At 44.5% G+C, this 144,179-nt stretch overlaps 1 protein-coding gene across 1 annotated transcript; it reads left to right on the plus strand.

The window, feature by feature from the left end:
* The first annotated feature begins 42,917 nt into the window (after window positions 1-42,917).
* Window positions 42,918-103,390, plus strand: nox5 (NADPH oxidase, EF-hand calcium binding domain 5). The gene is made up of 16 exons (XM_078427184.1): window positions 42,918-43,018; window positions 46,300-46,423; window positions 48,215-48,365; window positions 50,300-50,510; window positions 53,773-54,010; window positions 59,038-59,191; window positions 59,736-59,911; window positions 67,283-67,465; window positions 68,316-68,448; window positions 72,551-72,693; window positions 82,022-82,066; window positions 82,901-83,025; window positions 85,050-85,134; window positions 93,448-93,547; window positions 96,019-96,185; window positions 103,256-103,390. Exons 1-16 carry the CDS (start codon window positions 42,918-42,920, stop codon window positions 103,388-103,390), a joined length of 2,271 nt encoding a protein of 756 aa, XP_078283310.1.
* The last annotated feature ends 40,789 nt before the right edge of the window (window positions 103,391-144,179 follow it).

The raw sequence follows: 144,179 nt of genomic DNA on the forward strand, positions 1-144,179 counted from the left end.
CAGATAAACTACAGCAAGTTTTTCAATGGATTCATAATTACAGCAAGATTGGAGCACACAGCATTAAAAGGAAATTGATGTCACAGATATGAAGTTTTCTAAGTAACAAGCAACAGAGTTTCTCAGAAAAAGGTAAATAGTTGTACTTTCCAGAGATTGGCTCCATTGCTTTTTTGAACTATATTAATGATTTAGATATTGGATTGCAACTCACAATTTCTAAGTTTGTAGACAACACAACACTTGGCAATATTGTGAACTGTGAATAAGATAGTGATAGATTGTAACAGGATAACAATGGGCAGGTGGAATGGGTGGATACTAGGTAGATGAAGGTCAGTATGACGAAATGTGAGGTGATGTATTTTGTTAGAAAAAATGAGAGGCAATATAGAGAAATGGAGGGAGAATGGTTGAGAAAGCAGTTAATAAGGCAGACACAATTCTACGCATTATCAATGGAGGAATAGAATATCAAATCAGGGAGATTATGCCAAATCTTTGTAAGCCACTGGTCTGACCTCAACAAGAATATTATATTCAATTCTCGTTGCCACATTATAGGAAGGATGCAAAATTATTAGAGAGGATCTAGAAATGACTTACAAGGATGATTGCTGTAATAGTTCACAAGGGTAGATTAGAGAGGCTGAGACCGTTTTATTTGTTAAAGAAAAGGTTGAGTGGCGATTTGATAGAAATTCATACAATAATAAGGGTCTCGATGGAATGGATTTTGTGAAGCTGTTACTTTAGTAGATGGGTTAAGGACTAGAGATAATGATATAAAACAAAGAAGAAGAGAAAAACCCAAGGAGTGGTTGGATTTTAGATTGCACTGTCTGCTGTCATGGTAGAGATGGGCTTCAGTGGGTCCTCTAAGGGAGAATTGGATAAATATATGGCAGGGAAAACATTTGCATGATTACAGAGAACATATTGATGATGTGGAAGGCAGAAGTGGAATTAGAGAATTGAGCTGGTAGAGAGTCAACATGGACATGATGGGTCCAATGGCCTCTCCTGTGTTGTAACCATTCCATGACTACCTATCACTTCTCATACTGATAGATTCTCTGAACTCTGAACAAAGTCATTATCCATTTCCAAAGTGTCATCTTTACACGGGCAAGTTGATGTAATCACATCACAAATTCTAAATTTTCGCCCTCTTTCCCCATGAAGTTAATGATCAATACGTTTTCACTTTGCTGTAGCAATGCATTGTCTTCCCCCTCATCCATTACCCTGCAAACTTTTTGTCTTGATTTTTAGATGTTGAAAACTCCAAACTTCCCTCATGGATCTTGATTAGCTGAATCATCTCCGGTGTTGTACTATTGCATGGGCATTCTCAGCACATGTCCTCACATGTTCTCAAGTCTAAACTCCTGACCTATGTACAGCTGGTACATGGGAACAGGGGTTGTGAGACCAGAGGGATGGATTTGCCAGCTGCTGTGGGACTGCAGGCATCTACTGCCATGCAAGAACTTGGTTTGCAGTCACATTTCCAACCTGCAAATTGTTTGGGTTACAAACAGTTCACAAGGGCTGAATACTGCCATGTCCTGTGGATGATCTGTCTACCAATCAATACATTTTGAGCATTGTATTTCTATCGTTGAAATTCAATCTCTTCTTCTTTCATCACCTTAAGTTGCAGTTTTCATATCTGTAACAGATAGTTAATCGTGGACAGTACTTTAATATTTTAGATTCTTATTTCCCTTATATAGCAACCAAGATATTGATAAGAAGTAGAAGATTGAATTGGAGATTGCAAATGAGATGGCATTTAATATCTATCTGCACATTATGTGTAACTATGGCCATAGAATGCAAGACGACTCAAAAATTCAATAATTCACTTAACAGGCCAATAATCTTTTAAACAACCTCTTTGTTCTCAAGAGTTTTTTAAGGTACCATATTTATTTTCAATGTGGGCTGCACACAGCCCTGCTCTTATCACAATGTGAGTCAGTGTAGGCTTATATTTTCTTCATGGTTTCACTTGTTGCAAAAAAGATGCACATAACATCTGCAATTATTATTTTTCAGTTTTTATAAGAAACTCAAAGACATTTTTATTTTCCAAATACAATATTGAATTATAGTTGATGTGTTAACTGCACTTTGAATAGAAATATTAGTATTTTCCATTCAGTGTGAAATTTGGTCAAACAAGGTGCAGATATTCTTTAAATAAGACGGCCTTTGAATTGTGTGCAGAGTGAACCTTCAGTTCTTGGTATCGTGCCAGTTTCAGAAAAACGCTGTCAAATGTCAAAACTGCAAACGATTCCTGCGATTTCCTGTTCACTTATTCCCACCTCAGCCCAATCCTCATCATCAGATTACTCTTCTCCATGGCGGTAATTAGTGAATTTACCATCACATCCACTTCATCATGACCAGGTCTTCAGCTATTCCGTCCTGTAATGGAAATTATTAACCTCTGCTTCTGTACCCCTTTTAAACAAAAAATCTCAATGAATAAACTTTTCAGTAATCTCCCATCATGTGGCGATAGAAGCATGGAAAGTGGTAGCAGGAGTAGGACATTCAGACCTTCAGGCCAACTGCGCTATTTAATATGACCATGGCTGCCTTATTCATTACACAGAGTCACTTTAGTATTAAGAATTATATCCAATTCCTTCGTGAATATGTTTAATGACTTGGCTCCATTGCCTTTTGTAATTCCACTGGTTCTGACCTCTGGGTGAAGAAACTTGATCTTATTTCTAAAGGGCATTAGCCATGTCCTGAAGCTGTGATCTCTGCTTCTAAACCTATCAATTTCTATGAGGATATGAGATCTCCCCTTCATTATTCCAAAACACCAAAAAAAAAAGCCTAATTGACCCAGTCTTTTTTGCTAGCCCAATAATTAAGTCCAGTAATCTGCCAAATGCATCCTAAGTTAGATAGGGAGACCTAAACTGCACACAAAACTCCAGAGGGGGTCCCTGCTCATGTACTGAAATCCTCTTATTGTTTCCCCATGTAGTTTGGTATCAACATTTGCCTGATGTTGCTCCTGCAAAACACAGACATATTTTATGATCTAAAATGCATTATATAAGCCCATTGACCAGTTTCCACCCAATAATAGTACTGAATTCAGGAGATAATTATTTGACAAGCTAAAACCTCATTGAATCAATTAGCATAATGGATGAATGTCACAGTGATACAAATAATACATATTAATAATTACTTCTGATGGACTATGGCCATAAATGTGTTAAAAAAAAATAGGCTTTCTGAATAATAAATTTACACATTGGATGATTCAATAACTCATAAGCAACAACAATTAACTTCTATGAATATTTATCAAATTTACCAATAAAGATAAATAAATATATATATTGTCATAGAGTGTGGATCAGACCCTTTGGCCCAAAATGCCCTGTCTACACTAGTCTCTTCTCAGATACGTTTCACACACTTCTTTATTATTTGCCTTTGGAGTGCCAACTCGATTTCCTTGTTGGTAAGAACAGTAATCATGAAATAACTTTCCACGATGTTCATGATACTGTTGTCACGCAACAACAAGCGAAGATATTGTTCCAATTGTTTCTCCTGACAAAGTAATTTTTAAGCAGTGAAATTCACGTTATTGAGCAAGGAGACAATGACAAAGATAAATTCAATTCTGTCCACAACACTGGTGCAAGAATATTTTCTATAAAGTCCTCCCTCCCCGAGGATTGCCATCATGATGATACAGGGCTTGGATTTATATCTTCAGAAATGGGAAGATGAACAGACAATAGAGGTTTAACTGCTTTACACAGAGGAGCATAGGCTGCCAGAAAGTTTAAGATTTGATGATAGAATATCACCTTATGGCTACAAAAAGCGTGACAAAATACTTTGTAAATCCGAAATTGTATTAAAGATGACTTGACAAAGCATACCTTATGGTATCGAGCACCAACTGAGCCAGCAATCTTTTTATTCAGCTGCCCTGCTGTTTATCAGCTGTAATATGCTTGTTTGCTGATGGAATAGTAGTTCTGAATGTGTTTATCATTTGTCATTCTTGGTTACACTATTAATATCTTGTAAGTGTATGTGACATTTACTACTGAGGCAACCCATAGAAGTACAAAGAATTTTGTTCATTGTGCCTGAGGCAGTGCACATGTTTTAGGCTCATTGGGAAAATATTGGCCAGGAGCCCAAATGGTTTAGTTTAGTTTATTGTCAAGTGTACCGAGGTACAGTGAAAAGCTTTTGTTGCGTGCTAACCAGTCAGCAGAAAGACAATACATGATTGCAATCGATCCATTTACAGTATATAGATACATGATAAGGGAGTAACGTTTAGAGCAAGGTAAAGCCAGCAAAGTCCAATCAAGGATAGTCCGTGGGTCATCAAAGAGGTAGATAGTAGTTCGTCATTGCTCTCTGGTTGTGGTCGGATGATTCAGTTCCCTGATAACAGCTATTACTAAGGGATACCAAGCTATTACCAAGGTTGAGCTATTACCAAGGGGTAGTGGAACCATGGAGCTGATGAGCTTCGGCATTTGTGAGGTGCAGCGTGGAGTGGAGGTGAAGGTTATTAATGGTAAGAGAACCACAGTTGGTTTTGCTTGGATATAAGGCTCACAGTTAGGGGAAAGGACTGGGGATTTGGAGGACTGATGTTGTGATTTCTCATATGTTGAGGCCTGCTGGAAGGGAGAAAGACTTACAGTGTGTTTGTGGGAAGATGAGGAGCAGGATTGAGAGATGATAACTGGCTGCACATTGGGCAGGGCACCTGGAAATGGCTACAATTCTGCTAAACTCTAGAAAACAAATCAATTTTCAATTGTACAACATCAAAATAAGCAGCTCTATGCAATTGAATTGCTCGGCAATGGTAAAGGATTGAAGGTCTGTTTTTAAATCCAGGACACAGCAGATCTCTTGAACAACAATCCATTCACCTGATAGTGAGTCTGTATAATGTACTGGTCAAATCATCCATCATACGTTATGCCCTCGCACTTCAGAAGGGACATGGAGAGACAGGAGATAGTGGAAAGTGTGAATAGAAAAATGTTAAGGGACAGATGATGAATGGGAACACTTTGCAGAAGGTTAGAAAGGATGTAGTGAATGGTTTCATCTGCCCATAGCTTGAAGATAGCACATGCTTGAAGGTGTTACAATCTGGATGATGAAGGGTGATGACACCCCAGAGATAGGATATCGCACTGACACCAGATCAGAAACTTTAGCTTTCGGTAGCAAACGGCTGACCTACCAGTTGAAACAAAAATAAATTCAGTTCAGTTTATAGAAAGTGAAACATAGGAATGCAAATTCAGAAATGGAAAGGTGAAGCCTTTGCATCAATTGCAAGTGTGAAGAAGGGTGATGGGGTAGAATTGGGTATCATCAATGAAGTTGTTCCTGTTTTTTAATAATTCTAGAAATTTTCTTGCAGGCTCATTTCCTAGACTTCGTTCAAGAAGATCAATACTGAACGAACAAGTAAGTGCCTCATATTTTTTACCATTACTTCATGCAAAGTTCTACAGGCAAATTACCCTCTGTTGATTTTTCTCCATTTGCCATTGGATATTTCAAGTATTGTTTTATTATTGTCACGTGTACCGAGATACAGTGAAATGCTTTGTTTTGGGCGCTATCCGGGTAGACCATATCGTACACGTGTACAAATAATGTAAAAGAGAAAATAAACTGTGCAGATAAGGTGTTACAGTTACAGAGAAAGTGCAGTGAAGATAAATTGCAAGGTCCGCAGCGAGATAGATTGGAAGATCAGGAATACATTCATGACATATGAGCGGTCCTTTCAAAAGTCTGATAACAAACAGCAGGGAAGAAGCTGTCCTTGAAGCTAGTGGTACGTGCTTTCAAGCTATTGTTCTTCTGCCTGATGGGAGAGCAGAGAGGAGAGAATGATTGGGGTGTGATTGGTCCTTAATAATGCTGGCCACTTTCGCAAGACAGCATGAGGTGCAGATGGAGTCAATGGAGGGATGGGGTTGAGGTTGGTTTACGTGTTAGACGGGGCTGTGTCGACTACTCTCTACGTTCTTGCAGTCTTTGGCAGAGCAATTGCCATACCAAGCTAAGATGAATCTTGTTTGGATGCATGTTGTGAATAAAAAACATGCAGTCAGAAAAAGCAATATTCAGGCTTGGCCTTTTTTGCATTTGTAATCGCAATTTGTAATCGCAAGTACGGAATATTGGGAGATTACACATTTGGTTTAGAAAATGCCTATTTTTATTACGAAAGGTGGGAGATAAAAATTGCATCATTACAAATGGGTCTATGTACCTGGACAGCTCTTTGAAGAGCAGGTCTCACTGAATCTTCTGAGAAGGTCATGAGGACTGTAGCATGTCCATGCTGATATTTGTATGGACTTCCAAAATAAATTACCAGCAAAAAAAAGTCACAGAATTAGCAGTAACCATGGGTTGATTGGTAACTTTCTGGGAGGTAAGAGACAAGTTGGGATATAAGATGTGAATTGGTAAACTCTAGATGCTTGTGGTGGAGTTTCAGCTTTTCACTGCTTTGACATATAATCAAACAGGTGCCCTGAAGTTTGGACAAGTAAGTTGACAGGTTTTCAGGACTATCTTAAAGATGAAGAGAGAGGTAGAGAGAATCTGGAAAGTAATTCAAGGCAACAATCATGGTCAACACTAGGAATCCATTCCCACTTTCACCATAATAAGCCATAATAAATAGTTTATACTGTATCTAGTTTGAAAATGGCAGTAAACTTGGAGACAGAGCAAGGTGCACAGATGGCAGTGGGATACTAGTTGATGCCTCACTACCCTCAAATCATGCCTCATTTAATTCTGAAATTATCTTTTTTGTATGTATTCATGAGACATGGAATTATTGTCCATCCCTAATTGTTCATGAACTAAGGAGTTGGTTAATTGAAATAGAAACAAAGTGCTGGACACATTCAGCAGGTCAGGAAGCATCTGGGGAAAAAAGAAACAGATTTAACATTTCAAATAAAAGACTTTTCAGCAGAATTGGGAAAGGGAGAAAACACATAATTTTTAAAGTTGAAGTTAAGATCTGGGAGGGATGGATAGGACACAAGGAAATACAAGGGCGGCACGGTGGCGCAGCGGTAGAGTTGCTGCCTTACAGCGAATGCAGCGCCGGAGACTCCGGTTCGATCCTGACTATCCTATGGAGTTTGTACGTTCTGCCCGTGACCTGCGTGGGTTTCTGAAGAAGGGTCTCGACCCGAAACGTCACCCATTCCTTCTCTCCCGAGATGCTGCCTGACCTGCTGAGTTACTCCAGCATTTTGTGAATAAATGGGTTTTCTCCAAGATCTTCGGTTTCCTCCCACACTCCAAAGACGTACAGGTATGTAGGTTAATTGGCTGGGCAAATATAAAAATTGTCCCTAGGGTGTAGGATAGTGTTAATGTGTGGGGATCGCTGGGCGGCGCGGACCCGGTGGGCCGAAGGGCCTGTTTCCGCGCTGTATCTCTAAATCTAAAAAATCTTAAAAAAATCCCTGATGGTGTGAGTCCCAGTTTTCCTCTCTCTAACAGGCCTCATTAACGTATCAACCAGATGGCTTCATTGACACCTTACCATCACACCAACCCTTACCCTGCACCTTATCAGATATTGCCAGTGTCCTATCTATCCCCTCACCTTTATCATTTAAATCTAACTTGTTTTTTTTTCTCTTTTCCAGTAGGACTTAAATCTGAAACAACAACTCTGTTAAGCTTTTTCCAAATGCTTTTTGAGTGTTTCCAGCATTTTCGGATTCTATTTCAGAATTTCAGCAACTTTGGAGTCGCACATAGGCTTTCCTTTACAGCAAAACACTTATGAACTTGATACGTTTGATGGTAATTTGCAATCCAATACTGAATCTTTTTTTACCTTGATTAAATTCCGACCTTTAAATTCTCCAGCTGCCGTGGTGGGATTCAAAATCATTCATTGATTGATAATCTAGAATTCCAGTTGCTGATCCATTAATTTAACCATCATACCCATCAGATCCCTCATTGTCATGGAGTCTAAATCCGAGAACTCCCCTCCCCTACAGCACTGCGGGAGCACGTTCAGACAGACACCTGCAGTTTAAGATAGTTGTTCCCACCAGCATCTTCTCAGAGCAATTACATAGAAACATAGAAAATAGGTGCAGGAGGGGGCCATTCAGCCCTTCGAGCCAGCACCGCCATTCATTGTGATCATGGCTGATCGTCCCCAATCAATAACCCGTGCCTGCCTTCTCCCCATATCCCTTGATTCCACTAGCCCCTAGAGCTAATTAGGGATGGGTAATTAATAATGGGAATGAACACATCTTGCAAAATTAATAAGAGGAAATCATGAAAACCGAATAATAATGGATCAAAATGGTTAAAATCATGTTGCTGTGATGTAGCCCTTTTTTTACTTGAGAAATTACCAGGTGAATTTAGTCCAAAGTCTAAATCAAAATAAACGTTGCTTTTAATCATTGCACTAAATGGCCAGTAATGCTTGTAAACATTGCTTGTCTAAGTTGTTTTTTTTCTTCTGCCAACCCCAGTCTCACTGACATTAGTGATTTATTTGACAAATCACATTTTTTCCTTTCATCTATAGTGGAATGGAACAATAGAAATACCATAACAGCAGCAACAGCATTGTCCTGACAACCAGACATTGCAAAGCTCTTGTGGTGTTGCTGCTGTTCTGAAGCATTCTTGCCCAAGTAATTTCACTACTGAAGAATTAAAAGGTTTCTTGGGGTTTGTTTGGAGAATAATTCTGCTCTTAACTTCCCCACTGCTGACAAATGCCTGGATTTAGATCTTCATATTTTAGATTTTCTAACCACATAGAAGGAAGCTAGCTCACTGAATGTTTTCGATCCTTTGAGCAATCGGGCAGCAATAGAGTCCCTTTAGGGCAGCACAGTGGTGGTGCAACTGGTAGAGTTGCTCCCTCTCAGCACCAGAATCCTGGGTTTGATCCTAACCGTGGGTGTAAGAAAATAACTGCAGATGCTGGTACAAATCGAGGGTATTTATTCACAAAATGCTGGAGTAACTCAGCAGGTCAGGCAGCATCTCAGGAGAGAAGGAATGGGTGATGTTTCGGGTCGAGACCCTTCTTCAGACTGAGTTTGCACACTCTTCCTGTGACCTCGCAGATTTCCTCCAGGTCTTCTCTCGCATCCCAAAGATGTGCGGGCGCGTTTGGAGGTCAATTGGACTCTGTAAAACAAAGAAATGCTCGATGTTTAAGGAGTGGATGAGAAAGTGGGATAATATAGAATTAGGGTGAATGCATGGTCGATGGCCGGTGTGGACTTGGGAGGCCAATGAACCTGTTTCCATGCTGTGTCTCTAAACTAAACTGAAATATTATTTCAATTAATTCCCTATAACCTATTCTCTGTTACATACCCATTTATAACTCCCAGTTCTGCTATCACCCATCTACACTTGCGATGACTTATATTAGTCAATTAACCTACCAATCACAACATTGTTTGGATTCAGGAGGAAACCAGAGCAGCCACTGAAACTCTGGCATTCACCTGGAGAATGTGCAAATCTACATAACTGTCACATGAGGTCAGGATCAAACCCAGGTCGCTGGAGTTGTGAGACGGAAGCATTACCTGCAGAACCACTCTGCTGTTTTTCACTGCTTAAATTAGGTTCAGAAGCATCATTAGCCATTTCCAAATTTATCTCCAAATTTAGACAGGCACCTCATATTTCGCTTGGGCAGTTTGCAACCCAGTGGTATGAGTATTGATTTCTCTAACTTCAGGAAACCCTCGTATTCCCCCCTCTCTCCATCCCTCCCCCACTCAGGTCCTACTGGCTTCAAAGTCGTCTTATTGAGTCCCATTGTCTGTAACTCGTTCCCACGTTCATATCTGTTATTTATTTGTTCTACTTCTCTCTATATCACCGTCTATATCTCACGTTTCCCTTTCCCTTGACTCTCAGTCTGAAGAAGGGTCTCAACCCGATCCATCACCTATTCCTTCTCTCCAGAGATGCTGTCTGACCCACAGAGTTACTCCAGATTTTTGTGTCTCTCTTTGGTGTAGACCAGCATCTGCAGTTCCTTCCTACACATTATCTCCGGGACAGGCATGATATTGACACTTGTCTAAGATTCTCTTTTATGATCGAGATTGCCAGTCTTATATCAGCCTTGGCTCAGCACCGGTTCCTTTGAATCAGATGAAAGGACTGAGTTTCCGTCACACAGTTGCTAGGACAGGGTAGTGGTATCTGCAACCACCCAACAAACCTGGATGTAAGTACCTCACATCTGTGTTAATGACATTTTAACAGCCACATTATTATCATTAGGGCCTTGGGCTTCCTGACTAGTTTGCATGAGTTGGTGTTGCGATGTTTAATAAGCTGATTTCATTTCCATTGTCTAAAGCGACAGTCGCATCTTCCCAGTTGAAGACGTTGTGCATTACCTCAGTAAGACATTGCATTGGAGGGAATACAATACAATACAATACAATACAATACAATACAATATATCTTTATTGTCATTGTACAGGGGTACAACGAGATTGGGAATGCGCCTCCCATACGATGCAATAAATTAATTAGCTAGTCAGTATTAATTTAAACAACCCAATGAAACAAATTGTAACAGTTTTAAAACAGAATAAAGTGCAAGTAGATCTGTGCCGGTTCACTGTGCGATGTGACCATCCGGCTCAGCAGGACCGGTTCATAGCAGCTATGGCCCTGGGGATGAATAGAGTTGAGATGGGTAACAGGGGTATCAGTGTAGTGAAGGCTCCTTGAACATGATGCCTGGGATTTGCCACAGGTCAGAGGGAGGTGGCTTGCACATATTATAAAGGCCAGGACTGAGTTGCCGGGACAACCCCAAGATCGCCAGCATCATGGCACATGTGCCCTGATGCCAAAGGACAGCGCCCCCATGTGGTCCTGATCTTTCTTACCAATGTAAATAAAATAAAGCATTGTGAGTTCATTCTACTGCCAGTGTCAACGTGGTCACTGCTGAACCCGGCATCATCCCCGACGCCACACTCCCTATGACTTTAAATAAATCCTCATACAAGAGTTTTGTTGTGGAGCTCAAGGTCACAATCAAGCCCTATTTCATTGGGAGTTGGAAGGAAATGCAGATGCTGGTTTCCACCGAAGATAGACATCAAATGCTGGAATAACTCGGTGGGTCAGACTGAAGAAGTGTCTCGACCCGAAATGTCACCTATTCCTTTCCTCCAGACAGGCTGCCTGACCCGCTGAGTTACTCCAGCATTTTGTGTCACTATCCGTTGGGAATTTGCAAGACTCCAGCCACCACAATTGTTGCTGTATTCATATTGTCATTTCGCACCACAGTTCCAGAAATTCCTGGATCTGGAAGAAGATTGGAAAAGCAAATCAATGCAGCTCTAATTAAGCAATTAAGATGCTGAAATCAACAGTGCAGCTCTTCCAGCTGGATCCTTCCAGTTGGAATTGTCGGTTTGTCACAATGTGTCGGAATTCATTTCAGAAGTTGTCAGGTTCAAGATGGCTTCCACACTGTTGATTTTATCAGTCTTTAGCAACTTTGCATCCTGATCATCTGTGTCGGTCCCTCCCCCCACCCCTCTCCACCCCTACCTTCCCCCCCCCCCACCTTCCTCCCCCCCCAAAAAATAGGCTTATGGCAATCAGCCCACATGTCCTGTGGCTCTAGTTTATGGTTGATCCAAATCAACCCCATCTGCTCTATAATAATCTTAGTCATAGAAAAATACAGCCGGGAAAGAGTCCCTTCGGCTCATCCCGTCTATGCCGACCAAGATATCCCTTCTCATCAAGTCCCATTTGCTCGAGTTTTCCCCACATAGAGTCATAGAGTCAGACAGCATGGAAATAGGCCCTTCAGCCTAACTTGCCCACACAGACCAATATGCCCTATCTACACTAGTCCCACCTGCATGCATTTGACCCATATCCTTCTAAACCTTTACAATTTATGTACCCGTCCCAATCTCCTCTATCAGCGTGTTCCATCTACCCACTACCCTCTGTGCGAATAAGTTAACCTCACGTTCCTAGTAAATCTTTTCCCGCTCACCTTAAACCTCTCATTTTTGATTTCCCTATTCTGGGTAAAAAGGCTATGTGCATTTATCCTATCTTTTCCACCCAAACTTTCCTATCCATGTACTAACTAATACAAAAATCAAACTATTCATATGGAAAATTTTCATGACAAAAGTATTCCATATAATAAGATTGTAATTTAATTGAACCTTGGAAGGTCATCACAGTGTGTAAACTGATCCATCATTACAGCACTGATAGAATGTGACACTGTCAGAGTTGGCATTCTTTCTGCAAGATGCTATAATTAACCATGGGTGAAGTTAACAATTTTAGGACAGAGCTCCCTTGATGTCTTCACTGTAAAAATGTCAGATTAACCAGCTATTCACTTCAATGTTTTAGAATCTGTGAAGCGATTTAAACCTGGATAATAATACATCGCAAAAAGCAATTGTTTATTCGCGATACGTATTTCCTGTATCATAACAATAAATAAATTTCTGAAACATTTCATTCCAATTTGGCACATCCTCAAATTGTGAAAGATATCATAAAATGCAAACTTGTTCATTCTTTCCTGTTCTATTTACCTCTCATGTTAAATACTTGGGACGTTTATTCAACCTAAAATGGTCACTACTTGCCTATGATAAATGCTTCCAGAATTAAACTGAGTAGAGTAACAGGCTCAAGTAGATAAGAGTATTTAGCATGTCATTTAGGAACTTGTGGCATGTTTTGTCCTTCACTCTTTGTGGAAGAGGTATTTTTGTGGCTCAAGAAAGTTCAATGAAATATTTAGACTTTAGAAATATTTTGCTTGGGTAGTTTACACCCCAGCGGTATGAACATTGACCTCTCTAACTTCAGATAGTCCCTGCTTTCCCTCTCTATCCCCTCCCACTTCCGAGTTCTCCCACTAGTCTTCCTGTCTCCGACTACATCCTATCTTTGTCCCACCCCCTCCCCTGACATCAGTCTGAAGAAGGGTCTCGACCCGGAACGCCACCTATTCCTTCTCTCCAGAGATGCTGCCTGACCCGCTGAGTTACTCCAGCATTTTGTGTCTACCTGAGAGATTTGATTGATTTTTATTGAATTCTGAAGAAAAAAATAGAACATGAAATTGGGAAATACTGGAATTAAAGAGAAGAAAGACAAACTAAGGCCTCAGATGAAAGGTCTCAGATCTGAAACTTAAACTCTTTACTTTTTTTCACAGTTACCTGGTCTGTTGAGTTTCTCCAGTATTTTCTATTTTTATTTCAGATTTCAGGTATCTACAATTTCTCTTGTTTCAATAAATGCTTCAGATGTTTGCCTTTCATCAGAATGTGTCCTAACATTCCAAATTTTTAGATATATAAAATATATAGAGCCTGGTTTTGCTGTATATGAATTTTGTTTTTATTTCAGGTTATCAGTATCTATTAAATTTTTGCCAATATTTAAAAATGTTGCTGATTTTATGTTTTAATCACAGCCATGTATACTCCAATGTTTCATAGATCAGTGATGTGTTACATAGTAGCCTAATTTAATTTTAGATAAAAGATATTTGCCTTGGATCATATACACTTTTCAAATCCACCCTAGAGCTTTGCATGCAGATGATTTTAATTTCTGCTCACAAAGACTGCAGGGAAACTACTTTACTAGAGTAACAGGCTCAAGTAGATAATGCCACGAGTGAAGGACAAAACATGCCACAAGTGTTGCTCCTCAGAAGCATCACATTAGGTAATGATCATTTGTTCGTCTTCACCTTGCAGCCTACATTCATTGGCACGTTCTCTGGCAGTGTAACAAATGCCAGGGAATATTGTCAAACAGGAAGAGTTTTGGATAATTTTGATTTCATGGTTAACATGCTAGTTCAGCGAGTCTTTCCAGTTTTTTTTTAAAGGAAGGAGAAGAGTGATGCCAGTAAAGTAGTTTCCCTGCAGTCTAACAACCTTTGTGAGCAGAAATTAAAATCATCTGAATGCAAAGCTCTGGGGTGGATTTGAAAAATGTATATGATCCAAGGCAAATATCTTTTATCTAAAATTAAATTAGGCTACTATGTTTGAACGATAAGGAACATAGGGTAACACAGTTGTGTAGCTGGAAGTGCTGGTGCCCCACAGCTCCAATGACCCGGGCCCAATCTTGGCCTCTTGGCTGTCAGTGTGATGTTTGCACATTCTTGCAGTGACTGTGTGGATTTTCCCCAGGTGTCTCAATTTCCACCCACATCCCAAAGGCATGCAGTAAAAGGCATGTGGTAAATTGACCATTGTAAATTGGACAAAGGGTGTGGATAAGCGGTAGAATCCGAAGGAAATTGATGGGAATGCAGAGAGAATAAAATGGGATTAGTATAAATGGATGCCTCATGGTTGTTGTGGTATTAGTTTAGTTTAGTTCAGTGATACAGCGAAGGAAATGGGCTCTTCGGCCCACTGACACTGACCAGCCATCACCCATACACTAATTCTATCCTACACACATGGGGACAATTTTACAGAAGCCAAGTGACTTACAGACCTGCACGTTTTTGGAATGTGGGAGGTAACCGGAGCACCTGGAGAAAACCCATGTGATCAGAAGACGTACAGGTATGTAGGTTAATTGGCTGGGCAAGTGTAAAAATTATCCCTAGTGGGTGTAGGATAGTGTTAGTGTGCGGGGATTGCTGGGCGGCACGGACCCGGTGGGCCGAAGGGCCTGTTTCTGCGTGTATCTCTAAATCTAAAAAAAAAATCAAAAAAATTACAGGGAGAACATGCAAACTCCGTCCAGACTTACTGAATCAAATGGCTTGTCTCGATGATTTTTGATTCTATATAATGTGATGGTGAATAAATTCACTTTTTGATATAAATTTAAGAAAAGATTAAAGGACCTAAAACGTATGAAGGATTAGTCAGTTCCAGTTACACAACGCAGTACAGAATGAGTCAATTTCCCCATCATTACAACATGGTAGCACAGAAGGGAGAAACAGAGGTTCTGCAATATGCTTGTTTGTTTTTACAGCCTCCGATGGTGGCATTGTTGAATGCTGTATAATGAGATGTACACCAGCCTGTAGAAAAGCTTGCAATGCTTCATGGAGGTCGCAGTGTTTAAGTATTTTTGAGAGTTTACTGCCATCCAGTGGTTACAGTGAGCTGATTCGCTCCACCTGATTGACCTCAAATCAGGATTTATTCTTGCTAACACAAGAAACATGAATCACATTTACATAGAGCATACTGTAGTATAGTTTGCATTCATTCTGCACACGTAAGATGTCTGCTTTAGGAATCTGCTCATGGTTAGAGTGCTGGCTTTTGATTAGACTCCCTTGCCTTTACTAAACAGTGCAATTGGATAATTAATATTACCTGAACTGACAGACAAGATTTAATTTTATCATCCAAAAGAAGCACAGAATCAAAGAAGGTCTACTCCTGTTTTCAGAGACTGGGGGTGTTCCCAGTCGCTTGGCAAGGTTGGATGGTGAAGAAGCAGGCATATGAGTTTGGTGAATTAAGGTCACCCATCTCGAATGATGTCTTCCCATGAGTTTCACTGCCAAATTAGTTGTAACTTCCTGTCACCTCTTGACAAAGCTTAGTTCAAACCTGCCATTCAGTGAGGACATCTCAAAGTGGTTTACAGCTAATGAAATTCTTCTGATTTACAGTCACTGTTATATTGGGAACACAGCAACCAAATTTAAGCACCCCTAAGTTTAAAAAGTAGCAATGATATGAAGACCAGATGATGATGATGGCTGAAGGGCAGATATTAGTTTGGATTATCGTCAAGAGTCCATGTTAACATTTGTATGTTTTGAACTCTTGCAAGCCAGACCCTTGTGGCCACTCAGCTGATCTGCGTACATGCTATTTATTATATTATTGATTATCATGTATTTATCTGCGCATTACTGGATTTATGGGCCCGCTGAGCTGCAGCTAGTAATAATTTCATTGTTTTGTTGCTGATACATATGACAATGAAACACTCTTGGCTCTTGAAGTTTGCAATAGTTTTCTGCTCTGAGCATTTGACTAGGATTCTCAATCAAAAGTATGTATGAGTAAAAGACACTGCATTTCATATTGATGGTTTTAAATAACTCATAGATTGTGAGTGGAGGTGAAAACTGAGAAGAAGAATGAGAACATCACCACAGGATCAGCACTGTTTTGCGCTTATATTTGCTCTGATGATGACACAACTCTGCATATTAGTCTTACTTTATGTAACATATTTAGTTAACAAAAATCTATCCGATTTATTAGTAATTGATCTAGCATCACGAGTTGTTTGATGACAGTGAGTTCCAAATGTCTCTCACCTTTTTAATATAGAAGTACTGTACTTCCTAACACAGGGCGGCATGGTGGCGCGGCAGTAGAGGTGCTGCCTTACAGCGTCAGAGACCCGGGTTCAATCCTGACTACGGGTGCTTGTGTCTGTACGGAGTTATAATAATAGACAATAGGTCGGGAGGAGGCCATTCGGCCCTTTGAGCCAGCACCGCCATTCAATGTGATCATGGCTGATCATTCTCAATCAGTACCCCGTTCCTGCCTTCTCCCCATACCCCCTGACTCCGCTATCCTTAAGAGCTCTGTCTAGCTTTGTACGTTCTCCCCGTGACCCGGGTGGACTTTCTCCGGGGGCTCCGGTTTCCCCCCAAACTCCAAAGATCTACAGGCTTGTAGGTTAATTGGCTTGGTATGAATGTAAAATGTGTGTAGGATAGTGTAAGTGTGCGGGGATTGCTGGTCAGTGTGGACTCGGTGAGCCGAAGGACTTGTTTCTGCGCTGTGTCTCTAAACAAAAACTAAAAGACGAATCAGCTATGGTAAAGTGGGAACATTAGAGGACAAGAGAGGAAGCGGATAAGTAATTGGGTAATAGTTGTGGGGAAATGATCAGTGGTTTTAGAGAAAAGCAACATTATGTTGGAATCATAACATTATTTGCAGTAATAGATTTATAAAACTTCTGATGGAGGGAAGAAATTTTATATTCATATTTTAAGAACCACAAAAAATCTGCTGGAGGAACTCAGTGGGTTGAGCTACATATATTTAGTTTCACTATACAACATTTATTTCGTTTAGAGAAGCCAGTCATTTGCCTCACCAGGTCCATGCCAACTATCGATCACCCGTTCATAGTTCTATGTTTTCCCATTTTCTTATCCACTTCCTACACATTAAGGGCAATTTTTACAGAGACCAATTAACCTACAAATCTGCACGTCTTTGGGATGTGATTGGAAACTGGAGTGCCTGGAGTAAACACGTGTGGTCATAGGGAGAACGTGCAAACTCCACATAGGCCAGGATCGATCTCGGTTCTCTGGCGCTGTGAGAGAAAGGAATTTCTGTGAGAGAAAGGAATTGTTGAGATTCAGGTCGAGACCCTCCATCAGAACTTTGCTGCAGATTCCAGCATCATCCCAAAATTGTTTATGCTCCATATTCCAACTTCTATAGTTTCTTGTGTCTCCATATTTAAGGCAAACTAAACAAGCACTATATAGATAGACACAAAAAGTTGGAGTAACTCAGTGGGACAGGCAGCATCTCTGGAGAGAAGGGATGGGTGACTTTTTGAGTCGAGACCCTTCTTCAGACTATGTAGGCTATGGACCAAACACTGGTAATTGGGTTAATATAGATAGATAATAGTTGGGCTGAAGGGTCTGTTTCTGTGCTTTTTGACTAGGATTTTTTATTTGTATGAATTACTCAGCATTGCATTGTGGTGAAATTCTTAATTGGCAATGTCATCAGAAATTTTATTTTTTTAAATCCTGTTCCGTGTGTTCTGAAGTGGCTGTAGATTCCTGTAATTGATCCATAGATTGTCACAGTGTAAGTAGGTGATATAGGTGTCAATGTGGGAACTCAGTAAGGAGCTTTTGGAGCTGAGGTAGAATATTCCAAAGAAAAGAGTTGGTTTGATGACAGCAGTTTTACATAATTGGGAAGTTTTCTTCCAATTGTTATCTATATACTAAAACTCTCGTTTGTTATCTTGTTTGTGACTGAACTTCAGCCAAAACGGTACACGATAGCACAAGAGTTTTAGGCCCACCTTACTCACCATTGTCACTTTAGTGATAATGCAAGTAGTTTTATTGAAATCGGTCTTATATTTTTAAAGTTATTCTCATTTTAAAGTTTAAAAGGAGGGGAGGGGGAGGGGAGGAGGGAGTGGGGGAGAAGGGAGAGGGAGGGGGGGCTGAGGAGAGAGGGGAGGGAGGGAGGGAGGGAGGGAGGGAGGGGGGGAGGGGAGGGGGGGAAGGGGAGGGTGCTGCACCAATGCAGGAGAGGTTTGGGTTTAACGGGTCCACTTTGTCTAGTTTTTAACTAAATTGCAGTTTAGTTATTATCAAATGATGAAGTTATTACCAAATGATGCTGCAGATAACGAAAATAGACACAAAATGCTGGAGTAACTCAGCGGGTCAGGCAGCATCTCTGGAGAGAAGGAATGGGTGACGTTTCGGGTCGAGACCCTTCTTCAGACTGATGTCAGAGGAGGGGGCGGGACAAAGATAGGATGTAATCGGAGACAGGAAGATGAGTGGGAGAACTGGGAAGGGGGAGGGAATATGGAGGGAAAGTAGGGACTATCTGAAGTTAGAGAAGTCAATGTTCATACCGCTGGGGTGTAAACTACCCAAGCAAAATATGAGGTACTGTTTCTCCAATTTGCGGTGGGCCTCACTCTGTCAATGGAGGAGGCCCAGGACAGAAAGGTCAGATTGGGAATGAGAGGGGCAGTTGAAGTGCTGAGCCCCCGGGAGATCAGGTTGGTTAAGACGGACTGAGCGGAGGTGTTTAGCGAAACGATCGCCGAGCCTGCACTTGGTCTCGCCGATGTAGAGAAGTTGACATCTAGAACAGAAGATACAGTAGATGAGTTTGGAGGAGGTGCAGGTGAACCTCTGCCTCACCTGGAAAGACTATTTGGGTCCTTGGATGGAGTCGAGGGGGGAGGTAAAGGGACAAGTGTTGCATCTCCTGCGGTTGCAGGGGAAAGTACCTGGGGAGGAGGTGGTTTGGGTGGGAAGGGACGAGTGGACCAGGGAGTTTCGGAGGGAATGGTCTCTGCGGAAAGCAGAAAGGGGTGGAGATGGGAAGATGTGGCCAGTAGTGGGATCCCGTTGGAGATGGCGGAAATGTTGGAGGATAATATGTTGTACCACTCCACTGCAGATAACAAACTTGACAAAAAAAATTAGTGCAATTTAGAAGAAGCTTAGATGTACAAAAAATGGAACTCTCTTGACCCCATTTGGTTCGTTGATCAGGCTGATAGAAGGTTAGTTGGGGAGAATCATGCCTTGTCTGACATTGTCCAGCAGGCATAGAATGGGGAAGCATTTTCGTGGGCAAATTTGAGGATTGTTCTCCATAATCCTTGGACAGAATCAAAGGCTGTGGGGAGGTTGAAAAAGGCTCTGAATGATGATAGATGATCCTCAGTGCGTTTTTCTTGTTGTGCATTGTGCGTGGCAGAATCTTCATTGCAACTCAGGCAGTTACTCTTCAATCACTGGGAAGACATGGCAGAGGACGACTCTGGTGATGACTTTCCTTACAGTAGAAAGCAGGAGGACTCCAGTGTAATTACTGCAAACTCTTTCTCGTAGACGTTCATGATTGCAGCAGCCCTGCTCCCCCACCTCCCCCACCCCCCCCCCCCCCCCACCCCAAACATCATGCATGCTCACTCATATGAAACTGTTCCTGAATTGTATCTTTGCATTTGATAAACGAGAGGGTGAAGTTGGATAATAAAGATAGTCTGCTAGTCGCTGACCTTTGGTGGACCAAGATTGATGCAGTTGTGTAGAAACAAGGAGCTCTAGGTGTTGGAGTAACTCTATGGGTCAGGCAGCATCTCTGGAGAACAACTCTGAAGATACAGTTGTGTATTGCAGTCCAGAACTTTAGCTAATGCACGGAGTGTCAAGGGAGGTAGGTATTATACCTTAAGGAATCAACGTGGCACACTTTAACAAATAATTGGAGAGCAAAGATCCATCCTGTTGTTATTTCTAATTAAATTGTGACCCCATTTTGTAATTATGATCTAATGAATCTGCAAGTTCCTCAACAGTTCCTACAAGTATTTATGGTGTTTTTAACTAGGGTTAAGATTAAGGTTGAAGATCAATTGTTTTTATTGTTTTAATTATTTAAATCTATTTGACATTTAAAATTAATTGACAGGAGCAACGTCAGTTTGTTATACAGACAACGACTTTGCAGTTTGCCGCCTAAGTCTAGGTTAATTCCTGGAATGGCGGGACTGTCATATGTTGAAAGACTGGAGCGACTAGGCTTGTATACACTGGAATTTAGAAGGATGAGAGAGGATCTTATCGAAACATATAAGATTATTAAAGGGTTGGACACGTTAGAGGCAGGAAACATGTTCCCAATGTTGGGGGAGTCCAGAACAAGGGGCCACAGTTTAAGAATAAGGGGTAGGCCATTTAGAACTGAGATGAGGAAAAACTTTTTCAGTCAGAGAGTTGTGAATCTGTGGAATTCTCTGCCTCAGAAGGCAGTGGAGGCAAATTCTCTGAATGCATTCAAGAGAGAGCTGGAAAGAGCTCTTAAGGATAGCGGAGTCAGGGGGTATGGGGAGAAGGCAGGAACAGGGTACTGATTGAGAATGATCAGCCATGATCACATTGAATGGCGGTGCTGGCTCGAAGGGCCGAATGGCCTCCTCCTGCACCTATTGTCTATTGTCTATTGTCTAAGTCTTAGTTACTGCTTGGTGTCCACATTGCCTCTTGAGGTCTCCGGTCTGGAGCCACACCTCAGGGAAGAGCTGACAGGCAGGTATTATGAACGTCTGGACAGCAGGCAGGGTCAGGGCCGTCTTAACGCATGGGCCTGATGGGCACTTGCCCGGGGCCCCACGAGCATAGGGGCCCCATGCTGATCTGTGTATGTTAAGTGACTTGCAATAAATAAATACTACTTTAAAAATGTAGGTTCAATAAGTGCTTTTTTCGCAACATTTTCGGTCCCTAAATGTTTTTTTCGCAACATTTTCCATCCCTAAGTGCTTCTCACAGTGATATGTTTCGCAACAATTAGCTCCCTAAGTGCTTTGCTTTTCCATCCCTAAGTGCTTCTCACAGCGATCTGTAAGTGCTTTTCGCAACAATGTAGCACCCTAAGTCCATCACTAAGTGCTTTTCGGTAAGTGCTTTTCGCCGGCACGACAGGGGGGGGGGGGGCTGGTAGGGAAAGGGGGGTGGGGGCGACGGGGAGGGTGGGAGGAGGAGAGAGTGGGGGTGGGAGGAGGCAGAGTGGGACTGGGGAGGGGGACAGCTAGGGTGGGGGTTGGTGGTGGGGGGGAAGAGAGAGTGGGGGAAATGGGGGTGCTGGGGAAAGAGGGGTGTGAGTAGTTGTCATAGGGGCCCCAGTACACTGCTTTGCCCGGGGCCCATAATGCTGTAAAGACGGCCCTGGGCAGGGTCAATGTGTAGGAAGAAACTGCAGCTGCTGGTTTATACTGTAGATAGACACAAAATACTGGAGTAACTCAGCGGGTCAGGCAGCATCCCTGGAGAAAAGGTATGGGTAACATTTTGGGTTGGAACCATTTCTCAGACTCTGACAGTCTGAGGAAGGGTTCTGACCCAAAACGTCACCAATTCCTTTTCTCCAGAAATGCTGCCTGACCTGCTGAGTTACTCCAGCATGTCGTGTCTATCGTACGTAGGCAGGGTCAACCCCCGAATATCCCAGAAGCAGTTGTACCTTGTTAAATTTGATAATAAGGAATTACCTCGATTCAACGATTTCTTTCATAACTATTTAATTGCAATCATAACGTGAATGCAAAGTACTACTTGAACTTGTAATGACAGGTCATTGACCTGAAACATTAACACCTTATCTCTTTCTGCACAAGTTTCTTGCCCTGTGGATTTCCAGTGTTTTATGTTTTATTTCTCAGATTTCCAATTCCCTCAAAAGTTCTGATGTTTTTGTTATTCGGCCAAGGAGTGTATCTGTTGCCAAATGCTTAACCTCATGGAGCCTTGGTACAGGCTCAAAGTGCTGAAAGGCTTACTCCTGTTCCTCTGTCACAGAAGGCAATGGAGGCCAATTCACTGGATGTTTTCAAGAGAGAGTTAGATATAGCTCTTTGGGCTAACGGAATCAAGGGATATGGGGAGAAAGCAGGAACGGGGTACAGATTTTGGATGATCAGCCATGATCACATTGAATGGCGGTACTGGCTTGAAGGGTCGAACGGCCTACTCCTGCACCTATTTTCTATGTTTCTATGTTTCTAGTACTGTGTGCAGTTTGTCAGAATTTACCATGATGTTACATAAACTCGGGCAAATGTAAAGGTTTGCTGAAAGGTAAGGGGATAGTTGGCGCGAGGCACTCACATAGACACACAGCCTGCCACACCATAGAACCTGCACTCGGCTAAGAATGAGAGACTGAATTAAAGCTCAAGCCTGATATTCTTTGAGAGGAGGAAATGCAGGAGGGGGAAGGGAGCTGGCGGGCACTGCCATGACAGGAAGAATGCAACTCGCGCCTCTATCATGGACCAGGACAAAGCAGGAACAGGCCCTTCGGCCCACTGTATCTGTGCTGACCATGACATCACTCTACTTAATCCCAGGTTCTTGCATGGGAGCGTATCCCACTATCCACTGCATGTGCGTGTGTCTGGCTAAATGTTGTTATCCGCTTCCACTCCACCCACACTTGGTTGGTTAAACTTGGCATGGTTATAATTGGTTTCAGAATAAACAGTTGAAGACGCCCTGCTGTGATGTGCTGTGAACCCATTTCTGCTGTCAGGGTTGATGCAGGTACCACAGCAGTGAAACAGTGGACCTAAGATTGTCCCTTCCCTGTGTGACCTCTGCACCCCTGGGTAAAGTGCAGCTGTAAGCCTTCAACCGATCAGCATGTTGACTGCGTGCAACGACAGGCAGTAGATAGGGACAGTTTGGTGAACTTTTGCAACGTTGTCAGCGCCAAAACATGACGATTCTTGTGAGCTGCCTCGGTGACATGATTCTACCAGGTTGTTTGCAAAACAAAGCATTTCACTGTACATAGGTACACGTGACAATAAAGTATCATTGACATTTAGCTACATGGTACATTTTTGTGATCTACGTTTGAACAGGATGCCTGTAAAAAAAATATTTGCCTTCAGAATTCTCATATGTGGACTTTGTATGTTTATACTGTGGCAGTCCCTGGGGATCAGGCCACTCCTTGGGTCAGCCCCCTCGTCACTTGACGTACAGGCTTAAGGGGTTAAAGGTCAGCCCGTTGGGAATTGTGGTTCATCCCTAGGTGGACTTCGCTGTGAGTAGGAGCTCACAGCCAAATAAAGACCTTTTACTAACCCTGCCAGGCGTCCAGCCTTTTCTCTGGCCTCCGCCAGGCCACTACAATACATTGTTTAGATTCAGGATGATGGTTGTGCTGTTGTGTAGCTTTTTATTCGCCAATTCTGCTCTCAGTTGAGTCAGAAGAATGGTTTGGGTATTAGAAAATAGCTTTAATTCTTGCAACTTTTTAATATTTTCCAGGATATTAATATCACATCGACGATATTTGAGATGGCATTACTGCATGCTATAAGTGATTTCAACGAAGAAAGAGGTGAAACTATTTAATTATAACATTAATCACAATGAGGAGCATAAAGACTGCAAAAGCATTGTTAACGCCAAGGTATAGAAATGTTGACCTAGAAAGTCAGCTGGATGGCACTGTTGCTTTCAATGTATTGCACCTGAGAGATTTCTTCAGCAAGGAATGAGGTTGCAACTGTTTCTGGGCTAAGTTCCAACTACTTTAAAAAGTTCTACTGGATTTTCTTACGATGATTTCTGTGCAGTTTAGGCATCCATTGGTGCTTCCCCCTGTAGCTCAGCTTTTAGAGCTTTGTCGGAGAAATTGGACTAAGTTGCCCTGAGAATGACTATCATTAGATACTTAGTGGACAACCAGATCTTATATCATATCATATCATATATATACAGCCGGAAACAGGCCTTTTCGGCCCTCCAAGTCTGTGCCGCCCAGCGATCCCCGTACATTAACACTATCCTACACCCACTAGGGACAATTTTTACATTTACCCAGCCAATTAACCTACATACCTGTACGTCTTTGGAGTGTGGGAGGAAACCGAAGATCTCGGAGAAAACCCACGCAGGTCACGGGGAGAACGTACAAACTCCTTACAGTACAGCACCCGTAGTCAGGATCGAACCTGAGTCTCCGGCGCTGCATTCGCTGTAAAGCAGCAACTCTACCGCTGCGCTACCGTGCCGCTCTTCAAAGTAGAGAGCTAGATTGGGACCCACCATCACTTGGGTCCAGGCTTATCTTTGACCCAGTGATCTATGCCCACAGTATCAACACATTGTTGAATCAAGCTCAGCCAATCTACAGATGTAACCTCGGTCTAAGCAACACCCACCCCAGTCTTGCTTGTGGTTGTCCTTCATCCCTGACCATAGTGTCTCTTGTGGAGTCGTGAAGCTCCAATCTCACCGCCCTGTGTTGTCTTCCAACTGGGCCAATTCCATAAGAGGCCACAGATTCTAAATTGCCACCAAACCTGGAGGTTACGCATGCCAAACAGATGCTTAGTTGTCAAAAATCAAAACCACTGAATTCCATCATACAGAGTATCTCGGCATAACATGTTAAACAAGGTGTTGTTCACCTGTTAGTTACTTCAGACCATTGTCAGCAAGCTATGCCAAAGGTTAATTTTACAGGCTTTGGTTGTTTTTTGGGTGCTATTTCCCATTAAAATATTGAGAAGACCAAAGCAATTGTCATTGCAACTTGCCTCAAACTCTGCCCTTTAACCAATGGTTTATTTTCTTTACTGACCTCTCTTGCAGGTAGAACCAGGTTCTTCACATCCACAACGTGAGCTAGTGTTTGTGACTAACCTTTTCATTACCACCTGCATAGAAACATAGAAAATAGGTGCAGGAGGAGGCCATTCAGCCCTTCGAGCCAGCACCACCATTCATTGTGATCATGGCTGATCGTCCACAATCAATAACTCATGCCTGCCTTCTCCCCATATCCCTTGATTCCACTAGCCCCTAGAGCTTTATCTAACTCTCTCTTAAATCCATCCAGTGATTTGGCCTCCACTGCCCTCTGTGGCAGATAATTCCACAAATTCACAACTCTTTGGGTGAAAAAGTTCCTTCTCACCTCAGTTTTAAATGGCCTCCCCTTTATTCTAAGACTGTGGCCCATGGTTCTGGACTCGCCCAACATTGGGAACATTTTTCATTCATCTAGCTTGTCCAGTCCATTTCATAATTTCATGTGTTTCTATAAGATCCCCTCTCATCCTTCTAAACTTCAGTGAATACAAGCCTAGTCTTTTCAATCTTTCCTCATATGACAGTCCCGCCATCCCAGGGATCAATCTCGTGAACTTACACTGCACTGCCTCAATAACAAGGATGTCCTTCCTCAAATTAGACCAAAACTGTACACAATACTCCAGATGTGGTCTTACCAGGGCCCTATACAACTGCAGAAGAACCTCTTTACTCCTATACTGAAATCCTCTTGTTATGAAGGCCAACATGCCATTAGCTTTCTTCACTGCCTGCTGTACCTGCACGCCAACTTTCAGTGACGGGTGTACAAGGACACCCAGGTCTCGCTGCACTTCCCCCTTACCGAACCTAACTCCATTAAGATGCATGGTACATTATTGCATGCACTTCCTTCAGTTTATTTGCAGCTGAAACCGTCAACACGATCTTTGTTATCTTTAAATGTGACTATTTCAGTGCAGTGCTGGTCACTCTTTGGTTATTTTTAATAAACCTCTCAGGTGCGTGCACCAGATGGGGAAAGCAGGGATTCCCTCCCTCCCATGTAGCCTGTTGAGGTTATACACGCACACATCCATCCACCCCATAACATTAAGGTTGTCCAAGCAAGCCCTGTAAGACCTGGGAAATGTAAAGTCCTGCACACAATTCTGCCTGAACCCAACCAAAAATTCAGGTGCTTCTGTTCTAACGTCTATAAGCATGTTCATCCACCACCCCTGCATTTTCCAAGCCAGAGTCAAAGATAAACACCACATAGAAACAGAGGCCATACTGATCATTAGACACGTATCTATACAAATTCAGCTCTATCCCATTTTAATTTTTCAGCCAAGAGTCAAGTGAGTTAAGAGTCTTTAATTGTCATCTGTACTGAATGAAACAATGAAATTCTTACTTACAGCAGCGCAGCAAGTTTCCAAACACAGTTGTTGTTGTTGTTCGTCCTTCGGGTTCGAAGATGACCATGACTTCACTTTCAGTTGGAGGATTGGTGACTGTGGGTCCGGAAGTGACTGGTGAGGCCAATCCGGGCCCGGAAGGCACGCCCACACGTAGGACACAAGTGGATGGGTGCTGCAGTGGAAGTGGAGGTAGCCCGGGCCTTGCGCGCGGTGCGTTTCCTCTGGGCCTCTGCAGTGCGTCTGTTCTCTGCTGCACGGGCTCCTGTGGTGAGCTTGCTACGCCAGGTTGGACGGTCCAGAGCAAGAGACTCCCAAGTGCTGAGGTTGATGTCCAAGTCTTTGAGGGACACTTTGAGGCAGTCCTTAAACCGTTTCTTCTGTCCTCCTACTGAGCGCTTGCCCTGACACAGTTCTCCATACAGAAGCTGTTTTGGCAGTCGACTGTCGGGCATTCTGATGACATGGCCTGTCCATCTGGCTTGGGCTTTCCATAGGAGGGTGTGGACGCTGGGGATTCCAGCCCGTTCCAAGACCTCTGTGTCGGGAATTTTGTCCTGCCACCTGATGTGAAGGAGTCTGCGTAGGCAGCTCAAGTGAACGTGGTTGAGCTGTTTGGCATGTCTGCTTTAGACAGTCCAGGTCTCACTGGCATAGAGAAGAGTGGTGAGTACCACTGCACGGTAGACCTTTAGCTTGGTGGTAAGGCTGAGTCCCTCTCCGCTCCCAAACATTCTCACGGAGTCACCCAAAGGCAGCGCTTGGCAATCCTGTTGTTGACCTCAGCATCAACGTTCACCACTCGCGAGAGTGTACTGCCCAGATAGGTAAAGCTGTCGGCTGCCTGTAGATTCTGCCCCTTCACCAGGCATTCCAGGCGCGGGCTGGTACATAACCTCAGTCTTTTTGGTGCTGATGGAGAGACCTAAGTTGTCACAGGCCTGTGAGAAGCAGTCCATTTCATGCTGCATCTTCTGCTCTGTGCTGGCATTGAGGGCGCAGTCATCAGCAAACAAGAAATCTTTGATGATGGTCTCCTTCACCTTTGTAACAGCTTGCAGGCGCCTGCGGTTGAACAGCCTGCTGTCAGTCCTGCACCTGATGTGTATTCCATCCTGGCAGTCATCCTGAAATTCTTACTCACAGCAGCACAGCAAGTTTCCAAACACAGTACTCAATAGATAACATAATAAACAAACAAAATAACATTTCAATAAATAAAAACCTCAATAGAGGGCAAAACAAAACAAAGCCCAGAGTCCCTAGTGCAATCAAGACAGTTCCTAGATCGAAGTTTAGTTGAAGTTCATAATGTTCAATAACCTGTTGGTTGTTAGAAGAAGCTGTTCCTGAAACAGGGCATTGCAGTTTTCGGACTCCAATACCTTCTTGATGGCACGAGTGAAATGAGAACGTGGCTAGGGTGGTGTGGGTCCTTTATGATGCAGAGCCTCCCATAGATCCCTTTGATGGTGGGGAGGACAGTACCAGTGATGGACCAGTAATGCAGTTCCTTGTTCCGACTTCTTAATATCTTCGTGTTTACTTCAACTCGCCTTAGATTTTACTACTCGCCTCCACACGAGGGGCAATTTACAATAGGCAATTAATCCAGCAACATTTTTTAAGAATGTGGGAAGGAATGAACATGGTGATGGGAAGAAGGTGCAAACTGCACACTGAGACAGCACTGGAGATTGGAACCATCCCAGTTTGGCGGATCTGTGAGGCACCAATTCCACCCGATGCGCCACTGTGTTGTCCCTTGTTCCTCATCCTTCAATGGTTCAACGATTCAGTTCAATTCAATAGGAAAAAAAACTGCAGATGCTGGTTTAAATCGAAGGTAGACACAAAACGCTGGAGTAACTCAACGGGTCAAGCAGCATCTCGGGAGAGAAGGAATGGGTGACGTTTCCGGTTGAGACCCTTCTTCAGACTGAAGAAGGGTCTCGACCCGAAACGTCACCCATTCCTTCTCTCCCGAGATGCTGTCTGACCCGCTGGGTTACTCCAGCATTTTGTGTCTACCTTCAGTCCAATTCAATAATACTTTAGTGTCATATGCACCTAGGAACAGCAAAATTCTTTATTTTTGCGTACAATGCACAAAGTACGTGAAGCCCATATATCTGGCACTGACAAAGTTACAAAAGTACTCATTAGAGTTCCGATGGTCCCTCTTTGTTCTCAGCGTACAACTCTCACCCCCCCCCCACCCCCGCTGGGTCCCTCATTGATCTTGGTGGCCCCCTCCGCTGAATGGATGGATGTGTGTATGTAAAACCTCAACAGGCTACATTTTTACTATTCCATTAGTCAGTTACCATCTAATCCAACAACTTTATAATTTATATTCTCGTTTTCAAATCTCTCCACAGTCCATCTCTGTTTTCTTCTGCAGCCTTATAATTCTGCGCTGAGTCGCCATTACTCCAAAGCTGGCCTCTCATGTCATTCTGATTTATTTTTGTCCCAACGCAGGTTGTACTGTCAGCTTACAAGACTCTCGCATTCCCTCCATAAATTCCTCCATTCCTCCATTCCTCATTCCTCCATTCCTCCATAGATATATTCCATGAAAACTCCATCATTAGTCAAAAATCTTGACTGCCTCATTGGAAATCTCCTTTCGTCTGATAACACTCTGATAAAGAACTTTGGGAAATGTTGAAAATGACATATAAATGTAAGTTGCTACTGTTTTCATCCAGTGCTATTAACCAGTCAGTAATTAGCAATATACGGGCATGATAGTTTCTGATTGTTGGAGTGAAAAGATTAATATGTATTGATCTCTTTAATTGGTATCCTTGCCAAAAATGAATTTTATTGTCATATTTCTGCCAGGTCGTACTTTGCAAAAAAATGGTGCACAGAATCAAAGTGACCTACTGGAACTTACTCCAAAGCAGTTTGAGACTTTGGTCAATTTAGTAAAGGCCATTCCCACAAAAAATGTAGAGAAGTTAAACACCAGCAGTGCAGTAACCCACAACACAGAGAAAGATACAGCACAAGAGAAGAAGCTATCCAAAATCACTAGCATATTACAAAAGATATACCTCAATGGAAACATTCTAAAAATAGTCAATGGAAAGTCCTTACTTCAACACCTCCCGCAGAAAGTCACTATAAAAGAATCCCCCGGTAAAGACACCAAGCACACAAATGAAAGACTTGTTCTTGTTGGGGTTTTGGATATTGTTAACACATCACAGGCTAATAATAATGTAAGCGTTACAGTAAAAGCTGTAACGGAAAGTGTACCTAAAAACATTACGGCCAAGAGAGAACCTGAACCCAATGATTCGCCGACCCAGATGGCAAAAGAGATTAATAACTATTTGCAGAAGGAGTTATTAGCTAATAAGACAGCGGAAATAATGTCTGCAGCCTCTGGGCATGGACATGAGCAAAGGCTCTCAGAGCTTATTGAAAAACTTGATAAAATGGTCTCGACAGCACCAAAAGTAAACAGAAAGAAAGAACTTCTGATGAGCGAACAGATGTTGCTTCAGATCCTTAACATCAGCAGCAATGTACTAAAGGGCCTCAATGTCCAACTGTTTGGAAACTCGTCATACAACGATAGCGATGCTGAACCAGACAAATATTCCTTTGAGGACAAAGAATTGGCTGTGAAAGCACCTGAACGGGAAGATGCCGACCAATTAAATCGCTACGTCCAAATGTTTTATCAGCTGGAAGAAAACCTTTCCAATGTGAAGATATTTTTGGAAGATTACAAGAAAGGGGAGAAGATGGATGTGGTAGAACATCTCCTAGATCACTCGCTCAGTGTGGTTACTCAGCTGCAACAGATCCCTTGGCTAAAAGGGAGAAACTCTTATATAGACTTTGAACTGGAAGCTTTGAGGGACTTTGCAGGAATACTATCTAAGGCGGAATTGATCCCACATGAACAAAAAATCGGATCGATCTGAGGAGAGCAGCATTGCAGAGACAGTTTCAAATTAAACAATTGGAGCTGTCTGCAAACGGCTATGGCAATGCAGTAGGTACTTTCAAAAGAAAGTCATTGGCACTTGAAAGCAATAATAGTTTAAATGTACTTTAAAATTTAATACAGTATATATAAATATACACAAACACACCCCACACACAGCATATTATATTTATATAGCCACATAACCTGTCAAAACAGAACACATTTGAAACTTTTTCTATCATGTCTGAATAATTAATTTAAAATATTGAGCTGAAGCATTAAAATTCTGGTTGGACATCACATTTCTTGTATTTGTCTGAAACATTCTGCCATAACTAAAAGAAGGTTGTGAAGGTAATCAAACGGGAAAGACTTGCATTTGACAGCCAAGTATTTCAGTTGACAAGTCGAGGAATACAAGCCCTGCTAAATGCGCAGTTTTTTTACAGCACATGGAATAAAGGAAGAACGGGCAAATAATTGTGGAATTTCAAGCACAGATTACTTTAATTGCAAATTTCTGACTCAACAACAAAAATATTGTGCTAGAAAAAAAGGGCACAAAGTGCTGGAGTAACTCAGCATTCCTACAGAACATGGATAGATGACATTTTGGGTCGGGACCCTCCTTCACTTCTCTATGTTCTCCAGGTATTCTGCCTGACTTGCTGAGTTATTTCAGCATTTGTGTATTTTTTGTTGTTGTAAACCAGCATCTCCAGTTCCTTGTTTCTATATTGTGCTAGAAGCTGGCAAGGATTTCCATTTTCCATTTCTTAAGACTATAATTGCAAATAATTATTTACGATGTTTATAAGCCATTTCTGTCATTTAGAATTGGAACAGAAAAAATCTAGAAATACCCAGCAGATCAGGCAGCATTCGTGGAGAGAGAAAAAAAACCCAGAGTTAACATTCCACCAGAATGGGAAAACTTGAAGATAAAATAGTTTTAAGGTTTAGATAACGGGGAAAAGGGAGAGAGAAAAATAATTTTAAAACAATTTCCAATTAAAGATAGTCAGAGGGTCTCCAATGAGCTCAAGACTGCTCTCTAACATGTATCATTTTCAGCTGCAGTGAAGGATAGGTAGGGTGTTGGAGGAGTGATGAATGAGTGGAGGTGTAATATTTTCACTTCACCTCTACCCAGAACATTTCTGTGTTGCTAGATGGGGACAGCCACTATGTCTTTTGGTGAGGCAGTGCTTTTATGAGTTGCCCCAGGCATAACTAATCTGAATTCCCCTGCTTAGGGGGGGGGTTCTAATTTCACCTAGGATCACAATGTCGGAGTTGGGAGGGGGTGGTGGGATTGTGGGGTTCAATTAACCATATGGCATCAGCTCACGGTATGTGGAGCCGAGAGGGAAATTAAATTGTGTTGGAAGGAACTGCAGATGCTGGTTTAAACCGAAGACAGACACAAAATGCTGGAGTAACTCAGCGGGACAGGCAGCATCTCGGGTGAAAAAGAATGGGTGATGTTTCGGGTCGAGACCCTTCTTCAGACTCAAGATTCAGGAAATTAAATTGTTGCTTAATGATTTGTCTTGTGAAATGAATGGACAGCAGAAAATGGTCATTCATCCTTGCTTGCTGGTGTTAAAAAGCCTCACAAGCATCAGCTACGAGCTGTTTTCTTCGCCCAATAGTTGGCTCAACAAGTGATTTCAATTTAAATCATTAGTTTAACTTGCCTTTTGATGGTGGCATTTAATAAATTACACTGAGTATTTTAGTATCTATACTCTTGGCTCCAAATCCCACTCCTGAGATCTGAACACACATGAAGTAGATGCTACAGTGTAGTAAAGCAGCTGGAAGCAATGCTGCCTCACAGTTCCAGCAACCTGGTTTCGATCCTAGCCTCCAGAGCTGCTGTCTCTGTGTGGTTTGCATGATTACCCTATGACTGTATGGGTTTCCTCAAGTGTCTGGTAGCCTCCACATTAGTTTGATGTTTGCTGTAAATGGGCACAGTGTTTATAGACAACAGGTGCAGGAGTAGGCCATTCGACCATTCAATGTGATCATGCCTGATCATTCACAATTAGTACCCCGTTCCTGCCTTCTCCCCATGCCCCCTGACTTCGCTATCTTTAAGAGCTCTATCTAGCTTTCTCTTGAAAGCATCCAGATAATTGGCCTCCACTGCCTTCTGAGGCAGAGAATTCCACAGATTTACAACTCTCTGATTGAAAACATTTTTCCTCATCTCCGTTCCAAATGGCCTACCCCTTATTCTTAAACTGTGGCCTCTGGTTCTGGAGTCCCCCAACATTGGGAACATGTTTCCTGCCTCTAACGTGACCAACCCCTTAATAATCTTATATGTTTCGATAAGATCCCCTCTCATCCTTCTAAATTCCAGCGTATACAAGCCTAGTCGCTCCAGTCTTTCAACATACGACAGTCCCGCCATTCCGGGAGTTAACCTAGTGAACCTACGCTGCACGCCCTCAATAGCAAGAATATCCTTCCTCAAATTTGGAGACCAGAACTGCACACAGTACTCCAGGTGCGGTCTCACTAGGGCCCTGTACAACTGCAGAAGGACCTCTTTGCTCCTATACTCAACTCCTCTTGTCATAAAGGCCAACATGCCATTAGCTTTTTTCACTGCCTGCTGTACCTGCACATTAACTTTAAGTGACTGATGAATAAGGATAGATACGTGGAGAGAGTTTGATGGGAGTGTGGGGAGAGTTAAAAACTGGGATTAGGGTAGGATTAAAGAGTGCTTGATATTCAATGCAAAGTCTGTGAGTCTGCTTCAATGCTATACACCTCTGTGTCTATATGACAATGAACCAAAGCTCTGTCTGTCCTCACAATTGGATACACAGAGTTGTTACAAATGTTGGTGCTAATTGTGCTGTATATTCACATGTTGAAATTTGTCCTCCAAATGTATTCCACAATCTTCAGTCCCCAAGCACCCTTTATTCTATATTGCAGGAAGATCAGGAGAGAGCTCCCCTGGTCATCATTTATCCTTACAAAAGCATCACTAAAATAGATGATCTACTGTTACTCCATCGCTGTGCCATGCCTCTTGGCTGACAGCAGCAAAAGGACTAAAGTGGTTGTAAAGTGTTGTGGTTGTGAAATGCATTATATATTGCGATCTCTTCAAGGGGCTCTTGAAAGGTATAAGTGAGAATGGGCTATCAGAACCACCTGTTTCCTGATAAAATATGAATCATGGCCTTAGGACACAATGTGAAAATTAAAAACACTTTTAAGTTGTACATCTAATAGAATTGCCTGAATTTGGAGACTGGATATATTTCCTTATTTTTTTAACACTCACTTACTTTGCAGTTGAATTGTGCATTTAAGAATCATTGAATATCATTTTGTTTTTTAAGCGCACGATTAATACATATCTGAGTTTTATTTCTACCCAACGTTAAGATTCGTGCACAGAATCAATGCTGAAAGCAACGTCTTGTTATCTGAAAATTGAACCACTTGAAAGGTGTAACTGGGTATAGGTTGTCAGCAGCATATGCTCCCCTGATGAACCACTCAAAATCCTTTAATCGAGGGATGAGCAATCATAAACGGCTCAAATCAAAGCGGGCACATATCTTGTGAACATTCTGTACTACCAAACTCACAAACCAGAACGGGGTAATGTTTACTTGGATAATTCTACTTGTATAAAGGACAGAAAGGTAACAGGAAAAAGATCACTTGCAAGATGGCTTGGATGTTTCTCACAGCTCTACAGACATGAACGTGAACAATGACAGGTAAATCTGTTCCTTTTATCTTATTAGCGTAATGTAAATATCTATTTGATTTGCAGATATGCAAGTAATTTCGTCAATATCGTTATCTACAGAGGGGAGCCTCTTTGTGTTTTGTTGCTTTGATTTGTATGCAGTGGAACATTTAGAGTTTAGTTCTGGCTCTGTTAAAGATATGTTTGTCTTCACATTTAGTTTTAGTTTCGAGTTATAGTATAAAGAGGCCCTTCGACCCCAGTTTAGTTTAGAGATAGTGTGGAAACAGGCCCTTCGGCAAGTCCACGCCGACCAGCGATCCCTGCACATTAACACTATCCTACACATCCCAGAGACAATTTACACTTATACCAAGCCAATTAACCTACAAACATGTACGTCTTTGGAGTGTGGGAAGAAACCGAGAAGATCTCGGAGAAAATCCACGCAGTCGTAGGGAGAACGTACAAACTCTGTACATAGTCGGGATCGAACACTGATCTCCATTATCCTACTTCCCATCCACTCCCTACACATAAGGGACAATTTACAGAGGCCAATTAATCTACAGACCCACACATCTATGGGATGTGGGATGAAACTGGAGCACCCAGAAGAAATCGATGTGATCACAGGGAGAATGTGCAAACTCCACACAGACAGCCCCCAAGGTCTGGATCAAACCCAGGTGTCTGGCTCTACCATCTGTTATTCTATAGTTTTCTCTTGTTGGGCAATAAAAGCTCATGTTGGCAATTTGGTTGCACAAATGTTGAAAGGCTTCTGGCTCCTTACCCATCGAACTATTGAACATTGGGCAACTTGGATAGGACGATAATCCTGCAGGCTATTCAGAAGCTAATAAGGAGTCAAGCCAAATTATATTTACCTTTAGATATCCATGATTAGTAGCAACCAGGAATGGAAAGTCAAATAAAAACAGAAACTGCTGAAAATACACATCTGTGGGATGATAAACAGAACTAAGATTTCTGGCTGAAACCACTTTATTGGAACTGCAAAGCCCAAAACATTTCACTAGTCCAGAGCTCACGATTACTCCCTACATCTAGTGTTTGAGATCAAGACAGACCAAGATCAGGAATTGCTGGCTTCACACCTCATCTTTTATGCATTTATTGGCTTTAAGGGCCTGTCCCAGTTACGCAATTTTTAAGGCGACTGCCGGCAACTGTCAAAGTCGTAGCAGATCGCCGAAAATTTCGGACAGTTTGATTTTTCCGCGATAAGCTGAGATCTGCCTCGACTCATTGGGAACTCCTCACGATCATGCCCGTGACACCCCAGTGAACGTGCGGAGACAGCCTAGTTGCCCGCAGTCGCCTTAAAATCGCCTAACTGGGACAGACTCTTTACACATGAAATTCCAAAAGACCAAACAATTCCCAGATATTCCAATTGTGGAGAATTCCACAGAACCCTTGCCTTCTCTTTCACTGTTATTTGATAACTTGCCAGTCTCACTGGTGAATGACCATGAGTTATGCTGCATAGAGACTCCCTTTTCTTAATTCCTTCAGTTATAAAGAGATGGCGTGACTTTTCTGATGTCACTTTCTATTTGATTTTAAGTTCAGTTGTGGTTAAAAGCAATGAGGGAGAGATTCTTTACAGTCAAAAATGCTTTGTTTCGTGCGTAGTTATTTACAGGAGGAGTTGGAAAAGTTGAGGACTTTTTTTTGTAAAAAAAATAAACTTTATTCAGAATAAAAAATATATACAAAACGAGGACAGTGCCAAATCTCTTCCAAATTTCTCACAGTCCGTACATTTATTAGTGTTATATTCGGTAGCATTTGCAAACTATCCTTATACCAAGCATTCTTGCCACTCATGTGGCCCCCAGGGTGATATCCCTTCCCTTGTTTGTGGGGTGTCTCCACTAGATCTTGCCCCTCAGTGTCCAGCAGTGGAAGGACCCGAGACTGTGTGTAGGAAGGAACTGCAGATTCTGGAGTAACTCAGCGGGACAGACAGCATCTCTGGATAGAAGGAATGGGTGACCTTTCAGGTTGGGACCCACCTTTAGACTGTTGACACACTTCAGTTTGAAGAAGTGGTCTCGACCCGAAACGTCACCCATGTCCCGCTGAATAACTCCAGCATTTGTGACAACGCTAGGCTGTGGTCCTCCACCCCAGAGTCTTGGCATTGACCGCACACCCAAAGGGCGACTCACTCTGAAATGGGCGTGAGTGGCAGAAACCTTCATCGTATTTAAGAAGTAATTGAACATACAGATGAAGGGATATTTGTAAGATAAGGCTGTTTTGTACTTTTATGATTAGCACTGATCAGAACAGCTGAATGACTGCTGCTGTTATACATTTCTTTTGTCCTATGATTCCATTACATCATGAACAAGTTCTCTTTCCTTACTGTATGTAAATTTGGTGTCAACCGAGAATGTGATAAATTTTACAGAATGGTTGGTCACTAAGGGATTGGGATTAGTCCTAGTTTCAAGTGGCACACTCTCAATAAATATCAAGAGAAAAGAACTTAAAAGAGTTCTTAAAAGAGAAAAACAGCTGGCTGTTTAGAATTCCAACTCGATGTGTTCCTGTCTTTCTGGTATTAACCTGCACAGTAACATTTAAATCTCTCGGTGAATGTGTACCTTTGAATTCCATCACATTCCCCAATGGGCTGAATATCTTCCTCTTGTGAAGAATAAGTCTATCGATCTAATGCAGATAATTATAAGATTTACCTAATGTGCTTTACAGGTGAACGTCAGATGTTGACAGGTGAATATCAAACATAAATAAACCAACTGTACCTTCTGGTCAGTCACATTCTGAAATGCAATGTTGATGCATCAGAGTCCACAAATTTGGGGTGAAATAACAGATGAAAATCCAAGTCAGTTGGTGGGAGGGAGCTCCTCTCTGACCCTGCTCAGAATCAGTCCAATAGAATTACCACCACAATCAGAGAGCATGCAAAACAAAGTTCTTCACTGTACCTCAGTACATGCGACAATAATAAACCGAAATCCAAATAACCAAACAGGTCAATTTCCAGACGGACACAAAATCCTGGAGTAACTTAGTGGGACAGGCAGCTTCTCTGGAGAGAAGGAATTCTCTGGAGAGAGATGCTGCCTGTCCCGCTGAGTTACTCCAGCATTTTGTGTCTGTCTTCAGTGTAAACCAACATCTGGGGTTCCCTCCAACACAGGTCCATTGCTATCTGGAGGAACAGAATTCATCCTCGCCTCAGTCTCTCCAAGAACACAACATTCTAGTATCTGCCCATAAAATCTGAAATTTAGCGAAGTGGAAATTACCCCTGCTTCAAAATCCACCTTTGATCGTTTCCCCACAGTCACGTTTCCCAGTATCATCCTAATTCTGCCCTTGTGGTTCCTTACAACCGAGGAACAGAACGTGTGATTTATAGCGAGAAGCGTTGTTTTCCTGATATTGATCTGTACGGTAATAAAATTCTTATCAGACACATGCCTTCGACTGAATCATGCAAGACCTTTTAACCAATTGGTATGAAGTGAACTACACAGATCAAACACATCAATGAAGATATTGATAGACCACAAAGAGAGAATACTGTTTACTTTGGCAGGAGGATCAGTAACCTGAAGGGATAGATTACGCTTAATTGACAACAGCTCTAAAAGTGGGATGGGGCAATTTGTTTTGTGTAGGACGTTGTTATGGTCTGAACACGACTGCCTAAACAGTAGTGGAAACAGATTCAAGTTGGCACTTTAAAAAGTTGAATTGAAAAAAAGGTATTGGGGATTAACCTTGACGTCTTTCAAATGCTGCACTGACAGATCATGTCATTTATCTTCCCAGTGATATGTTCCTTACAAGATCATAACCTCATTCTCTGGAACTTACTTTTTATACTCCTACACCTTCTACCTCCCCACTTTGTTCCGAAACATTCTGCAGCCTTGAGAGTTTGCATGTAGGAATGTGGAACTCAGTTTGTCTGGTCACCTTGCTGTAATGTTTATAACTTGGCTTAAGAAATCTCTTTTTTTTTTCTTTCCCCTCCGGTCGTTAAGAAGTTGCAGGTTGTAATTTCACAATTGCAAATAAGTGTAACGTGCGTTTTATCTTCAATGAATGATTCCACCCAGACCAACATCACAAGTGGGAAGGAACAACGATTGATCTGTTTCTTCCTTAAACCAGGAAGGCGGCAACGGAACAAGTTACAACTGGGGCCACCCAAATCAAGGGAAGGAGTCCAATTACACAAGCGAAGACAGAGCCTCAGGTAACGTAACCACACTTCACTGAAAACATTCAGCAAATGCAGAGTTTATTTGAAAAAAAACCCAACTAATTTCTGCACCAAACTGTGCTGAGGATTTTTACAACAATTGTCCTGTTTGTTTTCCTGATGGTCGCAAATCGCATTTCCACTCCTGGCATTGGCTTGGGGGAGCTTTCTTCCGCTCCAACTCGGAGTTAGGAATGGGAGTGAGAATACTGACTCATTTTTCGCTGCCTGGTTTGGGTGACATTGGATTTATGGAATTGTCCTCCTCGGGCTGAAACCCAATGCTGAGCATCCATTCCCGGAATGGCTTCCATTCCTGAGAACTGTCTGTCTGCTGATTTCTCTGTAAGACAGAAAAATCTGTTTTCGTTAGCTACCCATATTAGAATATAGAACAGTACAGCACAAGAACAGGCCCTTTGGCCCACGATGTCTCTGCTGAACATAATGCCAAGACCAACGTATCTGCCAGCATACAATTCGTATCGCTCCATTCCCTGCACATCCATATACCCATCTAAACGCCTCTTAAATGCTTCTATTATACCACTCAGCAAACGCTTACAGTAATTCTTTCACCAGTAAATAATCATCCTAGGAATATCCCCAATTAAATTAATCGAATATATTCAATATCCAGTTATTGATGAATCCTATGAAATGTTTTATCATTATATCATTATTACTACTGAGAGATTTCTGTAAGTTCGATCATTTGATCAAAGGGTTCTCCAAATATTCCATGAAAATCCCTCCCTAAGTTTTTCTTCTCTTCTTTCATTCGTTCTTCCTTTAAACCCATGACTGACACCCCGAATGAGAGTCATGTCTTCAGTCAGATATCCATTTAGCGATTCCACTTCTGCAAAGAGCTTTCACTTTACTAAGGTAGTGCAGTGGGCAGGTCAGACTTATTTCATTTACAGCATGACTGCAATTTGTAGATAACCTGTGTCACCACAGGGCATGGATACGGTGCTAACAACCTCCATGGAAAATCGAAAGCAAAGTGGAAAAATAGATCAAATGAAGAGAGAGAGCGTTGCCCTACAAGGTCCCTTGGGTGCTGATTGTATACAATAACTTTATGCTCTATAGTAAATGCAGCAATGTAACAAGTCAATCAGTCTAGCATTTATATTCCACACATCCCTCCACCCAACCACCTCCATCCACTGCCATCTTTCAGTTCCTTTCTCATCTCTGCTGCATGAACGTGCATCCATGCTGTTCATCTCAGTCACGCCCTCTGTCCACGAGTTCCACATTTTAACCCTCTTCTGGTTATAGATGCTTCTCCTAAATTTTTTTGGGGATTTATTAGTTACTCTTTTACATTTCTTACTCTATTCCTGCAGCGCACATGGAAAAATCTCAACATCCAGAAAGCAAATTACTTGGGCAGCTGAAAATCCAAAATTATAGTGGAGAATGCTCAGCATTCTCTTCGTAGAACCTTAGAATCGTTGAGCACAGAAGAAGTTTCCACTAGTGGGAGAGTCTAGGACCAGAGTTCATAGCCTCAGAATTAAAGGACGTTCCTTTAGGAAAATGAAGGGTAATTTCTTTAGTCACAGGGTGGTGAATCTGTGGAATTCATTGCCACAGAAGGCTGTGGAGGCCAAAACTGTGGATATTTAAGGTGGAGGTTGACAGATTCTTGATTAGAACGGGTGTCGGGTTATGGGGAGAAGGCAGGAGAATGAGGTTAGGAGGGAGAGATAGATCAGCCATGATTGAATGGTGGAGTCGACTTGACAGGCCACATGACCTAATTCTGCTCCTGTCACTTATGAACTTATGAAGATTATAATGTCCATGTCAGTCAAAAATGGCATTATCCCATTGTCTAGATCTTGGCCCACAGCAAAAAGTTACTACTCAGATTTTTTTTAAATCTTCCCTCTCTCAGGAACCTCCACCCTCTCATTTAAGACTCCCCTACCCTGGGAAAACATTGTAGCTATTCACCTTATCTATGCCCTCATGATTACGTTTCTGTACAGAAATCAGAAAGTAAATCCTTATCTCTTGCCGGTGAGTGTATTCCAAAATGTAGAACGTGGGACAAATCATCTGCTTCAAACGACATCGACCCATACATTACCTAAGAAGAACCGCCATATATTACGAGCTTATAAAGCTGAAGGATATTCACTTCAAACTGCTGCTTGGTTTAAAGGATTTGTATCAAAGTTTTTTTTTGATCGACAGCATAACCCATTGACAATAGTTTTTTTTTCCTGGAGAATGTGAGAGTTGAAATAAAGCAGTTGTTTTGCAGCCTGTTATCTGGCATCCTCTCATGGCTTATCTTCCTGTAGATCATTACTGTTGCACCCAGTTTATGTTAGGAAAATAAATCACATCAGGCTGTCCTCCCATCCCCAGCTGTTCTTCTGTTGCCCAGCTAACTAGAGGGTCACAAGGTCATAAGCAATAGGGGGGCCCAGATGCCCACATTCAAAATAAAGTTTCACTTGAAACAATACTTTTTTTTAAATTAAAAGTGTCATTTAGTCATGACAGCCTCAATTCTGCTCTCCATTCAATCAGGTCACAGTTGATCTGATCTTGGTCTCTGCTCCACTTTCCTGCCTGTTCCCCATAACCATTCACTCATCTATAGTCCAGACATCTGTTGGATTTCAATAGCTCTTAGAAAATAGGTGCAGGAGGAGGCCATTTGGACCTTCGAGCCTGCACCGCCATTCAATATGATCATGGCTGAACATCCAGCACAGTAACGTGTACCTGCCTTCTCTCCCTTTAGCCACAAGGGCCACATCTAACTCCCTCTTAAATATAGCCAATGAACTGGCCTCAACTACCTTCTGTGGCAGAGAATTCCACATAGAAACATAGAAAATAGGTGCAGGAGGAGGCCATTTGGACCTTCGAACCAGCACTGCCATTCATTGTGAGCATGGCTGATCATCTACAATCAGTAACACACAACTACACAAAAGGTAACATAAACATCCACCACAGCGAATTCCCAACATTCCTCACTGTGATGGAAGGCAATAAAGCCTAAGCTTCTTCTTCTTTATTCTCCCGCGGCCGGGGCAGTCGAACTATCTGCAGTCAGGGCAATCAAAGCTCCCACGTCGGGGCGATCGAAGCTCCCGCTTCTGGGCGGTCGAAGCTCCTGCGGTTGGAGCTCCCGAAGTCGGTCTCTAACCAGGGACCGTGAGCTCCACGATGTCAAAGTCCGCAGGCTCCCGCGGTTTGAGCCCCAAGGTCGATCCCCGACAGGGATCGCCAGCTCCACTATGTTACGTACTGCAGGCTCCCACGGTTGGAGCTCTCGAAGTCAGTCTCCAGCAAGAGGCCGCCTACTCCACGAAGTTAGGCTGCAGTGCGGACAGAGATACGATACGAAAAGAAATCACATCTCGGTCGAGGTAAGAGATTTAAAAAATCCTAATTTCCCCCAACCCCACCCCCCCCCCTCCCCCCCCAACATAAAACAAGCTAAAGAACACTAAAACATTTAACATATACTAAAAAACACCAACGAAGGAAGGGATGAGACAGACTGGTCACTGCGGGCGCCACCCAGTGGTTGTAAAGTAACTGTGCGGTTGGCAGAGTGAGGGTGTTTATTTAGGATTTTAATTAAGTGCTAAGATGAGCGGCATGAAATCGTTTGACATCCTGCTTGCTGGTTCTGACATCTCAATAGCAATGACGACTAATTTTAATCGCACATCACCTCTATCCAAGAATAAGCACACTTAATTAAAGCTCGCTGCCCAGGTGTTCCTGATAGCTGATAAATAAAGATGGAACTGTGGTATGCAAATGTAGCTTTTAATCAAGTTTTATTTAAAAGTGAATTATTGAAGTGTTTTGTTTATTCGTTTTTCAGGTTGTGGGGGGGTGGGGTGGAGGAGGTGGAGGGGTGGGGGGTCACCTGCCTGTTTTTGTTGCCCGTCTCGAATTGCCTCAGAAACCAATGTCTTGCCGGGCTATTTCAGAGGACATTTATGAGTGCTGGCGGTGAAGGCTGAAGAGTGGGAACACCTGCCAGTGCTCACTGACTACAGGGATAGTCAACTGATGGACACTCAGGAAAGTTCCTGGGTGCATTTGTTCCCTAGAGGTCAGCAGCTGTAGGAGAAGAGGGGTGTAGCAGATCCTTGCTTCTACTCTATTTCTCCCACGATACCTTTAATTGCGTTGAGACGGCTCTGGAGTCGCACATGCACCAGACTAGGTAGGGTTGGCAGATGTGACCAAAGGACGGAAGGGCCAGCTACTCTGACCTGGAGACATTGGCGAAGTAAAGAGATGTGGACATTGTAGATTGTGCATGCCAGTTCACCTTCACTATATACATATAGTGTCACATTCACTATGCATGCTGCACATTCCACACACGATCCAGTCCGGATCTTCACTCCCACCTTGACTATATACGCTGCCGGTCGCTGCCTTCCAGGCAGACCGAGACCAGACTGTGAAGACGATAGCACTTATTGTTACCTTCGCTTGAGTACAAATAAACTATGAGTTGCAACTCTTGTGTATTGGCATGAATACACAACATGGTGTCAGAAGTGGGATTGAAGATCCGGACAACAGACATGGAAGTGAGTTGCAATCACCAGCTCAGTCAAAACAAGAAGGAGAGCACAAGTCGTTCAGGGTGAGCAAGGTGAAGGATAATGATGGATATCCCAAGCAAGAACACATACCGTTCCTCAGCAAATATCTGTCTGCATCTCTCTTGACTGCCACCCCTTCACAGACCCTTCCTTTCATTCCCTCCAACTGAAAACCTCTCTGATGTCGATCTGTTGCCAGCAGATTCACTCTTTATTTCAGAGTTCCAGAACTTGCTGTTTTATGCCTTTCATCATATGAGCCAGCGTTGCTGAAAGATAAAACTACATAAAATGAAATACGCATTTTGTATCTTTCCTTGGCTCCAGGGATACTGCCTGACCCGCTAAGTTACTCCAGCATTTTGTGTCTTATCTTGGCTCCACCTTGGCTTATCTTGACCTGCTGAGTTGCCCAAACATTTTTTTGTTTTTCCAAACTAAATATAACACCCAGACTCTAAACCTATATTTGCTAATCTTCAAATATATAAGGGAGTAAGAGAGTAGGTGGTCTATAGGTGTTACCGAGTTCTGTTGGTGAAGTGGCCAGTAGATGCACTAAGTTGCACTAAGCTTTTACCGAGCGCCTGACACAACATCTGTGCCTCTTTTAGATCTTAAATCAAACATCTCCAAAATTTTATCATTGTTCAACTTCTATCAAGGAGAAGTTATACTTCACCCTTGTTAGACCACGTTTGGACTACACAGTTGCAGCATGAGATCCATACACAAATAAAAACATTTCTTCCATCGAACGTGTCCAAAGACAGGCAGCTCGTTTTGTTACAAATACCTATGAGAGAGAAGCGAGTGTTACCGAACTTCTAAATTCATTGGGGTGGAACACTCTCCAAGACAGGCGTAAAGCCCACCGTTTGACCTGTTTTTACAAAATGTTAAATGGTCAGCTCGACATAGATTGCCACATCTACACCAAACCCAAACCTGTCAGGAGTAGACGAGGGCATTCGATTCAATGTGAGATACCAGCTATCAAGACAGATGTGTACGACAATTCATTCTTCCCGCGCACAATTAAAGCATGGAATAGTCTTCACCTTACTATAGTTATTTGACCAGACTACATTTAAAGCAGTTCTTCTCCAAGAAGCCCTTCTTGCTAAAGTCCACATTCCGCCACCTCCAGTTTAAATTCCATTTGGAATATTTTGGAGGACCAAGAACCAAGGGGGAATCTCGATTGGAGATCGGCGGGTCGCATTGCATTTCATATGATAACAGAAAGAGTCGGAAATATTCCACAAGTCTGGCCGCATCTGTAATAGTTTATGTTTTGACTTTTATTTTTACACAGAGGGTGATGGGGGTCTGGGGTGGTGGTGGTGGAGGCAAATCGAACGAGGGGACATTGTTACAAAATTTGGGGGGCAGTTGTTTAAAATAGAGGTGCGTACGAGCAACTTCATGTAGAAGTAAATTTCTGGTATCCTTTACCCTGGAGGTTATTATGGAGGCTTGATGGTTGGGATTATTTAAAATGGAATCAAATAATTATTTGAAAGATTAGGAAATTGAGGTCTAGAGGGAACTGGTACAGAAGAGCAGGTCAAGAGGCCATGACCACAATGAATAGCAGGGCAGGTTTGAGGGGCTGAGGAATGCAATCCTGCCCCTGCTAAAGACATTGAATGCTGGAGTAACCCAGCGGGTCAGGCAGCATCTCTCTCGAGAGAACATAAATAGGTGATGTTTCAGGAGTTGATCCTTCTTCAGACCCGAATCGAAACATCACCTATCCATGTTCTCAAGGGATGTTTCCTGACCCACTGAGTTACTCCAGCACTTTGTGTCTTTCTTTGGTAAACCAGCATCTGCAGTTCCTTGTTTCTATAGTAATAATCCTGCTTCTGTTTTCTCATGTTGTCATATGCTAACCTGTTTCACAGATAGTAGCTCTGCACAGAAGGAAATTATTTTCTCATGCTCCTGCCACCTCTTTGTTCATCATTATGCTTGAATCTTATTAAAGTAGTCCATGTCCTCAAACTTCCTTATACATGAAAACATTGACAATTAAATAGTAGAGGAGCCATTTGAGCCTGCATTGAACTTAGAATTCACCATGAAGAGTTGTTTTTGGAGTTCGTTTTACTAAATTTCATAATCTTATTTCTCCCCAGTGCCCATGTATATATATGACCTTTAATAGATAATTACAAGTATTTTACCAATTAACTAAATGTAAATCAAAAATCGATGCAAAGCAGCAATGAAATGACTATTTGTACAATACAATACAATACAATATATCTTTATTGTCATTGTACAGGGGTACAACGAGATTGGGAATGCGCCTCCCATACGATGCAATAATTTAATTAATTTAAACAGCAAATTAATTAGTTATTTTTTCAAATTAGATGCTTAATCACAGTCTTCTGTCTTTAATTAAATTATTGTCTTTGCATTACACTATTGTAGTGTTTTAGATCACCATCTCCACGTTTCATCAATGAAACCATTTTTTTGGGAGCCAAACTGAATAACATGAAATTAGATGAAGTAGAGGGAAGAAATGCTGGAAGCATTTTGGAATTAATCCTGGTGAGGAGGATAAGGGGATGGTTTGGAGCAGTTCAACACAGCATTCAAAGTAAAACAAGTCACATATCTTCAGAAGACAGAGAATATATCCTTAATGTAGCCAGTTCAAAGTAGAGTACTTGAAGATCTTGAATAAAATAAATAAGAAACTATGTGGCTTGCCTCTTTGAAGGTGTCTCTCGGAAGGTGTATATGAGTTTTATGCACATTTACAATATTGAGCAAAAATAAGTAAAAATCTTCCTCAATATTTGTAAATATATAGTCAGTTTCTCAGCATTAAAAGAGATCAATTAATATTTTTTGGGAGTTGTTTACCTGAGACTCGATGTGGTTCGATTCCCCATTTGTCTCTGTATCTTTCTTAAAGCGTCAATGTTTCCTTGAAGGTTTGGAGCATAAAGCTGCAAGTACTGTAACAGATATTACTTCCCCGATAACTTGATGAAGTTAAAATGACATCTGTGAAAATTAAACTTTTCTCATTCTTTGTTATGGCAACTGGTCTAAATGCAGCAAGTTGCAAGTTGGGAATAATAAATAAGTAGAGAGAAACATTTATAATCAATATCTCTCTGACTTCCAAAAAATAGGTATTGAAGGCTTCAATGGATAAGTAAACCTTTCGTGAGGTTTTACGGAATGATTGATAACGTTGGAGAGTAAGGTTGGAGGGGACTGAGATGTTATTCCCAATGATATTTGCTGTTTCCAAGTATTGATCGGTTGTGAAATCATGCTTTGCCTGTTACAGCACTATCAGCATGGATGATGATGCCAAATGGTTGGAGTGGGTTACTAAGCAGTTCGAAAATATTGCCGGCGAGGGTAAGGAGATTGATTTGGAAGAATTCAAGACAGCTCTCAAAGTGAAAGAGGCAAGCATTAATTCATGCACTGAGAGAATATCTCACACCTGTTGCCATTTCATACCTCAGTCATTCCAGCTTGTTAAAGTTAAACTGGAATAAGTGCAATATCTTTCTTGTGAACAACCACTGTAGGCGGGCAATCAGATTGCAACATGCCATGTTTTTATGTGCTGTGTGATTTAACTTAAACGGAAATAAGCGCAAAGGTAAAATGTGGACTCTCTTTTATGTTCAAGTGTTTAGGATCACAGAGATATAGCATATGGCATATGAATTAGAAACATTTGAATACCACCATTATGATTTTGGATCACAGACAGGGTGGCCACTCATGCAGAAGGTTTTATAAAACTTTATATAAAATCTTTGCAATCTGCTTTGATGTAACGAGAGAGACAGACCCTACCTGTGGGAGCCGCAGGTTGACAACCTCAGCACTGGGTACCAGCAACTCTTGGATATGTACTGACCCGTCATGACGGCTCTCAGTTGGACAAACCTCCCCCTCCAACCATTAGCACATCGATCTACCAGCGGAACCTTTGCTTGGCTTCCCCTCACATTTGCCTATCTGTAGCCTAACCCCCTTAACTTCACATCGAGCCATCACCCTCCCCAATAAGGTTCCTTCTACCTTTACAATCACTAGCCCTATCCATACCCCCACCACAAACTTGACTATCAACTTCCTGCTACAACCTGCCCCCAACCCACTTACCCATTGAGCTAATCAAGACCCAACCCCTTACCAATACGCAATTCTAACGTGCCTCCTTCCCCACCCCCTACCCCCATTCAACTCTACCCCACATGATCTGGACTTGGTCAGAGCTGAGGTTACCTGGTTATTTTGACAGTGTGTCATGGTAAAACTGCTGAAGTTTGTATTGATAGATCATAATATCAAACCAACAAAGATCAGGAAGGGTTATGATCTGAAATGTCACCAATCCATTTTATCCAGAGATGCTGCCTGACTCGCTGAGTTACTCCAGCACTTTGTTTTGAAGATGAGGACACATCAGCCCACATATGGATCCAAAGAGGTGTCATCCAACCAATATTACAGTGTTTAATACCCCAGTTTAATTCCTCTTAGATAGAGCCACCATGGGTTCAACAAGCAAAATAACCTTCTTTCCAGTTGAAGTCCTGAGTCCACTGATCCCAGCCAGGATAATCATTATCTCTTCATCAACACTGCTTCTGTGTTCTTGCTGGAGATTCCAATTCTAACTCTCCTTCTTGTACCCTTTTCCCTGCACTCTTTTCAAATCTTCCATTGCAGGCTCAAATTTTGCACTGAAGCTTCAACTTCAATCTGTTTCCTAACACTTAAAATCCATTCGACAAAGGGTAATATTTCAAAATCAATTACCAGAGAGGAATACGAGAATATATTTTAATGGAGAATGTTGTTCGAATCAGGAAAGTTCTGATCAGTTGTCGTTATTGTTAAGACCAGTAATACCATTCCTGAAAAGGTTACTGGAGGCAGATTAAAACATAACCTTATAAAGGGACATGGTTAAGAAATTGAAATGTAAGCGTTTCTATTCAAGACAATGAAGAGGTAAAAGAGTCCTATTGAATAGTCCTTTCAAAGACCCGATGCATGTACGATGAAGGTCCAAACAACAGCAAGAGAAATGTTTCCCATTGGTGGAAGCCTCAGGTCTAGAATATATGAAGGATGACATGCTGAGACTTTACTGTGATTCCAGGATGGGCTGGTATTTGTGCTATTGATTCCAGGAAGGCTTAATTTTCTTTTTGTTTCAATGTCTATTTTGCCAGTCTTTCTTCGCAGAAAGGTTTTTTGCTCTGTTTGACTCTGACGGGAGTGGCAGCATAAGCCTGGATGAATTGCTGAAGGCTCTAAATCTCCTCACGCATGGGAGTGAAACAGACAAGCTACACTTCCTCTTCCAAGTCTATGATGTCGATGGTAATAATCTTTAATTCATGACGTACCCTTGTGGAGCAGACCCGATGGGCTGAATGGCATAATTCTGCTCCAATAGACATGGTCAAAGTATGTCTATGTCTCATGGTCAAAGTAAATTACGTTTTATGGCACATGCATTATAATCATTATTGTAATGCCACACTCAGGACTGAAGAAACCTTGTCCTCTACTTTTTAGAATAATGAAAGGTGATCTCATTGAGCTGTACATCCGTGGTGGATTGTCAGGGTAGATGTTGAAGATTAGTTCTTGTACCTGGAGAGTTGAGAACTGGAAACACACTTCACAGATTGGCCACTTAGGACAGCTATGAGGAGAAATATCTTCATTTTGGAGGGTTGGGAATTTTTGGAATTCTTTAGGCCAGAAGGTTGCCAATACTCAGTCAATGTGTGTGTTCAATATTTATTCAGACACAAAGGTATTGAGTGGGAGATTGGCCTTCAGACAGGACCGACCAAAATGAAGATTTGAAGAACCTAAAGATCTCCTTCGTCTCAACAGAGTTGATGCCAATGTGGAGAGAATCTGTTGCAGGGAGTGAGGAGTGAGATTGCTCCCTCAGATGGCAAAAGCTCAATACCCCATCTTTGCAAAATTAGAGGTGAAATTAGTCTTTGAACGTCAGCACTAGATATGTGAATACGCACTGATGGCTGATTCAGCTGACCCCCACACACTCACCTTTGTCACCTTCAAAGGGCAGAATGCTCAGGGGTAGTTTAGTTTGGTTTAGAGATATAGCTTGGAAACAGGCCCTTCGGCCCACCAAGTCCGCACCGATCAGTGATCCCCGCACAATAACACCACCCTACCCATACTAGGGGCAATCTACATTTACACCAAGCCAATTAACCTACATACCTGTACGACTTTGGAGTGTGGGAGGAAACCGAAGATCTTGGAGAAAACCCATTGCTGGTCACGGGGAGAATGTACAAGCTCGGTATAGACAGTATCGGTAGTCAGGATCGAACCAGGGTCTCTGGCGCTATAAGGCAGCAACTCAACCGCTGGTCCACTGTGCCGACCCTCTCATCAGGCGTATCATCAGCTGCCAATTGCTACAGTCACCTAGGATGCTGATGAATAAAGATCAATTTCCCCCCCATAGTCTTACAAATTTGTCTCTGGTGTCTTGTTTTTTCTAAAATCATGTGGAAAGTACAAGGTTACAGCACATCATTTGACCCAGCAATCCCTTTACTAACAGCAGTCTTCATCTCATGCGCCCCCCTTCTTCTCTATCTTTTTATGACTCTTGTACAGTATGCAATATATTTCCCAACATTGGCATGATTTCGGCTTTGATCAGAACATCCAATAGTGCATTCCCTTCTGCTTTCTGTTCTAAATCGTTTACAAGTTGTAGTGAATGCACAGAAGTGGAATCAATTGAAATGTGACACTGAACTATCCGAAGAGCTGTTACAACAAACACTTAATCAGAAAAATAAGTTTTTAAGGAAAGACTTAGAGAAATAGTTTCAGATCTAAAGGCCCAGGAATATTTTGTCACAATGGTTCAGAAGTGCAGCAAAGTTATTTCTGGAATGTGATTGCGAGAATTGGACAGGTACATGGATCGGGAAGGTTTAGAGGAATGTAGGCCAAACGCAGGCAGCTGCCCCATGTAGTATAGATGGGGCATCTTGGTTGGCAGGTTGGGGTGAAGGGCCTGTTTCCATACTGTATGACTCATATTGGAGATGTGGAGGGCCCTTGAAGGTTGGAGGAGGTCACAAAAAAGAGGCATCGATGGATTTGAAAATAAGGAAGACATTATTTTCTCTAGCTAACACCTGACAGCAATTGAACCCTTTGGTCTCTCTTTGTTACCATCTCTGTTAAGCCATGCTTTAACTCTCCGTTCTAATGAAGATAGCCATTGCTGACATTGAGTCTAACCACAGGCAGCGGCTCCATTGACCCGGATGAGCTGCACACGGTCCTTAAATCCTGCTTGAGGGAAAGTGCCATTTCGCTGCCGGAGGAGAAGCTGGATGACCTCACTCTGGCGCTCTTTGAATCTGCCGATAAAGACAACAGTGGCACCATTACCTTTGAGGAGCTGAAGGAGGAGCTAGAAAACTTTCCAGAAGTCATGGAGAACTTGACAATCAGGTAACCAGTTTGAAGCGAATCCAGTTCTTAGCCTGCTCTTGGCTGTGGCAAAATGGACTGGAACAACATACATGACACGTTTGATAAAAGCAACAGATCAAGTTGATCGGTTTAGCTTGATGTTTAGTGCATTATTGGGGAGAAAATGAGAAACTTAAACTTGCATCCAACCCCTAACCCCTAATCAGTAGCCTGGGGGCTTGCCTAGGCTTACGTGGATTGTGGGCGCCCCATACCTCAAACATGTGCACAGGAACATGCACTTTTGACTGTTTCTTTTCCTTTGCAAATGGTGTCAAAATATGACAACTGTGCATTTGTGGTTGTGCAAAAGAATTTCACGGTGCTGTGCATATGTGACACTAAAGAACCATTGAACCATTGAACCCCTGACCTGGGGATAACCCTGACCTCGGGTGCTCTTGGGGTGAAGTTTGCATGGTCTGAATTTAACTAGAGTGCTCCAGTTTCCTCCCAAACTCCCAAAGACATGTGAGTTTGCGGATTAATTGGCAGTTGCAAATCTCCTCGGACGTGTAGTTGGGGAGGGAGAGCTGATGCCAATGTGAAGAGAATTTGCGATGGGGAAAACTGGTGAGGAGTGCGATTGTTCTCTCTGGCTAAGGCTCAATACCCCAAAATAATACCCTATGTCAGAAGGAAATATGGAAACCCACACTGTAACTAACACAGGGTTTAGATTTTGCCACAAATCGTACGAGGCAGACGATGATCTATCCCGGTGACATTTGTTTGTGGATATTGAGCACGAGGGACTATGGGAGCCCTCCTGTCTCACATAAGCACCATTTTTTTCAATTGAATCATGAGCAGTATGGTGAAGCTATAGGTAGTGTAACAATTTCCCCACTCCAGCAACCCGGGTTCAATCATGACTTCCAGTTTTGTCTTTTGGAGTCTGCACATTCTCCTGTGATTGTGTAGGTTTTCCCCAGATGCTCCAGTTTCCTTACATATCCCAAATATCACCAGATCATTCCCACACAAGGTCACAGACACAGGAATATTGATCAGTTATTCCTCTCCTGAGTACAAGAACAACAAGCACATTGGAAGTGACATTCCCAAGGAGAGTCCCTGTCTCAGCACTGGGCTTGCATCTCAGATTCTTTAGTTTAGTTGAGACATACACCATGGAAACAGGCCCTTCAGCCCACCGAGTCCACGCCGAGCAGCGATTCCCGCACATTTAAGCTGTCCTACACACACTGGGGATAATTTACAATGTTACCAAGCCAATTAGCCTACAAACCCATATGACTTTGGAGTGTGGGAGGAAACCCCGGAGAAAACCCACGAGGAGAACGTACAAACTTTGTACAAACAGAAGCTGCAGTCAGGATTGAACCTAGGTCTCTGGCGCAGTAAGGCAGCAACTGTACCGCTCCCCCAGCTACCTTCTCGACTGACTCTGTCCTTTTGTAGTAAATTCATTGCATCCACTCTCAGTTCCACCAGAATCGTGCTCCAACCTCACCATCACAGTAGGCCGGAACGGAGGAAGGATTGATTGCAATTTGCTAAGGAGCTCCATGCTGCTCCTTGAATACACAATCTCTAATTGCCTTCTGCATTAGATTGATTAATTAAGTGTAAACCAGAGGCTGTGTTTGCCTTTGATGGTTAATGATATTGAAACATCTTTGACAGGAAGGGCCTGCACTGTGAAGTGTGTTTGGAGACTTCTTGTTGGTGAATTTGGAGCAGTATAGGGTTGGAGCGATCAAACTGATATTTGATCCTGAAATTGTGAAGCTTTAGATGCAGACATTTAAAAACTGATATTCAAGTCAGATAGCCTGTGTGTCACGCCTAACATTAAACTAACTGTTTAAAGAGCAGACATGGAAGGTATAGATTTTGTATTTTGTTTCTGGGGCATTTTGTGGTTCAAAGCACATATATTGTGGCCCAGCAATAGAAGTGTGTACTGTTAGTTTCTAGAGGAAGGATTAATATTTGTTGTGATTTACCACCAGTGGGATCTTCTTGGGGATTAGCCTGGGAGAGGTGATGCCCATTGTAAATATGGGTAGACCGCGATCAGCTGAAATGATGCAGGCACAGCCAATCTGGAGCTCAGCTAGCGGCACTTCTTACTCGTGCATTGTTCTGAATGCTTGGGGAACAAGGAGACAAATCCTTCCATCCCCATCACACACCACTAGTCGAGATGGAGTAGTTGGGCCGAAGGGCCTGTTTCTGCCCTCTCTGCCCACTCTCTCAAACCAATGATATTAAAGGGACTATCATCCACTTTCAATTTTATTGTTGATTGATTTCTACCATTTGGACGGTTTCTCCATTTAATATTGGGCAATACACCGATCAGCCAAAACATTATGACCTGATGAGCCAAAACATTATGACCACCTGCCTAATATGCTGTTGGTCCTCCGTGTGCAGCCCCATATGCAGCAGGGTGCGATGCACTGTGTATTGTGACACATTCCTCCCGTGACCACCATTAACATTTTCTGTGACTTGTGCCATAGTACATCTTCCATCGGTACGGACCAGACGGGATAGCCTTTGTTGTCCTCGCACATCGATGAGCCTTGGGCGCCCAACACCCTGTCACCAGTTTGTGGTTTGTCCTTCCTCGGACCACTGTCGGTAGCTACTCACCACTGCTGACAGGGAGCACGCCACAAGCCTTGCCGTTTCAGAAATGCTCTGACCCAATCGTTAACAATTTGGCCCCTGTCAAAGTCGCTCAGGTCTTTACTCCTGCCCATTTCTCCTGCATCCAACACATTAACTTCAAGAACTGACTGTTCACTTGCTGCCTAATATATCCCACCCCTTGACATGTGCCATTGTAACAAGATAATCAATGTTATTCACTGCGCTTGTCAGTGGTCATAATGTTTTGGCTGGTCGGTGTATATGCAGGTTTTCCCCGAGACTCTTGGATCCGAAAAAATGAATTAAAAAAAGGCAAAAAATTAGTTGGCAGTGGTAAAAGTAGTGGAAAAGTATAGTGGATCCTGCGATATAAATGGGATTAGCAGAACTCTATGTGAGATGTTGAATACAATCTTTTCTGAAGAAGGGTCTCGACCCGAAACGTCACCCATTCCTTCTCTCCCGAGATGCTGCCTGACCTGCTGAGTTACTCCAGCATTTTGTGAATAAATGTTGAATACAATGATGATTATGGCTGATTAATAATACCCTTGAGGATATGTCCAGTTAGTACGTCCTCACAGCTAACGGTGAAATGTTCAATTTCCTCTAGCGCTGCCAACTGGTTAAAACCACCGATTGCAGAGGATTACGCAAGAAAACCCCCACGTTACCTGACTCCAGCCTACTGGCACAACAACAGCCGCAAACTGCTCTTCATGTGTGGCTACCTTCTGGTCAACATCTTGCTTTTTGCATTTGCGGCAGTGAACCACAGCAACTTTGGCGAATGGTTTATGTTGGCAAAAGGCTGTGGTCAGTGCCTTAACTTCAATTGCACCTTCATCGTGGTGAGTGATGGCACGTGCTTCTATTCACAGCAAAGCTTTCCACTGCAACTTTACATTGCGGAAACAAAAACTGTGGGGATTTTCATGTTGGCTTAAGAAAATAACTGCAGATGCTGGTACAAATCGAAGGTATTTATTCACAAAATGCTGGAGTAACTCAGCAGGTCAGGCAGCATCTCAGGAGAGAAGGAATGGGTGACGTTTCGGGACCCGAAACGTCACCCATTCCTTCTCTCCCGAGATGCTGCCTGACCTGCTGAGTTACTCCAGCATTTTGTGAATAAATTCATGTTGGCTTAGATGCTCAAAGTCTCATCCAATGTGGTACGCATCTGTGCGCATTGAAAGCACAGAAAATAGGAACAGGAGGAGGCCTTTCAGCCCTTCAAGCCTATTCCACCATTCAATATGATCATGGGTGATCCTTCAATTCAATACGCTGTTCGTGCTCTCCCCTTAATTCCCTCATTCCTTTTATTGCTCGAATATTATTCGTGACTTGGCTTCCACTGTCTTCTGTGGTAGAGAATTTCACAAGTTCACCACTCTCCGGAAGAAGAAGTTTCTCTTGATCTCAGTTCCAAGCGGCATTCCCTGTGTCTGTAGCACTTGGTTCTGGATTCCCCAATCATCAGGAGCATTCTCCTTGCATCCAGTCCGTCCAGTACTGGTACGGTCTTATATATTTCTATCAGATCCCCTTTCATTCTTTTAAACTGTAATGAATACAGACCTAATCATCCCAAAGTCTGCTCACACATCAGTCTTGCCACCCTGCAAACCAGTCCAATTAACTCATTCCCTCCATGGCAAGAACATCTTCCTTCAGTTTAGGAGACCAACCTTATCGACAATGATATACGGCACACTTGAAATCCGGTTTTCAAATTCACTTCCACAAAAGAACCATAAAGTACTAGCAAATATGCTGCTTAGTAAAAAAAAATCTTATTTTAATTTCAAAATGCACTCTATTAACAAATAATCAAAAATAAATGTAAAACAACACTTTTCATAACAAGGAATATTATTCCTTTACTTAATGGTAACACATCATCAGTTATCATCCATTCACAAACCTAAAGTAAATAGCGTACGGGGTGTAAACACAAAGTATTATCTTGTACACAATGGCGGGAATGCCGTGAACTAGTTTATTAAAGGAAACAATACATTTATTTACTTATTTGCAATGTTATTGTTGTTGTGTAGGATTGAGGGTGCCTTTCTATTGTTTTCAGTGGCAGGAGAATTGGGAACCAAAGGCCACCTTGGGTTTAAGAGACAGAGTGTAGTTTGGCAATCATCATTCTGAAGAAGAGTCCTGACCCTTTATTCCAGAGACGATGCCTGACCCGCTGAGTGACTCCAGCATTTTGTGTCTATCTATGGTTTTAACCAGCATCTGCAGTTCCTTTTTATTACATACTAGACCAAGTGAACCCATTGGGCCCACACCTCTCCTGCATTGGTGCAGCACCCTCTTCTCCCCCTCCCCCATCCCCTCTCCCCACTCTCCCCCTTCCCCTCCCCCCCTCCATCCCCCTCAACCCCCCCCCCCTTATCCCCCCTCCACCCCCCTCCCTCCCTCCCTAGGAGATAGATTTAAAAATATAACACCAATTTCAATGAAACTTCTTCCATTAGCACCAAAGGGGCAATAGACAATAGGCAATAGGTGCAGGAGTAGGCCATTCGGCCCTTCGAGCCAGCACCGCCATTCAACGTGATCATGGCTGATCATTCTCAATCAGTACCCCGTTCCTGCCTTCTCCCCATACCCCCTGACTCCGCTATCATTAAGAGCTCTATCTAACTCTCTCTTGAAAGCATCCAGAGAATTGGCCTCCACTGAGGCAGAGAATTCTACAGTTTTACAACTTTCTGAGTGAAAAAGTTTTTCCTCATCTCCGTTCTAAATGACCTACCCCTTATTCTTAAACTGTGGCCCCTGGTTCTGGACGGTGAGTAAGGTGGGCCCAAAATTGTCCCGCCATCGTGTACCGTTTTGGCTGTAGTTCAGGAATAAACAAAGAAACAAATGAGAGTTTTCGTATATAGATTGTAGTTTGGTAATTCTGTGCCTGGCAGTGAATTGGAGAAGGGTCAGATTGCATAACTCACAACAAGTAGTCTGTTCTGCAGCAAAAAAAGTCAATTTAATCAGAAAACAAGGTCTATTGGAAGAGCAGAAACTGCAGCAACTTCTAATAATAAAAACAGGGTTAATTCTCCAGAATGAGAGCAGTGAGTGAAGGATAGTTGCATGATTGTTACGTGCATAAAGTCAATCTCAGCCACTTATACCAAGCTTGATTGACTCAACTTACCTTCTCATCTGCACTCGGAATGGGACGATGGGAGAGTCACTATTTGTAGTTTAAAAAGGAGGTAAAACTCACAAATCCACCACCTGATTATTCAGAACTCCAGTCTGAAGAAAGGTTATGACCTGAAATATCACCTGTTCCTTTCCTCCAGAGATGCTGCCTGACCCGCTGAGTTGCTCCAGCACTTTGTGCCTTTCTTTGATATAAACCAGCAGCTGCAGAATCCTTCCTACACATTCAAAACCCCTGATGGTTTGTTGTCTGTCTCATTGGGACCAGTCCCCTCGTTTACCCGCAACACACAAGGTCCCAGTTCCTGTGCTCTCCTGAAACACACCTGCTTCTGTTTCCTGTATTCCTGTTGAACTCACTGGGATCCTGTTTCCTTTAAACTTACTTGGTCTGCCAAATAATTTTTTTACGATGTAACATCTAAATCAAAATGAATGAGACGTATTTTTACAGAAATAACATCCAAAAGTTCGGAATGTCTCAGGTTAAACGAGCTTTACTGTAATTGTCAAGAGTGTTTAATTATCATATGTGCTGGGAATGGAACACTGAAATTATTACCTGTAGCACATTTTACAGGCACATTAACACAACAACACGACAAATAAATACACAATAATATATTTTATTGCAATTTTATTATAATCGGCAATAAAAGCAGGGGAGAAATAACTTTTTTTTTAGATACTGGAAGTTGGTAAAATGCTCAATGAAAGGTTAGTGGAAAAAATCAGTTGAAATTTTCAGAAGGCATAGATAAAGACTTTAAGGGGCACGATGTACAGGATTATGGAGAAACAGCAAGAGAACAGCATTAATTGGATATCGCACAACGGGCCAAGTGATTTCATTCTGTGAAGTGACATTTTCTTATGATATGATAACAGTTGCGGCCCAGTGACATCATGGCAGAGTTGCTGCCTTACAGCGCCAGAGACCCGGGTTTGATCCTGCCTACGGGTGCTGTCTGTACGGAGTTTGTATGTTCTCCCGGTGACCTGCGTGGGTTTTCTCCAAGATCTTCGGTTTCCTCCTACACTCCAAAGACGTACAGGTTTGTAGGTTAAATAGCTTCGGTATAAAGGTAAATTGCCCCTAGCGTATGTAGGATAATGTTAGCGTGCGGGGAATCCTAGTTGGTGCGGACTTAGTGAGCCAAAGGGCCTGTTTAAGCGCTGTATCTATAAACTAAATGAGAAGGGAGATTAATATGAAAGGGTGTGGCTCAAGAAGGGCAGTTTCCAAGGCTAGGGAAATCTACTATTTTTAAAAAACATTTGAACCTCTGGACCAAGAAAGAGTAAAACCAAATATAAATAAGAATTTGCCCTTCCAATGGGGGAATTGTTGAATGGCAGCATCTGACCTACCCGATGGCCAACTCAAGAGAACCATTGGTGAATGGCTTTGCAGCAAATCATGTGACTGCTGGCTTTGAACATCATTCACAATCCAGACTGCTGGAAATGTAAAACAATTTATTAAAATAATATAGGTTGAATAAATAGGACACCAAATGTTGAATCTGGTGAAAATTCACAATACTTTTCAAAGTCCGAAGACGGATCATTGGCCACTGGTTTCTTTGTCCATCAGATCATTTATTTATGGAACATAGAACATAACATTGTACAGCACAGGAACAGTTCCTTTGGCTCTCAAATTCTTTACCGAACATGAGTCCAAGATAAACTAATCTCATCTGTCTGCACACATGATACCTATTCCTCCAGTCCCTGCATATCCATCTATTCAAAGGCCTCTTGTATAGCCACTATCATATCTGCCTTCACCACCAGCCACCAGAGCATATTCCAAACACCCACCACTCTCTGTGAATAAAAAACATACCCCACATGGCACCTTTAAACTTTGCCCTTCTCACCTTAAAGTTATGCCCTCTAGTCTCTGTCACCATGTCTTTCCTTCCTGCAACAATACCAGTCAATGCAACTAGCCTGGTGATTGCAGGTGCCACCACTCCCTGTAAAGATCTTATCAATTCCCAGGTAGACACAAAATGCTGGAGTAACTCAGCGGGTCAGGCAGCATTTCAGGAGAGAAGGAATGTGTGACATTTCGGGTCCAGACCCTTCTTCAGATCCAAAATCAATTCCCAGATTTATTTATAACTATATTAAATTTATGACTGATTTTAGCTGAACCCAAAGGAAGTAAAAGCATGTTCATTAGTTCATTCGTGAAAGGAGCAAAATTAGGCCTTTCGGCCCATCAAGTCTACTCCGCCATTCAATCATGGCCGATCTATCTTTTCCTCTCAACCCCATTCTCCTGACCTCTCCCCATAGCCCCTGACACCGATACTAAGCAAGAATCTATCCATCTGTGCCTTAAAAATATCCATTGACGGCCTCCAGAGCCGTCTGTGGCAATGAATTCCACAGATTCTCCATCCTCTGACCAAAGAATTCCTTCCTTATCTCCTTCCTAAAGGAACGTCCTTTAATTCTGAGGCTATGACCTCTGGTCCTAGACTCTCCCGTGAGTGGAATCATCCTATCCTCTTCCACTCTATCCAGGCCTTTGACTATTCGGTAAGTGTGCAGTAAAAAAAACAAAAACATGCACTTGGAGTGGATTTGTGTGAAGTGATTTTTGTTTTTGCTACTATGTTTGCTGAAGATTTAAGATTGCGTTATAGTTTGAAGGTTTTCCGTCTTGAAGGTGCTGATGCTGCGTCGATGTCTGACCTGGTTGAGAGCCACCTGGGTGGTGAAGGTGCTTCCACTGGACCAGCACGTGCTCCTGCACCAGCTGGTGGGATTTGCTATCTGCGGACTGAGTACCGCTCATGCTGCTGCACACGTGGTCAACTTTGGTAAGTGCTCCGAAAAACAGCCACCGGCAAATATTGTACAGTCACCAACACGCCAAGCAATGTTTTGCAATCAGTAAGACATTTTTGAAGAACTCTAACTGTACATCTCGTGCCCCACTTTCGCTCTTCTCCTTTCCTGCTTAAGTGTGCAATTCCACCCTTTGGTGGAATATCCATGCAGTGAATATTCAATCAATGAAAGATTTTTGAAAGTACACCTCTCTGGACTGTGCACGTAGCAATTTTCCTAGAGTACTCAAAATTAACGCCACATTTTTATCTCAAATTAATATCATACAAGCACGCCTTTGGTGTATCGTCCCCATGCTGCAATCTTCCCCCAAGACTATTCAGCTTGCCCTTCTCTCTGCTCCTTAACTGTGTCACAGACATTATATATAGTTGAAGAAGGGTCTCCACCCGAAACGTCACCCATTCCTTCGTTCCAGAGATGCTGCCCGTCCCGCTGAGTTACTCCAGCTTTTTGTTTCTGTCTTTTGCATATAGCTACACGTTTATTGAGGCTTCCTTCATTTTTCTTCAGTGAAAATGACTCACGCAGATGAAACCTACCAGCTGTGGGAGTATCTCTTCACCACAAGGCCTGGCATTGGATGGACATATGGATCGGCGTCCATTACTGGCATCATTCTGCAGCTCCTCATCGTTTTGATGCTAATCTGCTCAAGCACCTTCATTCGCAAGAGTGGACACTTTGAGGTACAAGAAAATGAAATTTTACATTGTAGTAGAGGGTTCACTCTAGCCCGGCACTGTTGGGACCTGACTGGTCAGGCAACAAAACATAGCGGGCCAGAGAATTCCAACTGATGTGTAAATGAGTGTGGCATCACTGAATGATGCATTGATGTTTGCTTATCCTTGTGCATTTGTGTGCAATCTGAGCAGATGCTCGACTATCCAAACACATCTTTGTAGACCGCTCCATATAAGCTCAAGGATAGCGGAGTCAGGGGGTATGGGGAGAAGGCAGGAACGGGGTACTGATTGAGAATGAATTGCCATGATCGCATTGAATGGCCGTGCTGGTTCGAAGGGCCAAATGGCCTCCTCCTGCACCTATTGTCTATTGTCCATATTTCCCCTGTGTTATTCTGCTCATCTCTGTATTTTACCACCTGTTACTAAGAACCCAGAGGGATATATATGTAACAGCAATGACGAGGATGGAACAGAAAAGTAATTGATTGCATTCACTGATTCTCTACTTGTGATGTTTAAAAAAAGTGCTGGAGAAACTCATCGAGTCAGGCAGCATCTGTAAAGGGAAATGTACTTGACGTTTTGGGTTGAGACTCTTCTTTAGATTGAAGAAGAAGAGAGTCCGGAGAAGTGTCTCTGTCTCTACCCAAAAGTGTCACCTATCTATTTCTCTCAAAAGATGTTGCCTGACCCTCTGAGTTTCTCCAGTACTTTGTTTTTCACTCAAGGTCCCAGCATCTGCAGTCTCTTGTGTGTCCAGTGTACTTGTGATAGTTGGGTGAGTCTGACAATTCATGATTGGTCATGGTAACCACAGCTTGCAGATTTGATAGAATGGTGCAGGAATTCAGATGAGGAATAAAGGGTCGTATAGGTGAATCAAGATCAAGATCAAGATCAAGATAGCTTTATTTGTCATCCAATATTGTATAGGTGAATCGTTGAGTTAGACCTTTAAACCGCTGAGGGGTAATTGCTGCAAAATGGCGACACAAGACTGTCGTGCCTTCTTTCTTGCTCCAAAATCTATTTCCGCAATGCCTTGTGTCCCCAATGTGCCTGTGTCAGGAACGGCATTTGTCATAAAGCATGTGAACACTTCACTTCTTCTCTAGAAAGGATGGAGGATGTTCTTCAGGGCAAACAGTATTGATTAATTTGAGGATGAAGGTGAAAGCAGTCTTGCCCAAAGACAAGAGCATGATGAAAGCAGTCTTACAAGATCTGCTTGATGTGTACGGAATTTTAGAAGACCTCCTGCTTCCAACCAAGACAAAAGACGTTGCATTTAATGAAGTCGCAGAGAGGGTGCAGAATCATTTTAGCCCAGCACCATCAAGAACAAGAAACAGTTAAACAAGTACTGGATAGAACAAGTTTGGAGGGATAGGATAGGTTTGGAGGGATATTGGAAGGATAACGCGGGCAGGTGGGATCAGTGTAGCTGGGACATGTTGGCTGGTGTGGGCAAGTTGGGCCAAAGGGCCTCTTTCCATGCCGTATCACTCGATGACTCTACGACCATCAAGGGTTATAGGAAGTTACATATTAAGAGCCAGAAGTCAGCAATGAGCTTGGAAACTAATTTCAAAAGGCATCGCTAAGGTTTTGATTGATTGAAATATATAGTATGGAAACAGGCCATTCAGCCCACAACTTCATGCTGACCAACTTGCCTTTGGAGTTGCATACAGCCAGATAAGTTCCTCCCAGAAGCATAAGCATATTGTGAACTGGATGGATTTCTGTCAATAATCAAAAAGTTTCAAAATAGTCATTTAAATCAGACAGTGTCTGTTTAATTAAATGATTCTAAAATTCCAGTGTTATGCCAGAATCTGAACATCATAAGACCATAAAACCATAAGACCTCAGAGCAGAATTAGGCCATTTGGCCCATCGTGTCTACTCTGCCATTCAATCGTGGCTGATCTATTTTTCCCTCTCAACCTTATTCTCCTGCCTTCTCCCCGTAACCTTTGATTATCAATTATTATCAATCTCCGCTTTAAAAATACCTAATGTCTTGGCTTCCACAGCCATCTGTGACAATGAATTTCACAAATTCCCCACCATCTAGCTAAAGAAATTCCTCCTCATCTCCTTTCTAAACCATCACTGGTCAGTGGATTATTATTCCAGATATTATTTAACTATATCCTAGCGAGGGAAGGCGATCAACCTGAAGTCGTTGTGCACGTGGGCACGAATGACGTCGGGCGGAAGAGGAAGGAGGTGCTACAGCGGGAGTTTAGAGAGTTGGGAAAAACGCTGAGAAGTAGGACGTCGAAGGTAGTTATCTCTGGACTGCTACCGGTACCTCGTGCTGGTGAGGCCAGGAACAGAGAGATAGAGGGTATGAATTTATGGCTGAGGGACTGGTGCAGAGAGCAGGGATTTAGATTTCTGGACCACTGGGATCTCTTCTGGGATAGGGGTGACTTGTACAAAAGGGACGGGTTGCATCTTAACAGCAGGGGGACAAACATTCTGGCAGGCAGGTTTGCTAGTGTGACACCTGTGGCTTTAAACTAAGTAGTGGGGGGGAGGGGTTAACAAATTGTGAATATGAAGATGAGGTAAAAGGGAATACAGGAGATATTGCAAAAGACTCTCGGAAGAATGGGAACAGAAGTTCTAGAGCGGAAAAGAAATTAAGGGCAGGGCCAATTGTGAACGATGTGAGAGGGGAGGTAAATACAGAAGTTAAAGTGTTGTACTTAAATGCGCGTAGTATAAAAAATAAAGTGGATGAGCTTGAGGCTCAGTTAGTCATGGGCAAGTATGATGTTGTAGGGATCACTGAGACATGGCTACAAGAGGACCAGGGCTGGGAACTGAATATTCAGGGGTACACAACGTATAGAAAAGACAGACAGGTGGGCAGAGGGGGTGGGGTTGCTCTGATGGTAAGGAATGATATTCATTCCCTTGCAAGGGGTGACATAGAATCAGGAGATGTTGAATCAGTATGGATAGAAATGAGAAATTGTAAGGGTAAAAAGACCCTAATGGGAGTTATCTATAGGCCCCCAAACAGTAGCCTCGACTTAGGGTGCAAGTTAAATCAGGAGATAAAATTGGCGTGTCAAAAATGTAATGCTACGGTGGTTATGGGAGATTTCAACATGCAGGTAGACTGGGAAAATCAGGTTGGAAATGGACCCCAGGAAAGAGAGTTTGTAGAGTGCCTTCGAGATGGATTCTTAGAACAGCTTGTACTGGAGCCTACCAGGGAGAAGGCAATTCTGGATTTAGTGTTGTGTAATGATCCTGATCTGATAAGGGGACTAGAGGTAAAAGAGCCATTAGGAGGCAGTGATCACAACATGATAAGTTTTACTCTGCAAATGGAAAGGCAGAAGGGAAAATCGGAAGTGTCGGTATTACAGTATAGCAAAGGGGATTACAGAGGCATGAGGCGGGAGCTGGCCAAAATTGATTGGAAGGAGGCCCTAGCAGGGAAGACGGTAGAACAGCAATGGCAGGTATTCCTGGGAATAATGCAGAGGTTGCAGGATCAATTTATTCCAAAGAGGTGGAAAGACTCTAAGGGGAGTAAGAGACACCTGTGGCTGACGAGGGAAGTCAGGGACAGCATAAAAATTAAGGAGAGGAAGTATAACATAGCAAAGAAGAGTGGGAAGACAGAGGATTGGGACTCTTTTAAAGAGCAACAAAAGTTAACTAAAAAGGCAATACGAGGAGAAAAGATGAGGTACGAGGGTAAACTAGCCAATAATATAAAGGAGGATAGCAAAAGTTTTTTTAGGTACGTGAAGAGGAAAAAAATAGTCAAGGCAAATGTGGGTCCCTTGAAGACAGAAGCAGGGGAATTTATTATGGGGAACAAAGAAATGGCAGACGAGTTAAACCGTTACTTTGGATCTGTCTTCACTGAGGAAGATACACACAATCTCCCAAATGTTCTAGGGGCTGGAGAACCTAGGGTGATGGAGGAACTGAAGGAAATCCACATTAGGCAGGAAATAGTTTTGGGTAGACTGATGGGACTGAAGGCTGATAAATCCCCAGGGCCTGATGGTCTGCATCCCAGAGTACTTAAGGAGGTGGCTCTAGAAATAGTGGAAGCATTGGAGATCATTTTTCAATGTTCTATAGATTCAGGATCAGTTCCTGTGGATTGGAGAATAGCAAATGTTATCCCACTTTTTAAGAAAGGAGGGAGAGAGAAAACGGGTAATTATAGACCAGTTAGTCTGACATCAGTGGTGGGGAAAATGCTGGAGTCAATTATAAAAGACGAAATTGCTGAGCATTTGGATAGCAGTAACGGGATCGTTCCGAGTCAGCATGGATTTACGAAGGGGAAATCATGCTTGACAAATCTACTGGAATTTTTTGAGGATGTAACTAGGAAAATTGACAAGGGAGAGTCAGTGGATGTGGTGTACCTCGACTTTCAGAAAGCCTTCGACAAGGTCCCACATAGGAGATTAGTGGGCAAAATTAGGGCACATGGTATTGGGGGTAGGGTACTGACATGGATAGAAAATTGGTTAACAGACAGAAAGCAAAGAGTGGGGATAAATGGGTCCCTTTCGGAATGGCAGGCAGTGACCAGTGGGGTACCGCAAGGTTCGGTGCTGGGACCCCAGCTATTTACGATATACATTAATGACTTAGACGAAGGGATTAAAAGTACCATTAGCAAATTTGCAGATGATACTAAGTTGGGGGGTAGTGTGAATTGTGAGGAAGATGCAATAAGGCTGCAGGGTGACCTGGACAGGTTGTGTGAGTGGGCGGATACATGGCAGATGCAGTTTAATGTAGATAAGTGTGAGGTTATTCACTTTGGAAGTAAGAATAGAAAGGCAGATTATTATCTGAATGGTGTCAAGTTAGGAGGAGGGGGAGTTCAACGAGATCTGGGTGTCCTAGTGCATCAGTCAATGAAAGGAAGCATGCAGGTTCAGCAGGCAGTGAAGAAAGCCAATGGAATGTTGGCCTTCGTAACAAGAGGAGTTGAGTATAGGAGCAAAGAGGTCCTTCTACAGTTGTACCGGGCCCTGGTGAGACCGCACCTGGAGTACTGTGTGCAGTTTTGGTCTCCAAATTTGAGGAAGGATGTTCTTGCTATGGAGGGCGTGCAGCGTAGGTTCACTAGATTAATTCCCGGAATGGCGGGACTGTCGTATGTTGAAAGGCTGGAGCGATTGGGCTTGTATACACTGGAATTTAGAAGGATGAGGGGGGATCTTATTGAAACATATAAGATAATTAGGGGATTGGACACATTAGAGGCAGATAACATGTTCCCAATGTTGGGGGAGTCCAGAACAAGGGGCCACAGTTTGAGAATAAGGGGTAGGCCATTTAGAACGGAGATGAGGAAGAACTTTTTCAGTCAGAGGGTGGTGAAGGTGTGGAATTCTCTGCCTCAGAAGGCAGTGGAGGCCAGTTCGTTGGATGCTTTCAAGAGAGAGCTGGATAGAGCTCTTAAGGATAGCGGAGTGAGGGGGTATGGGGAGAAGGCAGGAACGGGGTACTGATTGATAGTGATCAGCCATGATCGCATTGAATGGCGGTGCTGGCTCGAAGGGCTGAATGGCCTACTCCTGCACCTATTGTCTATTGTCTATTGTCTATTGTCTATATTACCATACCCAAGGCACAGTGGTGCAGCAGTAGAGTCGAGGCCCGGGCTCGAGCCTGCTGTCTATATGGAGTTTGTGACCACGTGGGTTTTCTCCGGGTGCTCCGGTTTCCTCCCACATTCCAAAGACATGCAGGTTTGCAGGTTAATTGGCTTTGGTAAAGATTGTAAATTGTCCCCAGTATGTAGGATAATGCTAGTGTGCAGGGATCGCTGGTCGGCGCGAACTCGGTGGGCCGAAGGTCCTGTTTTCGCGCTGCATCTCTAAATTAAACTAACCACTACTGGGGTGGTACTCTACTTCCTGCTCTGTTTTGTTTCGTTGCAATTGTTGCTAGGAAACAAGCAGTGGTTTCTGCGAATGTTGAAGTATCTTTCCAAGGGTAGGACAATAATTTGAGCGATGCTAAAATAAGTAGACACTGAGCGCGTAGCTCCTAACAACAATAACACAATTGACAACAGCTGATCTGGCATTAAACCACAGAGCAGGGTAGATAATTCAAAAACTGTGTCAAATGACTGCTATTATCTGTGAGAGGCGCTGATTGTGTTTTGCAGGTCAAAAAATGCTGACATTATTACAATGTCAGCTGGCTGCCAGATGGAACAATGCAAGCTCTAAACATTATTTTGCACCATCTGAGAGCATTGAACAGCAGACTCTTAATAATGTAACGACACACTGTAATTGACAGTTTTCAATCAGTCTAGACATCCTCCCCATGACAATAGACAATAGACAATAGGTGCAGGAGGAGGCCATTCGGCCCTTCGAGCCAGCACCACCATTCAATGTGATCATGGCTGATCATTCTCAATCAGTACCCCGTTCCTGCCTTCTCCCCATACCCCCTGACTCCGCTATCCTTAAGAGCTCTATCTAACTCTCTCTTGAATGCATTCAGAGAATTGGCCTCCAGTGCCTTCTGAGGCAGAGAATTCCACGGATTCACAACTCTCTGACTGAAAAAGTTTTTCCTCATCTCAGTTCTAAATGGCCTACCCCTTATTCTTAAACTGTGGCCCCTTGTTCTGGACTCCCCCAACATTGGGAACATGTTTCCTGCCTCTAACGTGTCCGTGAGTACTGACGATCAGCAGTGGCTTTGCCGAGAGTACTTTTACCTCTGAGTCAGATGGTTGTAGGACTGAGACTAAAGTTTAAATATTAAGGATGCTACTTTGGTGCGGTACTATTAGTGATGTTGACTTTGAGATTACATGCGAAACCAAGGACTCTTTAAGAGGTAAAAATAAAATTCCTGGAGTAACCTAGCTGGTCAGGCAGCTACTGTGGAGGGCTTTGCCTGCCCATTTCCCTCTCCAGATGCTGCCTGACCCACTGAGTTACTCCAGCATCTTGTGTTTTGCATTTGTAAACCTTTCCTGGTTTCACCTCTTTAATGGGACTAAAAGATCGATGGTGAATAGATTCAGGAAAAGTATTCCCAGTGCCCTGCTGAATAGTTATCTCTTAATTGTTTTTTCTAAATAAAACATATTATCTTGTCATTTTCGCAATTATTAAATTGGCTACTCTGTTTCATATCATTAGCAGTGATTAAACTTGGATAATAGCAGTAAAACATTTGGGAATTCTCAAACGATGATGAAAGCCACTATTTAAGAACAGGTCTTGTGTTTTAATGCTGTTAAGAGTCACAAAGTTAATTGCAGACTGTTTGACATTGAATCACCTCCTAATATTACTATGGACTAACTGTTTGCTCACCCTTTCCCTCCAGCTCTTTTATTGGACTCATTTGTGCTACATTTGGGTCTGGGGTTTGTTAATTCTTCACTGCTCCAACTTCTGGAAATGGTTTGTGGCCCCGGGATTCTTGTTTCTCTTGGAAAAAATAGTCGGGATTACAGTATCACACATTGGTGGGACACAGGTCGTGGAAGTCAACTTGCTGCCATCTAAGGTGAGTAACTCTTCGTGTTTCCCCATGCTTCTCAATGGATATGGGATGGATGGGTAGTTTGGATCAATGTACAGAAAAGATGAGATAGAGTGTGGGGATAATGCTGCTTTATCTCATCACCTACACTTCAAAGGACTTAGTGCATTGTACAATTGGATGTAAACAAGAACTGTGAATGCTTGTTTACCAAGAAAAGACACAAAGTGCTGGAGCAACTGACCCTGGAGAACATGGATAGGTTACATTTCCAGTTGGAACCCTTCTTCAGTCTGAAGAAGAGCCCCAACCTGAAACATCACCTTTCCATGTTCTCCAGGGATGCTGCCTGACCTGCTGAGTTACTCCAGCAGTTCGTGTCTTTCGTTGGACGCAAACGTTTATTTGTTTCCAAAGAAGCTTGAATAAATCAAAGAGGAAGAGTGGTTCAGACAACATTAGCAGACTGCCTGCGTTTTTGAAATTGAAGCTGAAATAGTAGTTTCTGAAGGACCCTCTTTCACCACCGTTCTTCAATGGATGGTTGGGTGTGAAATAAGTAATCTGAGGACAATTTCCCCCCTTGAAATGAAATTATTGATAAGATGTTCATCTGCTCGAGATTGACATCTTGTGGTTGGTCCTCACAGATTAAATGACATACAGTTTCTGAGATTTGGAAAAGGTTGACAGAGGTAATGCATCATAGAGTTGTACAACACAGAAGCAGATTCTTCAGCCTGCCATGCGGCAACAACAAATCCCTTTGCCCCGTGACCGATGGGAGTGTGACAAGTAGATACCAGAGCTCAGAACTTTATTTGTGACACTTTAATGGAAATGTCATTTTTAACATGCCCTTCTTAATATTCAGGTAACCCATCTTGTTATCACGAGGTCAGCATTCTTCCACTACAAGCCAGGAGACTATGTGTATCTCAACATCCCAGAGATTGCTAAGTATGAGTGGCATCCATTTACGATCAGCAGTGCTCCAGAACAACAAGGTATAGAGTTCCAACGGAGGGTTTCAGACCCAAAACATTGACTGTTCCTAATTTAATTGATGCTGCCTCACCTGCTAATTTTCTGTTTTTCTTGTGATGAGATGAGAGTATGCTGTGCCTCCATCATATTTTGATGGCAGATAAAGTAAATTGGGATAGATTAATGAGCAAAAGAGGCATTTTCAAGGTCAAACGCTCCAGAGTTTCTTATGGAAATTCATGCAAGGGTTTTCCAGATGCATGTTTAAAAGAAAAACACCTGGGCTCTATGCCAAATGGAAGATTTTACCCAAAGGATTATAAACTGCAATCATTTGCCTGGAAGAGCTAATGAAACAGGTTCATGGGAAAATGGATGTGTCTTTAGTAAGAGGGATAGATGAAGTGGCGAAAAAGGAATGTTTTCCAGTCCCTGAAGTGCCTTTTAGTCTGAAGTAAATCTTATGCTAATTATTTTTCTATTTGGTTCTCAACCTATTGAAAACTATCAATGACACATACCTCATTGAGGCACAGGGCCTTAATTATCCAGTTTGATTTGTTCTCTCAAACCTGAAGTGGTGAACATAGGAAGCTCTTTAACTCTGACCTTAAACACTTGAACTGGGCTGAGCTATGAACATTAATTTCACAGCAACTACTGTGACAACTACTTCCTTGCCTGCCTTCACTTTATCCCGTAAGCCCTTAAATCCTGGAGCAACTCAGCAGGTTGAGTTTATTTTGGTTTAGAGACACAGTGGGGAAACAGGCCCTTCGGCCCACTGAGTCCACATCGACCAGCAATCCCCTCACATTAACACTATCCTATGCGCACGAGGGACAATTTATATTTATGCCAAGCCAATTAACCTACAAACCTGTATGTCTTTGGAGTGTGGGAGGAAACTGAAGATCTTGGAGAAAATCCACGCAGGTCATGGGAAGTACATACAAAGTCTGTGCAGACAAGCACACATAATCAGGTCTGTGGGCAATTCTACAGATTCTACAGGTCACACAGCATCCGAAGAGTGAAACGGACAGACAACATTTTGGGTCAGGATCCTTTTTCAGACTGATCCCAACCCAAGACACTATTCGTCCATTTCCTTCGTAGGTACTCCCTGGCCTGCTAAGTTCTTCCAGCACTTTTTTTTTTGTTAAAGATTTCAGCATCAGAAGTATCTTGTGTTTCCAGCCACTGAATCGTTCTCCTTCGACACACAATACAAAGGGAAAATGATTCCCGTGAGTTTGATGTTTCGTGGGAATGGTCACATCATTGTTTTGTATCCTGGCTCCACCCTAGTACCCAATGTAACATTGGCCGATATTCATGATGCCAGTTCATTTGTTTTCCTCTGACTCACCCATGGGTATTGTGGTCAATGTTCCACCATTGTAACTGAGCTCAACTAACTTAAAACACAAGGTAGACACAAAAAACTGGAGTAACTCAGCAGGACAGACAGCATCTTTGGAGAGAAGGAATAGGTGACGTTTCGGGTCGAGACCCTTCTTCAGACAACATTTTAACTTAACTTCAATTAACTTAATTTCAACTTAAAACAAAGCATGAAATAAAAAAAGCAAAATCTGGTGATGTCAGAAATCTTGAAAATAAAGTAAAGTGCTACTATGGGAAGGGCGTTATTGAGTTGGAAATCATGCAAAGAATATTTACGTGGATGTTGTCAGCATTTGAGGGCCTAAACTATAGGGAGAGGTGGACAAGCTAGGACTTTATTTCCTGGAGCATAGGAAGCTGATCTTACAGAGATCATGAGGGAAATACTGTAGATAGGGTGAAAGCACTGTCTTTTACCTAGAGTAGGAGAATCAAGAACCAGAGGACATAGATTTACGTGAGACAGGAAAGATTTAATAGGAACCTGAGAGGCAACTTTTTCACACACAGAGATTGATGGGTATATGGAATAGTTGCCAGAAGAGGGAGTTGAAGCAGGCACTATAACAACATTTAAAATAAATTTGGACAGATATGTGGATAGGAAAGATTAGAGGGATATGGGCCAAATGCAGACAGGCGGGACTAGCATAGATTGGGAATCACGGTCAGCATGGGAAAGTTGGGTTGAAGAAGCTGTTTCTGTGTTGAATGATTTGAGCAGCATGTGTAGAGAAGGAAACCTGTAATACTTGAGGTTGATAACATAGAAACATAGAAACATAGAAAATAGGTGCAGGAATAGGCCATTCGGCCCTTCGAGCCTACACCGCCATTCAATATGATCATGGCTGATCATCCAGCTCAGTAACCTGTACCTGCCTTCTCTCCATACCCCCTGATCCCTTTAGCAAAAAGGGCCACATCTAACTCCCTCTTAAATATAGCCAATGAACAGGCCTCAACTACCTTCTGTGGCAGAGAATTCCACAGACTCACCACTCTTTGTGTGAAGAAATGTTTTCTCATCTCGGTCCTAAAAGACTTCCCTCTTATCCTTAAGCTGTGACCCTTGGTTCTGGACTCCCCCAACATCGGAACAATCTTCCCGCATCTAGCCTCTCCAATCCCTTAAGAATTTTATATGTTTCTATAATATCCCCCCTCATACTTCTAAATTCCAGCGAGTACAAGCCTAGTCTATCCAGTCTTTCTTCATATGAAAGTCCCGCCATCCCAGGGATCAATCTAGTGAACCTTCTCTGTACTCCCTCTAAGGCAAGAACGTCTTTCCTCAGATTAGGAGACCAAAACTGCACATAACCATCAATCAGAATGGAAAAAAGTCTGACGAAAGGGCATAATTCTGAATCTTTCACTTGTTGCCTCTCTTCATATGCTCCGTGAGAATCTCCAGCAATTTCCGTTTTCATTAATGCATGGAATTGACCTTGGATCTCGTTGGCCTGTTTGGCTCAGGTGTTTCCTGTGGGCATGTGTGCAGATTTGCTACTATAATCTATTCTCCTTCTGATGAGCAATCACAATACTGCTGTGTCCTCTCAACGTCTTCTCGCCTTTTGAGCGTGTACTCCTGTGGGCTGTGATTACCAGCAGTAAATTAAAGCAAATCTGTCAGCCAGAATATTTTAGCCAAGCGTTTGATCTTTGCGTATTTATCAGCAGCTACAGGAGATAGCAAAAACCCACCATTCTCTAACACAGAACCTGGCCACGAAACTTTTGCCACTTGGATAAGATCAAGCAGGTCCTCTATGCCTCTCAGTAGTGTGGCTGTGGAAGCTCTGCTTATTCAATGATTCAATTATATTCTATTTTCACATGTACCTAGGTCAGTGAAATGATTTGTTTTGCATACAACCTGGTAAAATCTTACAGTAGATCTGTACAAAGGGGAGCACAGTGGCGCAACAGTAGAGTTTTTGCCTGACAGCACCAGAGACCCGGGTTCGATCCTGACCATGGCTGCTTGTCTGTACGGAGTTTGTACGTTCTCCCCAAGACCTGTGTGGGTTTTCTCCCAGATCTCCGGTTTCCTCCCACACCCCAAAGAAGTACAGGTTTGTAGGTTAATAGGCTTGGTATAAACGTTAACCGTCCCTAGGTTGAAACATAGAAAATAGGTGCAGGAGTAGGCCATTCGGCCATTCGATCCGGCATCGCCATTCAATATGATCATGGCTGATCATCCAAAATCAGTACCCCGTTCCGGCTTTTTCCCCATATCCCTTGATTCCCTTAGCCCTAAGAGCTAAATCTAACTCTCTCTTGAATACTGTTAATGTGCGGGATTGCTGGTCGGTGCGGATTCGGTGGGCCGAAGGGCCTGTTTCCATGCTATATCTCTAAACTAAACTAAACTAAACCTCATCTAGACAGTACACAAGAGTCGCCACGTGTCTGGTGCTGACAAAGTTACAAGAGTTCACTGAACATTCTGTAGTCTGGAATAAAATTGAAAATAATATAGATATGAACAAGTGACCCATCCACTGTCTGATTTCTGAGTGTCTGAGGGAAGGCGTGGATAATCCACAGAAGGTTGTGTGGGTGATGGTGTGCCAACCTTGCTTCAAACCAGGTGCAATGAGCAACACCTAGTGGCAGGTTGTTTCTATTCATTGAGTCTGAGCTGCTGCTGGAAAGAAGGGAGATGGTATTTTTGATGCTTGCAGTTACTTTAATCCACAGACACGATCTGGCTTCACATCAGATCCCTTGGCCAATGGACCAACCAACTGTTTGAATACTTCCGTCTACCGGGACAACCGGGCAACGAGCCAAAGAGGCTGACGAGAAACCTGAGGAACAACAAGCACCAGAAATGTGCACAGGTCTGCCCGCCCCATCGTGCTCTTCTCCAGTTCCTCCCCAAAGCTTTAGTTTTACAAATTAGTCCTGACACACAGATCTATGCTGTTTTCTAAAGTTGCCAATTTTCCGACTTTTTTACGATTGAAGTAATTGATTCCTATTTTAGTTCTTACTTGGTCGGCATTGTACTAAGATTTATCCCTGACAACCATGGTGTTACTTTACCTTTGCAAACAATCTGGTAATGGCAGCAGCAATGGCACGATGAGCAAGGCCACGATTAACTGCTAACAATGTGGGGATCCAGCTGAAATGTGCTTGTGTAATCAAACCTAATCCAATAGACCAATACCTGACTCGCTGGCCCAACTTTCTGTTGGACCGATGTCAATTCCTGGTTATCCCATGGGAAAACACCCTCCAAGATGCCCTGTCACCAACTACATTCTAACATTCCACCAACCTTGTACCCAATCATTTTCCTCTGCTGTTTACTTTTACTTTACTAAGCTCTGATATCTTCTCCATTCCAATGGTTTGGTTTGGTTTCTTATTATTGTCATCTGTTCCAAGATACAATGGAAAACATTGTTTCATATATGCGAACAGGCAAACCATACACATATGTATATAAGGTAAGGCAAAGAGATAATAAACGGAGTACAGAATATAGCGTTACAGCTGCAGAGGCAATGCAGTTATAAAATGTGCAAGGGCCACAACGAAGTAGATTGGAAGACCAGGAATTCATCCAGAGGAAGGATATTCTTGCTATGGAGGGCGTGCAGTGTAGGTTCACTAGGTTAATTCCCGGAATGGCGGGACTGTCGTATGTTGAAAGGCTGGAGCGATTGGGCTTGTATACACTGGAATTTAGAAGGATGAGGGGGGATCTTATTGAAACATATAAGATAATTAGGGGATTGGACACATTAGAGGCAGATAACATGTTCCCAATGTTGGGGGAGTCCAGAACAAGGGGCCACAGTTTGAGAATAAGGGGTAGGCCATTTAGAACGGAGATGAGGAAGAACTTTTTCAGTCAGAGGGTGGTGAAGGTGTGGAATTCTCTGCCTCAGAAGGCAGTGGAGGCCAGTTCGTTGGATGCTTTCAAGAGAGAGCTGGATAGAGCTCTTAAGGATAGCGGAGTGAGGGGGTATGGGGAGAAGGCAGGAACGGGGTACTGATTGAGAGTGATCAGCCATGATCGCATTGAATGGCGGTGCTGGCTCGAAGGGCTGAATGGCCTACTCCTGCACCTATTGTCTATTGTCTATTGTCTATTGTCTATTGTCATAGCATGTGAGAGTCAAGTGAGTTCAAGAGTCCGAAAACACCTTGGAAGAAATTGTTCTTAATCTGGTGGTGTGTAGTTTCATGCTTTTGTATCTTCTGCCTGACAGGAGAGGCGAGAAGAGGGAATGAACTGGGCAAGAATGGTTCTTACCTGTGTTGGCTGCTTTCCCAGGGCAGCGTGGAGCACAGATGTAGTCAATGGGGAGAGGCAGGTTTACCTGGACTGGGCTGCATTCATATTTCTCCTCATTTTCTTGCAGTTTGGGGCAGAACATCATACCAGGCTATGATGCATCTAAATAGGATGCCTTCTATAGTGCTTCTGTGAAAATTGGAAAGAGTCATTAAATACATAACAAATTTGAGGAAGTAGAGGCATTGGTGCACCTTCTTGTGGTCAATGTGGATGGACCAGGACAAATTGTTGACAATATTGACACCTAGAAACTTGCCTGCATCATGAGAACATAAGAAGATAGGAGTAGACAATAGACAATAGGTGCAGGAGTAGGCCATTCAGCCCTTCGAGCCAGCACCGCCATTCAATGCGATCATGGCTGATCACTCTCAATCAGTACCCCGTTCCTGCCTTCTCCCCATACCCACTCACTCCGCTATCCTTAAGAACTCTATCCAGCTCTCTCTTGAAAGCATCCAACGAACTGGCCTCCACTGCCTTCTGAGGCAGAGAATTCCACACCTTCACCACTCTCTGACTGAAAAAGTTCTTCCTCATCTCCGTTCAGAGTAGGCTACTCTGCCCCTCAAACTTGCCCCACCTTTCCACATGATCATGGCTGATCAGCCCCAAATCTCATAGAAACATAGAAAATAGGTGCAGGAGGAGGCCATTTGGCACTTCGAGCCAGCACCGCAATTCATTGTGATCATGGCTGATCGTCCACAATCAGTAACCCGTACCTGCCTTCTCCCCATACCCCTTGATTCCGCTAGCCCCTAGAGCTCTATCTAACTCTCTTTTAAATTCATCCAGTGAATTGGCCTCCACTGCCCTCTGTGGCAGAGAATTCCACAAATTCACAACTCTCTGGGTGAAAAGGTTTTTTCTCATCTCAGTTTTAAATGGCGTCCTCTTTATTCTTAGACTGTGGCCTCTGGCTCTGGACTCGCCCAACATTGGGAACATTTTCCTGCAAAGTTGAGCCAATCCTTTGAGCCGGAACTACTCTTCTGTGGCAGTTCTTCATAGCCCTAAATTCACTGATTTTACAAACACTTTTTGTAACTTCCTCATTAGTTTCCACAGTTCTCTGGGGTAGAGAATTCCAGAGATTCGCCACCATCCGTACAATGTCCAGACTATGTCCATTTCTGTTTGAGGGTCATGGCCTTTAAGAAACATTGGCGATGTTTGGCCTAGAACTGATAGGTTTTTTTTTTTTCTCCATCCATGATTGTTGAGTGAGATTGGCTAGCAGCATCTTTCAAAGGAGTTGGTCCTCTTCCTCGTGTAGAAGGGAACTACAGATGCTGGTATATACTGATGATAGACACAAAGTGCTGGAGTAGCTCAGCGGGTCAGGCATTATCTCTGGAGAAAAAGGACGGGTGACGTTTCAGGTCAGGACCCAACCAGGAGACTGAAGAAGGGTCCCGACCTGAAACGTCACTCATCCTTTTTCTCCAGAGATGCTGCCTGACCCGTTGAGTTACCACATAACTCTGAGTCTACCTTTGGTCCTCTTCCTCCATCGTTCTTTCAGATTATGCAAAGATCACCATCCGGGCAATGCCAGTGAAAGGTAATGTTCTTAACTCTGTCACACCCGCGGCTACCAGTTTTCAGCATTGCTGTTCCTATCCCAATACATATTATGCCTGTTTGAAATAGCCTGGTACCCTACAAGAGGGGACACTGACTAACTAATTAGAACATCAGTATGTTCCCTGTTCCTCTACCTCTTTCATTCACTCCAGGCTAGGTATCAGAAGTGAACAATTCTTGGAAAACATTGGGGAAAAATCTTAGACTTCGATGGACAATGAATGACAATATCGATGCTGTTCACCCTTATTGAGCTTGCAAGAAGCACTATTATTTAATCATGTGATGTTTTGCATCTTCTGCTTATAATACTTCTGGTCAGCGTTCAAATATCAGTTGTGGGAGTCCACCATCTGGAGAGCCTGAGAAATATCCCAGGAGAACCATAAATAACGTCAAACGATGTTAAGTTTTCACATATTGTTGCTCCCTGTGTGTTCCTAGGCAACAGCATGTTGAGAAATTCAGATGACACTGATAAATTACTTGAGCCTTAGCCACTGGGGAATAAGACTTAACAATGTGCAATAATATAAAATGGCTGAGAGTGAGGTAGATGTCTGCTTTCAGTGGATTTTAATGGAAATAAACATCAAGAGAGTCCCAACACCCACTATAGGCTGTTGTGATGAGTCGAAGTCTGCCTATACTTTGTGGCATCATCTCACCATGTGCCTGCTACATGTTACTCCACCAGCATGCAAGCCTGTATCTTGTCCACTCTTTTAGTTAGCTTCCATCATTGCAGTCAATGCTCACTCTTTCCTACAATATTTGGTGTGATCCATTTATGTTTTACTGTCTCCAGGTACACCTGATCAACTCAGCTGGCTTTCACGATTCAGTAGCAACCAACAAGGATGATAAAGTGGAGCTGACGTCTTATAAACAGTGCAGGTGCTCCCATAGTGAACCCTTGGAGATCTCCATCAAGGTGGATGGTGCGGATGGGCCTCAGCCCAGGGAGGTATGAAGCAGACCAGGAGAATGTGTTGCATAGAAACATAGAAAATAGGTGCAGGAGTAGGCCATTCGGCCCTTCGAGCCTGCACCGCCATTCAATATAATCATAGCTGATCATCCAGCTCAGTAACCTGTACCTGCCTTCTCTCCATACCCCCTGATCCCTTTAGCCACAAGGGCAATGGAGAACAATGTGTTGATGGGGTGGCAAGAGTGATCTGCAAAGACACTATGCAGCTATTGGGATGAGTTTAGTTTAGTTTAGAGATACAGCGCAGAAACAGGCCCGTCGGCCCACCGAGTCCACGCCGACCAGCGATCCCCGCACATTAACACTATCCTACAAACACTGGGGACAATTTACACATACGCCAAGCCAATTAACCTACATACCTGTACGTCTTTGGAGTGTGGGAGGAAACTGAAGATCTCGGAGAAAACCCACGCAGTCACGGGGAGAACGTACAAACTCCATACAGACGGCGCCCGTGGTCGGGATCGAACCCGGGTCTCTGGCGCTGCAAGCTCTGTAAGGCAGCAACTCTACCGCCGCATCACCGTGTCGCTGATTACCATGTTATTACCAAGACATAGAATCATTCCTCCTTTTTCCACAACTATACATACATCACTGTATGCGTCTAGGTGAATAATTAATATAAAAGTAAAAGGCCCAAATAAGTTCAACAATATATATATATATTTTTTTTTTTCATATTTCAGATACAGCGCGGAAACAGGCCTTTTCGGCCCACCAAGTCCGCGCCGCCCAGCGATCCCCGCACATTAACACTATCCTACACACACTAGGGACAATTTTTACATTTACCCAGTCAATTAACCTACATACCTGTACGTCTTTGGAGTGTGGGAGGAAACCGAAAATCTCGGAGAAAACCCACGCAGGTCACGGGGAGAACGTACAAACTCCTTACAGTACAGCACCCGTAGTCAGGATCGAACCTGAGTCTCCGGCGCTGCATTCGCTGTAAAGCAGCAACTCTACCGTTGCGCCACCGTGCCGCCTGGCTTGAACACTTGCTTAGCACCCTGGGTGTATCTAATACCTGAGGGAGAGCATTTGCTAAGTGTAATGTTGATTCTGCTGCTATTGTGAAGCGCTACAATCATCTTTAAGTAATCAATTTTAAACTTAACAAAATAAAGAAAAAAGAGATTTATTTATAGTACTATTCAAGTTTCTAATATATTCAAAAACAGATTCAAACCATAATTGTGGCAACCAATCTGTGCACAGCAAGATCTCACAAATATCTGTAAAATAGGGTTTAATTGTCATGATTGGAAGACAGATATTGACCAGGCCAACGAGCATACCTTCTTAATAACGCCATGAGATCTTTTATATCCTCCTGAGAGAGCACAAAGGCTTCATTTTTGGGCTTATTCTATAGAAAGCGCTCCCAAAAGTGCAGCATTCCCTCAGTGCTGTGCAGAGGCATCAGCCAAAAATGTGACTTGAAGTCACAGCCTTCTGAGCAATACATGTTCCCAGTTGTTATCAACACCAGACTCTGAGTTTGATGCCATTGAGGAAACAGAGAAACATTGAAAATAGCAGTGGGCAGTTCGGTCTTTCTGGTTGGCACATCTTCTTCCCGTTATTTGGCTGTTGTTTGAAGAAGGGTCTCAACCCGAAATGCCACCCATTCCTTCTCTCCAGAGATAACAGACAATAGGTGCAGGAGTAGGCCATTCGGCCCTTCGTGCCAGCACCGCCATTCAATGTGATCATGGCTGATCATTCACAATCAGTACCCCGTTCCTGCCTTCTCCCCATACCCCCTGACTCCGCTATCATTAAGAGCTCTATCTAACTCTGTCCCGCTGAGTTACTCCAGCTTTTTGTGTCTATCTTTTGATTTTTTGCCTCTTTGTTTCCTCTCTGTCCATTGGTTCTGCGTCGATGTCAGTACATTACATTCAATCACATGTGTTATAACTTTTGCGTACTAGTCAATTAAAAATGTTATTCAAGAGAATGCACCGGAACAGTGCAGCAATCCCTCAGTACAGTGCCGGACCGGAGAATCAGCTACAAATGTTGTGCTCTGAGGTGGAACTTGAATACAAAGCCTTTTGTACCACAGTTGCTGGCAGCGGTGCTGGAAAATACCACTCTGTTGGTATTATTTCTGCAACTAACGTTTTCTAGGCTTTTCAGCTGACTGCAGGTTTACTTATTAATTAGTAATTCTGAGTCAGAAGGTGGGTTTTCCCAAATCCCACTCCAGAGATTGGTATGCAAAAACCCAAGCTGCTTCTCCATTGCAGGCTGAGCTTATTGTTAAACTCAAGGTCACTGAAGCACTGCAGATCTTTTTAAGTATCTTAAAATGAAAAGAGAAAATCAATCACCAGCTTCTGAACTGGCAGAAAATTCTGGAAATAGATGTGTTAATATTTGCAAGATGAGGGTATTTTAACGGTCAGAGTGAGACCCACACCAACAAGTTTTCATGCCTTTATTTTTTGTTGCTGTTTTCAAATAGTACAAAAACAAAAATAATGAATTAACCAAGACTCCAGAAATGCCCGAAGCAGTTGTTCATCAAAGAACTTCGATGTTTTCCTGCCCTGTTCTTTAGTTCTGCAGCACAGCAACGTTATCTCCAGTTGTACACTGCTCTTGCCTGTATTGCCAGGAGGAACTGCTTTCATGTCTTCATTTTAAGTACCATTCTTTCCCCACTGGTATTTTAATGTAATTTCCTCCCCATTAGTTCTGCTTACGTTAGTTATGTGCCATCCGATTCTGAACCTGACATGCTGCAGTTGTCCACAAGGTGGCAGACGGTACCAGCCTTGGTATAGGCGAACGAGCAGTTAATTGTCAACAGTGAAACAGTATTGTGTTGATTGGATCATCTGTCTTGCGGCTGAGGGATAAATGTTGGGCAGATCACCAAGATAACCTGGAATGATGTCCAAGGCTCACACAAGCTTCTTATTTTCTCTGAACATTATAAACATGTAAAGTGAAAGGAAACCATGTGGATGGCTAGATGATGGGAGGCAGGAATGTGGCTATTTAGAGGTGCCACCCCCCAATCCCAACAACTAAATGGATATCTATCACGCAAATAAGGTTGCCAACTGTCCCGTATTAGCTGGGCATCCCGTATTTTGGGCTAAATTGATTTGTCTCGTACAGGTCCGCCCTTGTCCCATATTAGGCACGGGGAACACTGTAGGCTCGGACGCTGTAGGCCCGGGTAGTGTAGGCCCAGGTAGTGTATGCCCGGGTAGTGTAGGCCCGGATAGTGTAGGCCCGGATAGTGTAGGCCCGGATAGTGTAGGCCCGGACGCTGTAGGCCCGGATAGTGTAGGCCCGGATAGTGTAGGCCCGGATAGTGTAGGCCCGGATAGTGTAGGCCCGGATAGTGTAGGCCCGGATAGTGTAGGCCCAGACGCTGTAGGACCGGACAGTGTAGTAGGAAAAAAACTGCAGATGCTGGTTAATATCTGTCTACCTTCTGGACAGTGTAGGTTCGGACAGTGTAGGTTCGGACAGTGTAGGTCCGGAGGCCCTAGCGCCGCCTAACGGACGTTTAGTAGTAACCCGCCTCCCATCCCGGGCGGCCACCATTGGTGGAACGGGAGCACGTGGCCGCTAGCTGGGTGAGGTCACCTAGGGCGCGGGGCGGTGACGTCACCTTGTCCCGTATTTGGGAGTGAGATAGTTAGCACCCCTACACTCAAGAGCAAACACAAGAAAATGCATACATTCGAAGCTTGGACTGTGCAGGATTAGTGTGATTGAGTTATTGCAATTATATAGGGTGCAGGCGAGACCATCCCTAGAATATTGTGCTCTTCCTACTAAATCACAATCTCAGATTAAGAGCTCAGCTATTCCAAATTGAGATGAGAAGAGATTTCTTCAGCCAGAGGATAATGAATTTTTGAAAGTCTCCATGTAAGAAGTTTGTGGGACCTCAGTTGCAGAATACATTCAAGACAGAGGTCAATACATTTTTGGGTAGCAGGGAAAATGATGACTATCCAAGTGTCTGAATAGCCTACTCCTGCTTCATTTCATTTTAGTTCAGAGCTACAGTATTGAAACAGGCCCTTCGATCCACAGAGTCTACACTGACTACCAATCACCCATTCACACTAGTTCTACCTTATCCCATTTTCTCATCCACTCCTTGCACACAAGCGGCAAATTTAACATAGAGGCCAATTAACATAGAGACCTGCACGTCTTCGGGATGTGGGAGGAAACCGGAGCACCCGGAGGAAACCCACGTGGGGACAAGGAGAACATGCAGACTCCGCACAGACAGCCCCCGAGGCCAGGATCGAACATGGTATAACACACAAACACAGTAGCTCTGTGAGGCAGCAGCTCTACCAGTTGCACTACTGTGCTGCACGTTTTACGTCTCTTATGTTCTCCCAGCTGAGCCCGATGCATCAAAAGATGAGGAAAGCACACACATTGCATAATCACTCTCTGTCCCTGCTCTGTCATTGTTGATAGAAGTGCACATGAGGAGATTAAGATATTGGCCTTGGTTCCAATACATTGCAGGGTCAGTGATATAAAACATGCCCATTCCCTTGAAGTGCAGGAAGGCAATGGCCCTCCATAGAATCATCTCCACCTCAAGAGTGAACACATACAGGAAGAAGGGAAGAAATGTATGGAGCTCCGGCAGCGGCAGCGTGTTCGCCCGCTGGAGCTTGGGTCGCGGACATTTCACCGTCCGGCGCGGCCTAAAATATGCCGCGGGATTTTTCTCTGCTGGGCGGGGGCTTCAATGTCGGGAGCCACGACCGCCCCGACGTGCAGCAACAGCAACAGCAGCAGCGTGTTCGCCCGCCCGGATCGGACTTATCATCGGCGGAGCCGGCCGTCTTCGGAGGCTGCGGGAGCGGCTGGGACTCGCCTTGGGCCGGCCCGCTGCGGACCGTCCGGCGCGGCTTCCAACCACAACAACCTGACCGCGGGATGGGACAGCAGGAGAAGGGAAAGACATTGTGGCCTTCCATCACAGTGAGGAGAGAGAGGACTGGAGGAGGAGACTCACTGTGATGGATGTTTCTTTGATGGATGTTTCTTTTTTTATGTGTTTTTGGGGTTGTGTAATTTTAATGCCTATTTAATGCTTTTATTGTTGGACTGTGGGTGACTGAATTTCGTCCAATATTGGATGACAAATAAAGCTATCTTGAATCTTGAATCTTGAATCTTGGAGGGAAAAGAAGACTTGTTGAATCTGTAGAATCCTGTAATGTAATTTCTTCAATAATGATCAACCTTGTTTTTTAAGGTGTCCACAAAATTGGGTGAGAATCACCAATACTGCAACATTAAGGTAAAAATAAGTTTCTCACTTTAAAAAAAATATCTCTAGCATATTAGCACATCTATCAGGAAATTACTTTAAACCAGTGTCACTGTCGCCATGTATAGAAACATGCACTACATTTCTACACAGCAAGATCAAACAAGGTGCTATTTACAATCAAACTATATTTTGACTCCTGCAATCTCACAAAATGTCCTGAGTTCAACGTATTATGTTGTTTTAAAGATGTAGATTTGTCGAGGTTGTAAACAATGAAGTTAATACTACTCCTGGGCAAAGCAGTTTAGGGCACTGCCATTTGCAGGGTTAAATTGACTTTGGAGGAAGTGCAATATACTGCAGATATACCAGACTGCTGCATGAACCCTGAGGGTAACATTTCAAGGAGAGCTTACAAAGGTTATAGGTGTATCACATGGTGTGGAGTGTGATCTCAGGAATGAGATTAAGAAACGCTTTCACGAAGCATCTGGCATTCTTTTTAAGAGACAGGCAGTTGTAAATTCAAAGTTAAATTTAAACCTATTATTCCTCCTTTTTTTAAACCGGATTATAGGCATTATAGGATGTGGGATTCTGGAGTTAGGTCACAGATCACGCTGGGCTTTACTGAATGATGCGAAAGGACCTGGGTCAACCTGTTCCTGTTCCATCTTCCTAAATTTTGAAATGTTTTTCATATTCCAACACATATTCATGGAGATAAATTAAAAAGGAACATTTGTGTCAGACAAATAATGTGACCACTCTGTGTTTCTCTTTAAAAGGAACGGCGCAGTTTTAGCAAATGTTTCCATCTGTAAATGTGTTGAATAATGAATGTTCTGTGCTACTTGCCAGTGCTACATTGATGGCCCTTATGGGACTCCAACGAGGACAATCTTTACCTCAGAACACGCAGTTCTGATTGGAGCTGGAATAGGTATCACCCCATTTGCCTCTATTTTACAAAGCATTATGTACAGGTGGGTTCATATCACAAGCAGCAATATTAATAGCAATTATATCATTATGTTCTGTATCCTTGTGCACCAGGCTTGGTTCACCTATTTTAGCAAATCATTATCAAAATCAAACACTTCACAGGTGAAAGGTTTGGAATAGAGTGGATACGGAGACTATGTTTCCATTAGTTGGAGAGTTTAGGACCAGAAGGCAAAGCGTCAACAAAAGGATATACCTTTAGAAAGGCGATGAGGTGGAATTTCTTTAGTCAGAGGGTGGTGAATCTGTGGAATTCATTGGAATCTGCGGAGGCCAACATTGTGAGTTTTTAAGGCAGAGATTGACAGATTCTTGATAAGGGTGTCAATGGGTTATGGGGAGAAGGCAGGAGAATGGGGTTGAGAGAGAAAGATAGATAATCCATGATTGAACAGGGGAGTAGATTTAGTAGGAAAATAACTACAGATGCTGGTACAGATCGAAGGTTTCACAAAATGCTGGAGTAACTCAGCGGGTCAGGCAGCATCTCTGGAGAGAAGGAATGGGTGACGTTTCAGGTCGAAGAAGGGTTTCGACCTGAAACGTCACACATTCCTTCTCTCCAGAGATGCTGCCTGACCCGCTGAGTTACTCCAGCATTTTGTGATACAGGGGAGTAGATTTAATTGGCTGAATGGTCTAATTCAGATCCTATGACATGAAATGAGTTAGAGGAATAAAGGGAGAAGTTGAGACATCCCAAAGATAATGAAGATCATGACGGGGGCCAAATGCTTCTGAGCTGTAATCCAGGCAGACAATTTGTTTGTTCCCATAAGCAGCAATGGAACAATGGCCAGGTAATCAGCTAGACCTATGCTAACTGGAAGATAAATACAGGGAGAGGGAAGAAATACCTTCTTCCTCTTCATATAGTGCAATGGGATTGATTTATAACCATCTCTGTTCCTTGGTTGAAGCTCTCATCTGGAAAGTGTCAACTAAAGTCCAGCAGAAGTCAGAGCAGGGCTACCTTCAAGCACCCTGCCCCAACAAGCATTCTTCAGCATCAGTCTCAGAGTATTTCCCATTGCACCAGTGGAAAGATTGCCATCTCCCATACCGTGTAACCTTTGGTCTCTCAATGCAGATTTTCAAGTCGGGGGGTAATTATGTGGTGTAAATACATGTTCAGGTTCTGAATTAACATCTCTAAGGAGATTATAATGAGCATGGGAACATTAAATTAATCTATCTTTATGAGTTGAAGAGTTTTACATGCACTATTGCTTTCATGGCATAGCTGTCTATTATGTTCAATCTTGTCTCAGGGAGAAATTTGTCTATGGTCACCAGGACTAAGCATAAAGTTGAATATTGACCTTGAACATTGAATTCTCCATATTTGGTTCTCATGATGTCAGTGGGATTGAATGCGTAAAGCATGTGCAATCAGGGAACAGTGTACATCAGTGCATTTAGTGGTGGCAGAGAAGGGTGAATACATCCCCCAAAAGTCTTATCACATCAACAGGTGAGAAACTGTGATGTTTGATGGTACCCTATGTTGAAATATTAGCCACGGAACACATAGGTTTCCATCCATTCAGTTAATTTGAAAATGATGTGAATTTTGTTTCACGTGGAGACACAAGAAACTGCAGGTGCTGGAATCTTGTGCAAAACACAAAGTGCTGGAGGAACTCCGTGGGTCAGGCAGCATTTGTGGAGGGGATGGACAAACAATGGTTCGGGTCGGGACTCTTCTTCCGTCTCAACAGACGTTGTTTTGGGTTGTGATGCTTCCTCAGACTCCTGAAAAAGGGTCTCAACTCTAACCGTAGTCTGTCCAATCCCTCCACCAATGCTGCCTGACCCGCTGAGTTCTTTGTGTTCCGTGTGATGTGAAGCTTTTTACTGAGAGAATTGAATCTGAAGATTCATCCCAAGGAGAGTTTTCATTGAGTTTTCCTTTCACTCGATATTGTTGTGAATGCCTTGAATGTTTCATCTTATAAAAATGATCTCCTCAAGTTGGTAATTTAGCGCCTCTTATGTATTTCAGGTATCGCATGAACAAACAGAATTGTCCCAATTGCAACTACTCCTGGTGTGAAAATGTCAAGGATTATGAGATGAGTCTGAGAAAGGTAACTGGGCTCACGAGAGGTAGTTGCCCTGAGTTGCCAGACATCACGGGTTGGCTTGGGATCACTGGAGGTTAAGTGTGGCCATCTTCAAAGTTCTCTCACCTCTAGGACTTTGCTGTGAGCAGCTCAGCAGCGTAGGTGGTGCGGTGGTAGAGCTGCTGCCTTACAGCACCAGAGAGTCAGGTTCGATCCTGACAACGGATGCAGCCTGCATGGAGTTTGAATGCTCTCCCCATGACCGCGTGGGTTTCTGCCCGGCTTCCCCCCACACTCCAAAGATGCACAGTTTTGTAGGCTAATTGGCTTCAGTAAAGATCGTATATTGTCCCTAGTGTGTAGCTTAGTGCCAGTATACGGGGATCAGTGGTTGGCGTGGACTCGGTGGGCCGAAGGGACCAGTCTTTGCACTGTATTCTTGGGATAGAAATCACAGGAGATAAAAGGTGTTGTATTGAGGGCAAGGTAATAGATATGACTTATGTAGAGTTTAGTAATGGCCTTTGACAAGGTCCCACTGAGCAATCCGGTTTAAAAGGTGAGGTCCCATGGAATTTCGGGCAAGTTGGCAAACTGGATCCAATATTGGCTTGCCAAGAGGTGATAGAGGGTGGAGGCAGAGAGTAATTCTTGTTATGGGCCTCCAGTCTAGAGTCTAGAAGCATTGGCACTGGCACTTGCTGCTTGTAATGTATTGGATGTGGGAGACATGATCACAAAGTTCGCAGATGACATGACGATTGTCGGAATTGCTGATAATGGGGAAGAGTCTTTGGATGCAGTGAGATATTGATCAGCTGGTGAAATGGGTTAATCAATGGGAGATGATGTTTAATCCAGACAAAGGTGAGATGAGGGGGGAGTGCTAAAGAGGTTGGGACAACCACCGTGAATGGTAAGGTCCTGGAGTATTGAAGAACAGAGGGATCATGGAGAACAAGCGTATAGATCCTTAAAGCTGGCAACACAGATGGAGAACATGGTTAGGGTGGCGTGGGGAGGCTGAGATTCATTAGTTGAGGCACTGAATACATGTGCAGGGAGATTATGCTCCAACTTTATAAAATCTTGGTCAGAATCCAGTTGGAGTACTGCATGCAGTCCAGGTCACCCACAAGAGAGGAAAGATTTGACAGTACTGGAGAAGGCGCAGAGAAGGTTCACCAGAATGTTGGTTCGGATGGAGCGGATGCACGATGAGGAGGGACCGGAGAAGCTGGGTCTGTTGTCCCTGGAGCAGAGGAGGTTTAGAACTGACGTGATCGAGGTAAGAAAAATGATGAGGAGCCTGGAGGAAACTTTCCCCCCTCTCAGGGGTAGGTAGAAACTAGAGGATATAGATTTAGGGTAAGGGAGGGGGAGACTTAGACGGGATAAGAGGGACAGCTTCTTCTCCCTAGGCTGTTTGGCAGTCTCAAATTAACCTACTCACCTGCACGGCTTTGCGATGTGACTGCAAATTGGAGCACCCGGAGGAAACTCAGGCGGTCCCAGGAAGAGTATGCAAACTCCACACAGAAAGCAGCGGAGGTCAGGATTGAACTTGGGCCACTGGGTGTACCAGCTGCGCCATTGTGCCACGTTGCACACACTTGTGTCCTGGTCACCTTAGGGTTAATGTCGAAATAAACCTGTCAGCCCCTGACAGTTGAATGTTTACATATCTCCTCGCACCTCTCTCGACCCGAAACGTCACCCATTCCTTCTCTCCCGAGATGCTGCCTGACCTGCTGAGTTACTCCAGCATTTTGTGAATAAATACCTTCGATTTGTACCAGCATCTGCAGTTATCTTCTTATACCTATTATATCTCAACTGGTGACGTTTGATCGGAATGGACAATCGGAGGTAAATATTCCTCTCTAATTCCAACCTTTCACATTCTCGTCTGCACATTGAAACCGGGGATGAAATTGAGGGGACAACAGTTTTAATTTGCTTCTGCGTAGTTTTAATTGTGCGTTGTAATGGGAGAACCACCTTGCAGCTGTCTGCAGCTTACGCGCTTGCCCGCCCAGTGGGCAACCGAGCTCCAGCTGGGTCTGGGATGCTCATTGCATGAACTTTACTGAGCACCACAGTGGTTACAGTGGCACCAGCCCATTGCAACACGGCACTGCCACAAAACAACTGCTGCCTATTCAATTAATAGGCTGGGCCCGCCTGGCTTTGTGTGAGGCATTAATAGGCTTTGTGAAGTCACTAATTGAGTTGGCACCGGCTTCTGGGAGAATTGGGGACTTTGCTGCGATCCGTGAAGAATAAAACGATGCCTGTCAATGGGCTTGACTGTCAATGGAACAGGAGCAGCTTCACGGCTAGCCAATACCATTCGAAAGTATTTCACAAACGCTAATTAATTAATTAATGTGATGAAATATGAATGGGTGTTTTCTGAAAGCAACAGACTTCGGTGGAGATTAGCAGGGAGCAGGAAATGATTAGGCGATGGTGATTTAGATGAAGAATACCAGCTGTGTCAGAAACCCATAAGAAATAAACATCTGTGGTTCATATTTAAAATAACAAGAGTGTTTTCTCCCCTGTGCCCTTGAAATTTTGTAGATTGGTCACATTCTGGGTATTTTCAAAGAGCTAAATGTGAAGTGCGAACAGGCTGACCATTGAAAAGAAAGGCTCCAGGGTCACTCCTCATTCCTGCAATCATCTACGCTCGTCCACAGCCCCTTCCCCACACCACCCCAACTCTGCTCCTTAAATCTACATACATAGATCCAGGGATAATTAAAGAATTTTACAGTTCACGCAACAGGTCCATGTTTTTGCTCCAACCTTTCTTCATCTTGTACCGTCAATGAATCCCTGTTTCCCTTTGCCCTCATCTGTTTGTCTTGCTCCCACTTAAACACTTCCTTGCCTGGAGTCGGGGAATCGAAAACCAGAGGAGATAGGTTTAAGGGGAGGGAGAGGGATACTTTTTACTTTTATTGTCACGTGTGTTAAGTCACAGTGAGATGCTTTGTTTTACATAACTAGGCATACAAAGAGTTGCTGTGAAGACCCCCCTCTCTAGTTCTCGATGAAACTCCACTCCCGGCCCCCCTTTGTCCTCTGTAGTCTAGGGGGATAGATTTAATAGGAACCTGACCACCAAGGTTCACTAAAAACCTTTTAGTTTTTGTCCTTCAACAGTTCACAGCAATTTCTGCTATTTGCCGCAAAAATTAATATTAATCAAATTTCCTTTTATTCTGGGTTAGGTTTATTATTGTCATGTATACCGAGGTACATTAAAAAAAAAGCTTTGCTTTGCATGCTATCCAATTAAATCAGATAATACTTTACATCTCACCAATCAAGCCAAACTCATGTACAATAGATGGAGCGAAGGGAAAGATGCTGAGTGCAGAATATAGTTAACTGCTAAAATTGGTGCTAGATTTACAGGTAGAAAAGAAATTTAAAAGCGTGGGGCAATTGTATCGGATGGTGGTAAATCCTCCTCTGGGACCAGCATGCAAAGTGTCTCCACACTCTGGCACCATCTTGTACGAGTTTTATCTGTGACATTCTCATATAATCATGTCCTGTTTCTCGTCTAGTTTGTAAGTGGAACCATTTTCCCTGAATGTCACTTTATCAAACGCCATTCATAATTTGAAAGACCTTTCTAGTTTCTCAGTGTTCCTTTTCCTCAGGGACTTCGCCCAGTTCAACCCTTTCTATTGGGTATGAACCCAGAGCTCTGATCTCATTCTGGTAAATCTTTTTTATATCCTTTTTTCCTGTGAATAAAATCATAGAATTGTTACAGCCCATTGAGTCCTTGCTGGATATCTGTAGGGTAATTCAGTCTGACCCTTGGCTGTGCTCTTCCCCCTGTGGCTCTGCAGATATTCTTTCATAAGGTTTAAATGAAATGTTTTGTGCAGGTTTAACATCTCAGATTTCAATTCTGTCTCTCTTAAAGTGAACCTCACTCTTTGTTTACATTGTGGCCTCAACAGTGCTGTTATTTATGGTGTTTTGTGCTCCTAGTTCCCCTTGTTCTATCGTCTCATTTAAACAATTATATATTTGATGATGTGGGGAGCTTTCTTGCTCTTGCATATAGCTGGCATGGAATTGATGGTCTGATTGACCTTCTGTGTTGTAACCTTTCGGAGACTCTGTGAGGATGTAGTGTTATTTTAGACTTTAGTGATACAATGCAGAAACAGGCCCTTCGGCCCACCGAGTCCGCGCCGACCAGTATAGTAGCACAATCTTACACACTAAGGACAATTTACAGAAGCCAATTAACCTACACAATTGTACGCCTTTGGAATGTGGGAGGAAATTGGAGCACCCGGAGAAAACCCACACATTCACAGGGAGAAGGTACAAACTCCGTACAGACAGCACCCGTTGTGAAGATCGAATCCGTGTCTCTGCCGCTGTAAGGTAGCAACTCTACTGCTGCGCCAGTGTGCCATCTAATTTTTACTCAATTACACATCATCTGCATAAATGTAATTGATATTTTTTGAATTTTGTCAGAGTTCTCACCACTAACCACTTTTGGTCATCACTTCATAGAAACATAGAAAATAGGTACAGGAGTAGGCCATTCGGCCCTTTGAGCCTGCACCGCCATTCAATATGATCATGGCTGATCATCCAGCTCAGTATCCCGTACCTGCCTTCTCTCCATACCCCCTGATCCCTTTAGCCACAAGGGCCACATCTAACTCCCTCTTAAATATAGCCAATGAACTGGCCTCAACTACCTTCTTTGGCAGAGAATTCCACAGACTCACCACTCTCTGTGTGAAGAAATGTTTTCACATCTCGGTCCTAAAAGACTTCCCCCTTATCCTTAAGCTGTGACCCCTGGTTCTGGACTCCCCCAACATCGGGAACAATCTTCCCGCATCTAGCCTCTCCAACCCCTTAAGAATTTTATATGTTTCTATAAGATCCCCCTTCAGTCTTCTAAATTCCAGCGAATTCTTCCTTTTAGTTTTTTGCCTTTCAATGGTTCAGGGTAGGGTGTAGCAATTGATTCATCATATAACTGAAAAGCGCTGAGAGATAAAAACCACTTCATTCTTTGAACACTGTACCTGCAGCCCATGTCAAAACTGGTGGGACTTTTGTTGGCAGCGGGTGCACTGTTTTTCATCCAGCAATGAATAAGTTCTTACTATGGTGCGCGTTTATTCTCTCATGCTTTGAAAAATCAGGCTGAAACAACTCAGTCACTGAGCAGCTAAGCCCCGTGCATTTTTGTGTGTAATCCGATTTCTGGTTGATAAGCCTGACTTTACCCCTCTTAGAAGTCTCTCTCAACCACTGACGCAATATTTAAAAGCTGAAATATTCAAACTTTTCGGTTGAAATTTTTTTTTTTTTTTAAAGCATACAATTGAAAAACGAACAAAAAAGACGATGTCACGTAAAATAGTTACAAGAACTCAATGAGAATTTAGGGCAGCACCGTAGTGCAGGGTAGAGTTGCTGCCTTACTGCGCCTGAGAGTCTCAGTTTGATTCTGACTATGGGTGATGTCAGCACGGAGTTTGTACATTCCTCCCTGTGAACAAGTGGGCTTTCTCCCAGTGTTCCAGTTTCCTCCCACACTTTGGCTTTGGTAAAATTGTAAATCGTCCCTTGTGTGTAGGATAGTGCTAGTGATCATTGATTGGTGCAGACTCGGTGGGCCAAAGGGCCTATTTCTGCACTGTATCTCTAAAGTCTAAAGTCTCGACCCAGAGAAAGTTGGGAACTTGCTCCTAGGTGGATGGATGAAAATGATCCAGGTGGTTTTAAGGGGAAGTTAGATTAGCACTTGAAGAAACTAATGGAGGGCTACTATAAAAGGAGCAAATGAGGAAGGGGTAGGAGGGGGTTTGAGTGGAGCACGAACATCAGAACAGATTGGGTGAATGACCTGATTGTGTGTTGTAGTTTTCAATGTAAGTTCAGAGTTTTGTTTTGGAACCACTACCAGGGTATTTTGACTGTGGGATAGAATTTATAGTGAGCAGTTTTCAACAACAAACGATCAACGACAATGACTCCATTTTGTGGTTAATACTTCTCTGCTGTTCATCGTTGCTGCGATTTTGTGACTATCCACCAGCCAGCTCCCAAGAACAGGCTGCAGGGACCGACTTCCCTCATCTACATCCTTCACTGCTTCGGCATCATTGAGAAACAGATGTTTACTTGGATTCTATCGCATAAAATGACGGCACAACTAAACAAATTGAAGAGGAGTTTCTCACACCCAGTTTGCAAGAGAAGTTTGGCTGCTATTGTGGATTGGGGTATTTGTTGAATCAAGTTTAGGTCCCCTGAATTTGGTAAAATAGGTCTGGAGATGTCCCTCCAAAACTCTAATCGGTTGCATCCTATCTAACTGGAGTGATGAAGCAGAGGCCCAGATTCATAACCCACAGACAAGGTCAAATTCCGCCATGGCTGCAGACTAACAAATGTAAGTTCATTCGGTAAATTCTGGAATTAAAATGCAAGCTGCAATGAGGGTCATGAAACTGCTGGATCGTTGTGTGCAGTTTTGGTCTCCAAATTTGAGGAAGGATATTCTTGCCATTGAGGGCGTGCAGCGTAGGTTTACTAGGTTAATTCCCGGAATGGCGGGACTGTCATATGTTGAAAGACTGGAGCGACTAGGTTTGTATACACTGGAATTTAGATGGATGAGAGGGGATCTTATCGAAACGTATAAGATTATTAAGGGGTTGGACATGTTAGAGGCAGGAAACATGTTCCCAATGTTGGGGGAGTCCAGAACCAGGGGCCACAGTTTAAGAATAAGGGGTAGGCCATTTAGAACAGAGATGAGGAAAAACAATTTTAGTCAGAGAGTTGTGAATCTGTGGAATTCTCTGCCTCAGAGGGCAGTGGAGGCCAATTCTCTGAATACATTCAAGAGAGAGCTAGATAGAGCTCTTAAGGATAGCGGAGTCAGGGGGTATGGGGAGAAAGCAGGAACGGGGTACTGATTGAGAATGATCAGCCATGATCACATTGAATGGCGGTGCTGGCTCGAAGGGCCGAATGGCCTACTCCTGCACCTATTGTCTATTGTCTATTGTCTATTGTTGTAAAACTCGCCCAGTTTACCAGTTTCCTCTGGCGAAGGATTACACCCTCTGAACAAATTATAAAAAGTTTCAAAACTGGACAGAGCATGTATTTATCCTGTACCTCTTGATCTTTGTTTGGAATGTAAACAAGAGTCCATAAAGGGACCACCCCGAGCCTCCAAAGATTTTAAGTTTAGGTTTATTATTGTCACGTGTACCGAGGTACAGTGAAAAGCTTTGTTCACAGTCAGGGTCGTACAGCATGGAAACAGGCCCTGTTGGTCCAACTCATCCATGTTGATCAAGATGTCACATCTAAGGTATTTATTCACAAAATGCTGGAGTAACTCAGCAGATCAGGCAGCATCTCGGGAGAGAAGGAATGGGTGACGTTTCGGGTCTCCCGAAACGTCACCCATTCCTTCTCTCCCGAGATGCTGCCTGACCTGCTGAGTTACTCCAGCATTTTGTGAATAAATACCTTCGATTTGTACCAGCATCTGCAGTTATTTTCTTATACAAGATGTCACATCTAAGCTAGTTCCATTTGGCCCATATCCCTCTAAACCTTTCCTATCCATGTACCTGTCCAGGTGTCTTTTAAATTTATTATTGCACTTGCCTTAACTACTCCCTCTGGCAGCTCATTCCATATACCCACCACCCTCTGAGTGCAATAATTGCCCCTCAGGTTTCCATTAAATCGCTCCCCTCTTACACCCACGCCCTCTAACTCTTGATCCCCCCCCGCCCTGGGGTAAAAGACCCTGATTCTGCATTCTATTCAATCAGATCAGACGATGCTGTACAAATCAAGTCGCAGTCAAGTACAATGAGTGGGGTAAAGTGGAAGATACAAAGTGCAGAATATAGTTCACGGCATTGAATCACATCAGTTCCATAGACAAAGTTCAATGTCTGCAATGGGATCGAGGTGAATCGGGTAGAACCCCAGCTATGGAAGGGTACACTTTCTCCACGTTACTTTGAGGCGAGCAGGTTTCACAGCCGTACTCTGGATTATGACTAGCCCCTGCCCTCCAATTTATGCGTTACATTTAAAAACATATGCCAGCGTTCGCAGGCAGGTGAACGTAGTGACACCAGCCAGAATATAGTGACACCAACCAGCTGTCTGTAACGCTTCTGCAGTTCTGGTGCTGAAGGTCATGAGAGCACTAATACATTTCAGATGAAAGATGTAACTTTGAATGGCATTGGTACTCTGCAAGAGATTTAAGATCCAGGTTTGTGGTTGCAGGTTGACTTTATCTGGATCAACAGAGACCAGAAGTCCTTTGAGTGGTTTGTTAGCCTCCTGACTAAACTGGAGATGGACCAGGCTGATGAAGAGGCTCAAGGTAGGTTCCTAGCACCTGAGAAGGTGATAATATTGAAGTCATCCTCTTACTCCATGCAGGGTCCACCATAACCAGCAATGTACATGGGTACACACTATTTTATAATGATCACCGCACGATGTGAATCACAGGTAAGATCAGTCTAAATTACAGCGTGGAGCACATGACTCAGGGAGTACTTCTCCATGAGGGTGTGCATGCCACGTGTACAGTCGGCAAGTCGTTGGTTCCAGCGGCTTTAGGGCTCGTCTACCTAGCACGTGAAGCCTGGGTTCGGCAGATTGCGCGGAGGAAACCACCAGAAGGTTCAACGGGCAGAAAGACAATCCCAGCAAAGCGCCGTGGAGCGCAAACAGGGCAGAGTGAGACACGTGGGACACTTCTGACCATCCACTGCATCCTGACCTGTCCCCAGCCGTCTCGACTATGTCTTGCTGCTGGAACCCGATAGGCCGGGACGAGAGAGTGAGGCCGACGATGTGCGGTCGAAAAGTGAAGTCATGGTCATCTTCGAACCCGAAGGACGAACAACAATAAGAACAACAACAACTTCTCCTTTCCTTTCAGTGGAGGCAAATAGTTTTGGGGGACTAAGTTTACATTAAACATTGGTAATTTAAATTTTATTTTATTACTCAACATTTTAAAATGCTTTTGTGTTTTTAAATCTCAGGAATTTTACTTTAGGTTTTAGTTTTCAGAAAATGTTGATCGTTTTAAAAATTTAGATGTTTCTGATTGTTCAAACATTTTTGGTGACTTTGGCAATTCCAAGAATGCAGTTTAACCATTGACTCAGTTCGCTTTCATCCACTTTACCATGGAGCAGGTTCTACCCAGCAGCCTCTTACAGGTCCTGTTATCTCATTGAGTCACAGAAGGCCCTGTCAACATGCATAACTTTCACTATGATCCATTTGGCTCTCAGTTTCAATTAGTGTCTGTTCAGATTACATCAGGTAAATTCGTTAAAGTCGGCAGCATCTGCGATGTCAGGTCTTGAGCTAGTGTTAATATTGATGTTGGGAGAATGAAAAATGGAATTAATGTCAGATTAGTGTAAATAGGTGGCTGATGGTCAGTGCAGACTCAGTGTCCCAAAGGGCCGATGTTCTATGCTGCATCTTTGTTATTGTATGCCACAGGATGCCTGAGAGATTGTCAATAGAACAACGTTTTACATGTTAGTAGGTGCCACTAACGATTTGATTGTAAACAAAGACATTAGCCGTCTCAGATGCAAAACCTTAAGAAGGGTATAGAAATTTGAAATGTTTAAGGCATCTTTCTGTGCATTTTTCTTCACCCATTTGAGATTAAAAAGTTGACAATCACGTGGAAAAATAATACTAAAGTAGTACCAAAGATAGACACAAAATGCTGGAGTAACTCAGCAGGACAGGCAGCATCTCTGGATAGAAGGAATGGGTGACGCTTCGGGTCGAGAAGAAGGGTCTCGACCTTGATCCAGAGATGCTGCCTGTCCCTCTGAGATACTCCAGCATTTTGTGTCTATCTTCGGTGTAAACCAGCATCTGCAGTTGCTTCCTACACAAAGGAAGTACAATCTGATGAGATAATGTCAATGAATCTGCCATACGTGGTGTGACCATGAACAGAGCTGAAAATTTGTGCAAGTAATGGGTAATGTTTAGAATAAAGTGGGACCTGGTAAGGGGGGGGTGATGCGAACAAAGGGAGACCCAACCGGGGGGGGGGGGGGGGTGACTAGAACAAAGGGAGCCCCAGCAGGGGGGGGGAGGGGTGACGAGAACAAAGGGATACCCAGCGGGGGGGGGGGGAGGGGTGACGAGAACAAAGGGAGACCCAACGGGGCGGGGGGGTGACTAGAACAAAGGGAGACCCGGGGGGGGGGGGGGGTGACGAGAACAAAGGGAGACCCAACGGGGGGGAGGGGTGACGAGAACAAAGGGAGACCCAGCGGGAGGGGGAGGGGTGACGAGAACAAAGGGAGACCCAACGGGGAGGGGGGGGGTGACGAGAACAAAGGGAGACCCAGCGGGAGGGGGAGGGGTGATGAGAACAAAGGGAGACCCAACGGGAGGGGGGGGGGGTGACGAGAACAAAGGGAGACCCAACGGGGGGGGGGGGGGGGGGGAGGGGTGACGAGAACAAAGGGAGGACCCAGGGGGGGGGTGGGGGGCGGGCGGGTCTGCGACCTTGTGTGGCGGCAGGTCGGGTTTGTAACTTGTCAGCATCAGAAACGTGGCGACTCTTTGTACACTCCTCAGAAGAGGTCTGCTGTACGATTTCACCTAGGAACATGTGACAATATAAGGTATCATCGAATAATAATTTCTTACACAAGTCAGCACAGAACTACATCATACTTGATAGAATGATTGGGTTATTTGATGCTATCCTTAAGGAGTACTGTTAGATATGTACACCAAACAAACAAACAAACAAACACCAGAGTTTCTAATTGTTCAATTGTTCCCAATGTGCAGGCAGGTTTCTGGAGATGCATATGTACATGACGTCTGCCCTCAGTAAAAATGACATGAAGGCCTTGGGCCTACAAATGGCTCTGGATCTTCTGGCAAAGAAGGAGAAGCGCGATTCCATTACAGGCCTACGTACCAGGACGCAGCCCGGCCGGCCAGACTGGAGCAAGGTACAGGTAGCATCGGCTCCCCTTCCTGGAGAGCTGTTTGTAACGTGACATGTCCGTACATCGGAATGAACAAGAAAAAGGGTTTGGGAGGGAATGACAGAGTGGTGAAGGGAGCGTGAGGAGGCGTGGGAAAAGCGGCCGCCAGCCAGCCTCACGGACTCAGTGAGTGGGTCTGCCCAGCTCTGCTCCGTCCGCCCAGCCCCCCGACTGTTGAGGTGCGGGTGGAGGGAGGGGAGGTGGGGCGAGAAAGCGTGTGAAAATGTCCCGTTCTCACCCAGCAGAAGATATCTGGAGTCTCACAGCAACTGGTAAATACATCCCCATCCATTCCACCTGTCTCCCAAATGCTTGCTGCTCTGTACAGGGGGTGTCCATTGGTCAAGTGTTTGTAACCCAGGGGGGAATCTGTAACTGTGTTCATTTATAGAAGGAAGAGAGTGAATGAGAGGCTTAGATGGGGTAGACAGTCAGAATCTTTATCCTCGGGTGGAAATGCGAGAGGGCACAACTATAAGGTGAGAGGGGAACTATAAGGTGAGAGGGGAAACTATAAGGTGAGAGGGGAAACTATAAGGTGAGAGGGGAAACTATAAGGTGAGAGGGGAAGCTATAAGGTGAGAGGGGAAACTATAAGGTGAGGGCACAACTATAAGGTGAGAGGGGAAGCTATAAGGTGAGAGGGGAAACTATAAGGTGAGAGGGGAAACTATAAGGTGAGAGGGGAAACTATAAGGTGAGAGGGGAAACTATAAGGTGAGAGGAGAAACTATAAGGTAAGAGGGCACAACTATAAGGTGAGAGGGAAACTATAAGGTGAGAGGGGAAACTATAAGGTGAGGGGAAACTATAAGGTGAGAGGGGAAACTATAAGGTGAGAGGAGAAACTATAAGGTAAGAGGGCACAACTATAAGGTGAGGGGAAACTATAAGATGAGAGGGGAAACTATAAGGTGAGAGGGGAAAAGTTTAATGGAGATGTGTGCGGAAGTTTTTTTACCCAGAGAGCAGTGGTGGCTCGGAACGTGTTGCCAGGGGTGGTGATGGAGGCAGATAGTGGTATTTAAGAGGCTTTTACATAGGCAGATGGAAGCGCTGGGAATAGAGGGATATGGATCATGTACAGGCAGCTGAGTTCAGTTTAACTAGATATCATATCCGACACAAACATTGTGGGCCGATGGGCTCGTTCCTGTACTGTTCTATGTTCTGCAGAAGCAGCAGCCAAGGACAGGAATAAACCTAGGTGACACGGGTGCTTAGATGAACACCTATGCCACCGCTAATGTACTTAATGCTCCTTTCTCCAGCTTGATGGAAAGATCATTTTGGATCAAGTCAAGTTTATTTGTCACATACACATACACAATGTGCAGTGAAATGAAAGGGGCAATGCCTGCGGATTGTGCACAAAAAAGAATTACAGTTACAGCATATAAATAAAGTTAATAAAGTTAATATAGTGTAGACAAAATTTAGTCCCTGGAGTTATAAAAGTTGACAGTCCTGATGGCCTGTGGGAAGAAACTCCGTCTCATCCTCTCCGTTTTCACAGCGTGACAGCAGAGGCGTTTGCCTGACCGTAGCATCTGGAACAGTCCGTTGCTGGGGTGGCAGGGGTCCCTCATAATCTTGCTTGCTCTCGATCTACACCTCCTGATGTATAGGTCCTGCAGGGGGACGAGTGTAGTTCCCATGGTGCGTTCTGCCGAACGCACTACTCTCTGCAGGGCCATCCTGTCCTGGGCAGAGCTGTTCCCAAACAGCTGGACAGGATGCTCTCTACAGCCCCAGAGTAGAAGCAATGAAGGATCCTCAGAGACACTCTGAATTTCCTCAGCTGTCTAAGGTGGTAAAGGCGCTGCTTTGCCTTACCCACCAGTGCGGCAATGTGCGCTGCCCATGTCAGATCCTCTGTGATGCGGACTCCCAAGTATTTAAAACTGCTCACCCTATCCACAGTAGACCCATTTATCTCCAGTGTAACAAACCAAAGTATCTTTGGAGACAAGATGTGATAAGGTGGCTTACCAACACTAGTGACATTGCCCCAGTGAGCACTGCCTGTGGAAGCTCCAGGTTGCAGATAGGTGGGGACAGGGAGTTGTGTGTAGTGGGGTGATTACAGCATCAGCATCCACGTCTCACCTTCTGGCAAGCACAGGCTTCATTACAGAAGAGCAATGTTAACGAGAGGGGGGAACTGGAAGAGAATACTAATTTGGTTACACAAGCTGGTAATTGTTACCTGTGGGGATTTAATGCACCGGCCAGCTCTTTGCATTCAAAAGGCAAAAATGTTGAACAGACACATCGAAAATAATTTATAACACAGACACTTTACAAAGCTTCTTAAATTACATAACAACTGTAAAAAGAGCTCTTAGATTATGACAGATTGACAGATTGATTGTGCTCTTGTTCAGCTGTAAATCAATTGATTTTTATTCCCCCTATCTTCCTTTGTCCTATCGATTTCAGCCAACCACTATGTGGGTGTGAGAAGTGTATCAAAAGCTTCAACAGCAATTTAATCTAATGATGCATGTTTTACAGTAGCAATCACTAATGTATTGCAACCAAAAGTTGCACTAAGAGATATTTTAATAACACGTTGTAAAACTCTGCGTATCTCAACACCAGCGGCAGTAACCTTGCCTTTTATCTTCCCACAAGGGAATCCGCAGCAATTCTCTCAGTGGGTTATATTTAATAATTCCCACTTGAACGTTTCCTGCATTGTGGTTGATGGCTAACCACATTGGTCTTGTGGACCTGATGATGTACTGACTGGGATTTCATTAGGTTTGGTTTGAAGAAATTAGATACTTGAACTTCAGGCAGGGGTGCTTAAAGAACCCGGGTTCGATCCTGACTACGAGTCAATAGTCAATCAATAGTCGTTTATTTGTTACATACACATAAATGTGTAGTAAAATGAAACATTACCCGCAGTTGAACAATAAGACCAATAAGATTAATCAATAAAAATGCAATAACACATACAATCACAACTAACACCAAACAAAAAGAAACATCCATCACAGTGAGTCTCCTCCAGTCCCTCCTCACTGTGATGGAAGGCCAGAATGTCTTTTTCTCTTCCCCTGCCGTCTTGTCCCGCGGTCAGGCTGTTGGAGTTGCCACGTCGGGGCGGTCGGGGCTCCCGATATTGAAGCCCCCGCTGGGCGGTGAAAAAAAATCCCGCGGCCTATTTCAGGCCGCGCCGGATGGTGAAAGGTCCGTGGCGGGCCGACCCAAGCCCCGCGATTCGGGGCGGGCGGACACGTTGCCTCTGCCGCTGCCGGAGCTCCCGATGTCGGCCCCCATCCAGGGGCCTGCGGGCTTCCGATGTCCACGCGGCCCGCGCCGGAGCCTCCGAAGACGAGTCGCAGCCGTTCCCGCAGCATCCGCAGGCAGCCAGCGCCGCAGGTGGTGAGTCCGGACCGCGGGCTCTGCGAACCAGAGCCCCAGGTGGTCCCAGGTGCATGGCCGGTGGTAGACCGCAACGGGAACGGAGACACGACACAGAAACAAAGGTCACGTCTCCGTTCTGGAGAGAGAATGTTACAGTTACATTTCCCGTTCCCTCCCACCCACCCCACCCCCCCCAAAACATAACATACAACACTACATTATATTAACACTACAATTGAGACAAAAACAACAAAAAACACAAAAGACAGACGGACTGCAGGCAAGCCGCAGCTGCGACGGCAGCGCTGGCTCCTCATAGTGCTGTCTGTACGGAGTTTGCACGTTCTCCCTGTGACCCCGTGGGCTTTCTCTGGGTGCTTTGGTTTCCTCCCACACCGTAAAAGCGTACAGGTTTGTAGGTTAATTGACTTTGGTAAAATTGTAAATTGTTCCTAATGTGTTGGAGAGTGCTAATATACAGGTATCGCTGGTCGACATGGACTCGGTGGGTGGAAGGGCCTGTTTCCGTGCTGTATCTCTGTATCAGTAACTGAGCCTCTGCTTATGCCCCCTTACAGCCAAACGAGAGTCGTAGTGAACATTCAAGCATGGTCAGCAAGTGGCTGATCAGCATTCTCACATAACAACACAGAAGCAGGAACACACCATTTGGCCCTTTGAGTTAACTCCCCCATTCACATCTGCTGACCCTACATCACGTTGAATCCCACATCAATGTTCCCGGAAACTGCTCATTGATGCTAGTTTATCAGTGGTGATGTTTTGTGCACCGTTTGTACTTTCTCCCATGCTACTTCACCTCGGCATCCATCTGTACATCCTTCTTTTCCAATCGCTAACCAGCTTTCCCTCAACATTGATATTAGCACCGAAGCAAACAATTAGGAAGCTGCAATGACAAGGAACTGCAGATGCTGGTTTACCAAAGAGTGCTGTCCTGCCCTTCCTCCCCCAGCTTTCGTCCCCCCCACCCCCCACCACCACCCCCACCCCTGTAATCAGTCTGAATAAGGGTCCAAACCAGAAACGTCACCTATCTCTGTTCTCCAAAGATACTGGAGTAACTCAGTGGGTCAGGCAGCATCTCTGGAGAACATAGATGGGTGACATTTCGGGTCGGGACCCTTCTTCAGACTGATTATGGGGAGGGAGGGGTGGGGGGATTGAGGGTGGGAAAGAAAGCTGCAAGGGAGGAGGCAGGCCAAAGCATGAGCAGTAAAAGGTAAACACAGGCGGGGGGGGGGGGGGGGGGGGGGAGGGAAGGTAAGGTGCTAATAGGCAGATTATTGGACAAAGGCCAGAGATGAAAAGAGAGGTGGGAGCTCAAAAGGATAAAGAGTTGCTAATTGAGAAGCTCGGGGGTAGAAAAGTTATGAATTGTGAAGCCGGTGAAAGGAATGCAGGTGCAGGGGAAATCCTAGTTAGGTTAGGAAGGTGAATGGATGAGAGGATTTGGGTCCAGGAGAAAGTTGACATAAACCATTGGTGGACAAAAGATTCAGGGGGAATGTGAGGTCATATGTTCTTGATCGGAACAATATAAAGTCAGTAGGTGTGAGAAAACTAGGGCTTTCACAAGGATATTGGATTGACACAAGGGAAAATACTTTGAAGACTGTTGTTTAAGAATTGAGGAATAGGATTATGTTGGGTGTCCACCAGGGAGCTAGCATGCACTCTTTGGGCTGAATGGCCTCCTGAACTGTAATGATTCCATGATTCTACAGTCCAATCAACAGGGATAGAAGGTTATTGGAATTTATCTTTATGGAACTGAATTTTAATTAGGTACGGGATGATGAAGTTTTAATATGCTCTGTTAATGTACAAGGAACCAAGAATTCAGGTCAACTTTGTTTTCCTGTCCAGCTACCTAACCTTACCTCTTCTGCGTCCTTGGAATCTGAGTCACTGATTACCTATAAACGAAGCACCATTTCTATTTGGAATTCTCACAGGTACTCTGATCTCCATTCTGTGCCACCATCAGTTTACAATTAGGTTCATTTGTTTCACAGGCACAGAATCAATGCAATACTATTTTTAGTGAGAGCGATTCCAGGATGTTTGCCAATGTTTTTGGAAATTGCATTCCAAGTAGTTTTAAACTAATGTCCTCACACCTGATCTTTGCTCCACTGCTTCGCTCTCATCTGTCTTTGGCTTCCGATGTCCTTGTAAACATTCATATTTATGGATGGAACTTCAGTGAACAGATGCTGCAAGCAAATGTAATGTTAAAGCACATCTTCCTTTTAATTGTGTGTGGCCTGATGCTAGTGGAACCTTTGTACTAAAGTTGTTCCTAGCATTGTGTAGATCTGAATGGGCTCAAGGTAGACATCGATGTATAACATCCTCTGTGTTTTCTCCGTGGGTTGAGATTCATGTTTGGTAGTTCAGTTTAGGGTATGGAAATAATACATCAGGAAGTTCTGAACCAGGAACTCATTGGTATTCCAACACAGTTGCTAAATGCACTGTGTGGAACTGAGACATAGAGACAAAGAATGCCAAATCTTTAGCCCCAGACTGTGCAGTTATGCAGGTCCCTGGCGAGACTGCACTAGGAATATTGTGGATAATTGTAGTCGTAAGTCTGCCTAAGAAAGGGTGTGCAGGAAGGAACTGAAGATGCTGCTTTACACTGAAGACAGACACAAAATGCCGGAGAAACTCAGCGGGTCAGGCAGCATCTCTGGAGAAAAGGTGATGTTTTGGGTCGAGATCACTTGCCATTGAGGGAGTGCAGTGCCGATTCTCTCCACTGGCTTTTTGGATGGTGGGTTAAATGTAAAAGGGGAGGTTGAGCAAGTAGGCTACACAAATGAAAGAAAATTGAAACTTCAAAATTCTCGTCGAGCACTACAGGCTGGATGCACGGAGTATGTTCCTCTTGACTGAGGGGGTCTAGAACCAGGGTTCACTGTCTCAGAACAAGGGACGGCCATTAAGGACTGAGATGAGAAGAAATGTCTTCATTTAGATGGTGGAGAATCTTTAGCATTCTCTCTGGCAGTGGAGTGCGGAAGCTCAGTAATTGAGTTAATTCAAAATGGACTTCAATAGATTTGTGGACATTACGGGAATCTGGAGATATAAGATGTACGAGTGAGGCCGCACTTGGAGTAGTTGTACAAGATGATAATAAGGTCATTGTTGGTGTGCAGTTTCGATCACCCTGCCATACCCATCTCTCAAGGACCGCAGCAATTCAAGAACTCAGCACACCACCTCCCCCTCAAAAGTAATCCGGAATGTATAATTGAATTTATAATGTAGGTATCATTGGGTACTATGAGTTGTAACATGTATGTGCTTTGTTAAAATTTAAATAAAATGTAAATTTTTTTTAAAAAGTAATCCGGAATGAGCAATAAAATGGTGGCCTGTGTAACCCAAATCCAGTGAATAAATTTAAAAACTGCACTTTCAATTATGATTTCAAAACTCTTCATCGCGTAGTTTTATTTGCACTTACAATTAGAATAAGAGTTAGCTGGTCGTTATTGTTAGGTTTTGAGGGTGAATTGTTTCTGGCACACCTAAATATAAGTTTAAAAGCCGCTGCTGTAGATGGTGTAATGTAATAATGAATCTCTGTATGCTGATGACCTTTTGCTTTTATCTTCCAGGTTTTTCAAAGGATTGCCGATGAGAACAAGGGAAAGGTCCATGTATTTTTCTGCGGTTCTCCAGTCTTGGCTAAAACAATCAAGGCTCAGTGTGAGCGATTCAGCTTCAAGTTCTACAAAGAAAACTTCCAGTGATGTGTTACGGTTGTGCATCAACGCGGGCTTTCCTCTGATTCAATGTCGTGGGCACAGTGTGCTGGACCCCTCCCCATCCAGCCTCGTGCAAAGCATTGGCCCAGCAGGGAGCAGGAATTTGCTTGTGATTGAGTGACCCAAGGTGGTTGATAGAGAAACAGCTTAGACTAGGCACAGGAATGAAGGAAAGTAACAAAGTCTGTATTGCACTATTATTGTTTAAGGGTTTGAATAATGACTGACAGGATGAGGTTGAAGCGAGGCAGTGAGGAGAGATCTTGTCTGGTTATCAGAGGAATATTTTGGCTGATAATCAATGGTTTATTCTCACATGTGCACAGTTGCATATTTTGGCGCTGTCTACAAAGAAAATGTCCAAAGTCCAAATACCATACGCTGGGCGTCCATGCATATTCGAGGGCAGGCGTGCATTTGATTTAATATCTCATCCAAAAGAGGGTGTGCAGCAGTACTGTGCTTCTGCATCAGTGCAGGATTTCAACACACAACCTACTGACTCGGAGTCAGGAGTGCGTGCACCACACGGGAATGATCGGGAATGAGTGGCTAATGAATGTCCCGTCTGATGCCACCAGCTATTCAGAACAGAAAGTCATGGGCGTCATCTCCAGCATGTGCTGGGTTCCTTGAGTTGCGGTGGACTGCCGCGGAAATGTGAATCAAAGAGTCAATCCGCTGAGAAAGATTCCCAATCCTGATTTTCGTGAAGCGAGTCATGCTGTGTTGTGGGTTGAATCGTGAAGCACCTGGATGTTGAATAACTACCCTGGCACTCATGGGTCACGCGTGAAATTCGGCATTTTGATATCGGGAGTCCCACTACCTTTGGAACTATGTTAAATACTTGGCGAGAGTCTTTATAAATAAATAATTTGGGAGAGGGTGGGGTGATTACAGGGGTTTAAAATTAATGGAATGAGTTCAAATATTTACTGAAGTCTCCCTTTTGAACATTGTATTCACATTCCCTGCATCATAGTGGATGCAGTAAAGTCATTAGAAATGTGCATTTTAACAGAGGAAAGCCCAGGTATCTGCTATGACAGTCAGAGGGAGACCTTGTACTCCAATCTGTGTCTGTACTTGTACAGTTTTTCTGATGTGTGTTGGTGCCATAGAATAATAGTCATTACAGCAGAGGTACATGTCACCAGCCTTCCAATGTGCCTGTATAATGAGTGCTTTTAAAAGAGTAAAGTAGCTGGTTCATGTTGCTTACAAAAGAGGTAACTTGACTGGCACGGCTTGTAACAAGGTTCTCGGAATCATCGTGTATAATAGAGGTAGAGTCCACACTTCGTTCTGCTGCCACACTATCGAATTATGTACCTAGTTGTGTCCTGCCTATACATTTTTAAGGTGAGAGGGGAAAGATTTAATAGGAACCCGAGGAGCAACTTTTTCACACAGAAAGGGAATATGGAATGTGGGTGTATGGAACGAACTGCCGGAGGAGGTTGTTGAGGCAGGTGCTATCGCAAGGTTTAAGAAACATTTAAGACAGGTTTGGACAGGTTTAGAGGGATCTGGGCCAAACACAGGCAGGTGGGACTAGTGTTGATGGGACATGTTGGACCGAAGGGCCTGTTTCCACGCTGAATGACTCTATGACTCTAACGTACAATGATGATGTTCATTCACCGTACTATCCCATGTGGGGAATTGTTGGCTTGACCCAGATATTATCTATCCAGTAATATTGTTCAGAATTGCCTAGAAAGTCTGATTGGTCACACTCACATACTATTGCACTTTACAGACTCACAGACAGATATAGCTTGGAAACAGGCCCTTCAACCCATCAAGTCCATGCTGACTATCAACCACCCATTTACACTAACCCTACTTTAATCCTTGTATTCTTTCCATATGCTCATATTCCCCTCACAGATTCTCCCACTTGCTTACACAGCAGGATTTACACTTTACAGTCACCAATCAATCTACCCATGCGTACAACTTTGGGAGATGGGGAGGAAATGGGAGTGCCCAGGGGAAACCCACTTGGTCACAGGGAGAATAGACGGACTAGTTTGTAGATTCATTGGCTTTGGTAAAATTGTAACTTGTCTCTAGCGTGTGTAGGATAGTGTTCGTGCATTGGGCATCGCTGGTTGGTGCGGACTCGGTAGGCCAAAAGGCCTGTTTCCATGCTATATCTCTGAACTAAACTAAACTAATATTCAAACTCCACACAGACAGCACCAGAGATCAGAATTGACCCCTGGTCATTGACACTGTGAGGCAGCGTGCTGTGCTTGCTGTGCTGCCCACATGTTTACCAAACCCCAGGCAAGCTTCAACTTATAATCGTCAAGTGAACCAGAGAGGAGTTCAGAATGTGCATGTTACAATCAACATGCTCGCATATAAATAATTTATACCCAAAGTTGTGCATGCCAAATTCCACGGACATTTTAACCTAAGGCATTGTCCTGTTCCTGTGGAGGAAGTGGGAGCACTCAGGAGAAACACACATGGGCACAGGGAAAATATCCAAACTCCACAGAGACACCACCCGCCATCAGGATTTAACTCTGGTCACTGCCACTGTGAGGTGAGCCAACATCCCCCATCCCCCCATCCCTCTATCCCCCCATCCCCCCATCCACCCATCCACCCATCCCTCCAACCCCCCTCCCCCATCCACCCATCCCCCATCACCCCATCCCCCCATCCCCCCAACCTATATCCCCTCCACCCCATCCCCCTGTACCCCATCCCCCATTAGGCAGCATCTCGGGAGAGAGGGAGGGCAGTTTACACCCCAGCGGTATGAACATTGACTTCTCTAACTTCAGATAGCTCCTCTTTCCCCTCCCCTTTCCCAGTTCTCCCACAAGTCTTCCTGTCTCCTACGACATCCTATCTTTGTCCCGCCCCCTCCCCTGTGAAGTCTGAAGAAGGGTCTCAACCCAAAACGTCACCCAATCCTACTCTCCCAAGATGCTGCCTGACCCGCTGAGTTACTCCAGCATTTTGTGTCTACCTTTGATTTAAACCAGCATCTGCAGGTTTTTTTCCTACACATCTAACTTTTCCTATGTCTGATTTCAGGCAATCAACCTGAACTGTTAAGTCTGTTTCTCCCTCTTCATATCCTGCCTGACCTGCTGAGTGATTCCACCAATTACTTCAGATCTCCAGCATCTGCTGTCTGTTGCTTTGGGAATTGGTGTGCAGTTTAAGGCATTGAATGTAATGTTCAGGATAATGCAAACCCATGTCTTTTGTAGTTTAAAACTGGACAACCTCATGTTACAATCTAGTTTCTGTGTTTTTTCTGACTTTTGTATATCATAAAATATTTAGAATAATCTCTCATGCAATTTGTAATTAAACAAACAGTATAAACCGCAGCTGTCATGTTAACAAACCAACAACAGGCCAACAAATCCCACACATCATGAGGTAGAGAGGAAACCAGAAGAATCCAATTTAATTTTAGTTTAGTTTCAAGATACAGTGTGGAAACAGGCCCTTCGGCCCACCGAGTCTGCACTGACCCGCGATCCCCACATACTAACACTATCCTACACACACTACGGATAATTTACATTTTTTTTTCACCAAAGTCAATCAACCTACAAACCTGTACTTCTTTGGAGTGTGGGAGGAAACCGGAGATCCTGTTGAAAACCCATGCGGGCACGGGGAGAACGTACAAACTCAGTACATACAGCAGCGTAGTCAGGATCCAACCCGGGTCTCTGGCGCTGTGAGGCAGCAACTCTACCGCTGCGCCACCGTGCCGCACGGTGGCAATATAAAAGCCACACTCACCGGAAAATGATAGTTAAAGTCATTTCTTCGCTCCAAACAAAATCCTGTCTGCGAAAGCTTAAAAACAGTCGGGCATGATTGGAGTTTTAGTGCAAGTATTATTCAGCTATTAAATTCTGAGGTGATATTTGGTATTCTTAGGTTGCCTTTCTATTAATGATGGGACTCTTGCATTTGTTTCATTTGCTATGCCTTGCATTTGGTGGGAAATAAAATGTCTTAACACTAACTCATTCAGATGTCTTCACTTTGTGCTCTGGGCTATCGTGCTTCTGTTTGGTGAGATGGACCCCATGAGTGCCCTTTGCCAGGGCCACATGCACTGCTTCTGCTCTGACACCTGGCTCTTTTGGGTTGAAACCTTTCATAAATTTGGTAACCATTCAGAAATCCACACTGCCTACATTTGGCCCAGAGCAATGCTGCACAGCTTTGCCTTTCCATCTGTTCGGTACGACAGATACCGACCGAGGTGGTTAATCCAAAGGACCACTGATTCCTTTTACTATGGCAACCATGGCACAGATAAAAAAAAGGTCAAAACGTTGATTCCAGCTGTCTGTGCTGAGTCAGACGGCTGTAATTGAATTGTTTCAGCACTGGGGGAGAATGGAATGAGCCGGGGTTGACGCAAAGTGGTGAGAACGTTAAACCTGCTGCCACACAAAGGTGTTTGAGGTAAATAGCAGGCACTTTAGGGAAATTAGACAATACAGCACTCTTCAGCATCTTTAAAGTTGCAAGACAAAATTTGAAACTGAACCCCAGAAGGAGGGCAGTGGGAATCAGTGTTGGCTCTGATTTGTTCTGTGCCTCTTCATACCTCTAGTTTCCCTCTCCCCTGACTCTCAGTCTGAAGAAGGGTTTTGACCCAAATCGTCAACTATTCCGTTTCTCCATAGATGCTGCCTGACCCGCTGAGTTACTCCAGCATTTTGTGTCTATCCCCAGAAGGAAGATGAAGGGCAGTTTGCAAAAGCTTGGGCAGAATCCATTTTTATCGAGGGATGAGAGATAGATAGGGAGCTGGAGAGCTTAGGGAAGCAATTCCAGGCTTAGGGAAGCTATGACTACCAATAGCTGGCGGGTTAAATTTGGAATATTTAAGAGGCCAGACTTGTAAGAACACAGAGATCTGAAAGGCTGTGGGTTGGAGAAGATTATCAAGAGAGGAGGTTGCAAAGGGATTTGAAAACGAGGATAAGGATTTTCAAATTGCAAGGACTTTCAACTGGTTTAATGGCATCTTACCGATAGCAGGTTGACCAAAACTGAACACAAAATGCGTCCCCACCAATATCTTGTACAACTATAACAGAATGTCCTAACCTCTATATTCACTTGCCTGACTGATGAAAGACAACATGCCAAAAGCCTTCTTCACTACCCTATCTACCTGCAATACAACATTCAGGAAACAATGAAGAAAAATATAGTTCGCCTTAACCAACCTGATCACCCGTTGGCTCAGCACTTAACTCCCCCTCCCACTCCCAGTCTGACCTTTCTGTCATGGGCCTCCTCCATTGTCATAGTGAGGCCCACCGCAAATTGGAGGAACACCATCTCATATTTCGCTTGGGCAGTTTACACCCCAGCGGTATGAACATTGATTTCTCTAACTTCAGATAGTTCCTCTCTTTCCCCTCTGCCTTCCCAGTTCTCCCACTGTCTTCCTGACTCCAACTACATCCTATCTATGTCCCCCCCCCCACATCAGTCTGAAGAAGGGTCTCAACCAGAAACGTCACCCATTCCTTCTCTCCTGAGATGCTGCCTGGCCCGCTGAGTTACTCCAGCATTTTGTGATACCTTCGATTTGTCCCAGCATCTGCAGTTATTTTCCTACACTACTTGAACTCCTAGATCCCACTGCTCTGCAACGCTCCCAGGTTGCTACCATTCACTGTAAAGGCTTGACTGCCCAAGATGCAACATCTCACATTTAACTGAATTAAATTCCACTTGCTATTCCTTGGCCCACTTGATCAGCTGCTCAAGGTCCCTCTGTAATTCCCGATGACCATTTTCACTGTCGACCGATTTTAATGTCATCTGCAAATAGCAAAGGCATTAATACCAATTCATAGCAGGTTGGAAATGTATACAGAAACAAAAATCTTAGGATGCAGGTCAGGTAGTGTCTGTGGAGGTAAAAATCACAGTAAGAGTTATTCATGTAGTTCTGATTTGGACCAGAAGAGGGAAACACTGTTCTGCTGATCCTTCCAAAAGCCCCGTGCCCCAGAAGAATGCGGCCTGTTCAATTAAAATTGATTTACTACCACGGTCCAGTTTATCCCCCCTCTCTATCTCTGAAAATCATAGGGACGATATAATTTACTACAGTTTTACTGCTCATTCAGTGTCTGGAAGTTGTTGGTGATTCTGCTGTTGACTGGACTCTGTTGTACGCTTTCCAGTTAATTAATATCAGGGACGATAACTTAGTGCCTACGAAGTAAATACACAATTAAATCAATTACTACAGTCAAGATCAAGTTGAAACAGGTTAGCCAGTCATTATTGATCAATGTTTTTTTGCGTGAAATATTGCATTGTTCATTTCAATTCACAGCAGTAAATACAGGATAAATTGGGAAGAAGAATCCCGCCCTGAGCATTGCCAGTCCATTTCCCTCCCCAGATGCCGCCTGACCTGATGAGGCCTCCAGCAGTTTGATTTTTTCTCAGAATAAAATAACCAGTGCTCATATAATATCTCAGATCTAAGATGTTTTATCATGCAAAACCTGATGCCAGCCCCATATTAGAATAGGTGTCACAAAGCTACCTCAAAGAGATAGAAACATAGAAAGAAGGTGCAGGAGTAGGCCATTCGGCCCTTCGAGCCAGCACCACCATTCAATATGATCGTGGCTGATCATCCAGAATCAGTACCCTGTTCCTGCTTTTTCCCTATATCCCTTGATTCCGTTAGCCCTAAGAGCTGTATCTAACTCTCTCTTGAATACATCCAGTGAATTGACCTCCATTGCCTTCTGTGACAGAGAATTCAAGGAGCATCTTGTGGAGGAAGGAGAGGCGGTAGTGTTTAGAAAGAGCTTAATGTCTTTGGCAGCTCAAGGCACAGCCACCCGGGGCAGATCAACTCAACTCAGGGATGATAAAGAAGTCCAAGGAATGCAGAAGTATTGATGCCTGGAGCAGATTACAAGAATGGTTGAAGTCATGAAACCATTTGAAAGCTGAGCTGTGGATGAATTTGATTACTTGCCATGGACAATCAACTTCTCATTGCCCAGCTGAATGTGTAATTGGAATTGAATTAGTGCAAAACATGCACTGGGTGACCGTCGTGACCTCAGTGTTAACCAATGCACCCGAGCTTGCTTACTGTGAGACCTGTGTTGATCCAAACCATGACTCTTTGGAATGGAACCAAATTCTGTTAATGCCTTGGTATAATGGCTTCACAGTTGCCTCTGCTCACAAAGTGAGTCTTTGGAATTCAGTGTATAAGAACACAGTGTATAAGAGCGGCCTGGTGGCCCAGTGGTAGAGTTGCTGCTGCCTAACAGCGCCAGAGACCTGGGTTCGATCCTAACTAAGGATGCTGTCTGTACGTTCTCCCCGTGACCGTGTAGGTTTTCTGCGGGTGCCCCGGGGAACTGAACTGAACTGAGCTAAACATAAGGAATTGTGAAATGGGTCCAGGCTTGCTCCTCTGGTCAGGAAGGTCGCGGGTGATTCTGATCTTAGTCTCATCTCCATTTTCTGCCTATTCTGCATAATCCTTGAATCATCTGTGGACCAAACATCTCAGCCGGGGGTATGTTCACTGCACAGTGGATATTTGATCCCCGAATGCCTTCAAGCCTAAAATAGTCGGGTTATTGGTCTAAAGAGGAGTTAAGGGTTATGGGGAATGGATTCAGCACTGTGGTGCAGCGGTAGAGTTGCTGCTTTACAGTATCTCAGAACTGGGTTTGATCCTGAGTACGGTCTGTGTGCAGTTTGTACATTCTCCCTTTGACTGCGTGGGTTTTCTCCGGGTGCTCTGGTTTCCTCCAACATTCCAAAGACGTGCAGGTTTGTAGGTTAAGTGGCTTCGGTAAAATTGTAAATTGTCCCTCGTGTGTAGGATAGTGTTAGTGTACGGGGTGATAGATGGTTGATGTGGACTCGCTGGGCCTGTTTCCGCACTGTATCTCTAAAGTCTAAAAGACTAAAGGTAGAAAAGGAGTTGAGTCAAAAAAATCACATTTACCATGAAATGACCAAATAATATGACAAGATCAGAGAGTCGTGTATTTTCCTCTCATGTTCATGTTCCTACATTCTACATCTATCTGTTTTTGATGGAGTCTATAAAATGTTTGAAGCCACCACTTTAGTGTTTGTCAATGAAGGTCAGCATTGAAGTAATGAAGTTCTGCAGATGCTGGTTAATACACTATGGGATGCAAAGTGCTGGAGTAACTTAGCAGGTCAGGCAGCATCTCTGGAGAACATGGATAGGTGACATTTTAGGTCAAGACCCTTGAAGGGCTCTGCCTACCTTGGGATGCTGCCTGACCCGCTGAGTTACTACTCCAGTACCTTGTGTCCTTTTGATGCTATAGTTGAGACTTCATTACACGGGTTTGAAATGAATGCACAATAGATAAGAGGTTCCCCTGAAGATTGCCATTCATCCAATGTGTCTAAGGCACTCAGATAATGCTTGGAATTATTATGCAAGCTCACATCGATTCCGAAAACAGAATCATTAGATGTGAACTTCAAATGAATGTGGTTTCCACTCATTCACCACTGAACCCTCAACGGGCTTGATTTGCAAGTGAGAAAGTTGTTGTTATTCTGACCTTAAAAATCTCAAAAAGATTTCAGTCTAGCTTGAGTTTGTAATGGCTCATTAATGTACGAGATTACTCTTGCGTTCTCATTCAGGATGTGGGCAGAATCTGCTGTTGTTGAAGCACCCGTTAGCAAATCAGGACAATGCACACAGTCTGAATTTAATTTTTACACTGTTTGAAATTCATGGTTACGTGACACACTTTGCAGCAATTTTAGCCTCACTGCGGACTTTGGTGAGTTACGATGATGCTCATGTTTCAGAGTCAGTGCGTGAAATCCTCCAAATAATTGGCTTTCAAATATATCACTGCACTTACTTTAGTTGTCAATTTTAGACAATAGACAATAGACAATAGGTGCAAGAGTAGGCCATTCAGCCCTTCGAGCCAGCACCGCCATTCAATGCGATCATGGCTGATCACTCTCAATCAGTACCCCGTTCCTGCCTTCTCCCCATGCCCCCTCACTCCGCTATCCTTAAGAGCTCTATCCAGCTCTCTCTTGAAAGCATCCAACGAACTGGCCTCCACTGCCTTCTGAGGCAGAGAATTCCACACCTTCACCACTCTCTGACTGAAAAAGTTCTTCCTCATCTCCGTTCTAAATGGCCTACCCCTTATTCTTAAACTGTGGCCCCTTGTTCTGGACTCCCCCAACATTGGGAACATGTTTCCTGCCTCTAATGTGTCCAATCCCCTAATTATCTTATATGTTTCAATAAGATCCCCCCTCATCCTTCTAAATTCCAGTGTATACAAGCCTAATTGCTCCAGCCTTTCAACATACGACAGTCCCGCCATTCCGGGAATTAACCTAGTGAACCTACGCTGCACGCCCTCAATAACAGCCCTCACTCACAGAAGAGCTGACTATTGCTGACCTCTGCAAGTACAGGTGCCATCGTATCACAGGCCCCTCTGCGTGATTATCTTGCGGCTGCGTTTTACCTACCCAGCAGAAACCCTTGCATTTCCCTTCCGTCCTTCACGAGCCCAAAGCATGAAGTTCTAATGAAGACCTAATGGTAACATTGGCCAAGGTGGTGCTGAAATCATCCTGCCTCATTGATGCCAGCAATCGTACCATTGATGGAGGGGGGGGTGGGGAGGGGGGAGGGGGGAGGTGGGGGGGTGGTCTGCCTGTGTGAAGCACAGCTTCAACCTCAGATGGCATTGCACAACTGCTCAAATAACTATCCCACCAGACTGTGAGGAATCAGGAGCTGTGTTGGAAAACCGGGACTGCCAAGAAACTGTTTCCCAGCAAGAAGAAGACCCGTGGGATAAGGAGAAAAGGAAATGTGGAGGTGGGTTAGATATCCTATTTTAGTCATGAGCACTGGCCATCCAATGCCAAACATCTGATGTCCACCGCCAATTAAGTCATTTCCACTGCAGTCTCCAAGATCAACCAGTTTGATTCAGTAACTGGGATTATTAAATGGCTGATCTTAACCTTTCAGGAACAGGCTTTGGTGGCAGTTCACCAGATCTTAATAGCGATCTCACTCATTGGGGCAGGAAGGAGTAGCTAAGTAGCGGGGAACTGGGCGGAGGGGATGGTTGAACAAAGATTGGATCGACCACATCCTTCTGACAAGCACCAAAAAGGATGGAAGGGGCTTGGGAGGAGGGGGTGGTGTATTTACAAGGGAGGAGCGTCTCAAGGTCCCTGTGCTTGGATACAGAGGCTGGGCATCCTTTCTATTCTTTATTCGAGGGATGTGGACTTCACAGGCTCAGCCCGCATTTAATTATCCATCCGCAAGGAGCTGTCTTCTTGAACCGCTGCCTTCCTTGATGTGTGGGTATGTCCACAATGCTGCATTTCCAGGATTTTGACCCAGCGACAGGCAGGAACAGCGAAGGTAGACACATTAGTGCTGGAGTAACTCAGCGGGTCAGGCAGCATCTCCGGGGGAAAAGGATGGGTGATGTATCGGGTCGGGACCCTTCTTCAGACTCAAAACGTTACCCATGCTTTTTCTCCAGAGATGCTGCCTGACCCACTGAGTTACTCCAGCACTTTGTACCTATTTTAGTTATAAACCAGCATGTGCAGTTCCTTCCTACACAGTGAAGGAACGGTGATATGTTTCCAATTCAGGATGATGTGTGGCTTGGAGGAAACTTCTAGTTAGTGGCGCTCCACGTCTTATGCTGCCTTGTCCTTCGAGCTGGTAGGTTTGGAAGGTGCTGTCGATGGAGTCTTGGTGGAGCTGCGAATGGTACAAACTGCTGCCACTGTGAGTAAGTGAGGGGTGAGTGAATGGTTGTGGGTTGGATGCAGACTGCCATATTCTTGATAGTATCGAGCTTCTTAAGTGTTGTTATACGTGTATCCAGGCAAGTGGGGAGTATTCCAGCACTCTGATGAGCCTTGTAGAGATTGTGGCCAGGCTTTGGCAAGTTGGGAGGTGAGATACTCACTGTGGGATTCCTAGCCTCCGACCTGCCCTTTACACCTTAGTCAAAGTCAAGGTCAAAGTCAACTTTATTGTCAATTTCCAGTTAGTTTACACAGACAGAAAATCGAAATACCGTTTCCCACAATCCCGAGGAATAAAGTGCATTAAATTAAGTTAAAATTAAAAAGGCACAGCAAACAACAATCAATATAAAATATAGTCACTTCAATGAAAAAAAGATGAAGATGAATATATTACAATTAAAAAATAATGAACAGTAGTGCAAAGCCTGTCCATAGCAGCGTTAAAAAAAGTGTCTGGTGCTGGATGTGCGTGTGTGTGGGGTGTTAAAGTCCAGGTCCAATGGGGGCAGGGGAGAGAGGAGGGAGGGAGGGGAGAGAGTTCAGCATCCTGACAGCCTGGTGAAAAAAACTGTTCTTTAGTCGGGTGGTGCTCGACCTCAGGCTGCGAAACCTTCTCCCTGAAGGCAGGAGGGTGAAGAGGCTGTTGGAGGGGTGGGAGGGGTCACCCACAATGCTCAATGCTTTGCGGGTGAGGCGGGTGGTGTAAAGGACCAGGAGTGTTGGGAGTGAGGCGCCAGTGATCCTCTCAGCAGTGTTCACTATGCGCTGCAGGGTCTTGCGGCTGGAGGCTGTGCAGCTTCCGAACCACACAGTGATGCAGCTGCTGAGGATGCTCTCGATGGCGCCTCGGTAAAAAGTGTACATGATGGGTGTGGGGGCTCCCGCTCTCTTCAGTTTGCGGAGGAAGTAGAGGCGCTGCTGGGCTTTCTTGGCGATGGACGTGGTGTTGTTGCTCCAGGAGAGATCCTCGGTGATGTTCACCCCCAGGAATTTGGTGCTGCTCACCTGCTCCACAGCAGCACCATTGATGGTCAGTGGGTGGGGGTGTTGGGTGTGCGTTCTCCTGAAGTCGACAACAATCTCCTTTGTTTTCTCCACATTCAGGAAGAGATTGTTGTCTGTGCACCACGCGGCCAGCTGGTTCACCTCCTTCCTGTAGTGGGTCTCGTCGTTGTTGCTGATGAGACCCACCACGGTTGTGTCGTCCGCAAACTTGACGAAGTGGTTGGAGCTGTGGGTGGGTGTGCAGTCGTGGGTCAGCAAGGTGAAGAGCAGGGGGCTTAACACACATCCTTGTGGGGCACCCGTACTCAGCGTGATGGTGTCCGATGTGTTGCTGCCGACCCGTACAGACTGGGGTCTGGCAGTGAGGAAGTCCAGCAGCCAGTTGCAGAGAAGGGGGCTGAGGCCCAGATTTGTTAGTTTACAAACCAGCTGCTGGGGGATGATGGTGTTGAATGCTGAGCTAAAGTCTATGAACAGCATCCTAACATATGAGTTTTTAGTGTCCAAGTGGGTGAGGGCTGGGTGTAGAGCAGAGGAGATGGCATCCTCAGTGGACCGCTTAGCTCGATATGCAAACTGAAACGGGTCCAGGGAGGGGGGAGGTTGGATCTGATCTGCTTCATGACCAGCCTCTCGAAGCACTTCATGATGCTTTAGTCTTTAGAGATGCAGTGCGGACACAGGCCCTTCGGCCCACCGAGTCCGTACACTCGCACTACCCTACACACCAGGGACAATTTACAATTTTAACAAAACCAATTAACCTACAAACCTGTAGAGTGTGGTAGGAAGCTGGAGCACCCGGGAGAAAACCATGCGGTCACAGGAAGAACGTAAAACTCTGTACAGACTGCACCCACAGTCAGGATCGACCAGGGGCCTCTGGTGTTGTAAGGCAGCAACTCTACCGCTGTGCCACTGTGCGTCGTTTATTGTGGGATATTGTGCCATGTTGTGTCCATGGCTACTCCAGTTCAGTTTCTAAGGAACCTTCTTGTGAGCTGTCAACGGATCTCAGCGACACCCCTGGCTGCTTCAATCACCATGGGAATCTGATTCTTGTACACTAATCAGATCCCAGCTAAAATTAGTGGAGCTAAAATGGTGAATGAGAAGAAATGCAGGAAATTGAGCCACTCCGTTCAAAATGATCTGCCCTGCTCCCCGTGTATATCAGAAAGCGTGGAAATTACCCATCAGTGATAAAAGACTGAAGTGATTGACTTTGGACTGAACGAGTTGCAAACAGCTCAGAACTGACTGAACAACACCAGTGCAATCAGCCTAATTGAGCCCAGATCAATGAAGTGAATTTAGCAGCTGAGAGGAGACATATTTATCCACACCTTGTTTGAAGGCTAACAGTGTAATCAACACAGGAATTATTGAAGATTCCTAATGGGCCTACGCTGTCCGGGCCTACACTGTCCGGACCTACACTGTCCGGACCTACACTGTCCGGACCTACAGCTGATCTCTTGGTGCTTGACATGAACAAGCCTTTGAAAAGAAGCAAAGCTCTATTTCCTGCAATCCCCCACCTTATCCCCAAAGAGCTCCAAAACTGCTCGAGAAGATGTTAAGGCATCAGTAAAGGGCCTGTCCCACTTAGGCAATTTTTTTGGCGAATGCCGGCGACTGTCAAAGTCGTAGCAGATCGCCAAAATTTCCTTTTACCTGACGACAATGACCACGACAATGCCGAGTCAGGTCGAGATTACACCGTCTTCTGAAACATCGCAAAATTCCCACGCTGTCAATGCTTCTCCGGCGCCCTAATTTTCGCTGAAATCACTGACAAGTCGGTAAGTACTTGAGAGTTTTAAACTATAACATATTGTATGGGTTACTTAAAAACCAAGCATCACTGTAACAAGGCTTAAACTGGATCTACTTCCAGTTTACTAATAGCTGTATTAAAATTAATTTTAAAAGTGGTTAAGTGGATTTTTGTGAAAAGTGTGTGGGCATTCTTTGAAAATGTACGGGAGTTGCATATCTGGTTTCTGGGTTGCATATCTGGGTTGGGAGCCTACTTTAAATGTAATGGCTGATGGCCATAAACATCGCACAAATTCCCACGCTTACCTGACCGTCAAACTGTCGCCTCCAATCTACCTGTCAAATGTCCGGTAAATAAATTGGTTAAACACAAGCATTTTATGGTATTTTGAAATGACTTTACTTATATTAATATTATGTGCTTCTAAATGCATCTAAGAGAACCTAGCAAACCTGGGGACAGCTTGCGACAGCGCCCGCAATAAGCAACGATACCTGGCGACAAGCCAGCTGTCGCTGAGAAATTTCACTCCGGTTGATTTCTCAGCGACGCTCTGAGATCCACTATGATTTTTGGAAGACTCCTCACGATCATGCCCGCGACACCCCGGCGAACTGTCGGCAACAGCCTAGTCACCGGCAGTCGCCTTAAAATCACCTAAGTGGGACAGGCCCTTTAGTTTAGTTTTAGTCCAGAGATGCAGCATGGAAACTGGCCCTATGGGATGTGGGAGGAAACCGGATCACCCGGATGAAGCTCATGCGGTCAGAGAGAGAACGTGCAAACTCCACACAGACAGTAGCCGGTCAGGATCAAATCTGGGCCTCTTGTGCTGTGAGGCAGTGGCTCTACCAGCTGCACCACTGTGCCTGCCCAGTTATGAAACGATTGGGATTGATGAGGTTGTTCTGATAGACTAGATGGCCCAAATGGTCTCCTTTATTGTTTAAAAATTAAATATAAAAGAAGATAAGTTGTCTGATCTATCACTGCAGATGGGACTCAGCTCCTGATACAACCTGCCCTGTACTTGAGCAATACTCTTCCACCAGCCTCCAGGACAGGGCTCCCATAAGACTAGATCTCTTATTAGACTCGACCGCTGTGCCGCCCAACTGACTTATTGTGTACTCTATATACCAACCACAAAGAAGAAAGTTTGCAGCAGGTTCTGATGATAATCTGTTCCAGGCTTCCTATTCTGACTTTGCATCTGTCCAAACATCTTCAGCAGATGTCAAAGCCCAAACGTGCCTGGACTGTGAAACACTGACATTCCTCTCAAGTGCACCTTTGCCTTTGAAGACTCGCGGCACATTATTCAACAGGCTTTCCAAGTGCTGCTTCTGGAGGCAGCGGCGCCGCTCTGAAGTGACTGGTTTCCATTTGCTTTACTCGTTACCCAGATGATGTTTGGGAAGGAACTGCAGATGCTGGTTTACACCAAAGATAGACACAAAATGCTGGAGTAACTCAGCGGAACAGGCAGCATCTCTGGATAGACCTGTGGATGAAGGATCACTGGATCCTTGAACCATATCCCCTTTGATGTCTTGTTTTCACACCTTACACTTCCTTGTCTCTGTGTCTCCCTCTCCCGACTCTCAGTCTGAAGAAGGGCCTCAACACGAAACGTCACCCATTCCTTCTATCCAGAGATGCTGCCGTGCTCCGCTAAGTTACTCCAGCATTTTGTATCTACCCAAATGATGTTGTCTGTTCCGGTCTGGATTCTGCAGAGCAGAGCCTAACACTGCCTCAGAGGTCAGTCGTGTACCCTGCTGTGCGGAGCCATCTGCAATGCCATGGCTGCCAGTCCACTTTGTTAGTTCCCCGTGACATACCAGACAGGCTCATTGAGTGGCCGGTCCTTCACAAGTCTAGCTGGCAGCGACTGAGCTTTCCAACAAAGGTCCCTGCCACTCTCATTATCTGATCATGAACAGAATGCTGCCTGAATTGACTGGCGAGTTAAAGAGCTGGAGACAGTGGCTTGCTTTGGCTGATAATGAGATTACATAAGGCCATAAGTATATTGGGATCTGTCAAGATGCAGGGAGTTGGAAGAGTGCCATGCATTGCGGGTGACAGACAGGCAGGCATTGTGCTGAGTCTCACAGCAATGGGTCCCTGTATCTTCAGAACTTCATTCAACACAAGATGTTGCAGAGAGAAAGAATGAAGATCTTTCATTTCCGTGACACATTTCACACCATCAAGACCTTTCCGAGCCGCTTTATAATCAATGGCGTATTTCTTGAAAAGCTGTATTGTGAAACATGTTTACTTCCAGCAAGATTCCATGGTCCACACAGAACATTCAGTATTAATGCACATGGACAGACTCTTTGGCTCACGATGTCTGTGCCGAACATGATGTTAAGACCCATTTATCTGCATGTCCCTCCATTCACTGCACTATTTCTGATAATGACTTAAGAAAATAATATTGACCGTCACATTAATAAGAACCTCTATTCTGGTTTTTTTCAGAAGAATTTTATAGAGCTTTAATGGCATATGCAATCTCGTTAAGGGGTCTCATCTCAATGACACCTCCAACTGTGTGGCACCCTATCAGTGGTGGAATAACAACCTGGATAATCTGTCCAGGCCATTGGAGTCGTCTTATAACCCAACATCTTTAGACTCAAAGATGAGAAGGAAATCAAATCCAATGTTTGCAAGGAAACAGAAAAACAAGCTAGGTTTGTAACCAAAGACTGGACTGTTAGATATCATAAACTTTAAGCCAGCTATTTCTTTATTTCTCTGTACTTGTGATGGTGGCTGCATTGAAGAACAAGATTAAATAGCAACAGGCTTGAAATGCATGCTCTACATTCTATCGTGTAGTAGGAAGAAAGCTAAACCCGCAAGTCAGTCAGGAGGTGATGAATAATGTTCAGTTATCAGAGGGAGGAGGAGGATTATTTTTCATTCAGTGTCGAGCAGTGATGAGCCACGCCATACAGTGGAGTGGAAGGCAGCATGCAATCGACTATACTGGATCTCACTAAGTTACTACTCCTATAAAAGTCCTTGACTCCTATAAAAGAGAAGTGTGCCTTTGCTTACATTTGGCACAATAAATAATATTGTTCCACACTTCACCGCACCGTATTAACTCCACAAGCCTTGTTTTCTGAAATCTTCCAGTTGTGACAGAAACATTTAAAGAAAAATAATAACAAAATTAAACTCTGGATCTCTTTAACGCTGGCGTTTTGCCGCACAACGTTTAACCATCTTGTCTCTAACCTCTGGAATTCTCGCATTCAACTCCCCATTCTCTCCCCACTCCTTCCCCATCATCTGTAAAACCAACAACTTTGATAAAGCAAAGATAGACACAAAGTGCAGGAGTAACGCTGCGGGTCAGGCAGCATCTCTGGAGAAAAGGAATAGGTGATGTTTAGGGTCAGAACTCCATTGAGTTCCTCCAGTTTTGTTTGAGATTCTCACATCTGCAGTTCCTTTCATCTTCAAAGAATCTCAGTGGAGCAGCACTCATTCAGGCAAATGAAGGGTATCCCAGCACATTCTTGACTTACCTTACAGATGAAGGGTGCACAGGGCGACATGATGGCGCAGCAGTAGAGTTGCTGCCTTACAGCGCCAGAGACCGGGTTCGATCCTGACCACAGGTACTGTCTGAACGGAGTGTGTACATTCTCCTTGTCACAGCGTGGGTTTCCTCCGGTTTCCTCCCACGCTCCAAAGCAGAACAGGTTTGGAGGTGAATTGGTTTCGGTAAAATTGTAAATTGTCCCTAGTGTGTGGGATAGTGCTAGTGTACGGGGTGATCGCTGGTCAGTGTGGACCCGGTGGGCCGAAGGGCCTTTTTCTGTGCTATATCTCTAAAGTCTAAGTCTCAAGTAAAAGGTAAGTGTGGGAGAATCACTCACTGCAAAATACTCAGTGAGCATGGATTGCTTTATTGTCCAAGAGTTGGGATGGGAATGAACCATCGTACATAATTCTGGCTCAGCTGTTCGTACTATGGCCTTTGAATCAAAAGGTTGTCCATCAGTCTGAAGAAGGGTCTTGACCTGAAACGTCACCCATTCCTTCTCTCCCGAGATGCTGCCTGACCCGTTGAGTTACTCCAGCATTTTGTGTCTACCTTCGATTAAAAACAGAAGACGCTGGAAATATTTAGCAGGTCAGTGTAAATTTCACTGGTTGGTGCGGAGTTTAGGTGAAAGGTCATTTACCTGCAAGTTTAATTTTGATTCCATCCGCAGATGCTGCCTGACCAGCCGAGTATTTCCAGCAATTTCTGCTTTTGTAATAAAAATCCACGATCAGTGTTTGACTCCACCTTGTTCCCAAGTTAAGTATATGTATGCCTCATGTTTTAACTGCACTTGTCTGTATTGATTGGGGAGTGAATATGCTCTCAAGTCCTTTTATCCATCTGAATGTTGTGGTACTAAAGATAAAGACAAAAAGCAATTTCTGAAAGCAGTGTTGTCGAGAATGATAGAAAGGGGTGGAACAAAATGGGATCTCTAACACATCATGGTCAAAATGACATCTTCCGAATCACTCTGAAAAATAGCATCCAAAATGTCACCATGTCAACTCTCAACTGGTAAAAGTGCACTCCAATGTATGGGTCCGGCAGGCAACAGATTTATTGATTCTGATGAACAATGTAGGTCAGATGCTAAGTTAACTGATCAGGTCATTCACAGAATCTAGCACAGCCGGAGACTCTTCGGCCCGGTGTTCCACTGCTAGCCCTTTGATAGAATTCTTCCATTCATCCCACACTCTTTCACCTTTTTACAAAGGCCTGTGCAATTCTTCAATTTGAAATATTTATTTGATTTCCCTTTTAGAAGTTACAATTGGAACGGCTTCAGGCAGTGCAGGGCAGGACAGATCATAAACAGTGCCATGGTTTAAAAAAACCCACACCATCCACCCAGATCTAACAGATACTTTCCTTTCCCACTAGTGCCACTGGCTGCCCTGATTTTTCACATCTAACCTTTTGGTTAATTCATTTTCTGCTAGTTGAAATATAGGATCTTGATTTGTGGATCCATATCATAAAAGTACTGTGACATGGCACAATCATTTCCCCCTGTTTGTGCTTAACCAGTGCATAAGCTGATTCAATATTCCAAGAGGCCCGTTATCATCAATGTCTCCTAATGGACAGGGCTTATGCATCCAGTGGCAATCTCAAGTGAAATCTGGACAGATTGTACCTAGGCCAAGGAAGAAGCAACTTCAAGAAGACAAAGTGCAATCAATTGAGAAACTGATGGAGATAAAGCATCGTCTCAGCTTTTAACTGAGATGAATGGTCAAACTATTGTAGTGGTTGAGAGGGTTCAGAAATGTTGCTGAGTTTGATTGTGAAGGAATGTTAGGGATTGATGAGGGATTTTTGGAACAGCCATCACTCAGAGATTTATTAAGATATCTAAAGTTATGAGAGGCTCAGACAAGGTGAACAGCAACTTCCCCCAGTGATGGAGGTCCTGGGTGGGACTTAAGTCTGAAGAAGGGGTCCGACCTGAAATGTCACCTATTCTTTTTTTCCAGAGGTGCTGCCTGACCTGTTGAGTTACTCCAGTACTTTGTGTCTGTCCTCAGGAAAGTAAAGAGCAGAAAGTAAAGTTAAGAGCAAGTTAGAGGGACATGAGGAATGGGAGTGGGAGAGAGAGAGAGAGAGAGACAATGAGAGAGAGAAAGAGAGAGGGAGGGGGAAAGAGTGTGAGAGAGAGAGAGAGAGAGAGAGAGAGAGAGAGAGAGAGAGAGAGAGAGAGAGAGAGAGAGAGAGAGAGAGAGAGAGAGAGAGAGAGAGAGAGAGAGAGAGAGAGAGAAAGACAATGAGAATGAAGGAGAGAATAGACAATGAAAGAGAGAAAAGGTTAGTGGTAAAACAGAGAGAGGACACAGGAAGACAGAGGAGAGATAAGACAGAGCAAAACAAAATGAGCCCAATTTGGGTGAGAGAGAGTTTGAGAGAAGGAGAGAACTAGAGAAGAATGGAAAGGAATGAAGATGGGAAAGAAGGGAAGTGAGAAGTAGAAAAAGAAAGGACTAAAGTCAAAAGAGGGAAGATGAATCCAGAACTACACGTGGTCAAACACTGGTGCATCTCTCCAGAACCTGCAGCAGATTCTGCATTACTTAAATGTGATTCTTGTATCATATCATATCATATCATATATATACAGCCGGAAACAGGCCTTTTCGGCCCACCAAGTCCGTGCCGCCCAGCGATCCCCGCACATTAACACGATCCTACACCCACTAGGGACAATTTTTACATTTACCCAGCCAATTAACCTACACACCTGTACGTCTTTGGAGTGTGGGAGGAAACCGAAGATCTCGGAGAAAACCCACGCAGGTCACGGGGAGAACGTACAAACTCCTTACAGTGCAGCACCCGTAGTCAGGATCGAACCTGAGTCTCCGGCGCTGCATTCGCTGTAAAGCAGCAACTCTACCGCTGCGCTACCGTATCATTTAAGGCCATCTAATTACCGACTGCAATTGTGTTATGATCCATGATTAAATTTTCCCTGTCGTTCATATTGTGCGCCCTTTTCCAGCACTGGCAAAATCTAATTGTGCAGATTTATTTGAGCCTCGCTCTGGTTTATAGGCTGTGATGCTGATTGGCAAATCTAATTTCTTAAATTTGTCTCCTTCCCCTTGATGGTCTGGGTATATTTACCTGACTTATTGTTTGTGCACTGTGTGACAGGATGGATAAAGCAAGGGAGCCCTGCATGCCAAGGCTGACGGAGAAATATCATCCTTTTTTAGAGATATGGTGCGAAACAGACCCTTTGGCCCACTGAGTCCGTGCTGACCAGTGATTCTCATACACTAGCACTATCCTACACACTAGGGGCACCTCTTCGGATCGTTCACCTTGTTGTGGTGAAGAGGTTTGTGTGCCCCCATGATTCTGAGAGCGATGCTGTCGGAAGCACCACCCATGGCAGTAAGGTCGAGGATGAGGGTCACACTAAGAACGATCCAACGTACAAGACCTCAACGGCGGACAAGGCGGATGAAGTTATTTTGAACTCAACGGCTGTGAAGGCGGATGAAGGCTGCAACAGGTCTATCAGCTCCAATTGTCTTGGTTCCCTTGCCATTGGAATTAGTTGATTGATTTGTGAAGGACCGTGTGCTTCTTGGAGTGCAGCATCAAGAACACGTTAAACAAACACACGCACAGGCCTCTTCGTTCTGTAATCGGAACTTAGACCACCATCCTCGACCGCGAGGGACAGCCACGACGACTAGGGGCAATTGACAAAAGCCTATAAACCTGTACGTCTTTGGAGTGTTGGAGGAAACTGGACCACCCGGAGAAAACCCACGCAGTTACAGGGAGAACATACAAACTCCGTACAGACAGCATCCTTAGTCAGGATCGAACCTGGGTCTCTGATGCTGTGAGGCAGCAACTCTACCGCTGCGCCACCGTGTGTCCTAGCCATTGCTAATGAATCATAGAAACATAGAAAATAGGTGCAGGAAGGGAGACAAAGAACACAAAAGGTCTAAAGTCAAAAGAGAGAAGGAGACTCTCCAGTTGGAAACACTATTTTGGACAAGAACCCAAAGCCTGATTGGTGAAGACACAATTACTGCCCGTCTTTCCCATTCACCAAGTGTGTGGCTTGTCTGCCCCAAGGCTGTTCATGGTGGACCAGGTGGTTAAAACCTGGGACCCTCCATCCTTGGAGCTTCCTTGGAACAGCACAGGGGACCAAGGACAGGGGACCAAGGACACTCCATGTACAGGGAGTGTGGATGGGGAGCATTGATGGGAGATTGACAACTTTTATAATTCTTGCTCTTTTGGTGAACTGTGAAACGATCAAATCTTTGACTGCATCCTGTGAAGAAAGCGAATGGTATGTTGGCATTCATAGCAAGAGGATTTGAGTTTAGGAGCAGGGAGGTTCTGCTGCAGTTGTACAGGGCCTTGGTGAGACTGCACCTGGAGTATTGTGTGCAGTTTTGGTCTCCTAACCTGAGGAAAGACGTTCTTGCCTTAGAGGGAGTACAGAGAAGGTTCACCAGATTGATCCCTGGGATGGCGGGACTTACATATGAGGAAAGACTAGATAGACTGGGCTTGTACTCGCTGGAATTTAGAAGACTGAGGGGGGATCTTATAGAAACATATAAAATTCTTAAGGGGTTGGAGAGGCTAGATGCGGGAAGATTGTTCCCGATGTTGGGGGAGTCCAGAACCAGGGGTCACAGCTTAAGGATAAGGGGGAAGTCTTTTAGGACCGAGATGAGAAAACATTTCTTCACACAGAGAGTGGTGAGTCTGTGGAATTCTCTACCACAGAAGGTAGTTGAGGCCAGTTCATTGGCTATATTTAATAGGGAGTTAGATGTGGCCCTTTTTGCTTGAGGGATCAGGGGGTATGGAGAGAAGGCAGGTACAGGCTACTGAGCTGAATGATCAGCCATGATCATATTGAATGGCGGTGCAGGCTCGAAGGGCCGAATGGCCTACTCCTGCACCTATTTTCTATGTTTCTACGTTTCTATGTTAAGATTTAACAAAATCACAAGATCTTACGTCATTGTGAAGAAGTCAAGAGAGTTTTGATCTTCTTGCACTTCCGTGCAGGCAGCTGGAGTCATGAATGGGGGAAGAGGAAAAGGCGATATTTGTAGGAAACCTTGTAACCCTGCCTGCCTCCACATTGGATCACAGCAGCTGGAAGTCCCAGTGGTCTGAGACTTGCACGAACAAGCTCCAAGATCAGAGACATTTGCCTTTGGTTCTTTATTTGCATTCCACCCATCCTGGCAACTGTTGCACGCATTACACTTTGAATATTGCAATGTTACGGAAATTAGATTGGTCATAAATTTGATGCAAACTCTGCAGGTCTCTGGAGACAGAGAAGAGGGCTGGAATATTTGGGAGGCGATTTTAAGGCGACTGCTGGCGTCTAGATTGTCGCTGAACGTTTGCCGGGGTGTCGCGGGCGTGATCGTGAGGAGTGTTCAATGAATCGTACCGGATCTCGGCGTCGCGGAAACATTTACCTGCTAGAAAATTCTCGGCGACAGCTGGCTTGTCGCCAGGTATCGTAGCTTATTGTGGGCGCTGTCTGTCGCACGCTGTCCCCAGGTTTGCTCGGTTGTCGCAGATGCATTTAGAAGCACGTAATATTAAATTAAGAAAAGGCATTTGAAGATACCAGAAGATAGTTTTGTTTAACCAATTTATTTACCGTCAGGACATTTGACGGGTAGATTGAAGGCGACAGTTTGACGGTCGGGTAAGCGTGGGGATTTCGCGATGTTTCCGAAGACAGTGTAATCTCTTAGCCAGGTGCTAGTTTCACAAAAAAAGTAACTTGTATCGACCTGACTCGGCATTGTCGTGGTCATTGTCGTAGGGTAAAAGAAAATTTCGACGATCTGCTGCTCCAGATGTCAACTTATTTACATCGGCGAAACCAAGCGCAGGTTCGTCGATCGCTTCACTCAACACCTGCGCTCGGTCCACGTTGGCCAAACTGGTCTCCCAGTGGCCGAGCACTTCAACTTCCCCTCCCATTCCCAGTCTGACCTTTCTGTCATGGGCCTCCTCCAGTGCCATAGTGAGGCCCACTGGAAATTGGAGGAACAGCACCCCATATTTCGCCTGGGCAGCTTGCAGCCCAGCGGAATGAACATTGACTTCTCCAACTTTAGATAGTTCCTCTGTCCCTCTCTTTCCCCTCCCCCTTCCCAGATCTCCCTCTATCTTCCTGTCCCCACCTATATCCTTCCTTTGTCCCACCCCCCTGACATCAGTCTGAAGAAGGGTCTCGACCCGAAACGTCACCCATTCCTTCTCTGCTGAGATGCTGCCTGACCTGCTGAGTTACTCCAGCATTTTGTGAATAAATACCATCGATTTGTACCAGCATCTGCAGTTATTTTCTTACACTACTTGACAGTCGCCGGCAGTCGCCTTAAAAATCGCGTAACTGGGACAGGCCCTTAAGTGTGCAAGCCCACTGGGTGCGATCACTATTTGACGGCAGTCTGTTAAATTGCAGAAGGATAACAAATAAAGTCAAGCAAGGGAAAGCTTAGAGTTTCAGTGGCAGTAGGCCTTGGCAGCAAGCTGTTGGTTTTCTATGGCGAGTACTGATTCAATACAACCTTCAGAGGTCGCTCAGTCCACCTTGGCTTACGCAATCTCCCGGTTGCCAAACATTTTAACTCCCCTTCCCATTCCCATACTGACCTTTCTGCGTAGAAAGGAACTGCAGATGCTGGTTTACACCGAGATAGATGCAAAATGGTGGATTAACTCAGCGGGACAGGCAGCATCTCTGGAGAGACGGAAGGGGCGACGATTCGGGTCGAGACCCTTCTTCACTCAATTTGAAACGTCACCCACTCCTTCTCTCCAGAGATGCTGCCTGTCCCGCTGAGTTACTCCAGCATTTTGTGTCTGAGCTTTCTGTCCTGGGTCTCCTCCACTGTCAGAGTGAGGCCACACACAAATTGGAGGAACAGCTCTTCATATTTTGCCTGGGCAGTCTACAATCCAGAAGTATGAACATTGATTTCTCTAATTTCAAATAACCCTTGCCGTCCCTCCTGCCCCCCACCCACCCCCCCCCCCCCCCCCCCCCCCCACTTGTGTCGTTCTACTAGTTCCACTGTTCGCATCCTTGTATCCCTTCGTGTCCACCTCTTCCCCGGCCAACAATGGGCCATTGTGGGCTCTGCCTTCCTTGGTCATCTGTTGCCAGCCCTGCTTTGGCCTGGCCTCTTCTCGCCTCCAGTTCCCTCCCATCTACTTTCAGTCTGAGGAAAGGTCCCAATCTGAAACGTCACTCATCCTTTTTTCTCCAGAGATGCTGCCTGACTCACTGAGTTACTCCAGCACTTTGTGTCTATCTTGAGAGGCAATCTGTGTTGCTCGAAATTGCATGTTCTGAATGGTTTGTGAAGCACCAGGTGATATGAACAGAGGCATATCCTGTAATTGCTATCAATGGCATTAGGGAGCAGAAAGGTAAGTTACAGATTTGTATTACATTCCGTTTTATCTTGTTAGATTTTCCTTGAGATTGGTTGGTGTTGAGCCTAGGGGGTGTGGGGAAGGTGGAAGGTCGGGCAATGTGGTGGTGAAGGTGCCGATGGGAGATAGACACATCCTGTGTCAATGGGCAGGATTAATGGTCAACCCTTTCCTGCTCACCATTTTCTATGCCTCGCTGGACATCCGTGGGATTGAGCCGAGGGCTGGAGCACAATTAGGCTATTCGGCCCATCAAGTCCACTCCACCATTTTTTTAGATTTTTTTTTTAGAGATACAGCGCGGAAACAGGCCCTTCGGCCCACCGGGTCCGTGCCGCCCAGCGATCCCCGCACATTAACACCATCCTTCACACACTAGGGGCAATTGTTTTTAACATTTGCCCAGCCAATTAACCTACATACCTGTACGTCTTTGGAGTGTGGGAGGAAACCGAAGATCTCGGAAAAAACCCACGCAGGTCACGGGGAGAACGTACAAACTCCGTACAAACGGCGCCCGTAGTCGGGATCGAACCTGAGTCTCCGGCGCTGCATTCGTGGTAAGGCAGCAACTCTACCGCTGCGCCACCGTGCCACCATACAATCATGGCTGATCTATCTCTCCGTCCCAACCCCATTCTCCTGCCAAAGGCCTTGGAAGCACTGGTTTTCCAAGGGTGGATTGTGAAGCCCATCAAGTCAAACAGTCTGCCTCCAAACACTGCCTAGGTTTGCACGCTGAGCGAAGGACTGGAGATAGACTGATGCATGGGAACGATACCCCAACAGCAAGGGAAATGTAACCACAATCTCCACAGGCTCCAAAGCACACAAGAAATCTTGCAGCAATGTCAGTGGTTTAGCTAAAAACTAACAGTTGGGGAAAAAAAAAAGTTGGCCTATTTTATATCCCAGCCCCAGGAGCTCAATCTCTGTTTCATTGCAAGGGCAAACCATCCAAGTTATTCCTGAGACCAGTTTTAATTGGTTTAGCTAGGGTAGGGGAATGATTTGGCCGCTGTGCAGTGATAATGATTACAACAAAATGGAACTGAGAGGTTAGGTCAGCCTTGCAGTCAAAAAAGCAGGGAATATAAATGTTACGATTTAGCTGTGTGCTGAGATTTGATTAGCGTGCTATTCTAACTGAAGCTAAAACCGGGCTGCGAGTCAGTGAGAAGATGGCTTCCAGCTGTGTGATAATGGCAGGCTAGCATCTTCCTTGTTGACAACCCATGATATCTCACTCCACTTCGGTTCGGAGAGCTACTTTATTTGTTTTAAGTCGCTGAGCAACTCGAAGCCGTGTGGTCAAGCTGCACTCCCGAGGTTTGAGTACAAAATCCATGCTGGAGGTCCAGGCAGAGTATGGAGGGGGCTCCATCCACCAGCACGGTCTGAGCTGTGGTGTAATTGACTCTCTTGGGAGAAGACGGACAGTCGCCTGGTGCTCTCTTAGAAGAAGAGCAGAGATAGATAGATTCTTGATTAGTACGTGTGTCAGGGGCTATGGGAAGAAGGCAGGAGAATGGTGTTAGGAGGGAGAGATAGATCAACCATGATTGAATGGCGGAGTAGACTTGATGGGCCGAATGGCCTAATTCTCCTATCACACGACCTTATGAGCTAAGACAGGTGTCATTTTCACGATGAAAGCAGGAACTACTGCAAATGTTCAGCAGCTCTGGTGGTTTCTGGAGTTAACATGTCAGAAGTTCCAACTGAAGCATGGACTCCGTTTCTTCCTCCACGGATGCTGCCTGACCTGCTGAGTGTTTGCAACGTTGTCTGACTTTAATTCAGATTTCCAACATCTGCAACACTTATTATTCAACTTGGTGCTGATTTATCACGAGACTACCACAATTCTCTGATGTCTTTCACATACTAAGATGTTGAATATACTTCCAGAGCTGAGGGTACAAGATGGCACCTAAAACATGGCGACTCTTATGTGCTGTGCTTGTCTTATGTGCACTGTCTTACACCTTTTCATTGTGCCTAATAGATAGCAGGATTGTCACTGAACTATATGCAAAAGAAGAATTTTGCTGTACTTGGGTGCACGTGAGAATAAAGTACCACTGACCCACTGAGGTTGCGAAATGCACATCTCACATCTGAACAATTGTTTTCAAATAACATCCATAGTTTTCATTTATATAGAACCTAAAACAAAGTAAAAATATTCCAATGAGTTTGCACTAACATTTATCAATGAGATGCCTGAAGAACCATTGGAATAGGTGATGTAGGCTTCAATATGGAGGGGGATACTGCAAGGTAATTCCAGAATATAGACACAAAACTCAGTAAACACGGCGGAACAGGCAACATCTCTGGAGAGAAGGAATGGGTGACATTTCTGGTCAAGACCCTTCTTCAGACTGAGAGTCAGGGGAGAGGGAAATTAGAGATATGGTAGGGTACAAAGAGTATGTAAGGTGTGAACAGGACAGATCAAAGCAGACGATGCTCAAGGAAATGTAGAATGGTTCATTTTTGGCTGAGGGGAAGGTAACAATAACAAAGTCAAAATTTATCAGGAAGACAGTGAAACTAGTAGGAGAACTAGGGTGGGGAAGGGATGGAGAGAGAGGAAAAGCAAGTTAGAGAAATCAATATTTATACCGCTGGGCTGTAAGCTTCCCAAACGAAATATGAGGTGCTGTTCCTCCAATTTGTGTTTGGCCTCACTCTGACAGTGGAGGAGGCCCAGGACAGAATGGTCAGTGTGGGAATAGGAGGGAGAGTTAAAGTGTTTAGCAACCAGGAAATCGCCTCGGCCCAGGTGGACTAAGCGAAGGTGTTCAGCGAAACAATCGCCCAGTCTGTGCTTGGTCTGGCTGACACACAGGAGTCCACACAGACGTGGGGCGGTCAGATGGTTGCGGAATGGTCAGCAACAGTGAGACACACTGCTGCATCTCCTGTCCACAGGCAGCCGACACACTGCTGCTCTCAGCTTGCTGCTCGAAGGACAAGCTCTGAGCTTCACTGCTGCAGCCCCGACACACAGTTCAACCGCAGTGAGATCACCTGGGCAAACGTCACGCGTTGCAAGCCTAGACCTCTGCTCATGTCTATTAAGCTGGTGTCCTTGGATGGTGATAAACAAATATCTTTCTACACCGATCGGCTGGAAAGAAAATCAGCTCCTAAGTGGCAACTTTGCAAGATGAGTTGCTGCTCGAATTCACAGTCCTGACAGAATCTGACAGAAAATGTTTCTGATTGATTTTATTTCCCTTTGCACCAGCTAATTAATCATTTTTGAAGTTTCATCTTCATCTTTCCATAAAGCAGAGACGGTTTTCACACCAGCTGAGTAATGACACCTTCTCCATACGTCTAGCGTGGAGGCTTTGACACAGGAAAGTGGCTGGATTCCTGTTCAAACCTCTCCACTGATTCAGCAGAAGCATTCACCCGTGGAAGTAGCACCTTTGGATGTGGAGATTTCTGGTGTGACTTCACGCCCAGCTTTGGCTCGGTAGTTGGATTCTTAATTTTCAATTTCTAAGGACGCAGGAACGTAAGGGAAGCACGGTGGCGCAGCGGTAGAGTTGCTGCCTCACAGCGCCAGAGTCGCGGGTTCGATCCTGACTATGGGTACGGTCTGTACGGAGCTTGTACGTTCTCCCTGTGACCTGCGTGGGTTTGCTCCTGGAGCTCCAGTTTCCTCCCACACTCCAAAGACGTACAGGTTTATAAGCCAATTAGCTTGGTAAATTTGTAAATTGACCCTAGTGTGTGCAGTATAGTGTTAGTGTGCGGGGATCGCTGGTCGGCGTGGACTCGGTGGGTTGAAAGGCCTGTTTCTGTGCTGCATCTCTAAACTAAACTAAGAACTGGAAGCAGAAGGAGGCCATTCAGCCCCTCATTATCTGCTATGCCAGCCAGTAAGATCATATCATATCATATCATATACATACAGCCGGAAACAGGCCTTTTCGGCCCACCAAGTCCGTGCCGCCCAGCGATCCCCGTACATTAACACTATCCTACACCCACTAGGGACAATTTTTACATTTACCCAGCCAATTAACCTACATACCTTGGCTGATTTCTTACCTCTGCCACTTTCCTGCACTAAACCTGCACTCTTTGGCTCTCTTAATATCCAAAAATCTATTTGTCTCTTTCTTGAATATTACCTAAGGAATGAGTCCCCACAGCCATCTTGAGTGGGGAATTCCAAAGATTCACGCTCCTTGTGTGATGGATCTTTTTAATATCTCCGTTCCATTGCCCTAGTCCTTATTTCTCCACTGATCACAGGTTATCAGCTTGACACTACTTCTTATCCTTATTTGCTGCTGCCTGCCTCTTGGCCAATTTCTATCCCCGCTATTCTGTCCGAGCCAGGAGTTATCATTTAACCTTTTGTGCGGCATTATGCCAAACCCATCTGAAGTTGTTTAGAGATACAGCGTGGAAACAGCACCTTTGGCCTACCGAGTCTGTGCCGACCAGCGATCCCCAAACACTAACACTATCCCACACACACACACACACACACAAGGGAGAATTTACAATTTTTACCAAGCCAATTAGCCTACGAAATTGTACGCTTCTTTGGAATGTGGGAGGAAACCGGAGATCCCGGAGAAAACCCACGCAGGTCACGGGGAGAACGTACAAGCTCCGTGCAGACAGCACCCGTAGTCAGGATCGAACCCAGGACTCTGGTTCTGTAAGTCAGCAACTCTACCATTGCGCCACCGTGCCTATTCTAATCAGAACTTCCTCAAAAAACTCTAGTCAATTTAATCAGACACAATTTTTCCTTTCGTGAAGCCGTGCTGACTCCCCTGATTAGATTTTGCTCTAACTGCCTTAACAGTTGGATTGTGGCATTTCTCTCACACCTGACACTAGTGATGGGCTGAGCCTCCCCCATCGCTTGTCACCGAAAAAACTGGGCAAACCCTCTGAGCTCCTCCAGCACTTTCCCCTCAAGATTCCAGCATCTGAGGTCTCTTGTGTCTCTATAGTGAGTCACTTTTTATCTTCCTCTCTTTGAAAGCGTCGCAGTTTTCTAATCCTCTGGCACCTCTCCCGAATGAAAGGATTCAAGCTCAGCTGGGCTTCGGAGCAGTCAAACAATAAGATTAGAATGTCTCCGCAATTCACAAAGCTGCAAGGGCATTCAAAAAGGATTAAAAATGAACGACAATATTAAATTCAGTGCCGAAGAACAAAGTTGAAAACCTAAAAACGCCAGAAAATACTTAAAAACAATTAATTATGTGTAAGTTGATGGAGCAAAAAGATGCATATTACGCTATGTAGAAGTTGCTCCTTTCCTCGGCACTATTGCTCACCATTTTACTGTGTGGAGTCACAACCGGAATCTATTGGAATGATATGTAGGAAGTAACTGCAGGTGCTGCTCAAAACCAAAGATAGACACAAAAAGCTGGAGTAACTCAGCGGGACAGGCAGCATCTCTGGAGAGAAGGGATGGGTGACGTTTCGGGTCGAGACCCTTCTTCAGACTGGTTAGGGATAAGGGAAACGAGAGGCATAGACGATGATGTAGAGAGATAACAAAAAAGGAATGAAAGATATACAAAAATAGTAACGATGATAAAGGTAACAGGCCATTGTTGGCTGTTTGTTGGGTGAAAATGAGAAGCTGGTGTGACTTGCGTGGGGGGAGGGATAGAGAGAGAGAGGGAATATTGAGATAAATCAATATTCATACCACTGGGCTGTAAGCTGCCCAAGTGAAATATGAGATGCTGTTCCTCCGATTTGCATTTAGCCTCACTCTGACAATGGAGGAGACCTAGGACCGAAAGGGCTGTGTAGGAATGGGAAGGAGAATTAAAGTGTTTAGCAACCGAGAGATCAGGTAGGTTCAGGCGGGCTGAGCGATGGTGTTCAACGAAACGATCGCCCAGTCGACATTTGGTCTCGCCGATGTATAAGAGTCCACATCTTGTACAACGGATTCAGTAGATGAGGTTGGAGGAGGCGCAAGTGAACCTCTGCCTAACCTGAAAGGACCTGGACAGAGTTGAGGGAGGAGGTATAGGGACAGGTGTTGCATCCTCTGTGGTTGTAGGGGAAGGTACCAGGGAAGGGGGTGGTTTGGGCAGGAAGGGATGAGTTAATCAGGGAGTTACGGAAGGTGGAAAGGGGTGGAGGTGGGAAAATTGTGGGTAGTGGTGGTGCGATGTTTGCTGGACCATGTGGGGTGGGAGGACCAGTTGCTCCTCCGGTGCATCAGGTGGCGCTGCACAGGATAAAGGGAGATGTTTTGTACATAGTTATCTTGGCTGTACACAGTGTTTGAGTGTGCAACCAGATCGGGTGGTTGCAGCCATTTTAAGTTGTCTTGCTACCAGCATTGAGTTAATAGAACAAGAACACGAAAGTTGTGTCAGGAGTGGGAGATTTCGGATTGTATCCAAAGGCCCAGATAAGAGCCTATTTTTTTTGCAGTGACTGAAGAGAGTTTTCATAACTCTGAGATGATGGAGTTCCCCTGGTCTTGACCACTGATTAGCACCAGGTAAAGGTGATGGTGGTGGACTGTGTGGGGTGGGAGGACCTGTTGCTCCTCCCGTGCAGCAGGTGACACTGCACAGGACAAAGGGAGAGTATCTTGGCTGTACACAGTGTGTGAGTGTTCAGTCAGATCGTGTGGTTGCAGCCATTTTAAGTTGTCTTGCTGAATGAGTGCAGCTTTAATCCATTATGTCTAAGATAGAGGTTTTTAAAATTATGAGAGGGACGGACAGAGTTGACGTGGGTAGGCTTTTCCCTTTGAGAGTGGGGAAGATTCCAACAAGGGGACATAGCTTCAGAATTGAGGGACAAAGGTTTAGGGGTAACATGAGGGGGAACTTCTTTACTCAGAGGGTTGTGGCTGTATGGAATGGGCTTCCGGTGGAAGTGGTGGAGGCTGGCTCGATTTTATTATTTAAGAGTAAATTGGATAGGTATATGGATAGGAGGGGATTGGAGGGTTATGGTCTGAGTGCAGGTAGATGAGACTAGGTCAGGGAGAATGGTCGGCGTGGACTGGTAGGGCCGGACAGGCCTGTTTCCATGCTGTAGTTGTTATATGTTATATGTTATATGTTATATGAAGCCTCAACAACTGCAATGTACACCGTCCAAGGACAAGAAGGACAGTGCCGACGGCATGATGACCAATTAAGAAGCCGTGTTCCTCCAGCGAAGACTGCGCAGAGCCTGGCCAGAACCAAGCAGTCGGACACCCCGGTGCCGAATTGTGTGGACACTGGAGTGCCTAATTTGCCCCTCCACTGGCTTGACGAAGTTCCACCAGACGAACTCCCTGCCGATCTGCCTGTGGTCCCTCGTCGATCGACACGTTTTAATCGTGGTATTCCCCCAAGGCGACTCATTAAGGAATAGAGACGATCAAACTGGAAAGGGGGAGTGTGATATTTGGTGGATCGTGTGGGGTGGGAGGATCCATTGCTCCTCCCATGCAGCAGGTGGCGCTGCACAGGACAAAGGGAGATGTTTTGTACATAGTTATCTTGGCTGTACACAGTGTTTGAGTGTGCGACCAGATCGTGTGGTTGCAGCCATTTTAAGTTGTCTTGCTGCCAGCATTGAGTTAATGTAATAAAGACTTCTGTTGCACCTTGAAGACTCTCAAGTTTTATACAGACATAGAACAAAAACACGAAAGGTGGGATCCCGTTGGAAGTGGTGGAAGTTTTGGAAGATTATGTGTTGTATGCGACGGCTGATGGGGTGGAAGGTAAGGACGAGGGAGAGTCTGTTTCTGTTGCGACTTGGGGGAGGGGGAGCAATGGCGGAGCTGTGGGGTACCGAGGAAACAAGAGTGAGGGCCTCATCTATGATGGGAGAGGGGAACCCCCATTCCCTAAAGAATGAGGATCTCTCGGATGGACAATGGAATGACTGCAGCCATCACAGTGAGGAAGTGCCGGATTTCTGCGCTTGGACCCCTTTGCCTGTGAATTTAGTTTAGTTTAGAAATACAGCGTGGAAACAGGCCTTTCAGCCCACCGAGCCTGTGCCAACCAGCAACCAGTTCTATCCTACACACTAGGAATAATTTACAGAAGCCAAATAACTTACAAATCTGCACGTCTTTGGAATGTGGGAGGAAACCGGAGCACCCGGAGAAAACCCACGCGGTCGCAGGGAGGATGTTCAAACTCCATACAGACAGCACCTGTGGTCAGGATCCAATGGCGGCACGGTGGCGCAGCGGTAGAGTTGCTGCCTTCCAGCGAATGCAGTGCCAGAGACCCAGGTTCGATCCTGACTACGGGTGCTGTCTGTACGGAGTTTGTACGTTCCCCTCGTGATCTGCGTGGGTTTTCTCCGAGATCTTCCGTTTCCTCCCACACCCCAAAGACATATAGTTATATCGGTTAATTGGCTTGGTAAAATGTAAAAATTGGCCCTAGTGGGCATAGGATTAGTGTTAATGTGCGGGGATCACTGGTCGGCGCAGACCCGGTGGGCCGAAAGGGCCTGTTTCTGCGCTATATCTCTAAACTAAACTAAACTAAACCCAGGTCTCTGGTACTGTAAGGCAGTAGCTTTACCACCTCGCCACTGTGCTACACCTAATTGTAAACTTCCTGATAGTTACGGAGGGAAAGGTCAGTAATTCTTCATGGAACTGTCAGCATTTTTGCAGCAAAAAACCAAGTCCCTTTTTTGACATTGTCATGATGATGTTTGTGGAGTTTGATGCATGGAAATTAATTGGCAGTGTCAAATCAAATGCTGCACTCTAAATTACTTAATTGGGTGGAAAGTGCTTTGAATGTCATTAGTGGCACAATGGAAGTGGCGTCCTTCCTTCCTCGTGAGCTAACCTCACCGTCTCACTTCGAAACCTATCTACTATGGAAGGCAGATGTTAAGGAAGAGGAATTTCACTCCGGACTTCCCTGGTATTAGATGAAAAGTTGCTGTCTCTGTACTGAATCAGAAACACTCAAGGCCTTCTTGCCCCTGCCCCAAGTGCAACGTTATTATTGCACACAAATATAGGATCACACTTGCCATCTGTGGGGAAGTTAGCCTGATGATGTGAACATCAACCAGGCTGTTTATTGCTACTGAAAAATGAGACCCTCATCTTATCACTCTGATTCAGGATAGGTGACGTTTCACAGAGTGCTGGAGTTGTTCGGTGGGTCGGGCAACATCTCTGGAGAGCGTGGATGGGTGGCGTTTCACAGAGTGCTGGGGTGGCTCAGCGGGTCGGGCAGCATCTCTGGAGAGCGTGGGTAGGTGATGTTTCACAGAGTGCTGGGGTGGCTCAGCGGGTTGTGCAGCGTCTCTGGAGAGCATGGATGGGTGGTGTTTCGTGGAGTTGTTCGGTGGGTCGGGCAGCATCTCTGGAGAGCGTGGGTAGGTGATGTTTCACAGAGTGCTGGAGTGGCTCTGTTGAGAGTTGAGACCCTTCTTCAGTCTGAAGGAAAGACTGAAATAAATTACCAAGTCGTATTTGATACATAGATACAATAAAAATACCTTGTTCTTCAGACTGGTGTTGTGACCTACTTGAAGTCATTTCATGTTCAGGGTCTGCAGGAGAAAGTTTAAAATCACACAGTATTCACACAGACACTGTAACCGCTTTGTAGCTGACATGGGTCTGATGTTTTTTGTCTCCGTCACGTTCGTTGTGGAGCTTCCGGAATTTGCCACGAAGGAATGAAGTTAGCGACTTGGTCCGTACGAAAGGTGAACAAGAGACAGTGCGTTGCCAAACCGAAGATTGGCTCCGTTTCTTAGTTTTGATGACCAATTTATGCCCCCCAAATTTCTTTATTGTCTTCGAAAAGTCGGAAAATATATCATAAACGGTCGTTGTGTTTTTGACACCATGATGTTTTTGATATATTAAATTTGAATATAAGAAAAAATAATTAACTCACCCCAAAATCACTACTACCACAGGATACCTCGTTGGGGTTTGTGAAAAGCAGTAGAGGTTCGGAGCCTCCGGGGTTTGACTTACGGAGGTACCGACCCCGATAACCGTCGTTGTGACAATGGACGCCAAGCACAACAATCGTTACCGGATCTTTGCTAGAACACCAGACATGTTACTGTATTTTTCTCCAGGTATTGATGAAGATATTAATGTCAAAACGTATATGTATGAGGGGCCATATGAAGTTTATTTATGAATTAAATATTCATGACTAAATGTGGCAGAGTTTTTATGCCACATTTTTGGTGTCCAAAATGGTGGTAAAACAATGAAATTTGTCTGTCATGAAAAATGTTTTTGACTTTTGGTCTTGAAGTTATCTGTTGTTTATAAGGTTTCACATGATGGGTAGATTTTTGTTAAGAACAGTGTATTGGTGTAAAAACCTACAAGGTGAATTTAGAGAGCTAGGAGATAAACTTAAAAGTAGGACCTCAAAGGTAATAATCTCTGGATTACTACCAGTGCCACGTGCTAGTCAGAGTAGGAATAGGAGGATATTTCAGATGAATACGTGGCTTGAAAAATGGTGCAAGGGGGAGGGATTCAAATTTTTAGGACATTGGAACCAGTTCTGGGAGAGGTGGGACCAGTACAAACAGGACGGTCTGCACCTGAGCTGGAATGGAACCAATGTCCTAGGGGTAGTGTTTGCTAGTGCTGTCGGGGAGGATTTAAACTAATGTGGCAGGGGGATGGGAGCAGGAGCAGAGAGACAGAGGGGTGTAAAATGAGGGTAGAAGCAACAGGTAGCAAGGTGAAAAGTAAAAGTGGCAGGCAGACAAATCCAGGGCAAAAATCAAAAAGGGCCACTTTTCAACATAATTGTATAAGGGGTAAGAGAGTTGTAAAAACAAGCCTGAAGGCTTTGTGTCTCAATGCAAGGACTATACGTAATAAGGTGGATGAATTAAATGTGGAGATAGTTATTAATGATTATGATATAGTTGGAATTACGGAGACATGGCTCCAGGGTGACCAAGGCTGGGAGCTCAACATCCAGGGATATTCTATATTCAGGCGGGATAGACAGAAAGGAAAAGGAGGTTGTAAGATTTGAGAAGTTTTCCCTCATTTGAAAAGCAATGCAATACCAAAGAGCTGCAGTTTGGACATTTTAAACAAGAGACTGGGGCTGATAGCGGAGAAAGGCTGCGGTCAGATTAACAAAGGATGTCACAATCTGTGGGTCCTAAAATGGCTGCAGGACCTCGTGACCAGCCACAAAAGGTAAAAACCTTAAATCCCAGTCTCTAGGTTTTCTGCAAAGCCATGGCCAGAACAAAGGATGGGTATTGGCCATGCAGAAACCTACGAAACCAGGTCGGAGTCCAGACACTGGGGCGCTGACATCAGCATACTCACAATGCCCCAAGCCGACCTAAACAGTTCATCTCAGTGAGGGGGCACAATAGCCCATAGAAAACTACCTGGTAGGTGATGGGAAACCAGTTAACACCCATCACCTCACAATGAAATCCCAATTTACACCTTCTGGCCATCCCCGGTATCCCCGAACATAAGCGCAGATCAGAAGAAAACCTCATACATATCTTTTTGAACAAAGAGATTCCAAGATCTGGCGGGAGATAGGACGGGTCAGAAACAGTATAACTGGCCACTACTTTTGGGTTTTAAACTCAAGAAGAAATACTGGAAGAAGAAGCTGAAGCTAGAAGAAAACCTGCAGGAAACGCAAGCAGGCAAGAAAACGAATGCAGGAGGAAGAAAAGACAGGCAAGAAAAACGGATGCAAGAGAGAGGAACAGGCACGCAACTCGAGGAGAAATACTGCCAAACGAACAGCCAGTAACCCCAGTAATAGCCCCATGGTGAGCATGCATTCCAAATCCTACATATCCTGGACATAGTTTAGTGTAGAGGGGAGGGTGGTTGTGAATAAACGTTGGGTGTGTACTAAAATATGTGTTGGTCAAGGTTGCGATGCGTCGTGCGTTCCCCATCTTACAGTCGTGTATGTGTCTTGCAGAACTGTGTTTAAGAATTCATAAGTAAAAGGTATTCGTGTATAGAACTGTGTGTGTTTTATGATTCATAGTTATAAGTATTCGTGTGATTCGGTATGTGTTTCATAGACATGTATTATAGAACTGTATAAGTATTCATGGACAATAGTCCCAAGTGCTGAATAAAAGCCTTTTTCATTTAAACCCTGGTTTTAAAATCTGGTCTGGTTGAATTTTTCTGCACTATAAGAGCTCCTGCACCTAAGTCCAGTGTCTAGAACCGTAAGGGGTGAGTGGGTCGAACCACTCACGGGGAACCAGTGTGCACGGCCTGGTCAAGGGATCAGAGCAAGGCACGGGGACCTTAGGTCGGGCGAAAGCTCGGCGCAGAAACCCCTTACAGATAATGGCGACCACGAAGGGACACTGGCAGCAGGATGATAGTGTACCAGAAAAGGATTTTAAAACTAGGGACATAATGGACGAGCGCATTGCGGACTATGTGTTTAGTAAGGTGAATATCACCAAACAATGGATGTGTGCGTTATTAGATGACAAGCGCCCACTGGATGCAGCGATCCGGTGGACGGCCAGTACAGCCCATAAGAAATCTGTAGAGAAGGCGGTCTGGCTGACCTGCTATAAAAAGCAGGTCCAGCTTTTGGACCGCGTGGTTGTGGCACAGGCAGCCCAGATCAGGGACCTTCAGGAGGAGGTAGAGGAGAAGGCTGCGGGTGGGAACCAGTTGATTGAGGCTCTGGACTCTTTAAACAAAGAGCGCCGGGTCGTGACCAACCGCCACGAAGCCAGGGTAGAGCTGATGGAGTGTCAGATCACTGAGACTATGCGCAGTAAGGGCAAGCTCAGGGAGCAGTGCGCTTCCCTGAGCCACCAGCTGGAGACCCAGGAAGAGAAACTTAAGGGAGTTAGGGCAGCCTATAAAATGGTTTTGGAGGACAGGTCGGAAGGGGCCGACCACGGGGCATGCCTGCAGGAGATAGAGGGTCTGCGGGGTGCTTTAAATAAAGCAAGCGGGCTGGTCTGTTTGATGAACCCCCCCGCGGGCCAGTCACTAGCGGGTGCGAAGGTCCCGGTTCCGATCCCTAGAAAGACCATGGTGGCTTCAGCCCCCAGACTCCACAATTCCCCTAGCTACGAGGCATCCTGGAAAAGGGGTAGTGTAGGGGAAAGAGAGAGAGAGGAGCTCCCGGTAGAATACTCGGCACCGGCACCCATGTGCCCGGTCCTGGAAACCAGACGGGGACCCACCGCGCTGAATGGGGACGCCGGACCCATTCAGAGCGAGATCGTGGTGCCCCACAGCTCCCAGCAGTTAAGAGCTATGATCGGACATGTAATTAAATTGTCCGAATCAGGGGACCCTTCGCTACATTTTAGGGAGATCGAGCAAACCGCCGCAATCAACGGTTGCGACGAGGGAGAACGGGCAAAATTGTTGCTGTTCTCCCTGGACAGCTCGATCCTCCAATGCCTCTCAGACGAGAGTAAAAGAGGGACCAGGACCTACGATCTCCTACGGGACGAGGTCCTGGAAGTCTTGGGGGTGGGGGATGAGGGTCCTTTTGCCCGATTAGGGAAGACCCTCCAGATGGAGGGAGAACCCCCAAGAGTTTTTGCGGCGCGACTATGGACAGTATATCAGAGTAGTTGCCCGCACGTCCCCGCGCGGGATGACCTGGCCGGGAATGGGAGAGCCCAGTGGCTCCGATGTTTGGTATCAAACAGCCTGGCGGCCGTCAGGGAACAGGCGAAAGCCTGGTTTGATCCCACAAATAGCACGGAGGAGGCGGTTTTGGACCGTCTCACGGTTGGGTATAGGAATACCCGGAGTACGACCACCCGGTTAGTAAAAGGGAAGGTGTACGTGGCGGAGGCTACTGCACCGGCCCAAAAGGAGTGGCGGCAGGAGGGTAACCCTACCGCACAGTCCAAGTGTTTCAGGTGCGGTAAGGTGGGACACTGGCAGAAGGATTGCAGGGCCCACACCAAGGAAGATAGGGTTGGCACCACCCAGCGCGCCGAGGTCCCAGTTAAGCCCGAGATCATCGAAACGATGCTCGAGGTGATGCAGTCCCTCATGGCCGCCCAGGGGAAGGTGGCAGTCGCTACCGGCTCCCCGGGTGCGAGGGGGGCACTGGACATTCCCCAATGACATCAGCCCCCGCAGCCTGCCTATCTGTGTCCTCTCCGCTACGATGCGTGGAAGAGGCCGCTTGTGGAGATGGTAGTGGAGAGGCAAAGGGGCAGTTATCTGTTGGACACGGGGGCCTCATGCACCGTGGTCCACACAGAGGAACCCTTTGACTCTCCCCTGTCCACGGGGGTCCCTTTCGCACTGGCGGGGTTCATAGGGAAGGAACAGGCTGGCGCGCGTTCACAGCCAAGGATGAGGCAGGTCACGCAGACAGGCAAGGTTGCCTGCGTGAGGGGGGAGGACATTCTCCAGGAATGGAGGGTCTCCCGTTTTGGGTGGGATTCAGGTGAGGAAGAGCCTGATCAGCTCGACCAGGGGCTGGATCCCATTACGGAGGAAGAGGAGTCGGAGGGGGACGACAGTAACGTCCCCGACTCAAGCACCAGGAAGGCGGGGGTAGCGAGCGAAGGCTCACCACCTGTAGATACAGGTAGAGTGAGGCCGGATGCCGCGGGTATACCCAGCACCAAGGGGGCAGAGCTGGATGAGGCGGGGCCAGGGTCGGCAGCTGCGGGGGGTACCCGAGCTGCGGCACGGCAGGAACCGGTCCTCAGCCAGGCTGTCCAGGGGGCAGTGCCTAAGGTGATCCTCCGTAGGTCCAGCAGGAAACCCCAACTTAGAAAGTTTTGGCCAGAGGTCAATCACGCCCCGAAGTACGGGAGCCAAGTAGGGAGGAGGGAGCTTACGTCCCGGAGGGGACCTAGCCCCCGCCAGGCAGCGACAGGCTGCGGAGGATCAAAGGTGGGAGACAGCGTGGTGCAGCCGCAGGAGGCGACCCGCTGCAGCCCTGACAGGGATTAGCTGAGCCGCCCTGGGAAGGCGGCACTGTAATATATTTTAGGTAATATAAATAAGGATAGGTATTTTAGATAAGGATAAGCCATTTTAGATAAGGATAAGCTATTTAAGATATTTTAGGTAATATAGATAAGGATAGGTATTTTAGATAAGGATAAGCTATTTTTGATAAGGATAAGCTATTTAAGATAAGTTTTGTGGGGATAGTTAGCGTTTAAATAAAATTGATGCGTCCAGGATGTGTGGGTATGGGGTGCAGGCTGGGGGTCAAGAGACCCGCCCGCAGAGGCGTTTAACAAAGCCAAGCGCTCCCCAAGAGGCTGGCTATACCATTCTTCTTTATCTGTTTTCTGGAGTGGAAGGAGGCACTCGTATGGTGGATCTTTGCCACGGCGATCGGATGTGGGTGGACCTATCGGGGCCGCACCAAGGACATCATCGTCTACGGCTGCTCCGGGGACACGGCTCCCATCGCGACCGATGGGACTGGAAGGAGAGAAGCGGAGGAGACCGCAGTTTACTTCCATGAAGGCCGGTGGCCGGGGTGGCTGGGATCGAACTCTTCAGAGTATTCCAGCGCCCCAGGTTTTGCTTATCGGGACGCTTCATTATTGTGCCCGAGAATCAAGATCATCGCCCAAAAGATCAGCGCCACCGTTGGCAAAAGGATCTGCCTGGTATGCACGGGGAAGGTCCCCGCGAGCAGGCGGTGGTGGCTGAGGAAAACGAGCAGGACAATGGCCAACTCCACTGTTGAGTGGGAGAGACTTAACAACAACACTCACAGGACTATTTCTGGGACTAAAGAACAGTTGAGTGTGTGTTGGGACAAATGGTGGGAACCGAATGAGGGGATTTATATGTGTATGTGGGGTTCGAGGTATCGTTGCCCCACGGGCAACAGCATATTTTTCCAGAGACAGTGGCAGGATGATGGTAAGGGGATGAGGTGGGATGTTAGCTCGCGGGCTTGTGGGGTCCCCCTTTCCCCGATCCCGGTAAACGCCACTGAACTCATCACACGACCACGCATAACACCTCCCACAGTTCCACTGGCAGTAGCACAGGAGGGTGAGTGCCCAAAAACCACTAAGGGGCCCGG

This window comes from Rhinoraja longicauda, chromosome 33 (assembly GCF_053455715.1).
Source record: "Rhinoraja longicauda isolate Sanriku21f chromosome 33, sRhiLon1.1, whole genome shotgun sequence".
NCBI classification, from domain to species: Eukaryota; Metazoa; Chordata; class Chondrichthyes; order Rajiformes; family Arhynchobatidae; genus Rhinoraja; species Rhinoraja longicauda.

What these genes read in the sequence shown, in the direction of transcription:
- nox5 (XM_078427184.1), top strand. Translation starts at nt 42,918, where the DNA reads ATGGTGTCAGAAGTGGGATTGAAGATCCGGACAACAGACATGGAAGTG. An exon ending in CAGTGCTCCAGAACAACAAG is followed by an intron (nt 68,449 to 72,550) that starts GTATAGAGTTCC and finishes TTTAATCCACAG; the next exon opens with ACACGATCTGGCTTCACATC. An exon ending in GGCTGATGAAGAGGCTCAAG is followed by an intron (nt 93,548 to 96,018) that starts GTAGGTTCCTAG and finishes CCCAATGTGCAG; the next exon opens with GCAGGTTTCTGGAGATGCAT.